Here is a 130,265-nt window from a genome sequence, read left to right as displayed (position 1 = left end):
TTTTCACGCATTCCTGACAATCGGTGGTAGAGACATCGCCGCGACAGAGGAACGTGCCGTAAACTATGTTGTTAGCTGAGGAATTGTAGAAACCGTTTGGTCGGGTGGCATTTGAGGTAAGAGAGGATAGTAGGACTTCAAGGCTGGCTCGATAAGTGATGTTTGATCCGTAAGTGGTAGTATTTGGGCAACTACGGGAGAGAGGTTGTGACATAACCCGAGTACTGATCATCATGAGGCTGATGATCAGAAATAAGCAAGAATGGAACTTCAATATGGTAAAAGAAAGACATAAAGGGATATTGCTAAAAGTAGGCATTATTTTATGATTATGTGATAAAAAATGGTTTTGGTTCTTGATTTTTCACTTGTAAAGCTAAATTTATAGAAGAATCTTGTGGCTAGGACACCCTTTTGTGAGGGGTCATTGACACTTTTGCACTATGTTGTGTTGGTCTATAACTTTTGTCCCTCGTAACAAGTAACTTTTTTAAATTTTTGCGGGTATAAGTTTTATATTTTTCGGATACGCCAAGATCACAAAGTTATGTGCGGCGTGGCTATTTTAAAGAACTTATATATACCCCCACTAGGCTTAAGTTCGATCACTAAAGGACAAACATTAATTAGACCTGTCCATTTGAAGGATAAAAATTAAAGACCAACCCATTCGAAGGTTAAAAATTAAAAGACCGGCCATTTGAAGGCCAATTCCTACGTGCAATTTCTGCCTTGTCAAACAATTATTGTTTGCACAACAAACAACCGATTTTTGGATCACCATTTTTTTTTTTTCTAGCAAAAATTTGCAAGTTCAATATTTGAACCAACTTCAAGACATAATTGGTAAAATTGCCTATGAGGTTTTGCTTGCCAAGGACAAACTTCCGTTATTTTTGCTTGAAGTTTGACTTGTCAACAAAACTAATTTACGTGCCTAAAAAATGTGTGTAGCGGCGAGAAAAATATTTTTTTAAAGACAAAAATATCCATGCCATAATTACACCTTTACCAAGTATATCCCTCATTAATCCACTAATTTCTAATCAATAATTCTTTGTGTTAAATTTTAATTTGTGGAATGATTTTAAATTTTGTTTGGTTGTAGTTTTTAGTATATTTAAATCATAGTGTTGATATTATATCACTATTAATATTTATTTTTTATTTATCTATGTATTATATTAATTAAAAATTTTAATATGTATTATTAAATTTTAATTAAACAAATATGTATTATCAAATTTATTTCTCTCTTTTATTCTTTCTTCTTGGTCTTAAAATCCTAATTTAACTGAGAGCATGTGGAAAAGTGGGAAATGGAGTGGAAGTGACTAACCCACAACCTTTACGATTTTTAGTTTCTCTCTTTATTTTAATTTGTGTAATGGAAGGTTGAAAAATCAGTAAAAGTAAAGATGATACTAGTAGGGAAGTTAAATTATATTGTTGGTGAACCAAAAATATTAGACACGAATTAGTGAGGACCTTCTGAGTGTTATAGTTATACGTAACTTTTCTATTACAAACAAAAATAATAATTTTACTTGGTAATTTCGGATAGTTGAGCGACCATTTGAGTAATGGACTCGACATTTTGCTCATCGAAAGTCAATTTAATTAATCTTCGAAGTTAAATTAGATTAAATCAACTTAATATTTTAAAATATAAATTTAAATATTCAAAAATCATATGTAAATATGATAAAAATACATTTTAAAAATTAGATTAAAATTCACATAATTTGAATCTCGAAAAAACACAAGTATCACATAAATAGATGGAGCGAGTATGTTTTTATGTATGTGTTTATGGTTACTTTTCGTTTCTGGGTTTCATGAAAATAGTGCCAAAATTACGTAACTAATATATGTCAAAATCAGGGGTGTTCTTTCCTTATCTTGTTTTATTTAAGGAGAATATTTGATGGATTGATTGCTTTAGAAAAAAATTGTGGCATTGTTTGGAGAAGAACAAGAGAATGAATTAATTTTACAGTGTTAGAATCCGAATGATAGAGATAGGAAATGTTAGACGAGATATATTGAGCAGCAAAATTTGGAAAAGCAGTTGAACCAAAATAAAATTTTAAAAAAAAAAAATTGAAAAAGGAGAGAGAAGATTGCTTGGGGGCTTTGACCCAATTTTCTGAATGTGGAATCCAAAAGTTAGTTAAAGTCAAACATGATGGGACCCTCGAACTTATCCCGATTTTTCATTTAATTCAATTTAAAAACGTCAATTATCCACTCGAACATAAGATAAAATGTGTCATTTGAACCCCTCGTGCCAGCTGGGCACACGCGTGCAGTCCACTTGCAGTGACATGGAAAAATAGACCAGTGACATGGAATATCTGACCAATAAAAATAAGCCATGTCAACAAAAAAAATTAATTTAAGAAAAATTAATTTTAAAATCTATTTAAATAATTTAAAAAAATCTGAAAAACCCAACCCATCCTCTCCGATAGCCCACCACGCGCCCGCCCCGCTGCTATGCCTCGCCGCTCCCACCACCGGCCGCTTCCAAAATCTATTTAAATAATTAAAAAAAAAATGGTGCCATTTTTTGTCGGAGATTTATTGAAATAGATTTTGAAGCGATATGGTAGGGGCGGCGGATGCAAAGAAAAACAGCGGGCGGCGGGCGAAAGTGAGCTATCGGAGAGGATGGTTGGGTTTTTCAATTTTTTTTAATTATTTAAATAGATTTTAAAATAGAGTTTTTGTTAAAATTAATTTTTAATGATTAAAAATTTCAAAAAAAAAAAAATTTGGTAACTCACTCACGTTTAAAGTGCTTACGATTGTACGCGTACTGTGCCGCACGCAGGGGTTCAAATAAGCACATTTTATCTTTTATGTTAGGTCTGGCCCGATGATCAACGTTTTGATTAAGGGATTTAAATGAAAAATTATGACAATTTTAGGGGTTCATCTATGACTTTGGCCAAAAAGTTACTTGACAAAGTTATGAGGGGAGCCTCATACAACTTTTTTCTGCCACATAATAAGAGTACGTCGCACATAGTAAATTTTTTCCAAAGACTTGGTGTTTGAAGTCAATGGTGGCTACATGAGTTATCATTATCCGAGTGATGTTGCAGTTTAGGTGTTATATTCTAATTTGTGGAAATTAACTTTAAAGTATTCTTTTTCTACACATGATTGAGATGCCTATAGACTTCGTTGACTTGAGACTTTTTATCCGCATTAATGGTCAATATTAGATTATTTCCATTAAAACTTTTAACTTTTTTCAGTAACGTTTATTAGTTCATATACACAAAAATGTACTACTTCTGTTTTAATTTATGTAGCGAAATTTTTAAAAGTATAATAAATAAGATTTTTGGAAGTTCTAAACTTAAATATGGAGTGAGCTTTTTGTGATGATGGCTAGAACTATGTGTCAATGTTTAGAATTAACTAACGTTTAGCTAGATAACTTAATTTATTCAATGTAATATAAGTCAATAAATAAGAAACAGATGAGAGCAATCTATATCTATATATAATATAAAGCTAAGCATAAATAAGGTGATGTGACACCTCTCTATGGCCTAGAATACCATTATCTTTTTTCTCCTATTTTTTGAATTTTCTCTCATTTTAAAATCAATGTGTTATATATTAAAAAGCCAAGAATTCACTATCTTAATTCTATTAATTATGCCTCTACTTAATACTAATTAAATGACAATATTCATTGTATAAGTTACAATATATTAACTGCAGCGTTTTGGTCACTCAAAGAGTTAATGGGATCACGGGCTAGCAGTTTGTGGTTTTCCATGATAGATAGTTGGATAGATAATGATTCATTTCCCTTGCACAATTCATGCTGGCCTGTTCTTTTTGTCAAAGAAATATTTGCTTGCAGAGGAAAAGGTCCCAGAAAAACAATATCTCTGGTGAGAAAAATGAAGGCCACTACGTGGAATCCGCGACTTTTGTAGCACAAAAAAAAAAAAGTTGAACCAAACTAACGCAAAAAAAAAAAAAAAAAAAAAAAAAACATTTATAGGTTTCACGCACGAAATTCAAGCATGAAGGAGGCAACAAAAAGTCGCCCCCTCCTTCCCCACCACAGACCCGAACCTTTCACTTCCACAAATCCCCGCCATTAACGCCCCATTTCAGTGGTCCCCAACCCCAGGGGCGGATTTAGCTTAGTACATGGGGGTTCCCAGGAACCCCCATATATTTGTTCGGATCCTGTATTTGTATTGAAAAATTCAGTAAATATATATCAAATACGACTTGGGAACCCACAAGCATAACCATTCTCTTTATATTTTTTAATTTGATATGGGTTGGAACCCACAAGCATCAAATCCTGAATCCGCCTCTGCCCAACCCCCCAAAACGTCTTTTTCATGTTGTTTTTCAATCCAAAGTCAATATTCTTGGTATATTGAAGTGTAGGAACAAATTTACAGGTTAGATTTTGGAATAGAGCGGCGCAGAGCTCATTTTGAAAACTCAAAAACACCTTCATTCTAGGTATTTTACTACGAATTTTTTATTACATTGCTAAATATATTATTACCTTAGGTATGGTGGGAGTGATCGGTGGTGGATTGCGCATTTTTTTTGTGCGTTTTTGGGCAGTCCGCACCAACCACTGCGATTGCCCCCCCCCCCCCCCCCCCCCCCCTTTTTTTTAAAAAAAAAAATTGTTTATCTATGGTTAATTAGTTAATTGTTTATTTAGTATTTGTTAATTGTTCGATCAGCGACTTAAGTATTTCTTAATTGTTAGACTAGCTATTTCAATTGTTAGACTAGCTAATTATTTATTTAGTTTTTGTTAAGCCAATGGTTTATTTGTTAATAATTTCTTAATTGTTTCATTAGTTAATTAATTATTTATTTGTTAAATATACGATAATAATTTATTAATTTTTTGATTAGTTACTTAATTGTTTATTTATTAAATATATGATAATAACTTGTTAATTATTTGATTAGTTAGTTAATTGTTTATTTATTAACTAGTGAACAGGTCCGCGCGAAGCGCGGTAATAAACACCTCATTAAATTTATGAAATATTTTTTTTTATAATAATGAAATATCTCAATTATCTAAAACTTCTAAAATTTGAAGCACTTAATTATTTGTCAAATTCAAATGGATTAGATTAGTTGCATGTGTTTCTCTAACTTTGATTTTTGTATAATTAATGAAATATAGGTAATAAAATTTATTTTTCGTTAAAAATTATGTATAGGAAGACATGAACTTGAAGAAGATTAAATCTAGTGTAATAGTTTTTATGTATATAGCTTCTTTTCTTCTTTGTAGTGTTAACTTTTTATACTTTTATCACTTTCTTCTTGTTTAAAATCTAACTGAAGCCAAAAAACAAAACTGAAAAATATAAAATGGAAGAGAAATAAAACATAAAATTGGATCCATCTACCCTAAATCTTCTAAATGAAATAACTTTTTATTTTACTTTCCCTTTTCTCTATTTTATATGAAATCCTACGTAGTAATAATTCAGACTTCATTTTCACAATAAGATATATAAGAAGAAATGAAAAAAGTATGTTCAAGGATAATTTAAAAATTGATTAATGGCAAAAAATCAATAAAAGTTACCGTCCATCTCATTGTTAGTTAACTAAAATTTAATAACCTACTTCTTGGGGTTAAAAAAATCCGCAAATTGCTTGGAGATCTGCAAAAAGAAAATGGAGAAAGAGAATGGAGAATTTAAAGTTAGTTATCTATAAGATTAAGTTGAATTTTCTGGAGACATGATAGTTCAAGAAGATTTTTCTTCGAGTCTTTATTTTATCATATATACCTCCTTCTTAACAGTTGATGACACCGACCCCCGATTCCATTTTTGTATAGCACCATCCACGGGCGCATCCATCGTTACGGTACCCGGTTCATCGGAATTTAGTGCCTATGTACAGAGCATTAATTTATACGTAGAAATTCATGAAAATTACAACAAATAGTAGATATAAACTATAATGGAATGAAAAATTAAATCCATAAATTTTAAATCCTCAATCCGCTTTCATCTCTCTCCATATCATATACCACTTGCTTTCACCAAAAAAAAAGTCCGTAACTCCGGAAGCATGACCTAATCAAAAAATATCAATAACTAAATGGATATCATTCCAAAACTCATCATGATCATAATCCCAAAAGTGTCACCTATTCAAATAGCTAGGTATCAATCAAAATTCTCCATCATCACAAATTTCCCCTCACCACCTCCCACCCAAAAAGAAAAAGAAGCTAAGAGAAAGAAAATCACTTATCTGATCAGTCCGCCTCTCTTTCTGCATTACTGATGTTTTTTGTAGCATCAAAATGGCATGCAGAGATATGGAAAAAGAATCAAGAGCATATATATGCAGATTAAATAGTGAAAAATCATTGCTCCTAAAATTTAATGCAAAAAGTAATTGCAAGAGTTATTATCATTTTTGCCCAAAAAAAAAAAAAATTAACGTTACCAAATAACCTCAAGTCCTATGATTTGGGAGTTATAGGGAGGGGAAAGATGAAGAAACATATACACATTCAATATGCATTAATTATCAGTTTAATTGGAGGATTAACACAGATTTCTTCACGTCAATATCCACCTTGAAAGGATAAAAGAACACAAAATTAGAAAAAAATTAGAGAAATGGCAAAAAAAGGAGAAAAAAGATAAATAGGAATGGAGGCCATAGAAAGGTGCCACATCACCTTGTCTATGCCTAGCTTTATATTATATATAGATTATTTATACTAATTGTTTGCTAACTAATTGTTAATTATTTGACTTATTAATTTTTAATCTTTATATTTTAGGATTGAAAACCCTTAGTTTAGGATTCATAACCCGGAGCTTAGGATTGAAAACCCTTAATATAATTTTTGATAAAAGATTACATAACTAATATTACTTGTTAATGATTGATTTAAAATTCGTAAAACAGATGGGTCACCACAATCCATAATAAAATTTTCGATAAAATATTACATAACTAATATTACTTGTTAATGATTGATTTAAAATACGTAAAACAGATGGGTCATCACAATCCTTAATAAAATTTTCGATAAAAGATTACATAACTAATACTACTTGTTAATGATTGATTTAAAATGCGTAAAACAGATGGATCACCACCCTCTTGATCCGGGGCCCTTCGACCGAGAGTTACTTGTATCTTCGGCCCGAGCATAGGTCGCAACATATATGAACATCGACTGCCGGCCGAGGCTCGGGTCCGTGCCCGATTAGGGGACTCCGTATGGGAGATCTTAGCTGCTCGCCCCCCACATCCTCGTGTCCTGGATATACTACGTCGGGGCGGTATCTACCGGTGCATCGAAGTTGGTCGGGTACAGCACGATAGGTCGCTAGTGACGGCATTGATTGAGAGGTGGCGACGGAGACGCACACATTTCATCTCCGCACCGAGTGAGGCTACCATTACCCTTCGGGATGTGGAGGTCATTTATGGGCTACGGGTTGATGGACGTCCATTGTATATTGAGGAGCCTCTTGTCGCCACCTTACCGAGATGAGTTGACTAGGCTCACCGGTTTCGCGGTTCTGGATGGTCATATTTTCGGCCAGAGTCGGCTTTTATTGTCGGCCTTTTATGCTCACTCGCGCCTCATACACATGTAGCATCCGATTGGAGAGGACAGGCCTCAGGCTGATGTTGACCGACGTGTGCGTCTATACCTACTCATCATATTCGGGGCCATCATTCCCGAACACTTCGGTTCGCATGTGAGCTTGAGGTATCTTCGGTATATCGACGATCTCGCCGACATAGGATGTTATAGTTGGGCGCCGTCTTGCCGGGCTACATGTATCGAGGATGCCGATGTTCTATGGGCACGAGGGTAGAGGTCCTTTTTGCATTTTGCTCGCTCCTTCGAGGTAATATATTTAAATGTGTGTAATTAAACACAAAATATATTTTTTTTAAAACGACGACTGATAAAATATTTTTTAAATGACTATATCAGATATGGGTGTGGACTAGTTTAAGACCTTTTCAGCCCATACTAGCTCATCCTCCCGCTGACTATCTTACTGTGCCGATGCCATATGCGCGGAGATGGTCACGGGCGTACGCCGACGTGCGGAGACGCACCACATCCTTCTCCCGTTTAGGGATCAGCTAGACCGCATGACGGCGCAGACGGTATGTTCATATTTTAGATCCACACTCTAGACCACATAGCTACTATTTTAGTCTTTTATTGTTAATTAGTTCAATTCTTTTTACGAGGCTTTTATATGGACGCGTATGATCATATTTTGGATGAGGCCGGGCGTTTTGTAGGGCTGGTCAGCACATGTGGATGTCGCGGTGTCCATTGATACATATGGATATCGTTGAGTATCACGCGCCTGACCGCGTGTTAGGGCAGTTTGTGTCACACCCCAAATTCGATAGGGTGTGATGGGCACCGACTCTTATTTAGGGCCGAGCGAACCCGGCCGACTCTCGTAGTACTCATAATCATGCTGGCCCTCAAATCATGACACAAATACAGAATGAAAGTTTTTCGAAGAACAATATACTTTTTACCTTTCTCAAATCAAATAAAATCTGTAACATATGAAACTTATAATACAATGCACAATAATACATCGGCTTACATAGCCGCTTACATAACCGACATCTTATACCCACGACACTGTCTGCAAAGTCTCTAACACGGAACATGAAACCATAACATAATAATCGACTCGGCAAAGGCACTCGGAGAAAATGGAGGTCGCCAATCCCGCTTGGAACATCTTCTACTAATATCTTCGACTCACACAGGGTGTACACACGCGGCATGAAATGCGACCCCGAAGAAAGGGGTCGGTACGGAATATGTGCGAGTATGTAAAGCATGAAATGTAGTAAGCGGGATCATCGAAGCAAAGAATACGAAAATCATGAAACTTGCTTTCGAAAAGATTTATCATGCATATCCAAATCATATAATCATCATGTATACATATAGCGTGTCCCGACCCTCTATTGAGGGACTCGGTGGGTAAGATCATAATATGCAACTATAAAGTATACATATAACGTGCCCCGGCCCTTTGACAAGGGACGCGGTAGGTAAAATCATATCATCATCATGCATGCATATACATATACATATACATATACATACCGTACCCGGCCCTCTAGTGAGGGACTCGGTGAATAGCGTGTCCCGGCCCCGCTAGCAAGGGACTCGGTATGCCATCCTGGCCACCATCTCCATATCATCATATCATCATCATATCATATATATATATATATAACGTGCCCCGGCCCTCTAGTGAGGGACGCGGTGAACAATGCAATGGAATTGCACGAATACGTACCCGGCCCGGGACTCGGTGAAAGACATATTTAGGCTGGCACGAGCAGAGTAGTGACAAACCATATGCATATAAATCATTTTCAGAGACTCAATGAAGTAGTCTGAATGAATCGTTATTTAAAAAATTGGACAATAGTCATTTCGAATATAGCTTGGGCGGTGCTCGGAAACATATCAAATATCATAAGTATATCAAAGTATCGTAGGGACCATAGTCGTATGTCAAACATTCCGAGCCCGCCTATGAAAATCAAAGTCGTTATACGTTACAAAACTTTCTACGAACGTTTCAAAGCTATCCAGTTCTTTTTACGAAAGTTACGGACGTTTTTAGACATAGAACCTTTTAGGAACGAAATCCTTGATGCAATATTTGAACTCCAAATATACATAAGACTCGAGGACCATATGAAGAATATTACATCATGAAGCAAATAAGGATCATATACGTATTCGGAACGTAAGAGTGGAGTTACCTCAAAACACAAATCATGTCATACCTTAGTTACGTCTAAGACATGCCAAAGAAGGAAAGGGTAAACCTTACATACCTTAGCCGTTTCCTAAGCTAATCCAAACTTGAGTCTCGACTTCTCAAGATCTACAATAATGTCATTAGGTTATCAGACATTAGCCATAACACTCGAGAATCCAATTTCAAATTAATACTTTGTCTACAAAAATTTCGGCAGCATTTCCCCTATAACTTCGACATCCCCGAGAATTCAACTCGGCCAAATCAACAACAACCAAACCAACAACCATACTAACAATATCCATAAGTGATTCAAAACGCATTCTAACATTAATAATTCCTTTCTACATTAGGAACCTCAATAACACATTTTCTTCCAAATTCATAAACTATATCAACAATTCCATACATTAGCAACATCATTTTCATTAATACAAGAAACCACATTAAAATCACAACAAGTCCCAAATCAGCCCACAACGATTACGATTTCCATTCGAGTCATCAAACCTTCATTTTCATCACATGATCCATAACAAACAACAACCAAAATACTACACAAAATTAACTCATCATGTTCCACAAAAAACAGCCCCTACACGGCCAAATTTCAACATACATAATTCCATGAAGTTCATTCATTTCTACACATTCTACCACACGCACAACTATCCATAATACACAATCCAAACATGCTAAATACATTAGTTCTTTACTCCTACACAAGCTCACACGCACATGGCCACACTCACACACACCACAACTTCATGAACTTCATCCATCTCCACATTCCACAACACACACAAACATCCATAACATATGAAAAAAGGATTGAACCTTACCTTTTTCCATTCAACCTCTTCATTCGGCTAGGCTTGTTTTCCGCAAGAACGATGATTTACTTGTTCCAACAATTACTCCACGTTGTAGAGGATCATCCACTTAGTAGAAAAGCTTGAAAGAAATAATTTTTCATGACCAAAAATTTTTGGACCATGTTCGGCCAAGACCATGGCCGAATGGCTCCTTGTTCTCTTTCTCAAATTTTCTTGAACTCTCTAAGGGATGAAAAATGACTAATTATGTCTTACTTGGTCATCCATACTATATATATATATATATATATATATATATATATATATATATATATAAGTAGAGGCACATGGCCGGTCATGTGCCTCTTATTTTTCCTCCAATTTTATCAATTTTTCTAGAATTTTCTTTAAATGGAAAGGATGACTAATTCCTTGACTTGGTCATCTTTTGCCCACATATTTATATATCTTGCACCATAAGATGAACACATATCCCTTTAATGGCTAGAATTAATTGGCCAACCATGGGTGGGACCCACGGCCACTTTGGCCATTTGGCCACTTCGTGAAATTCTTTTCCAACTTTTAGCCCCTAGTTTTTTTTCTTATTCCAAATTTACCCTTAATGCTCCATATCAACAAAAAAAAAAAAAAAAGATCATGCGAAACTTATGCATTCTAAAAAAAAATTATAACCTTGTCCCTAACTTTCCGCCATTAACTCGGAATATCTCAATGTACAAAATGCGAGGTATAACAGTTTGGGTATGTACAGAATATACCCGCGGCTACGGATTGGGAGCATGACCACTATATGAGCGACGAGCGTGCGGGCTGTCATACCCTATTTTAACCTAAGTCAAAATAGTTTACAACATCCGGGTAATTCCGGGGTTAATTAAAGTTAGGAGTCGCCACCTAATTATTTACGGTGAATTAGGGCACCTAAGGTAATTAAAGTTATTATCTAAAGTGGATTTGTTTTTAAAGTCTACGAAACCAAAATTCTGAGTAAGGGTTCTACTAATCTAGAGGGAAGGTATTAGGCATCCTCTAAATTCCATTAACAATGGTTAATCCGATCGGACTTAGAGTTAATTAGGCTAAGTGTAAAATGTAAGATCAACTCTGCATCACAATCCTACAGGCTCAATTCTTTTTATTGCTTTTTCTTTATAGCGCTACCAAGAACTTAAAATTCTTAAAATCTCCAGTTTAAGTCTCTCTATTTGTGTTAACTGGATTGCAGAAAATCTATGGTCAAAATGTCAATTAACTCTCTCCAATAAACAACATTGTTGTGCGTATTCCTCTTCATGGACTCTTGACCATTACTACTTGTCAATACTTTATTGGATACCTTATTCATCGGATAGTTAATTCCTTTCACTCAAGCAGTTGGGTTGTTGGTTTTAATCTCCAAACTTAAATCCCACTCTGTGTGATAACCAAAATACCTAGCGACTGCCCTTCAGGAAACATACTACCGCCTATGCTAAAATACTCCCTTAATTACTAGTTGTAGACGAAATTAGCATGACTAAGTAAAATTGATTATTAGTCTTTCAACAAATATCACATAAGCAAATAGAGACAAACAAACCAAATAAAGCACTAGATGCACAATACAAACTAAACACGTAAAAATAAAACAGAAGAATAAATTTGATTTAAATGGGCCCGTCCATTTCAGAATTGCTACTGTCCGCTACTGCTGGGCTTCGGCCCAACAGCGTTAATATGTTGTCGCGGGTTGGCTGACACAGGAGGAGAAATTGTGTTGGGATTTTAGCCCAACACCGAATGCGGGAGGTGCCGAATCCCTTTGGCTCGTATGCGAGATAATCATGCAAAAATAAATGGAAGAAAAGATTAGTACACAATCAATAAATACAACTAGTCAATGTATAATGTAATTCAATAAGTAAGGCTAATCAATGCTCACTGCCACTGTTTCTATTAGCATTGACCAAACAGAAAACTTAAGCTCATGGATGAAGGACGATGGACTCAATGAAATAACATGTTCTTGTATTTCAAGCCACCCAAAGTATAATTATTATGGTCATAATAGTTACATAATCATATTTAAGCAAAGTAACATATTTCGAGGATTTAATCATATTTTTTACAGAAAAAACACACACAACGAGCTAAACACATCAACATTCAAACTAGCATACGTTTTGCATTAATTCTACAATATGACAGTTTGGGGAAACTATAGAGTTAAACATTCTTGTTCCAATTAAACAGCGATACTCCACCTAGCCGTACTTAAACTTTTCAATTAACACCACACTATAAGGACCCGAGAGATTTTGCAGAGTGGAAGATGAACCCGACACCACTTGAACTAAATTAAGAATTACTACTCCATGAGCTTAGCTTATTAATGGACTAAAAATGGGTTGTCGACAAACAGGATAGAAACTATACATGATATTCAAGCTTTATCATTATAGCAAACAGGGGAATGTACATTCTATTAACGACGATTAAGTATACTGATTAACACCCATTCACATATCAAGTTCAAACAAAGACATTCTCTTTAAGATTGTAATGTTTATAAAACGAATGAGCCCTAGGGACATAGTTTCTACCTAGGCAGCGACTAACGGATATTTCTAACAAAACAGCGAACACAAAATGACGACTCACAGCACCAAAACAAAGTAAAGCTAAGACGATTACAACATCAACCAAGCCATGTTGAACTCCGAATAATACAGAAATGCAGACTTAAGAAATTAATTTGAAATACTAAACAGCAACAGAAACATATACAGTTTGAAGTCCAAACATGATTTCAACACAACATTATCAGCTAAAGAAACTACACAGCAGACGATATTACCTTTTTGTGGCACAGTGAAGTGGGGACGTCAAGCCTCGAATCTACACTCGAACGCGACGAACTCAAACTCGAAATAAAGTCTTTCGAATCGAAATGGACCAGAAAAGTTATGTATCCGAAGATGTTTAAAAATCAGATAAAGGTAAGCCACGGACCGAAAAAGAAATCCCCCCTTCGGCTGAGGATTTAGAGTGATATTTATAGGAGATGAAACTAGGGTTTGTTCGGTTCGAAAATGGGTTTTCAATTGGGCGGGATTTCTAGCATGGGATTCAAATTGAGTCAAATCCCTGCTAATCCAAACGTTGAAGCCATTCACGTGTTTTGATTCGGATTCTTGCCCGAAATGGACCGACTTTCTCTAGTCTTTGAGGACTTTTCGTGTCCGTATTCATCTAAGAGTGGGCAAAGTACTGAGCGGGGCAGATTTTCATGGAAATGGAAAGGCAGCCTCTGTCTATTGCTAAAGAGGAATGGAAGTTAGCTAAAATGGAGGGGAGAGAAAGAGTGAAGGAAGAGAGAGGAAAGAGGAGAAGATGACCATGTGCGGCTGCTGTTTTCTTTTCCTTAGGTTTTAGGTGAATAAGGTAGATGGGCCAGGTCGGGTGAAAAATGGGTAATGGGCTGGACGGGTAAATGGCGGGTAACAAATGGTAATGGGCTGGTCCGTTGGGTAAGGTGTTGGGTAGAAAAATATGGGCTGGTGGAATTAATGAATATTGTGTTTGTATTTTGGGCCATTAATTTTGGCTGAAATATTGGGCTGCTTGCTTGGCTGAAATTTGTGGCCTTCCTCCCTCAATTTAATTCCTTTTAGGCTTCTAATTTAACAACTAATACAATGACGACAATTAATAATTAGTATGTAGAAAGTAATGGCTTAACAAAGTATAATTAATTTACGAGTACAAAATCCGAAAATGAAACGATGACGAATCATTTAAAATTTGTGATAAAGTAACGAAAGCAATGTTGATTAGAAAATAGTGAAGATGAAAGTAATGATATTAATAGCAGTAAAAATAGTAGCGAAAATAAGATATTTAGATTTAATTAATTTAAAAGCCCAAGGAAATAAATTTGAATAAAGGAGGGACAAAATTGGGTGTCAACACGGGCGTCGATGATGCATGGCGACTCCATATGCAGCAGCAGGTCCAGAGTTGGGATGTGAGGATGACGAGCCTAGCGGTGGTCGGACATGACACTCCGATCCATGTGTACATGGAGTGGTACATGCGGATCACTCGCATCATTATTGGCAACCCCTCTAGGCGTCGTCCAGATAGTCTGGGATATGTAGCTCTCGCAGGAGCGTACGAGGTGCTGGTAAGTTTTATTAGTCTTAAACTTAAACCATCGTCTTATATACCACTTTACAAATTTATTCAATTGTTAATATTTGCAAACTTATGCAGGTACGGACCGTTCAGACGATGCGCTATGAGAGCACTGCCAGTACGGAGGCCCCTGAGACAGCAGAGTATGCATGACGGATGATTGAGCTTGCCAAGACTGGTATGAGACAGGCACATGACTTTGAGCGTCTCCATAAGCGTGTTCCCGGTGCCCCACCTGGGGCAGCAGGTGGTCGTGGTCACCGAGGAGCTGGTGGCCGTCGCAGAGGTGGTAGGGTTGGCAGAGGTGATGAGGCTCCGTCGGCTTCAGAGATCCCGCCGAGTTCTTACCGGCCGGTGACTACAGATATCCCATCGACTTCTCTTTCCCGGCTGTCGACTTCACAGACACCTTTGTATACGCCGGACTTTTTTTCAAATTATGTGCCCTGGCCTTCATCTTCACATCCACCTGTTCGTGATCCACAGGGTGAGCGGCCGGTTCGTGATCTATAGGGTGGCCTACATCTGGACTTCGACGACTCCATGTTCGAGGACTTCGTGTTTGATACGGCACCATCTGCATCTCCTGCTCCGGGGGCCGCTCAGGAGCCTTCTCACCAGGCATCTCAGGAGGCCGTCGACACACAGGTTTGACTTTTACAATAAAGTAAAATAATTTATTAATTAATTATTTATTTCAGGTTCATTTTAGAATAAATCTAAACTAAATTATTTATATATTATTTCAGGTTCATTCGTCTACGCCTGTGGACCCATCTCCTGCACCCGGGCTCACTCAAGAGACCGTTGAGGAGCCAGCTCAGGAGCCCTCTCACCAGGCATCTCAGGAGGCCGTTGACACACAGGTTTGATTTTTACAATAAAATAATTTTTTTTATTAATTAGTTGTTTATTTCATGTTTAGTTTAGAATAAATCTAAATTAAATTATTTATATGTTATTTCAGGTTCATTCCTCTGCGTCTGTGGACGGGTCTCCTGATGAGATTGACGAGGAACCATGTTATGAATCGGCCCCACCGCCCACCGTCATCTCCTATAGAAAGCATGTTATGAACCGGGGTCCGGGTCGAAAGAAGGGAAGGAAGGGAAGCAAGGATGATCATGCCATAGAGCATGTACAGATTAAGAGGAGGAAGGGGGATGGAGATGATGGTGGTGGTGGTGGGGTTAGCCTTAGGCCTAGCCAGAGAACTCTAAAGGCTCCCACTTGTGGGACACAGATTGTGAATGTTGTAAATAAAGTGTACATTTTATGTTATTATTTTCTTAATGATAATTAGTTATCTTAATAATAACTCGTGCGACATACGGAAAAAAACGTGATTTTAATAGGTTAAAAAAAAACAATATTAATTACAAATGAAATAAAAATGTAAGGGGGAAGGGGACAATTAAACAAAACAAATCAAACCAATATTAATTACAAATGAAATAAAAATGTAAGGGGAAAAAACAATTCCAGCAGATATATAAAATATCAGTTCCTCAAATCACTGAAAGAACAAAAGTACATGCTCTTTCATGCACAGAATCTGTGCGTGAAAGTGCAAAAACTTATACTACCTTTCACGCACAGAAACTGTGCGTGAAATGTGATTTCTTCTTTCACGCACTAATTTTGTGCGTGAAAAGGTCTCCTCCACCTGTCACAATTTCAGGAATCTACGACACATACAGGCTTGATTTGACAATACATTGCTGCATTATTTGACCGTTTTAATACGACTTGTATTGCGCACCATTTTAATGCGCAATGTAAGTGTTGATTTGACAATACACCACGCATGATAATTTCAGGAATCTATGACACATAAAGGCTTGATTTGACATTTGCTGCATTATTCGACCGTTTTAATACGACTTGTATTGCGCACCATTTTAATGCGCAATGTAAGTGTTGATTTGACAACACACCACGCATGACAATTTTAGGAATCTATGACACATAAAGGCTTGATTTGACAATACATTGCTGCATTATTTGATCGTTTTAATACGACTTGTATTGCGCACCATTTTAATGCGCAATGTAAGTGTTGATTTGACAACACACCACGCATGACAATTTCAGGAATCTATTTAACTTGAAGGCTTGACGAGTGAAAAACTCATCAATTTCATAAGTCTAAGTCTTACAAGTCATTCAAAAAAAAATCAAACTTCATAGAAAAAATGTCTCAAAATGCTTCAACTATTAGGGTTTCACTATTTTGGGATGGAGCTATCGTCGAGGACAATTAATCCGTTCGTTATAGTATCAAACCAAAAGCCCATGTTAAATTTCCAACAACTTTAAATTATGAAACACTAGTCAGTTACATGCACAAAAGAATGAAAACTACACCCACTGAGTTTGGAATCTCACTAACTGGCAGATATCCACAAATAATATCAAACGGTGTAGTGCGTTATGGCATGCACAATATCAACGATGATGAATCTTTGAGTGATTATTTGGGATCGCCGGAAGAATACCGTGATTTAGTATCCATTAATGTTCTTGAGATGTAAGTTGAAAAGATACCTCGAGAAGAAGTCCCTCAAGTCCAGCCTATTCATGGTAACACTTATGGGGACTTTAGTTCTTATGGAGACATTTTGAGTGGTCAAGTGCCGCTGGAAAATCTAAGCCAGCAATTTAATCAAGCTTACAATGAAAATTGGTAAATATGGATTTTTCATATTATTATTATGTGTAGTAGCACGTGTTTGTTGTATGAATTGGTAAATAACCAGTTTTTCAAATCTTTATAGGAACTATTCTCAAAACTACTTGAGTGGTACCAAATATGGATGTTGGTCAATCCTCTCAGTTCGGTGGAGTTGATCATTCTTCACACCATGACAATGCTTATGAACAACAGTAAGTTCATCACCTTAATATTAAATTATCTATACATATATATATATATATATATATATATATATATATATATATATATATATGATGTTGGTATTTAAAATATGTTATGATGTTTTCGTGTAGGAGGATGAATGCACTTGATAATGAAGATTTTCCTAATTATTATGAATCATCATCAAGTGATGACGATGAAATAACTAATAATGCGAGGTAACCGATGATGAAAATGATGATGATGTTCAAGTTGGTATGACCAACAATATTCCTCAAAGCCAAAACTAACAAGAACCAATGCACCACTACGTACCACCACCGATGGCTGAAAACCCAACTTCTGAAAGCCCAATTCAGTGGCATTCTAACAATCTCCCTTATCTTGACAGCCTGCAGGGTCGTGATGATGCATTTATCTTCACAAGAGAAGATGATGATAGTCGCGTAAGAACCTGGATTGAGCCAAAGGATCTCAACAGAGATCGATGCTACCTTGCAAAGGGAATGTTGTTCGCATCCAAAAAGGTGTTGCAACGGGCTGTCAAAATTTATTGTTTTAAGGACATGAGGGAGTTTAAGATTGATCAGTCAAACACAAAGATATGGAGGCTAGTTTGTAGACGACGGTATCAAGGCTGTGAGTGGTTGCTTCGGGAAATTGTTAAGCCGAATGGTATGTGGGCTATCACAAAATTCCGCGAAAGACACACTTGTGATATGGAAGAAAATCGAGCAGATCATTATAATTTAGATACAAACATGATTGCTCAAGTGTTACTTAAAGACGTTGCCGAATCGCCAAGGTAACCTATCTTACCTAGTACATTATATGTCTTATATCAATTGAAAGATCATTACTAAATGTTGTTTGTTTAAACTTGTGTAGGTTCCCCATCAAAGATTGTATTCGAAACGTTCAAACCGTATATAGTAAAACTATAAGCAACAGAAAGGGATTTCTCGGGCGTAGACGCGCTTTTGAGATGGTCTTTGGAAATTGGCATACTTCTTTTCAATCACTGCCAAGGTATATGGCGGCTCTATAACATTTTAATCATGGTACTGTTGTAGAGTGGCGGCTTATAGAGGGTAAAATCTTCAACTTCGTATTTTGGACATTCAAACCATGCATTGATGGTTTTGCTCACTGCCGACCAGTGATATCCATAAATGGTACGCATGTATATGGTGCCTACGACATCAAGCTCCTAATTGCAATAGGAATGGATGCCAATGGGTCAATATTCCCTTTTGCTTTCGCAATTACCGCTAACGATAGCTACGACACATGGGGGATCTTTTTGACCCATTTGAAAACTCATGTTATTAAGGATCGTACCGTATATGCGTCTTTGTACGATCGTCATAAAGGCATATTGCACAATATGGATAATTTACCGGGTGGCGGCCTCCCTTGTTTACCATCGCTATTGCTTAAGGCACTTGAAGGCAAATTTGCCATCAAAGTTTCACAATGGCACTCTAAACAAATTGATGTGGGGGGGCGATAGAGCATCAACAACGAAAATGGGCCGCAAAATGGATCGATCGGGCAGTGAGTGAACTCGCATATATTTGGTTGATGAAGCTCGAAGTTGAAAAATAGACGCTTCATGCTAATGGAGGCAAAAGATAGGCATGCTCACAACAAACGGATCGAGTCTTTCAATGGCTTGCCGAAATCGCTCGAGGACTACCACTGTCACCGCAATGGTGAGAATGACTTTCAAGCAGGTTGTGGAGCGATTTGTGGTTAGGACAAGGCAGGCCAGAGCGATATTAGCCGAAGGCGGGACATGGATGCCAAAGCCCTTCAAAAATATGGAGCATTATAGAAAAAAATGTGAGCATCACCAAATGACCGAGTATGACCCAATTCAACATGTGTATGAAGTTAGGACGGGTTATTACAACGGTAAGGGTGAAAACGTGCATACTGTTTATGAGGCAACAAGAACATGCACTTGTGGTAAGTGGCAAACGTACCACATGCCATTTTCTCATGCTTTGTCAAGTGCTTCAAGAGAATGAGAAAAATGGTAACAAGTTATGTGAGGGGGAGGGGAATACAAGGTCCACGATTACCTTAAAGCATATTCCGGCTAATTCAACCCACTTGGTAATGAAGCTTATTGGCCAAACGAGCCGTTTTCGATGGTTGCTAACAAGGATTACATCAGGAAATTGGGCATTAACTCACGGAGTCATAGACCCAATCAAATGGATGTTAGTGAAAGAACTTACTCTCGCAAGTGCTCTACATGTAAGCAATATGGCCATGACAAGCGTTCGTGTGGGCAACAAGGCCGTGGTGGTACAAGCACGTCTCGAGGTAATAGAGCCTCTAGAACTTGAAGATTGTATTGTTATTGTAATTTATTATTGTATTGCTTTGAATTAGTATTGTAATTAAATGGAATGAATTATTTTTTAATTAGTATAAATCTTTCGTATTGGATCAATTATTATTAAATCAAATATAATAAAACACTTAAATCAAAACCCTATAAATATGACAAGTTTCAAAACTTACTTTGGGGCACTTTAGAACCCCCAAAACGACGATCCAAACGTTTAGGTGGACTTGATGTAATGAACCGACATTATTGTACGCAAAAAAAAGATATTAAGTTCTATATAAAATATTGATATTTCAGGGTTTTGAAACATGACTAATCTTTGCCCAAAGTATGGAAAAAAACGTGATTTTGAAAGGTAACACCAAAAAAAAAAAAAAAAAAAAAAAAAAAAAACAAAACAAAAACAAAAAAGGCCTCCTTCAGGCCAAACTTGTATTTTTGCGATTTGGTCCTTTCACGCACTACATTCGTGTGTGAAACCTGTAAATGTTTTTTTTTTTTTTTTTTTTTGGTTCAATCTTTTTTTTTTTTTTTTTTTGTGCTACAAAAGTCGCGGATTCCACTACGTGTGAATTGCTCAAGTGTGTATCATCAATAGTTAGGTACATATATCTCATTTTATTTGTGCTAACATCCTGGCTTATATTTTCTTTTTTGCCTTTTTCTTTTTGGACAAATTTGAAGATTTGGATTTTCTAAAGAGGGTGAAGGGGAAGAAGTAATGTTCGTAGAAGAACTCATGCTTATACATGTACTAGATTTCCATGTGTTTGCTTAGTTCTTATAGATTCATCATGCGAAGCACCATATGATGTGATAAAATTCTTAAACTGACCTTTTGATTCTAATTTGACATGTTAAAAACATAAAATAATAATCCTCATTTGGGATTTTTTTATCCTTCTTGGCTGCTTCTATAAGCTATTGGCAGTCAGTAAATTGAAAAGCTGAAAAAATAATATTCCAGTGAGTGTTCCTGTGCAGGAGTAGATATATCTTCAGAAGGTATGAATTATTAAACACTACGTATCTAGACCAATAAGTTTATACTTCGCAATGGCAAGATGCAACCACGATTTGTAATTTCTTGTAGTCTTCAGTGGCAATGAATAGCATTATTGAAGTGACAGAAAATGAAATGGATAAGGGAAGGAGCAAGAAGTCTTAAAGTTACTTGATGCGAGTTCTTGTATGTTTCAAGAATAGATGGGTTGATTATCAAATCACTCATTAGGAGTATGTAAAATATATCTCTTTGGTTATGATATTATTATTATTATTAAGGTATTTAGACTGCTTAATTTTACTTAATATGCATCTTAATGTGTGCTTCTTTCCATTTTTTTGGTTTTAGTTTCATTTTTGTTTATTATTTTATATAAAAACAATCTTTTTCTTTGTTTGCTTTTCGTAGGTGATCACGAGGATGATAAAACGTCCATGTAGACATTGATTGATTATTGTTCCCATTGACATTATTTTTCAGAGCATTTAAAATAACCCAAATGGTCAAATATATGTATTAACGCATGAACTAACTCTACATGCATGTTATTTATATTTTTTTCTCTCTCGTATAAAAGAAAAATAGTAGTATTTGAATTCATTATTAAACCAAAGATGTCTAATATATAATGCTCAAGGAAATAGATAAAATGACAATAATCGGTAATAGGGAATATATATTTTGATTTATTGCTTATTTGTTCGGCGTAGAATGTGTTGGGCTGGATTTTCTTCTGATTTGATATTAATCTTCAGAATATTGTTAGAATTTAAAGTTAATGATAGCGTTATAATGCGGAGTGTAGAGAAAAGAAAAAGTTAATCAAAGAGTAAAGATTAATTATTTTTAATTACAAAAATTAAAACTATTACTCCTTATGTATCTTTATTTTGATTTGTTTGCATGGACAAATTCACTAATATCTCTATCATTGTCACATCTACATGAATTTTGAAAAGTCACCTTAATTATTGTTGCCATGGAAAAATATATCTGAAACCAAATTAGACTTCCACTCAAGTGTTAGCCGTCCAATTTCAATTACGGTGCCAACCAAGATGGAAAATACTAACCAATAAATCAAGAGTGAAGGAAGAAATTTTCCACTGACAACGAAAGGTCTGGGGTGAGAATTTCCATATATGCAACTAATTGATTTTGACGGGGTAGAATGGAAGAGAAAAGAAAAGTAAACAAAAGGATCCAAAAAGAAAATCCCCCAAGGAAATTATGATCCAAGACTGAAATATATAGTTAGTTGTCCCGCATCGATTATGTGGTTGAATAATTGTCATTTTACGAATTAGTTGTCGGGTTGAGATAGATTTATAGTTCATTGTCTTAACATTGTATCAAAACCGGACATATATTTTAAGTCTTGATTTATTCAATGATGGACTCTCATATTATGTGTTGATGTAATATATGCATTTTAATATTAAAATTAAAATAAGAAAGTGCATTACATCGTGACATGGTTAGTGGGAGAAAGTGATGTCATTATTTTTATAACTCCAGTAACCACAAACTCCTACTAATTACCCACTAAACCTCAATTTACTATCCACTAATTCTGGACATTTACTTGGGAAGAAATCCTACACCTATATAAAAGATGCTTTCTTCCTAGTGTTGAGTGAATGAAAATATTATGTTGTGTTTATATTTTGAGGTTGATGTGTAGAGAAAGAGAGAGAAAAATATTCTAACTATCCAACTTATACACTACAAAAGAGAGTAACTTTATGTTGAAGGAAGGTGTTATTTAGACTCTTCAACTAGTCCAGAGTCTGTTGAGTCACACGAAGTTAATAAAGTTCGTCAGTATCCCTAGAGACAAGTCAAGAGTTAGATCACTTTGGACCAATGAAGATTATGCAAAGAGACTTCGAATCTTCTTAAAGAGAGCGAGATATCCGCGCCTCAGCCTATATATTTATTTGTTCATTTTTTTTTTTAATTTTTAACTATAATAATTTGTGGTATATTCACCAACATTATTTGTCCAAGAATCATTTTGGCAGGCCTGGCGAGGAGGTTGTTAAATTATGCCAATAAGATGTGTTGGGAAAAACAACACACATAAATAATATTCACGGTTATATAATAGCAATTAAAGCGGAACACAATAATACGGTTAATCAACAAGAATAAAAAAGAGCGATAATGACACCAAGATTTGTACATGGGAACCCTTCTGAATAAGGAAAAAAAATCACAGGACAAGAGCAGGGGCGGAGCCACATGGGGCAGAGGGGGTTCCGAACCCCCTTTGGCGGAAAAAAAAAACACTGTTTATACATGGTTAAAATTATTTTTTATGTATATATAGTAGATGTTGAACCCCCTTTGGCTTTTTCGTATGTTTACTTTTTTATATTTAGAACCACTTTAGTGAAAATTCATTCCGCCACTGACTGAGAGGAGCAACTGATATCACTATCGCAAGGATTTTAAACTTTGTATGTCTGAATAAAATACCCCTAAGACCACTACAGACTCCAAAAAAAAAAAAAATAACCCTCTTTTGATTTTTCCATCTCACTACAATATCGCTCACACTTTCTATTTTTCCTCACAAACTATTTACACCCTGTCTGTGATGCCTCACTCTCCTTTCTCATAAATTTAATTGTCCTACTCGTTTGTGGGATATGAAAGTGGTTTCCTTATATAATTTTGAATAATACTCATCTTATGAACTAGCTTTAGGGTTAAGTTAGGAATGAGGTCCATCTTATTTAACACATACATTTTAATTTATCTGCAGATTTCTTTTGAATATTTTGATAATTTTTTTTTTTTTTTTTTTTTTTTTTTTTACATTGTCAAAGTATATAAGTTAAACTCAAAGCTTTTTATATATGATGCTTCTGTCCAAAGACATTCGTTTGAATGATCACATTTTGTAGTATTCCAAAATTGCTTTACTAATTACTTGCACTAAATTTAAAACACAAAACTTCTATATATCAAATATCATTTGTCATTGTCTTTGTAACAGATGCTTCATCTATATACATGCTTGAAGAATATTCATCAAATGTGAACTCTTTGGGCCGGATCTCCGTTTTACTACTAGCAAAAAAAGCTGGTCTTTGAGGAATGGGCAAAGTTACTGAATTACTACTAAGCATTAGAACAACTGAGCCCATTGTAGGCCTTCTGTGAGCATCTTTTTGTACACACAAAAGTCCAATTTGTATGCACCTAAGAAGTTCATTTCTTGAATAAGATTTTTCTAGAATTGAATCAATCAACTCTAAAGGTGTATTTTCCTTCCAATGCTTCCAAGCCTGCAACATTTATGGACCACGAGTTAAATTATGTTGATCATGTAAAAATTTCACTCTGATACTGTTAGTGGATATAAGCTAAAAATTAATTCAGAGTTAGATGCGCACTGATACATTTGCAATATGTTCAAAATGAGTTTTGCACTGTTAGTATAAGTTTTTACACTATCAGGTCAGCTAAAGGATATCTACAAGCTATAAGTGAACTTAAGTGATTTGTAATCTTGAAAATAATGCATGTTACATAACTACAATAAGTTAATGTCACTTGATAGTATAACTTTTCTTTTTACACTGATAGTGTGTATATAACTCATATTCAATTGTTAATAAGGCAAATCTAGGATGAAAAATAAGATAAGTAACGTATACAACATCATAAATTGTACTGATAGTGTAAGATTTCTTTATATTGATAGCATATAGTGTAACTTAAATTCAATTGTTAATAAGGCAAATCCGAGATGAAAAATAAGACAAGTAACATATATAACATCATAAATTGTGCTGATAGTGTAAGATTTCTTTAAATTGATAGTATATAGTATAACTTAAATTCAATTGTTAATAAGGCAAATAGGATGGAAAATAAGGCATAAAAGTATTGGAAGTATAAATTTCATTACTTCATCTGTGAATACAAGTTAAACGCAGAGTGTTGAGACTTACATAGCTGGGAAGGTCATTGGCTTCATTTGATTCATAGAAGGAACTATTTTTCTTTCCAGTTACAATCTCCAACGTTAGGACGCCAAAGCTGAAGACATCAGACTTGATAGAGTATTGGCCATACATTACATATTCCGGGGACATATAACCACTACCAAACAGTAAATTCATGCCCATAATTAGTATTTATCCACTTGTAAAGTAGTAGTAAAAATGTGAGTAGCAGTAATTACAAACATGAAAGTGCATATAACAAAAATAGAAATTAATGATGGACAATTTCTGTTGCTAAATAATAAAAAATTGCCGTTAATTCTATTTAACAGTGGACCAATGTCGGATTGACAAAAGATTTTATTAGTTATAGCCTATTTAGTAACAGATTAGGAGTAACAGATTCCATAGCTAATTTCTATTTGTTTAATAGTGGCAAAAATGTGAAGAAATCAAATATGTGGAACGAGTGCGTTCAGATCGAGTATAAATTTTTGTTACAGGAAAAATGTTCGAATTTTTGCCCTGTATTGGGTCCATTCATACTCTTGCCCTAGGCAAATTGTCTCGCATTTTTCGTTGCCACTAATGAAGCTGTATCATGAGATGAGTGGGCCCCACATGTCAAATTACTTTAAGAAAAATGTCCAAATTTACCTATTTACTTTTGACATTTAGTTAAACTTATCTTTTATACTTCATGTCATTATATTTTTTTTTCCAACGACGGCAAGAGTATAAGCTTAACCCCAAAATACAACAGATCGCAAAGTTTTGCTCAATTTCGAATAATATAGGGATAAATTTTAACCTCGTTTCCTTTATTATATGTATGTATTTGAATTATTTTTCGTGCAGTTAAATCTACATAACTTGTCCTAGATTCGTCTCACTGATAACAAATGATGAGAGTCAAAACTTACTATGTTCCAGCGACCCTCTTTGTGTTACCTTGAGTTTGATCAGCTCCAAAAATCCTGGCCATTCCAAAATCTGATATTCTTGGGTTCATTTCAGCATCTAACAGTATATTGTTTGGCTTGAGATCACGATGCACGATTTTTAGAGGACAATCTTCATGAAGGTAAAGTAGTCCACGTGCAATGCCCCTAATAATCATCAAACGAACTGCCCAATTCAATGTCCTTTGTCTCTCTGCATCTATATATATGTGAAGAATGTTAAAATATACATCACTGTTTGACTCAAAAACATATAAGAAACTCTCTTCATACAAGGGGGATTGTACCTTTCAGGATATTTTGTTGCATGTAAATTTGCATGTTATTGAACCGATCATCAAAAGAAGAATTCAGCCAAAAATCATGATACAATTTCATAATTATCAATCTTTATATTCTAATACTTAAAGCTTGTACCAAAATTGCTAATATTATTACTTTCAATCTTCCAATTAAATATTTTTCATTTCCAATCAAATACCGAAAAATATATAAGTTAGTTTTGAAAATATTTTTCCAAAATATTGACTTTCATCGTAACAAACACATATAACCATTATATTGGATCGACATTCAATACCAACCAAATAAATAGTAGTCGAGGCTTCTGTTGGGCACAAACTCATAGATGAGTATCCTTTCTACTCCTTGCAGACAAAATCCCAATAGTTTCACTAAGTTCCTATGTTGCAGCTTAGCAACCAGTAGAACCTCACTCTTAAACTCCTCTGCTCCTTGAATTGAGCTTTGTGAAAGCCTTTTCACAGCAATCTCTTGCCCATTTGGAAGTTTACCCTGATAATTATTAATATTAATTGTCACAAGTGAAAACTTTTAGATCAGCGGAAAATCACTAAATTAACAATTTTGAGTTATATACATAGTTAATATTAAAAAAAAAAATGATACCCATTAGATCATATTTACATAACGTAGGAGTTAAACTGCCTTATTTTCAAGATTAGAAGTCTCATATTTTAAGGTATCTCGTATTAATAGTGTATGTAACTTAAATTAACGAAATAGGGACATTTTCAATTGTCTTCTCCAATTTAAACTAAAGTTTACCTATTTAACCAACAAAAAAGAAAAAAACTAAAGTTTACCTTGTACACGTCACCAAATCCACCACGGCCAATTCTGTTTCCAAAGGAAAAGTTATTTGTGGCATCTTGAATAGCACCGAAGTTATAATGCAAGGGTTTGGCATTAGAACGTTCATTTATATCTACAAGATAATTGAGAAAAGTACCCAATCTAAGCAGTTAATCAATTAAATGCTTCAAAGCTTAATAACAAAAAGAAACAAAGCAGAGAACATTGCAAATTGTTCTTTTTCCCTAGACTAAGTGTGTTGGGGAAGTCATGCTATGCTTTATGGGGAGAAAAATTCCCTGAAAAAAGTCTTCGCGTGTTTGATCGGTGAGTAGAAAATATTTTTTGAAAAAAATATGAGTATATTATTACGGTTCAACAATAATATTAAAAATTTGAAAAGTGTTTTGTATAATGAAAGTCATTTTCCATGCATATGAAAAGCACTTTTGGCCAACAATATTTTCTAGAGAAGATGTTTTCCGGCAACAAATTTTTGAGTACTCGAAATTAATAATAATATCTACGTGTTAATTGAGACAAGTAATTCCATTTGACAGAGGTAAACATTTTCCGTCAACCAAACACAATACAATTGTAAAATATTTTTCTTAAAAAATAACTTCTGTCGTGCCAAACACATTCGACTGAGACTCCACGTCTTACCTTGAGGCCTACCCTGTTTATCATTTACTTTCCTTCTGAAGCAACTGAAGGACACGGTCACAGTGATAAACACTATGGAAATAACTGGAACTGCAATGACAACAATCCTATTTCTTGCTGAAAAAGGCCATTTTCCTCTACGATCATCTTCGGTGCTTGCAAAACTCCGAGGAGGGTACAGAGGCGGCGCAGAGGCTTTCGAATCGTAAAAGAGAAAGAACTCATACCAAACAAAGCAATTCAACAGGACCACCCTGCAACTTTTCGATTTCTTACAGGAAGTTGGGAAATAGGAGATAGCTTCTGATAAACATGCTTTACAAATATCACTTGAAATATCAGGCGTGCACTGTGCCAGCGCATATATCTATTCAAAACATAATTAAATAAGTAAAAGTGTGTTCTCTCAAACAGTTAAAAAATTTAGATAAATGATCACGCACTTCAATTTGATGTTAGAGCTGGCAGGTAAGCATAGGATCTGGATTTGAGTTTGATTGCTTTTCATTATCAAAAAGGATTTTCACGTGCTTGACCGATAAAAACAAAAAAGCCGCCATGATGGGGCCAAAAGAATCATACAAGGAGACTCAAAAAGTAACAAGAATGTCCTGTATAGGATTAATTAACAAGTGATCAAACAATGTTTGAATCTCTTTACCACTATAAAACCTTTCCACATGTCAAGTGAATTTAAGACAGTGAACGGATATAGAGTGCAATCTAGGGGTTCAGGGGAACCAATAGTGTTTGCTCATACCATGCATATATTATAAGAAGTTCACTAAATATCTGTAAATATTAGATGTGAACTCAGTTAAGTATTATTGTTAACTTGAGGTCGTTGATGAACGCACAAACTTTAAATGCTAAGTTTGTCCCTGATTCAACAGTTCATATATTAGCAAAGGAAATTCAGTTTCTTGCCCTACTTGCACAGTACAATTTTTCAGGAAAGAAATTCATTTGAACTTCCTTACCTCCCTTTGACTTCGCCGCCAACAAGACTTGTTTTGAAAACATAATTAAATTTTTAGATGAGATGATTACAGAATTCAACAATACCTTCTGACCGTGGGTGAAATTGGCTTCTTGGGTTGCAAATTTCTTGTCTTTCCGATCATCATTAGCAACACGAGTTTCCAATTCATTCATCAAATTCGCCAATACCTTGTGAAACCTTTGTGGTTCACTGACGTTATGTCTATCATCGGAGCTATCAATAACGGTATCCTGATCCCATACACCAAATATATTCTTATCCGAATAGCGTAACATACAATAATCATAACATACCACAGCCTCTTTTTCAAGGGGACACCACTTCACAATGTCTTTAGTAGCATTCGTGACGCATTTTTTACAAATATCAGCAGAAACATCGCCGCGACAGAGAAACAGCCCGTAGGCTGTGTCTGAAGTGTCGTGGCCAGATGTGGAATTGAAGAATCCATTTTGATTTTTGGCGTTTGAGGACAAAGTGGAAAGCAGAGAATTAAGGTTGTCTCTGAAAATAGTAGTACTATTATTTGGAGTGCTCCAAGTTGATGTTAATTCGCAATCGTATCTCCAAGGGTCTGCAGAGGTAATTGCAGCAAAGAGAATGCTGCAGAAAATATGAAATATAGGGCAGTTTTTGGCAGGCATCATGTGTGTAAATCAAAGCTGTGTAGTCCTTTCAGTTGGGGATCACATCTTAAATGGTTCTGATCAGTAGCGGAATTCAAGTAAGGGGATCGAAAAAAAAAAAATCTGCTATGAGAATTTAATAACTTATATATATATATATATATATATATATATATATATATATATATATATATATATATATATATATATATATATATATATATATATATATATATACACACACACTAGTGTCGTTTGGCCATTAATTTTAATTTGTAGATATCTTTTAAATTTTTCTGCCTTTGTTGCTTTGTTTTTGTAACATCAATCTGATACTTCAAAAGACTTCTAAAATATTAAAGTACAAAAACGTACCTGAAAATTAAAGGAAAGTATTTTTCTTAGTTTATATATTAGATTTTTTAAAAACAAAAATCAAACATTTAAAAGCTCTCATAATTTCCATTTTACTTAAATTTTTTTAGATTAAAGTCTCTGATGATCCAAATTTAGTTTTCATATGTTAAATTAATTTCATTTGCTTCTTTGAATTGAATCCATATTGCCGAACTTATTTTTTTACCAAAGATATTTTCAATTTATGTCAAAATATTCGATGGGCAAATATTGTAGCATGATGAAATCAATAAAGTTAACTTACAAATAAATATAAATAAATAAAAGCCTTGATGTTACAAGAATTTTTTGTAGATATTCTTTCAACTAAATCACAAAAAATTACTGAAAAGTCAATGGAATTAATTGTTCTGACTATAAGCTTTTTTTTACATTCCAAAAGATGCATGTTAAAAAATAACATTTTTTACTTTTTCTTACTTTAATAAACCATTCTATGAAATCTACAATATAATAAACTTTTCATGTTAAACGTAACTATTTTATCCTAAACTATATAAAATATTGATTATCCGATATTTTGTAAAATATTTTAATATTTAAAAAAAGGTAAAAAATATAATTTTTACAATTGTTTAGTATTATTATTGTTTGAAAATTAAATTGCATTTTCTTTAACTACATTATTTTTGCAAACACTTTTAGAATATATAAAAATAATTTTTAATGTTACTTTTTAATATAGTAATAAATTTTATGTTAATAGTGTGCGCATGTAAAATTATTAATTAACAACCGTACTTCGGAATTCATTTTTTTGATTGAGACGGAGGGACTGTAATTTACATTTTTGATACATTTTTTGAAGTACTTAACAATGATATAAGTTATTTATATTTATTTTCTTAATTCAAAACTTAATCCAAACTTAAGTGAAATCTTCATAAATTACTTATGTTCGCCAAAGATGTACGACATAAGATTGCAGGGGAAAATTAAAAAGAAATTACTAAATGGACAAATACAAAATTAAAATAACAAATGATAAATGGTAAATAACATCAATAAATAATAAATAGTATTATCAAAATAATATTGTAATTTAATCATTAAGCCTATATTAAGATAGAATTGAAGGACATGATAATTCTTAATATGTCTATAATAAATCCTTAAAGAAAACATAATTTGAAATAAGTTTAATAATATTTCTACATAAAAGATTCAAATATGCTTTGTTTCTCGTTTTACCCTGATTAGCGGAGGTAAAAATACTAGGTGATTTCTTCTCATCACTTCGCACATGTACTGATGGGAGATAGCAGTTTTCCTGTGAAATTAGTCAAGGTGTGCACAAGCTGACTCGAATAATATAATTATCGAGAAAAACTATTTCTTATACTTCATGCCTAAAAAATCGTTACATAAATTGGAATGAAGGAAATAACTGTTTATCTATAAAATAAAATTTAATATGTAAAAGTATTTCGCAACAGTTAATTAGATTCTAATCAAATAGGCCAAATGAACTCTAATCATTGTTAACAACACCAAGCTTCCATGCTCCAAAGACTTCAAGTTTATGGGTTGATGAAATGGACCGTGCTTGGAGCCGTGGAGGACACGTGCTGTTCGACTATTGTTGTCTTGTGGAGGAAAAATAAAAAGGAGATAGTAATCGTATAGTTGATGGGTAATTGTATAGTTGATGGGAAATGTGGAAAGAAAAACACAAATCTCCATCATTTGACGAATTAATCTTTGCGCAGTCCAATTGATTGGCTATTCCACGAGAGAAATTCATCCATCTTTGCCCTTTACGGACGATGATAAGAAATACTTCCGGCACATTTATTTTTTATTTGTCATCTCTAAATTGGAACGTAAGAGTTACTCTTATACTTCAAGATATATATGTCCTTTCCTAGCTACACTCTTGGAAGGTAGTAATACACTAGTCCCATCAAAGCCTAGTTGATTCCTTTAAAAATGTATATCTATGTTTTCTTATTGATTCTTAAGCATTAAAAATTATATAAATTCAGCCATTAAGTTTTAGTGATATATGTGGAAACAGTACAAGAACAAAAAGTTATTAATTTAAGGAAAAATTCCAATTCAAAAAGTGTAGTTAACAGGGAAACTGTAACATGTAGTAGACAAAGGCTAATTAAAGGTGCATCCAAAGAATGGAAATAAAGACCAAGAACAAATGCAGCTATTTTGTTTCTCCAATACTCCCACCCACCCTTCCCCCCTAAAACAGAGCCTATGTAAGGTTTATACCAAAACATAATTCTGTCGATAAAACAAGTAGTATCTGGTAAATACCCAACACAATCTCTACCAGGTTCTAGTGGAAACGTTTCAACATTTGATTCGCGTTAACGTTTATAAACAAATTTACAGGCAAATCACATTCATGTTGCAACTGCTATTCGTCCTTTCTCCAGAGACTGAATGAAAATATCTCGTCATCAGCATGTCATATTTGAACGCCGGCAAAGTTCATAACCTGAAAATGAGAAGAAATCCAGTAAATTAAGAGAATATGACATAAAACATGAGCAGAAGAAGAGTGAAAAGGGCCACATTCTAATGCAAGTTTTATATGAAGTGCTAGAGGACCAAGGAAACTTTAGCTTTTTACAAAATAATATACTGGTTCTTCTATGGGGTTGCCTTTACTCAACCAAAAGAGACCTTTGAGTCTTCGACTAACAACAAAAGCTAAAAAGGTACCAATGGCAGAGTTGTTCCACTTAATAAAGGGCATGGGACAAAGTAATAAAGTAGGCAATTTTAACGATCCATAGTTTCTGCTGCTTCAACTCAACGCAAGACGAGACAAACCAAAAGTGTAAGCAAGTTAGCAATCCCTTGTTTTCCAAAAAAGAATGCAGGACTAATCTATCCTCCTTATGATGAATGGTCCATGCTATATTACTCGACTCTTCAAAATGTTGCTGGATACGTGTCGGATCCTCCAAAAAGTTGAGATTTTTTGGGGATCCGACACAGTGTGGCAACATTTTTGGAGTTTGAGTAACATAGGGTCCAGAGGGTCAGAGAGGTGAGGCTATCTGGATATTGTTGTAAGATAATGTATTAATGAGGTGCGAGGAAATCTCAATATATAACTGGTTCACAAATCGATTAAATAAACTGATATTTACTTGGGTTGGATTTGGTTTGGTTTTAATTTTTTAAACATTTTTTTGTGCAGATTTCCCTTCAAACGCACTGGTCTATAATTTTTGCCCCTCAAATTGCTGGTCTTTAATTTTGTCCTTCGCTTAAAAGAGTGGCCAAAAATATCCCGAGGTTCTGGGTTTGAACACCACTCAGTCAAAAAAATTAAAAAAAATTGCAAGGCAAGGCTTTCGAGAAACCTCTGCCTTAAGGCCTAACATTTGCCTAAAATTAGGCCTATTCGGGCAAAAGTTAGGCCTTAAGGCAGATGTTTGCCTTAAGGCCATTTGGGCCTAATTTTGGGCAAACCTCTTGCAAGGCAAGGCTTTCGAGAAACCTCTGCCTTAAGGCCTAACATTTGCCTAAAATTAGGCCTATTTTGGGCAAACCTATGTTTGCCTTAAGGCCATATATATACTATATTTGGGCAAACCTCTAATTTGTAACATTAAGGCCCGACTTTGCTCGAATAGGCCTAATTTTGCTACGAAACTCGACTTACAATTTTTTTTTTGTCTGAGGGGGGTTCGAACCCAAAATCTCGGGATATTAGGTGAAGGCCAAAAATTAAAGACCCCCCCCCCCCCCCCCCCCCCGAATAAGGGTGATCGTGCAAATTGCCCTTTTTTAAAAACCGATAATATTTGGTTTCATTTTGGTTTTACTAAAAGCAAACCAAAGAAAAAACCGAAACGAACCGAAAAGTTTTATACATAATTTTTATAATTATATATATATATATACAATATATTTATCTCTAATAGGCTAATGAACTTTATACCTTAAGTCCATTTAAAAAAAGAAATCCATAAATTCAAACTCATTTATTCAAAGAAGCTACTATGAGATTTACCTAGATTTTTTTATTTTTTTTTGTATTTCTTAAAAACTTTATTCACTTAATTAAAACTTATAAATCCTAAGACATTTTCTCCATAATCCAAGAAAAATATAGCTACCACAATGAAAGGATAAGAACGAACTATACGTTGAAAAAGGATAAAATTTTCTCTCCTAATTGTAGTAAAAAACATGAAAGAGAGAAATTAAAACCGAAAAACTGACTCGGACCGGACCAACCGACTACAACCAAACCGATGGATATGTGTTATATTTGGTTTGGTTTTAATAATTTTAAAAACCGATTAGATTGGTTTGGTTTTGGTTTTAACCCAAAACCGACCCATGAACACCCCTAACTTAGGACACCATTCCTACTTGAGACTATCTGGATTCGAGACACCATTCCGAGTTAAGTTCCTAGACATAAGGTAAATTTAGACAAATACCGGAAAGAAAAAATAAGAAGAGTTTTAGAGCTGACTTTTTTTCTTACGGGATAAGGTAAAGGTAATACACCTGACGTATTGTTTCACATTTGAGTTTCTAACATTTAATGTAGGACTACTTTAGATCTGCCAAAGTAACAATGAGGCAGAAATTAATTAATTAGGCAACCACTAAAACTATTTAGGAAAATTGGAACATTTATATCTGGATTATCTTGGAATAAAGTAGTTGTTTCAGAAAACTAAAATATATGCTATTGGTTTCAGGACAACCTGTTTGGGTGTTTTTCAAAAAACAAGATGAATTTTCAAACCAAACAAAATTATGATCTGTTTTGAAAAAGTTAATATGCAAAAATTCTAAAATCAAATGGGGTCCAAAAGTAATAACAAAATAGCATCTTTAAAGGCTATAAACAAGGAGAACCGCAAAAAAAAAAAAAAAAACAAGTCGCTGAAGGGAAAGAGAACTTCCCTTTACAGGAGAAATGACTTACATTCAAAGATGAGATGCTGAGGACAGATGCCAGGTAAAGGCTTAAACAGAAGACTTAATTCTGAGCTGAACTTGCAGCAGAAGCTGTTGAGTTTCTGTTCAATCCATTTCCGATATGAGTACCCATATTACCATGGTCTCTCTGTAATGTATGTGAAGAATCCACTATATTAGTAACTGCTGAAACAGAACCAGCTCTACTATTTTCTTGAGTTTCAAGGCGTTCCATCAGGTGAGATAGACTAGCTATTCCAGGATTCCCCTTTCTCCTAGCAGAACCAGTATCTGGCATTGAAGAACTTCGAGAAAACAATCTCTCCTTCCACCCTCGTGTGTTCTTTGAGATTGATTCTTTATATCTGGAAAACAAGACCATATATAACATGCATCAGGCTTAAGATGAACCCCAAAAAAAACATAAAATAACTACAACTGCTTAGATTAAGAATAAAAATAATTGAGTAAAGTCATTCATACTTCATTGAGAGGGAACTAAATCGAGATTTCCAGGAGTCTGATAATGACTGGAACTCTGATGGTCCAGCTCTCCCTTGGCTTGGTGCCAAAGACGAATTAGAAGAGCTTCTAGAAAGAAGGAAAACCAAAAACAAATGAAAGCCGATTTAAGAAATCTGCATGTGTTAACCAATCCAACCCAGGTGTATGCACAAAATTGAAAGGATTTTTGAAAATCATGACTACCTATCACCAGTAGATATTCCTTGTGTTGTGGCTGGCGTTAGAACAGAACCAGATGAAAGGTGAGGCATCTGTCGTGGTGATTCACTGCTACCGGAGCTAATGGGAAGAGGGGAATCAACTATTGTGGTTGCAGCAGGATCAGAAGTTGATCCGGTAGGATAAGGTGAAACAGAAGCGCTAGGAGATGAATTATGATGAGTTGGAAAGACTAAAAATTGTGGACGGTCATTGGTGGATGAGCGATTTCTTGAGCTCTCTCTTCGACCCGCATGATGAGCCCTTCCCATTGAAGCAGCAACAGCCAAATGCTGAAAGATGCGCTCTTCAAGTTCAGGATCATCAATATCCACAGGGAACTGCAGTCCAATGAAAGAAGAAACAAAAACAGGTAAATACAACATGCTAGCTTGTGGAACTTCATAAATCAAATGAGAGGTTTAAAATGCTTATCCTTTAAAGACGGCCACATACATGCTGTAATTCAAAATTTCCCAGTTCAGGAAGGTGAATTAGTGAAGCATTTCTTTCTGCATTAACTCTAAAACTCCTTTCTTGCTCCACAGCCTCAAACAATTCTTGACTGAAAGAGGGAAGTCAACAAAAGTCAAGGCCATACCCGCGAATCAGATTCATGAAAATTATGAACTGAAAAAAACGAAGCCACGAACCTCATCTGATCTTTCAGACTTATCGACTGCCAACACATTGGACAATTAGAACTTCTCTGACACCTGTTTTAAAAAAAAAAAATTTAATTAGACAGTATGCTTTCAAAGAAGCCAGAGGGGATTCATTGATCATGACAAAGAATTTGACTATTTATATGCAACAATCCATCCACATCTGCACTATTTCCAAACAACATTTTTTTCAAGAGATACAACTTCTAATTCAAATGATTCTATGGCCTTTCTATATATTTGAATAGAATTCTCTGTTTTTAACTACCTCGTCTGAGTTCACTTCTGCTTTTTGTCAAAAGTGCTTTTAGAAAAAGTATTTTTGGAGAGTAACAGTTTGTGTCTGGTTAATCAATTTTAAAAGCACTTTGACAATGTTTCAAAAGTTCTTATGGGGAAAAGCTAACTTTTTTAGCTTCTGAAAAACTGCTTTTGCTACTACTCAAAAGCATATTTTTTCCTTAAAGGCTTGACCAGACACCTCAACTTTTAGGAAAAAAATAAGCACTTTTGACTTCACGGAAGCTTGACCAAACAGGCTATAAGCGGTACTTTTCCTGACCCCCTTTGTCTCCCCATGTAAATCTGCTCAATTACTTCTCCAGTCTCCAAGTAACTGAAGATGGAATAGGAAACATAGATATTAGTAGGGGTGTAATACAAAGAAACCGACAAATCGCACCAAATCGATAATCCTAGTCAAATCGGAAAAAACCCAACTTTGGTTCGGTTTGATTGGTTTGGTATTGGAAAAGTAACCTGGTCATAATTGGTTTGGTTTTAACTAAAAAAAAAATGTCAAACCGAAACCCAACCAACCCGAGATTACATGTATACAAGTTCTAAAATATTTTATACATAATTTTTTATTGTAATGTAATTCATAAATATTTCTTAAACTTTTCATAGTTTTTGTTTTTAGCGTATTATTTCAAGCTTAGACTTCGATTTATTGAGTGGTCTAATAAGATGGTTTTTTTTACAATAATAAGTTTTATAGTTTATAAATGTTAGCATTAGTATTTATTTGATTTTGGTTTGAGCTTTATTTGAGTTACTAACATTTAGGAACTTTTTAAGTTTCAGTTTTTAAATGTTAGTAACCAAACAAAGCTCAAACCAAAACCAAATCAATACTAATGCTAATAAAAAGATATTCAATCACATTAGCAATGACAATAGTGTTGAATATCTATTTTTTTAGTTTTCATTGGTTTAGATAGTGAAAATGTATAACGCAGTTTTATTTTTTTCTTTAGGGTTTAGTCATGGAATTAATACTCCCAATTAAAGTGTCTTACTTTCCTTTTCAGTCTGTCCCAAAAAGAAAGACTCTTTCTATATTTAGTAAGTTGACAATTCAAACATCCTACATGGCAGTTTATAACCACAAAATTCAAAGGACATTATTACATCTTTAATTTAGAACCACAAGATTCAAAAGTCTCTTTATTTCTTAAACTCCATGTCTAGTCAAACTAAGGCACTCAAATTGGGACGGAGGGAGTAGTACTTATTAGTCGTACTTATTTTAGCATGACTTAGTACTTTTAGATTATGTTCATTTTCATTACGGCTTATTGATTAGCAATATATGTTTCATGCGATTTCATATACTTATTGTTGAATACTTTAGTACAACGTCATGGACTCATCTCACATTATTTTGTGTTGTTTTCTTGGGAAATACCTTATATAGTTGTATCCTACTAGGACTTAGAACTATTCGGAGCACAAGTTATATGTTTTGTGCTATCAAGGCTTTACCGGGGGAAAATTCGAAAAAATCGAGAAAATCCGAGATTGAAAAACTCGCCTTTTGTTGGTTTAGTTTGATTTATAGATTTAAAAACCCAACGCAATTGGTTTGGTTTGGTAATTGAAAAACCCGACCTTGGTACAGTGTACAGCTCTAGATTAGTATGTTGGATGTTGCATAAGGTAGACTTTATGATTCCTATCCTACCTTATCCGGCATATACGGCAACTTCAAACTTCCAGCTTTCATCCGTATCCTTCTATACCGGTTGCCACTATTTTGTATCCTTAAATTTACCTCCAAAGGGAAAACCCGCGATGTTCAGAGGTAGCAAAGCCTGCTTTGACCCACAATCCTTGCAGGTTCATGCACATCTTGAGTTATGTCTACTAGAATCAATTCAAATATTATCCTACTAATGTAGAGTGCTGCTGTTGCAAGAAAATCAGCGCTAAACAGAAACAAAAGATGTGAAAGGGATACGCAGTCTCCTTTATGTCCACGGCCTAGAAGCAATTAACAAAACCTCTTGTCTTCGCTTACTTTAGGAGCTTACCCCCTGCTGCCATAACGATAAGAGAGCAATGACAGAGAGGGGATCTCCCAATTTTAATCCTCTACTACTTTCAGAGAAGCCACGGGATTAATTCATAATGATATAGAAATTTACTGTTTTTATGCAACATTCCCATCATCTGCATTTATTTCCAAACTCCATTTTTCCTAAGAGATACAACAAGAAATTCTAATACACATAATTATATGCCCTTTCTATGTAATTGAATAGAATTCTCTGTTTTCTACTACATTACCTCATTAGTAATAAGAACAGCATCTAGAATCCCTGTATTTATTTTATGACCGATGAATCCGTCTAAGGCCAACCCTTAGGACCAACCGTGGTCTTCCAAAGTTGGAGATAATGGGCCCTCCCCTCTATCCCACCTTCCAACAGAGACATTTTCTGATATATGATGTATGAATAAGCTTTTCTAAAACGTGTCTCAGTCACACGGATAATTTTTTGCGATGATTTTGCAGACATTATCCATCAGGCGGTCTGAAGTTTCTCATGTCCAGCACACCTCTTCTCTTAAGAATGATAATTACGAGGGGAAAAAGGTTAAATTTCTCTCCAAATCACCACTTTTGTTGAAGGCAATTCATACAGTCCATGATATCCTTACAGTCCACCTCCTAGCAACCGTGAGAGAACGCCAAAGTAGAGCCATATAACTAGATGCTTTGTCTTCAATTAAAGCTGTTGGAGTTTTTCTTCCGCAAATTACTTCTTGATTTCCTCTTTAAGACAATGTAATCATGCTTCTATATTTGATCATAATAACCATAGAAGTTCTAAGCTCACGACCAACTTAAGAAGCACAAACAATAACGCAAATAGAAAAATGCCATAATCAACCGAAGACAGAATGTTAATCTCAGTAACAACCTCTGCAACATATTTTAGGTGCATGGAGTAGGAAAAGTATGTAAACTGCATTCTCTATAGTAGAATAGATCTAATTTCTCATTTCATGTTTATGAATCCTCTATAGCAGAAGAGATCTAATTTCTCATTTTATGTTTATCCTTCCACACAACTTTCGCTGGTGGTTCCCTTAACATAAAGGGTTCATTTCCTGGATAGCAGGTTAGAAGTAAATCTAGCAAATCAAAATAATATATCAAGTGATCTTTGTACATTTAACACTTTTCTCAACAGAGCTGCATAAGACTCTAAAGCTCGCAATAGTATTTCTCCTTTCCACAAGTTAATTGTGCAAATAAAAAACACCTCATTTGTACTCCATTTGAATATTTCCAGCAAAGACATGCTTGCAATATCCATGTTTGTACGATTTAGCGACTCATAAAACCAATCTTCTCCGATATACAACAGCAGAGAGAAATCTATCTAGCATGTTCCCCACACACAAGTCCATAGGTTTGGTTTGGGATCACTGTTTGAGTGCATAATCTATGCCTTGCGTTTTCTGAGAGTAAGGCAAAATCCTAAACGAAACTGGCGCAGGAAACTATGTGCTAGAGAATATGCGGCATTGAGTAATTACTACGAAAAGATGGTTGGGAAATAAAAAAGCAAGCCAGTGACGCATGCGACATCAATAACAGCCACCAACAGACTCACTGGCGTCAAGTTCCACCGATCACCTTTCAAAGACCACTTCTATTCTTTTGCCAAATTATCTTCTTCTTCCGTGTTCATTGCGTACGTGTGTATATGTGTGTGTTTGCGTACACAATACACTTCTCCCTTGTTAGGTTAACATTGAGTTTCAAAGTTGTGACATATAATGTGCTCAAATGTGATACTAAGCCATCCACTTTCCCAGACTCATCTTAGAACTAGCCAAATAAACACCTTTTCACCTGTCTGTTTGCTATTCAATCTCAGATTTTGTTACCAACACCATCCCCGCCCCATCGAGGGAAAAAGAACAAATACACAATAGCAATCTAGTTAAATTGTTTCCCTCTCTGACTTAGTGGATCTTAAACACCCCAGTAACATTTTACTTGCCCTAACCAAAATCAAAATAGTAAATTGGTATTCTCAAAAACAACGTGAAGATAGTAAAAACAGAACTTTTGCAGCTACGCACCATTCCAGGACGCACTGGAGATGGAACTCATGCTTGCAGCTAGTTACCTATGGAAGAAACAAACGAGATACATTAAACAATAGCAAGTCAGTATGAAAATAGAGTGGCAAAACATTGCTATGTTAAACATTTAACTAGGGATGGCAATTGGGGCAGGGCGGGGCAGGGCAGGGCAGGGATTTCTCTTAATGGGGCAGGGCAGGGGAACATTTAAATGGGGCGGGGCGGGGCAGGACAGGGCAAAATTTATTTTTTGTAAAAAAGTTGATGGGGCAGGGCAGGGCAGGTCAATATCTGGGTCGGGTAAAAAAAAAGATGACCCGGCTAAAAAGACAGCCTTTCCTTCTCCGCTCTTGCTTTTCAAAGTCACGCTATGGCCTCACTATGGTTGTGGCTCTCTGCAATTTGTGCCGGATGTTTCACACAAACAAAAGTATAAATTCAGAAGAACTTTACATTATATATAATTAGAAAATGATGGTCAGTAAATTAATGACATGCATTTGCTTGTAGAAAAATATAATGATTTACTCTTGATCAAGAAGTGGTGTAAGAGATTTTTGAAAGAAATTTATTCCACTGTCAAGTATCCAGATTCAAAAGCTTTCTCCAAAAGTTCTCCAAATAGTGTTTTAAAAATGATAACAAATCATTTAAAACTTAAAAGTATTGTACTTGGGTAAAAGTGTAAATTAGATACAATTTCATCTACGTTGTTATATGTAGCTTGCACAAACTAACATGTCAGATTATTTTTCTCTTAGTAATATGCAAGTATACAATCAGTCAGAGAAAAGAATTAAGAATAGGGGTTTCATGGACCAATTACAAGATGTTAATATTGAAACTCTGCATCTACATGGGAATATAAAAATGGGAAAAAAAATTAATTCAGAAAAAATTATTTAGAATACTACAGAATAAAGAATAAAAAAATGATGTAAAAACATAAACGGGGCAGGGCGGGGAAGGGCTTAGCCAGTTAGCAGGGCGGGGCAGGGCGGGGAAGGGCTTAGCCAGTTAGCAGGGCGGGGCGGGGGGGGAAGGGCTTAGCCAGTTAGCAGGGCGGGGCAGGGCAGGGCAGATATTTTGAAAAATGCTAAACGGGGAGGGGCAGGGCAGGTCAAAATCTTAGCAGGTCAAGGCTTGCCCTGCCCTAACCCGCCCTAACCTGCCCTATTGCCATCCTACATTTAACTATAGACAAAGTGTCTTTAGCATTCACCGTGGGAGGATCGCTTTCGCAGAAAGCCTCGAGACAAATGCTGCAAGCATCATCACAGGCATCTTGAATTCCTCCTTCCACAAAAGCTGCAGGTGATGTCAAATGACTCTCTGGTTTCTTGACCTCATCCATTCCCAAAACCTTACACACCTAAAAATGCCCCAAAAAAAGGCGAATTTCAGATCTCATTACACAAAAATTCTAAAATAACCACATCCCCAACCAGAAAAAAAGAAAACCTTTATAAAAAACATGAAACTTAGCAATTCAAACAAAAGAAAAATTCCAAAAAGATGCAAACTTTAGACACAGACAACGTGAAATTTCGATTATTTGCATTCAGTACAATAAAATGCCCTAAAAACACGAAAATTTCCAATTTCGAACAAAATAAATAGAATTACACAGTGCATTTAGCTATTTAGGAGATCACCATATGGGTATTTTAATCTGTAATACACAAAAAAAAAAATGGAAATCTTAGTTTCCCCAAACAAACATAAATCCCAAAAAAAAAAAAAAAAAAAACAGAAGCAAACTTTAGACACAGAAAATGTGAAATTGCACGTATGTACATTCAATATACTAAAAATGCCTTAAAGAACAATATATTTTGCAATTCAAACAAATAAAAAGATTATCGAACACAGTTAAGAACAAATAAACTCGAATTAAAACAAAAATAGATAGAATTTCACACTGCATTGAGCAATTAGGAAAATTCAACGTTATTTTAAATCTATGAATAGACAAAAAAAAAATGGAAATCTTAATTATCTCAAATATATATATATAAGTCCCAAAAAAATGCAAACAATCTAAAATTTCACATATTTACATTCAGTATAATAAAAATGCCCTAAATACACGAAAATTTGCAATTCAAACCAAAAAAAAAAAAGGGATAATCGAACACAGTTAAGAACAAATAAAAAAAGATAGAATTTAAGGGTGCATTTGGCTATGTAGCAAAATTATACCTGGTGTTGATTTAGATAAAGGGTCAGGAAAGTGAGTCAAGAACAACAAAAGCAAGACAAAATGTTGTTGTTGTTATTCCCTAGAGATGAAAATGAGGTCCCTCTCGGGAACCTAAAATTTAGAGAAGAAAGAGGGGGCAATATTTATCTATAAAATACTACTCCCTCCAACCTAATTTATTTTATACCTTTCGCTTTTCCGAGAGCTAAATTTCTTAATTTAAATCGTACTTTTGGAATAGAATTTACGTTAAAAAAATAGTATAAGTCATCACAACTAATACTAATTTAAAATATTTAAAAGACGTGTGAAAATAATAAGGTTAAAGAATAATTTATTTGACTCTCGAAAAGTGAAAAAATGTCAAATAAATTGAGACGGAGGGAGTAGTTAAATGGAGGTCACGTTTATAGTTTTTACCTTTAATTGGCTTTTCCATACAACCATTGAAATACAACAAGGTTAACAAAAAATGCATTTTTTTCTTGATAATGGTGGTGCTAAGCTAGTTTGCTTAAATTAGGTATTTATATTAAAATAATTTATATAAATTTATCATAGTTAAGTGATTTAAGATAAGATGAAAATACACGTTAATTAACTGTGGCTAAAGTTCAAAAGTGTATATACTAACGCATGTCATGCATTTATTTGCTTGGTGTAACATCGATAGGGTAAATTTTAATCCGTTGACTAACTCACAAGGTACCAGATAAATATCTATCCATCATTATAGATATTGGATAACTCTATCAACTGACCAAAGAGTATATGTATCGAAAAACTCTGTCCATCAATATAACTCTATTCTCAAGGTTTGGATAGATGAAAAAAATCACTAAATGTTAAAGAATTTTTGTGACAAAAAAAATATTCATTTTGGTAAATGCATAATTTCTTTTAATGAAAATTGTTATTGCATGTGAAAGGGAAGGTGGATAGTGAGAATTGGTCAATACTAGAGAAAAAAAAAAAAAAAAAAGGGAGAAATCGACCATATACCTATTGCATGGAAAATAATCATCAGTATCGTATTTAACATTTATAAATCTTGCAAACAAATATTTCTAATGAATTTTTGTATTTAATTTTCAATATCATTAAAAGAAAGGACTGAAATATAGATTAGATTATTTTTCCAGGTTGAGACATTTTTTTCTCACCAATTGAAGCATGTAGTTGTTACCTAAAATTTTGGTTTCTCACCAATTGAAGCATGTAGTTGTTACCTAAAATTTTGGTTAACTAATGTGATGATAATACACTATAACAGTTAGTTACGTGCTAGGTTCGTGTTAGATAATCAGTTCTTTATCTACTCCATAAGGGAGTAAGTTTTAGCCAAAATTTGAAATTTCTTCTTTTAATGATTTTTTTTTTTGGTGCTCTTAATTCTTTTAATGATTATTCAGGCCATTTATACCCACCTCGACTAATTTTGACCCCTTTCAATTTCAATAAACAGTAAAAATTTATCCGCAGCGGGCGTTGTAGGCTAGCTCTATCTCTCAATTACCTATCCTGTGCTCGAGAAGGTCCATTAGTTCCTCGCCAGCACCTCGAGGTGCATTTAGTTGTCTTACATGAGACGAGGGCTATTCCCCACTCCATGGGCATGACACAACTTTCATGGAAAAGAAAAAAGCCCTTTATCGGATTGGAAGCGATTCTTTCTTCTTCTTATAGGGTGTTTAAAGAGCGTGACTCTCTAGTTTAATGTTGTTCCAATTTTGGAAATGATTACACTAAACCACACCAACTTATTATGGTCAAATGATTTAGTGAAGAAATAATTTGTATCACTTAATTATGATTAAGTGGAAAGAAATATATTCAAATGATATGTATCTATTATTGATTTGATGTAAATATCTGATGCAAGAAAGTATTTACAAAACTTACACCAACCAAATGACCAATCTCTTAGCATCAACTTAATATTAACCTTCAACAAACATCATTTGCATAAAGTTTTCTAGCAAATTCTCCCAATATATTTTTCTTCACCAAAAGAAAATCCGCTCTTCTTTTGGTTTCAACTTTAGTCCTAAGTTTTGAATAATGCTTTTCATTTATGATCTTCCCGTAATTGTAGAAGCCTCTAAGCGAAAGCGAACAAGTGTAAGCTTTGTTGCACGATAATATATGTACATGCCAAATCAAAAGATTAAGCTTTCTTAAAGTACTATTTTATGACTCATAAGCTAATTTCACAATATAGTAGGAGTAATAATTTGTTTTACTTTTCAAATGAAACCGGATGTGTTTGTATATCAGGAGTTGGCTCTTGGGATTTTAGACTTGGGCTTTTTGGTCGCTAAGATATCGAGTCAGAATGTCACTTATGATTATGTCAAGCCCAATTCTTCAAAATCAATTCTCTTGCCAAGTTGGGAGACTTCGAAATGAATTTATTATTTATGTGCCCTAATAGTCTATGCTTTTCGGAATACATGAAAAAATTAAAAAAAATTAGTATTAGAGGTTGAATTCAACATTGCCGAAAGTGACCAAGCAAAAAAAGTTGGAAGAAAGAAAGATATGAAACCTATTTCTAAATATAGTTTGATAATAGGAGGCTTCTTGTTCATCAGAATTCAAATTACCCCTCAAACCCTCTCCTCCTCCCCAAAGAGATGCGTATTCGAATTTTTAGCTAGATGAATTTAACTTTTAAGTTATCAGTACGAACTTATTATACTTTTAAAATTACATGTTCAAAATTAATATTTATTGATTTTTTCTTAATGAATTATCATATAAGAATCTATACTGTACGATAAAAAATATTGAACTCGAATGAGTTCAGTGTCGAAACACTAGATCTGCCCTGCCCCCAAGTTTTTCCTTTTTAAATTTCTTGATCAAATGGTGACAAGTGAAGGGTCTATTTGAGGAAACATTTTCATAATGTATCACTTTCATCCTTCTTTAATTACAAAATTATTTCTTTTCTCGATTTTCTCTCACTCGTGAACTCTTCATGTCAATACAATAAAGGCAACTCAATTATTAATGTGATTACCACCAAAAGTTTTGGTGAAGTGTAAGTACTCCATTTAGATCAAAATCGCATTCAAATCCTGAAGTCATCTTTAGTAAGAGCTAGCATTTAGCCCCTTATAGTGGATTTTTCATCACGATCTAAATTAGTCGGACCCCAACACGGATACATGATATTCAATGGGAACCAAAACAATTATTAGTCTCAGTATCCGATGATAGTTTGTCATTTGGTAACTATGCAAAGGAATGAAGGATGATGAACAAAAATGAAAAATCAGGAGAATGAATTTCCATGATATATATAAATACTACTGATTAAGAGTTTCATCGAGTTGATAATGAAGCTAACAATTGCTCACATTTCTTAAATTGCATAATTCTTAAGAGATAATCCTAATTCCTAACTTAGGATGCTTAAAAAAGGAAATGAATTGAGAATAATAATTATCAAACAGAATACTAGAAAAGAGGTTTTCTACAAACAAAGGTTTAGCTTCTAATTCTATTAAGCTTTATTACACTCTTAACAGTGTTTTCAGAGGCATTTTCGGGGCGGGGCGCACCAAAAACGCTCCGGGGCGCAAATGAAAGGCGTAGATCCATAGGGCATACGCCCTAGAATTTGGGGCGTAAGTCCCGGATGCAAAAGCGTAAGCCCCGGGCGTAAAGGCGTACGCCCCAGGCATTAATTTAATTTTTATTGCTTTAAAAGTATTTTTGCTATAGATTATGATTTTTATTATTGTTGTAATGATATTTATACTTTATGTTATCATGTTTTCATGTTGTAGTGATTTTTAAAAAAAATATAAATAAAGAAAGCAACTCTCATAGAAAATAACACTGCCATAAATAGTTTTTTTTTTAGATGATTATGTCTAAAATTGATTTGATAGAGATTTCATAGCACTATGTTCCTGAAGCAACTTCATCCATTTCTTTGTCACTGCTCGTAGGCTTTTTGCCCTTCTCCTTCTTTGAATATATAAATAAAAGTCAGTGCAAATATTAGTTGAGGGTGGGAAGGACTAATAGATTTGGAAATTGATGATGAAGTGAATGAAGATTTCATTTTAAAGATTATCTAGGCTATTATCATTTTTTGTGTCGTGACATTTGTCAAATAATAATTCTTTTTATATTATTGGTGATTTATTTGAATTTATTTGCTGAAGTTTAATGAAAACTTTACATTTGCTTATTTTTTAGTAATAAAATTAGAAAATTGAAGATACATGAGACATGCGCCCCATAGATCCATGGGACTTACGCCCGTGTCTCGGGGCTTAGGCCTCGCCCCGTGCTGCGTAAAACGCCTCGCCTCGCACCCCCTCCTTTTAAAACATTGATACTCTGTAAGTAAGAAACGAGGAGTCAGAAAACTGGCCTCCACATTTTTTTCCCTTGTCCATTGTATTGTCATTTCCAAGTCCTTTTGTTTGTATGCATGTGATTAATGAGTTGAATGGACACAGGTTGATTAAAGGCATTCGAAAATAGATTTCAGAATTTGAAACTTATAAGTTCCTAATAACTGAATTCACTATCAAGTTTTTACAAATATTTAGTACATTATAATATAGAAAAACTTATTGGGTTCACTTGAATCCATAAATGATACTTTAGATATGTCCCTCTATACAATGTAAGATTTTTGATGACGGAAATTCATTTGAAGCCTATTATGCCTCTCTAGCTCTGTCCTCCGTGTGGTAAGATGGTCGGAATCTCCCTTCTTAACCATAAGTATATATCTAGTTCGAAATTTTATGACTAAGAGTATTTTACTTTTTTTTATTAATGAATTTAAATTAGTCGGAATAGTGTGTTTCAGAAATCGGAAATCCTTTTTGTTGTGTAGTGTGGGAGTGGAGTTGGTGGTGTCCAATCTCAAGTGGTGGGTGGGGGGCCCGGGGTAAGGGAAAAAGGGCAAAAGAAAAGGGACCACCACATATTACACATTCAAAAATCTCAGTAAAAGAGAAGATTCTGACACTCACCTGGACTAACAACATGTGCAAGTATTGATAGGGACAAATGAATACCTAGTAGTAATTTACACCAGTGACAAAACAGCAGGTGTTTGGACCCTCAAAACAATTATTGTACTTGTTGGTCTTGTGGAAAAGAACAGTATCTTACCTTCATAGGTTTACTAGATTCAATTATCTTTTGGCATTTATCATTTTTCTAATGAAAATGATCGGTTTAAAGCACTAGATCTTCTTTTGGAGTATTCCTTAATTTCTTTTCTTTTTGTGGGGGGTGGTGGACCATTTAGATATGTAGAAGCATGATTCTTAACTCTATTTAGACATTCATAAAATGTATAATGAAATTTTGACTTCTAAATCATAAAAAATATGCCAGATTATCTTTTCTTTAGTCTTTTCTTGAGGGGTAAATAAAGGGAATGTAGGCCAAATTTGTTTATTTCCTTTTTACGGCTAGGATGTATAAATATATTTTTTTCGAAAAAGCTTAAGGGACAAGTTATGTATTTATATATCATAATTTTATAGTAAGAGACCACCTATAAAACTAACGTATGTAAATAATTTTTTTCGGATAAATTTAGGAGGCAAAGTTATCTATTTATTTTGTATCTTCTTGTGTTAGTAGCAAAGTGTTACATTTACTACCACACCAACTATTTCTGAGTATCTCATGGTGTCACATTTTTTTTAACTATAAAAGGAGTGATGGAATGATTAATTCTCCTCATTCTTAATTACAGTCTTAAATTTGAAGGAAAAAGAATACTTCAATAAAGAGCGTTTTACTTTTTTAGTTAGTTTACTTTGTATGAATGAGATTATTTGAGTAGTGAGTTATAAATACTCAATGACTTAAATACTTTTTTCCTTTAATCCAAAGTGTAATCGGAGATTCCTCCCCACTTCAAATTGTCTCAATTTATTAGATATTTTTCAAGAAAAGTTGAGTCCAAAAGGATCAAATCTTCAAACAGTTATGATTAGTGTTGGAATTAATGAAAAGAAAATCTTTGCTCATAGTTAACATCTGAATCGAACTTGATCAGCATCTAAACTCTTTGATGAAAACGTCGAATTAATTAAAAGAAAATTCGTGCTTATAGTTAACATCTTAATCGGACTTGATCAGCATCTAAACTCTTTGATGAAAACATCGAATTAATTAAAAGAAAATCCGTGCTTATAGTTAACATCTTAATCGGACTTGATCATCACCTAAACTCTTTGATGAAAACGTCCCTCTGCAATCTTTTTCATTTCTCCACCCAAATGCCATTATTTGTTTATCATGATGGAAATTAAAAAAAGAAGGTGGCTTATCCTTTCACTTGTATTTCAATAGTAAAGTAATAATCGAAGATGGATTAAGATTTAAATTTTATGAGTTAGAATTCGTTAACTTGGGTACTCTTTCTCCCGGCCTTTATAGCACCTGTCGCCCAGGACTTGGTGTCATCCTCATCTTCTCCGGCATATCACCAACGATCTGTTAGGGTTTCAAACTCAACGAAAGCAACTAAACACAAGGATTGTGCTCGTTGCTAAACTTAACCCAATACCTTACGGAATTAGCTGACGACAACCATGCACCACCTGTGTCTGCCTTCCCAAAGACACCCCTCTTTCAAAAGGATACGCAAATACTTGAAAGTAAATATGAAGAAGAAAATATCAAAAAGCAAATACAAAATTGGAATTGAACAACACTTGATTTGATTCTTGAATGAAAATATGACAAAGAAATTGAAGAATATATTACAAAGATTCCTTGGTGGATACAGGATTGAAATCAACTTTAATTACAAAGAGAGTGAAAGAAGAAAGATGGCAAGAGATAAAAAAGAAAGTAGAACAATTTCTCCCTTTTCTTCACTGGCTTAATGTTTTTCTCATTGTTTCACCTCAGCTTACTAATTCATCCAACGGCTGAAAATTGCAATAAACATGTATCAATCACTCATCAACACACAATTGAGAAATTAAAAGATCACCATTAATGACAACAACATAAAGAAAATAATCAGCAGTAAATAAGATTAAAAGGTACTTTTCGAAACGAATTTAAAAATGAATGAAAAAGGCAACAAAAAAATGAGGTCCGGCAAATAATGAGATAGATGAAACTCATACGAGATCGGAGTTCAGATTCTACAAATAGATAAAATATATCAATGGATTTAATCAATATTGTTTTATCGCAGATAAGCAACTCATTTGCTTTTAAAATACCAAACCTTATTGAATTTTTATTTGAAATCAAACCATACCACAAACATGATGAAATGAAATCTACGAAGAAGAATTCACATGAATTTATAAAGAACTTGCCTTATTTGTATAAAAGCTTAGTACAATTTTTTTGAAAACGAATATTTTTGTTTGTATTCATTGTTAAGTAATCTCTTTGATCGACTCAAACTTCAGCCGACAGAGCTAACATATTTTAGATATAATGGTCAAGAACACACTTGAATTATCATCTTATCACGAGTTTCACACCCCAATTATCAAATGTTCCGTTTTTCGCAAACTATCAACATCTATTAAAAAACACACCTCGAAGCTAACTACGCCAATAGTTCCAACTAGAAAAAGGGAACAACGTGGAATGTGAAACTATGAAAAAAAAATGATAATTCAAGTGTGCTTTTGATTATTATCTCCACATTTTATAAAATAGTCGAGGTACGCATAAACTAACTTCGACCATCATGTTAAAAAAAAAAAAAAAAAAAAAAAAAAAAGAGTTTGTTGTATTTACCGTTAGATTTCACTTCGTTGAGAGGGGCTTCTCCAAAAACCAGCACCATAAAACTTGTCCCACATTTCCTTCTCCAGCTCCACTGCATCCTTATCATCACTTTCTAGGTTTCCGCCACCACCAACCACCGCAATAGGGCTAGAAATAGGGTAAGTATGAATTAGCTCCACCTCATCACAGCTACAATGTCCTTTAGCCGCTGACGCTGGCAAAAGCCCCTTTTTCATCAACCTATTTCGGCGATTCTTCCTCAATGCCTTCCTGCATAGCCCTGCAGGAACCTGTTATGGAATCGAAGAAATTAGAGAGAATGAACAAAAACTCATTACATAAAATAAAAGGAAAATGTTATTTTTCTTATGCATACTAAACTAAAAGGAAATTAAGGACCCGTTTGACCATGAGAATTATTCACTTTTTTACAACAAAAAAATTCATTTTATTTAAAAATTAGCATTTGGCCACAAATTAAAAAAACACTATATCTTTTTGCAAAAACTATAACCAAACAATTACATCTTCAAAAATTTCAAATAAAGTAAAAACTATTTGTTATCTACGGCCAAATGCCTGCTAAATATTATGTAATTACTGTAGATTATAAACTTCGAAAGAAAATAAATATTCTAGAATATTTCTAGACTATAAAAATAAAGTCAAATAAAGTAAAAACTATTTGTTATCTACGGCCAAATGCCTACTAAATATTATGTAATTACTGTAGATTATAAACTTCGAAAGAAAATAAATATACTAGAATATTTCTAGACTATAAAAATAAAGTAAGGGATCGTATCATTATAAAATATCTTGATGGTATATATACCGTCAACAAAATATGGTATACATTTTATCCTAAGCTTAATTCCGGGATATCCACCTTATCCCTGTACCAAACGACCCCTGGAACATTTAGGATTGATGTAAATTATAAAGTAGAAGGAAAGTAAATTTTAACGAACCTTATAAACAGCGAGGACAAGCAAATTAACAATTCCACAAGGACAACAACAAGCCACCGCGGCACATTCCGCCGTGGTACCACCAGCAACCTCAGCAAATCTCGCTTTCCTCAAAACTCCACCACCGCCAACGCCGGCGCGTGATGATGACGTATCATGGCTCGATAAAAGGGGTTGCCTTTTGTCTAATGAAAGTACTGATGGAGGTGAACGTATAATAATTGGTCTCGTCATGCCCCAATCTTGAATTTTAATTTTAATTAATTTTGTAAAGTTTATGATTTCATAAGGTTGAGGAGAGGCTTTCGGATGGGGAAGATTTTTTATTTTTTTTGGATCCAATGGAAAATTTTACCCCTCTCCGAAATGGCTGGAAAAAGGGTATTTTATGTGAGGAGATTGATGAGGTTTTTTTTGGGTTTGAGGTATACTATTTTGGTTTATAGAAAAGATTAATGGTGCTTATCTGTTTGCTAATGTTTTGATCCAAGAAATGGTGTTTGAGGTGTGTGTAAATATAGTGGAAGAGAGAAAAATACGGTTTGTCTTATAAGGTACGGGGAAGTAGGGATAGAGGTATAGGAATTAGGAAGTACTTTTATTGCCAAAAAATAAAGGAAATAGAAAATGGGGCCCTTACTTTTTGTTACTCAGGTGATATTATTGTTAGTTTCCGCGCATTTTGATTAATTTTACGGAATATTTATTATTTCAGATACTCTTTTCATTTTAAAAAATAATTTTACTTTTCTTATTAATTTATTTCAAAATGATTAACACATTTCTATATTTAGAAATAATTTCACGTTATAAGATGATTTACAACAATATAAATATCTAAGGCTTGTTCTGGACCACATATTTCAAAAGTCTTTCTTTATTTCTTAAATTATGTGTCAAGTCAAACTAAAACAATCTTTTTGGAACGGAGGGAGTAACTTTATCCATTAAGACTTGGACAGATGAGAAAAAGATAACTCATTTTTTTTTATAGGACCGTTACTCTTAATATTCCCCTGGCATGAAATTAAGAAAGAAAAAAAATTAAAATCTATGTTCTAAACGTGTACCGTATATAATAATATTTGTGTAGCTGTAATAACTTCACATTAAAGTTAAAATACAATTTTTAAGTTAAATTATTCTTAAATATAAAATATAAGACAATGTACTCCTTATCCGTCTAGTTTAGTGTGATACACTTTTGATTAATCATAGAGTTAAAGAAAAAAAATATCTTTGAACTTGTGGTTTAAAACAACATGTAGATATTATGTAACCATAAATCATCTCTTTAAGGCCATAAAAAACTTAAAGTTATATTGCTTGTAAATTAAAAAAATCATTCTGTTTAAAGATACTAAAAAAGAAAAATATATTACTATATAATTGAGATAAGTTCCTTAAAACAAAGTACTAATAAAAATCATAATACCAGATAAACTAAGTCGAGGAAGTACAATAACTTTTCTGGTGAGGCTTTTTTTTGGGGGAAGAGTTATTTTGTTTTTAATGGAAAGGGGTGGGTTGAGGGACCCTTTGAGGTTAGGGGACAAGGGTACGTGTAGGGGACGAAGTACAAGACAAGGGTATGTTTGGAGATTACACAATAATAGCCCATATAGGGACCTTGAGCCCGTTTCGCTTAGCTTATAAGTTGTTGTTTTTAGTTTTTTTAAGTGTTTAACTGGTCAGTTTATAATTCATTTTATGCTTAAAATAAACCTAAAAAAATAAATTGGATGTTTGGCTTAACTTAAAAAAACCAGCTTATAATTCAAAAAAAATAAGTTGAGCTACCCCAACTTTTTTTTTTCCCCTAACTTATTTTTTTAGAACTATATAGTTTGCTTTTTTAAGTCCATTCAAACAGGCTCGTAATATCGTCAACTAACTAAAATTTGGATTTTGGATAAGTATATAGTGACCCCCCCCCCCCCTCGCCTCCACCACTACCTCGAATTTCAATATGATACTTGGTACATATTTGTCTAAAATTCGGTATGCGATTGTAGAAAAAATATTGAAATATTGATATCATACTTAAATACGTACTAACTTACCTACATAAATAGAGATACGCCATTGTTTGATGAATCCCGGGTGAAATATTGGTAATGAAGAAATTAATTTAGTCTTTGGATTATCTTTTTGCTCAATGTAAAAGATCAGGCCAATTCGGATGATTACATCTAATTTTAACTGTAACTTTGTTTTGCTTAATTTTCCAAAATTCTATATGTAGTTCAGAACTAATAATAGTCCAATTCACGAGTTCATACATGATGACGTCTTCCTTTTGTTTTACTCACTAAAAGTTGGAAATTCCGGGAGACATCTCATTTACAAAAGAAAGTTACAATTCTTTATCCAATAGTACAAAATGAAGTTTACTGAACTGGATAATGTCTTATTTCACGTTGAAATAATGTTATAGCGCACTTAACTGTGCAATAACATCATCTTAATTGTGAAATAAGACATTCACTAAGTTGATTCTTAATTAGAAAATGTCGAATCAAACCATTTGTCCTTAGTTCAACAAAAGAAGCACGGGCTTCCTCACAAGAAGAACTTTTTTTGTCTTGATTCCAATTCAATACTAAACAAGTCCGAACTAATTGAATACTTGTGTCAGAAATTCCTCAAATCATTTTGCCATTTCCATAAAGGATATAATTGACAATTCGAAGTTGCACATTATCCCTTTCCTGCAATGGATCTGGTGGGAAAAGGGTCGCTAAATTTATACCGTCCGTTATTTCATATGACAATTCATATACCTCTTTTTTAGTTTTATATAGGTGCGTGTATGCATGCCATGTTTTAACTTATCTTTTTAACCAGGTAATTATTGAAAGGGGTAAATAATACAAAAGAGATAAGTTCGGTGCGGGCGTGGGGGTGAGGGGTGGTTAAATAACACAATTAAATAAGTTCAGTGGGGTAATAAGACCCTCACATAATTTAGGTGTGTAATTGACAATTTCGTCATAATTAGATGTGTTTATGTGCCTTATCCCTAATTCTTATCTGGTCCTTTACAAAACAAAATTTTGGTGAATGTTCACAATACAAAACATTGTCAAAATATTCCACTGTGCTTCCATACTATCGATGGAGTAATCGATTATTAATTTCAATAATTGAAAGTTGACACGAGACCTCTCTTTCTTCTCCTTTAATTTATTTCCAATTTTTATTTTAAAAGCATCATTTTTCATGGGTTGTTTTTTCCATAGACCTTCAAAATTTTGAATATGTTTGGTCCTTCTTCTCCTACTTTTCTTTTTGCTGGTATTGAAATTTTATTTAAGAAGTCAATTTTTTCTAAAGTATCATTTTCATTTCTTGTGATTCTCGAATATGTATCTTGCAACTTACGAATGATCTAAATTTGCCCTTTAGTTGTTGTAGTCAGCATATAAGGGCAAAATTGAGCCACTTTCTAAATGTGGGATCGGAACAAAATACTTATTAACGAAGGCCAAACGTGTTCATTTCAATAGTATTCATACATTCTTGATATTTATTTTTGGTTATTGGATACCCAAAGATGAACAACATAAGAAGATGGGTATTTCAAGAAATTCATACAATGTCGAGACGAACCGGAAAACAAAGGAGAACTATTAATTTCAGTAAATCTACTAGTTCTTTAAGCATATCTTTAGAATCTAATTACAAAAAAGATCAGTATATGGATCTGATAATTGTAGATTTGTAGTCAATCTTTAATAAAGAACATTGTGGATCTACAGTGTCCGGTGGGGGTTCTCGGGAACCCACTAACGTTTGCCCCTACCTTATGTTTATACTGTGAAATCCGTTGAATGTATAAATATATTTCGCTGGGAATCCACATCAAAGATGCATTGTTGGTCCGATGGCGAAGAAGGGGTTGGCCAAAGCTTTGTTGTCCATTGATTAGGGTTTGAAATTTGCTGGGCGCTTTCAAGTCCTGTTTCAATTTTTAACAAAACACCGGTTTTATTTCTCTTTTCCTCATTAAAAATCACAAAAGTCTAATTAAAAGAGACCATCCAAATTTAAAACTTGTTGAAGCCCAAATCTCAGGTGCTAGTTCATTCTTCTTCCTCATTTTTTTTTTTGGTTGTTTTCCTCTTATATTGTAATAAAATTTCTCACAATTTTTTCTAACCATTTCATGACCCTTCGAAATGGTTATATTTTACTACTATATAGAAGCATGGGTTTAGACTCATGCTTCGTCGTCCGCAGTCAAACACAAAAAAAAAAAAAAAAAAAAAAAAAAAAGTGGAACCCACCATCTCCAAACTCACGGGAAAAAAAAAGTGGACCCCACATTAACAAAATCAAGCAATATAAAAAAAAGAAAGTGAATCTCATATTAAAAAAAACAAACAATGTCAAAAAAAGAAGTGCATCCCATTTAAACTATATAGAAGCATTATTAAAAAATCAAACACTAAACCCATGCTTCGTCGTCCGTCGTCCATTAAAAAAAAAAAGGTGTGGGCCCCATACTAAACACCAACCAATATTTAAAAAAAAAAAAAATTGGATCCCATATTAAAAAAAAACAAAACAATGTCAAAAAAAAAAAAGTGCACCCCATATTAAAATATCATACAATATTCATGTAATTTCGGGGCACTTTACAACCCCTAAAACGACAATACAAACGTTTAAAAAAATATGAAGTTCTATATAAAATATTTATATTCCGGTGTTTTGAAACGTGACTAATTAAACTATATAGAAGCATGGGTTTAGACCCATGCTTCGTCGTCCGTTGTCCACAAAAAAAAAAAAAAAAAAAAGTGTGGGCCCCATATTAAACACCAACCAATATTTAAAAAAAAAAAAAAAAAAAAAAAAGTGGAACCCACCATCTCCAAACTCACGGAAAAAAAAAAAAGTGAACCCCATATTAACAAAATCAAGCAATATAAAAAAAAAAGTGAATCCCATATTAAAAAAATAAACAATGTCAAAAAAAAAGTGCATCCCATTTAAACTATATAGAAGCATTATTAAAAAATAAAACACTAAACCCATGCTTAAAATTAAAAAAAAAAAAAGGTCTGGGCCTCATACTAAACACCAACCAATACTTAAAAAAAAAAAATTGTATCCCATATTAAAAAAAAAGCAATGTCAAAAAAAAAAAAAATGTGCACCCCATATTAAAATATCATACAATATTCATGTAATTCGAAAGTATCCCCATTAAGTCAATAATGGTGGATTCATTGTCACATGCGTATCAATCCATTAGTGGGAGCAATGAAATTATTGTACAGCAAAAAACATGGACCTCATATTATTGCTTTTCTTTAAAAGGTTAAGTAGCCAAACCATACAATTTCCTTTCTTTTCTTATATTAGCCTGAGATCTAATCTAGATATTTAAATGTTGTATTTGCTATTCCGCCATGTCATTAATTTGTTATGTTTACTAAAATAAATATACTTAAAATATATATATTTTAAAATAAGATATAATTTAATTACTTTTTCATTTTTATTCTTACTCTAATAAATGTGAAAAGAGATTAATGTCATAAAAGAAAAAATAATATTAAATGGAGATCAAATAATTAATAAGGTAAATTAGTGAAATTATAATTCTAATTGACGTTTCCTTAAAAAACCGTTCAAAAGACAACATGACAAGTAAAATGAGCTAAACCAAGAATATTTACCAAAAATTAAAAAATAGTAGTTCTTCATTTAAATAGAAAATCAAATTTCTACTTTGTTTCATTTTAAACATGCAAAATTAATATAATAATTTGAATTAGAATTATCCAAATCAAAATTTGATAAAAAATAATAAGTATTGTTTAGGCCCAATCTACACACATTAACAATAGAATATTTTACACTTTTAAATTAATCGAATTAAAATTCAAAGTATCAATTGATGCTTAAATATTGCTATTGTTTTATCTCAAAGAGAGAAAAATAGTTTCCTTTTAAATAAGTCTTCTTTTATAAAAAGTATTAATAAATTTTTGCCAACTTTGTATTCATAGCAAACACTACTATAATAAAGTTTTGGATACGGAGCACAAACTATAATGTTATATTAATCGTGTTTTGAACTATATATATATATATATATATATATATATATATATATATATATATATATATATATATAATAGCAAGATCGTCGTTCGTCCTTTGGTCCCACTTTTTTATTTAAGGGCAAAAAAAATCCTTTGTGGCCCCACCCACTTTTTTATTTGAGGGCAAAAAAATGACGTTTTATACTTTATATTACCAACTCTTCTAAAAAGTAGATAAAAATACTTTTTATTATATTTCTATTTTTCTACTATATAGAAGCATCGGTTTACCCACATGCTTCGTCATCTGACCTTTCTTAAAAAAAAAAAAAAAAAAAAAAAGACCCCATACTAAAAACACCAAGCAATATTAAAAAAAAAAAAAAAAAAAAGTGGACCCCACCCTCTCCAAACTCATAAAAAAAAAAAGTGAACCCCACCCTCTCCAAACTCATGAAAAAAAAAAGTGGACCCCATATTAAAAAAACAAGCAATGTCAAAAAAAAAAAAAACGTGCACCCCATATATTAAAAAATCAAACAATATTCATGTAATTCCCAAAGTATCCCCATCAAGTCAATAATAGTGGATTCATTGCCACATGCGTATCAACTCATTCGTGGGAGCAAATGAAATTATTGCATAACAAAAAACATAGACCCCATATTATTGCTTTTCTTCAAAAGGTTAAGTAGCCAAATACATACAATTTCTTTTCTTTTCTTATATTAGCCTGAGATCTAATCTATATATTTAATTGTTGTATTTGTTATTCCGCCATGTCATTTATTTGTTATGTTTACTAAAATAAATATACTTAAAATATTTTTTATTTTAAAATGAGATAAAATTTAATTACTTTTTCATTTTTATTCTTACTCTAATAAATGTGAAAAGAGATTAATATCAAATGGAGATCAAATAACGAATAAGGTAAATTAGTCAAATTATAATTCTAATTGACGTTTCCTTAAAAATTAATGCAAAAGACAACATGAAAAGTAAAATGATCTAAACCGAGACTATTTAAACATGTAGAATTAATTTAATAATTTGAATTAGAATTATCCAAATCAAAATTTAATAAAAAATAATAAGTATTTTATACCTTTAAATTAATCGAATTAAAATTGAAAGTACCGACTGATGCTTAAATATTGCTATTATTTTATCTCAAAGAGAGGAAAATAGTTTCCTTTTAAACAAGTCTCCTCTTTTAAAAAGCATTAATAAATTTTTGCTGACTTTGTATTCGTAGCAAACACAAATATAGTAAAGTTTTAGATACGGAGCACAAACTACAATGTTATATTAATCGTGTTTTGAACATAGTGTGTGTGTGTGTGTGTGTGTATATATATATATATATATATATATTTTATATTGTGTGTATCTCTCTCTCTCTCTCTCTCTCTCTCTCTCTCTCTCTCTCTCTCTCTCTATATATATATATATATATATATATATATATATATATATGTATATTATCACTATCCAAACACAACTACATACACATACATACACTATAATCTAAAGTGTTGGGCCCGTGCTAGACCATCTAGTTCTAGATATATAAGGAAACTTAGGGAAAATGGGATATACATATTCTCTTTCGTTCCCTCTCCTTTCTAAAATAAAAGGGACTTAGGTTGTATAATTTTATATGATGGGTAAATGGGTCACGGGTTAAAATAATTGGGTTGGAAGTCTACGTGGATCCTACGTGGCTAATTTTTTTTGTGTTGTGGAGTCCAAGTCACACTTCTATCCATAAAAGGGCAAGTATACCAAGTATCCTAACGAAGAGGGCAAATTTGATCCCAAACTTTGACGGAGGAGGACAAATTTAAACTATAAACCATACTTGGAGGATAAATTTGACCCCTTACCCATTTTTTTTTTTTTTATAGCTATCAATGCGAGACTTTTTCTGTACACCTTAATCTCCCTCTTGAATTAAGTTCTATCGAACCCATCACCTCCTGATCACTAACTAATTCCTTTTTTTTTTCGAAAGCCACGGATAAAAGTAGTAAACTGACTAACAGATGCGCAAAGGCGCCATCGCTTTGCTATCTTGATACTTGTCTTGTCAAACTATTAATTTTGGTTTTAGTTCCATATCTTGGAAATGAAAAATCAACGCTTCTATTTACAAAATAATGTTGGTTTGAAATCAAGCAAATGTGGACCATGTAAAGCCCAATTTTCAAGCCCATATGAGAATTCAAACATTAATGGGAAACACATCATTTTTTTGCTCGGATTGACCTTCTTTTGGGGGGGGGGGGGTCTTTAAATTTTGCCCCTCATATTTGTGGTCTTTAAATTATGCCCCTCATATTGCTGGTCTTTAATTTTTGCCCTTCGCATTGCAACTTTGAGCTTTCACGCAGAAATCATGAGGTTCTGAGTTCGAACCCCCGCTCATAAATTAAAAAAAAAAAAAAAAATGCAAGGCAAAGTTTGGGTCGCGTGTGTGCCCGGACCCGGCATACTTGTTAAGGAATTACAAAATTTATGCGGACCGGCATACTCATGCCTTATGGGCGGACTTGGCATAAGTATGCGGGTCCGTAGATAACTGATAATTCCTTCACAAGTTTAAGGCCAAAAGGGCATACTTTTAATAACAGAAAACTTTTATGTTTTAATTTTACAAACTGTGGAAGGAATTATTTGCTATGTCGGACCCTGCAGACACGAAAGTAAGTTCCGCTCATAAGGCATATATGCCGGGTCCCTATAACTTTGGTACCTCACAAATTTACGCTGGGGCATACTTTTACATCGGCAACTTTGAGGTTTTAATCTCGCATAAACTTGTATGAATTATCAGTGTTATGCCGACCCGACATACCACAAAACGCCTATGCATAAGAGTGATATGTCATCCCCATAACTTTTAATTCCTTCACAAGTACGCGATATAGCGAAATCTTCTAAACTCGTCTTGCGAATTTTTTAAAAATTTTGACTGTAAGGTGGTTCAACTGAACCTATAGGTTTTAGCGAAGGAAAAATTTAAAGATTTCAACTATGAGGGGCAAAATTTAAAGACCACCCCAAAAGAAAGGGACAATTGTGCGGCCAAACACATCATGCACGGCCTATATGGGCTCATAGGGAAACCATGGAAAGGCTGTGTGCCAGATTTTTAAAACGGCAAATTACATAAATAACTATCTTTTAAGGACTGTTAATAATTTGTAGCTATCTTTTATCAATTTACAATTCGTAGCTAGTTAACTATATAAAAGAGTGAGTTGCTCACTTTTCCGTCGTCTGTCATTAAAAAAATTTAAAAAATAAGGTGGCCCCAATCTTCTTTAATAATAGAAAAATTGTTAAAAAAAGGGACCGGGGGGGGGGGGGGTGGTAGGATCCAATCTTCTATAATAGTAGGAATGAAAAAAAAACAAATTTAAGGTGGAGCCCACTCTTCTATAATAATAGAGATTAAAAAAAATTAAGGTGAGGTCCACGTGGTGAATTAGGAGATAATTGCAAAAAAATAAAAATAAAGGTGGGATCCGCGTGAAAAAGTAGGAGACAATTGCTAGGAAAAAAATTAAGGTGGGTCCACGTAAATAAGTACGAGACAATTGCAATAGAAAAAAATAGGATATTTATAAGTTCAGAAAATGGTAAAGGTACGCTTAGAGAAAATATAAAGAAGAGAAGTTCGGAAAAAAGAAATAACGATTTAAATTGAACACAAAAACCACTAAAGAAGTCATAAAACCAAAAGATTTAAAGGTATAAGTTTAGACACATACGTCTCACACAAATAATGAGGAATAACATCAAGAAGACGAAATATAAATGGTCAAGAAACGTATACACATATTTTATTAAAATGATGAAGTTGGTCTATACTTAAAAAATTAAGATTACAGCAGATGCGGACACATAAAAGCGCCTTTCAGTATTGTTGAGTAGAAAGAGATGATGGCATGAAACTCGGTAAGAAAAGGTGAATTTCAAATCTTTCAATAGAGAACCAAACTAGGAAATTCATATATGGGAGAAGCGGACTAAGTAAAATAATTTATTGATATTCTCAATTAATTGAATTATAATATTTTCTGTAATAAAAATTTCATAATTATATTACTAAAAGGTACTCTCTCTGTCGTAATTTGTGGTCTAAAACAAGTCATAGATATTTGTGTGAATGTAAATAGTTTCATTAAAGGTAAAAGAAAAAATTTCAAGTTATATGATTTCTAAACATAAAAATATATCATTTTTTTAGACAGTCTAAAAAAAATGTAGCATTATTTTTACCTCCAACTCATGTTGAAAAAAAAAACATGGACCCCATATTTTAAAAAATCAAGAAATATAAAAAATAAAAATAAAAGGTGGACCCCATATTAAAAAATAAGCAATATCCAAAAAAAAAATGTGGACCCCATATTAAAAAATCAAGCAATATTCATATAATTGTCAAAGTATCCTCCATTAAGTCAATAATGATGGATTTATTTAGTTGGATTTCTATACCATGTGCTATTTGAAGGACAATTCGTGCAATTTCTTCCATTTTTTTAATTTTTAATTTGTAATAGACAAATTCCTTTTTTTAAACCTAAACTATATAAAAGCATGAGTTGAAGAAGTGTATCGTCGACCAAGGGCAACCAAGGGCAATTTGGTCAAAACACTTGCGCCATTGAATAATTCCATTAGTTAAAAGTAGAATCTTACTGTAGCTTAGTATTAAATATATTCATACTTTTCCTATTTTGCCCCTACTCATAAAAATTGCATCACAACAGATGATGTCATTTCAAGTGACATGTATTAATAATGTTTTTGGCCATGTCACTTTTACACTCTTTTTACTTTTCACTATTTTCACTATTAATCGTGTTTTAGATACGGAGCACAAATTACAATGTTATATTAATCGTGTTTGAATATATATATATATATATATATATATATATATATATATATATATATTATCACTATCCAAACACAACTACATATATATAGATATACTATAATTCAAAGTGTGCGCGCGCACGGCATACGTCATCTATATATATATATATATTTATATTTGAGATCGCTGGGAAACGGGAACCCATAAATTTTAAATTCTGGATCTGCTTCTGAAGAACAATGATTAATTTCTGTTAGTTGAGGTCAGAGGGAGGATTAGTGTGGACAGGTGAAGAAAGAAAAATGGAGAAGAAAATGAACTGCTCGTTTCCCTAAAATAAGACTAAAAAACAAACTGTTATTGTTAAAAGAAGAATTTGATTACCCTTTTGCTTTACTTTATTATCTTCTCGAATATATTATATGAAAGTCAGTCTTCACTGCCATAAATATAAATGGTTTGCCACTGGAAAGAAAAAGGTAAAGCTTATTATACCTAATGATATTGATGATAATGCTAGTTTAGTAGTGAAGTTTATCCATGTGAAAAATACAACTTATTAACGAAGTTTACCGTATTAAAATTAGGTGCTTAGTCTGTTATAAAAGGTTAAGATAAATGTATTAATAAAAATTTCTTTTATACTTGATGTTAAGTCATGAACTGGTATCTTCGGAGTAATTTAAGGCTTCTATTCCATGTGAAAAAACAATTGACCACAATCATATAGAAATTTTTGTATCAATTGCTACATTATTAGGGGCCAATTAAATTATACATGATGGTATATATCACGCACCCTTCTTTTTTTACACACTTTATGGATCAATGTGTGACACCCATGATGGAGTGTGAACCTACGAGGACGGAAGGCGAGAAGGACTAACGGTTTTTTAGGTATCGAAGATGGGGTGCATGTTACACCTTATGTGAATCCTAAACCGGTATGAAAGAGAAAGATGAGGATCTTTATAACACATAACACAAGTTCATGGCATATGTGCCACGGGTTCGAGTTGTGACAAAATATGGTATCAAAGCCTGACGCTCCTTAACCCGAGGGTCTTTTAGAAACAACTTCTCTACCTTCCAAGGTAGAGGTAATGTCTGTGTACACTTTACCCTCCTCAGATCCCCATATTGTGATATTTTACTGGGTATGTTGTTGTTGTAGAGCCTGATGCTCCTTCAATACGGTGGTTAATTTTGGCAAACCTTAACTAGGACGTTGAGTCTCTAAATGGTGCATATATATGTGACATTCATGATGGAGGGCGTTCGAAGAGAAGGGCTGCAGACTTTTAGCTAGCAAACTTCCAAAGATGAGGTGCATGTTACACCTTAAGCGAAACCACAAAGTGGAAGAAGAAATCAAAATGAAGAGATTTATAAGGCTTAGCACAAGTTTACATGGTATGCACACTAATAGATCTAGATTCAAAGGTTGGATAGCTCGAGGAACAAATCCGTGAGTTCTTATGGTCAAAGTATACCATGTGGACTTAGATCATGACACAATGCAAGGTCCTAATTACTGAAATTAAATGAGGTTGGTGTACATTATTATAATCTACTAAGTATATATTATGAGCAAGACAATTCGAAATAGTTTTAAATATTCTAAACGATTAGTACGACATTTAAGTACTCACTGCACATTTGCCATGCTAAATGTATCAACACGCAACCATTTTACTCGTAAAGAAGAATAAGGTAGACTATATAATTCAAATAATATTTTCAAAATATGAACATGTGAAATATATAATACTCTGTTACCTAGTAATATGGATTAATATTTAAATAATTAACGGATTTCATGCTCCAAACAAGTGTCATTAATACTCCCATAATTATACGCCTCACCAAACACATGTAAGTATTAGTAGACCCACACAGTTGACTCTCTCTCTCTTCTACATTTGAGTTTTACCTAATCCTTAATTTTTTTTTTTTTTTTTTTTTAGCTTAGATACTAATCAGATAATTTCTCCTTCTCAGAAAGATAGTTTTAATATTTATTACCAACTAAAAATTTATTGTTGTAAAAGTAATTTATACTCATCTCGAATGATATATACCTCTCCCTATTAAAATTTTTTCTATACTCAGGGCTCGAATCCGAAGTCTCTGGATGGAGGAGTAGCTCTACCCCCTACATCACTTTCTTTTGGAGTTCTAGTATATTTTTGATTTCATATCAGATTAAAAAAAAAAAAAATTCTCCAACATAAATAACACTATATGGCCAAGCTTTAATCTTAATTTACTTTCTGCAATATTATTTCGAAATTTAATTCTAGTAGCCATTATTTATTTTGGTATTTGTTAGTATATGCTCTTTTACTTTCTTTTTACATTTTGATAGTTCGCTTTCATTATTTTCATTTTCATATTGTTTTTGATGGATTGTCCCTATCTGACCTTTTTTGCCATGCTTTCTCTTGAGCCGAGGGTCTTTCGGAAATAACCTCCTTACCTTCCAAGGTAGGGGTAAGGTCTACGTACAATTTACCCTCCCCAGACCCCACATTGTGGGATTTCACTGGTATGTTGTTATTGTTGTTTATGCAAAATTATTTGTTACTATCGCTCTCCTGTTCGTAGTATCCGTTTTTTAATTTAAAGTTAGTTATATTATGGGATAACTAATGTTAAGCTTATGCGCTCCTTAAAAAAGACATATAATAATCAATTACGTTAAATAGTTGGAGCAGTAAGGGTGAATTTAAAAGAAAGTAATAATTGACTTTTTAATTTTGTTAAACGCATTAAATATTTTAACTTAAAAACATCTTTGGATGTACTATATTTTCGTTTAGAACACAAGATTTTTCTAGGATAAAACTAAGTTTTAGGGGATGCAAGTAGATTCAGAATCCATAATATGGCTATTTATTGTTTGGTTTTGCAAGAAGAATAGTCAAATGCCACAGATATATGTGCTGATGGCATTTGACAGAAACTGAAGAACAAAAATAATATATAATTTTTTTTAAAAAAACAGTTGACAATTCATTTTCCCATTGAAAGATCCATTGTCTTTCTTATTTCAAAAAATTTCCCTTTAAATGCATCAAGTTTACTCTGCCTTTATTCAATCTTATTCCATGAACTTCTCACATATCCTCATCAATAAAATGTTTTTGTTTGTAGTTTTTCAAGATAGTTTCCTTTGATCTTTTCCCTCAGAATATACAATTAAAAAAAAGAACAACCGTTGCATTTGTGGCTGTATTTGCAAGAGGAAGAAAAAAGGGTCAATGGAGAATTCTTTAGGATCTGCATTTGTGGCTGTTTTTGCAGTTTCAGGAAGTGTTGTCCTTCTTGCCATGAGAGTGCATAAACATCTTCTTTCTGATTTCATGAACAAACTCGAACTTGAAATTGGTATTTTACATCTCTCTTTTTCTCTATATTTTTGAAGTTTTTGATATTTTTATTTTCAAGTTTTTTAGAATGGGGAAAGGTCCAACTTCGCTCCCGAAGCTTGCTTAATTTTACCGTCCGTTATACTTTTGAGTCTATTCATAATCTTACTGTTAGCAAATTGGTTCATCTTTGTCCTTGCCATTAACAATTTTCTAGCGAGAAATAAATGGAATTCACGTCCCGGAATACTTCAAGAATGGGGAAGGTCCAATTTCGCTCTCGAAAATTGCTTAATTTTACAGTCGGCTAAACTTTGGGTCTATTAGTAATTTTACTGTTAGCAAATTGTTTCATCCTTGTCCTTGCCATTAACAATGTTCTAGCATGAAGTAAATGGAACTCGCTTTCCAAAATACTTCGAGAAAAAAGAGCCAAAATTGACCTATCTAAATTTAATTATGATTTAAAGTTACCCTCAAATTAAAGTTTCATAAGCAGATAAGGGTAAAGCCCATACTTTTTCCTTATAACGGGTTAGGATTAGACTCAAAAAATTGCTCAATTGTATTCTTTACAAAGACAAATTTGACTCTTTTCTCTTTACACAAAATCGCCAACTTTAGTTTTTTTTTGTTTTTCTTCTTCTTCTTCCCTATGGGTTTGTAATTCGAAAAGAAAAAAAGTCTCTATTTTCCCTCCTTTATATAACGGCCCAAACCGCTAGAACCTACTACTATCAGTATCGAATTTCTTGTATTTTGGACTATTGTGTACTTTATATAACTCTATATTAGTAGATGATTTTTATGAAATATATAAACATCAAAAATGATTTTCTTTTTCCCAAATGAGAGAACGGATCTAAATATGTCTAAAGAAGTTGACTTTTCGGTGGTGCAAAGACTCATGGTCTCTTTTTTCTTCTTCTTATTTCCACCGTCCAAGTGTTCAGATGAAAAATAGTTGGACTGCTCGGCTAAATATATTTACAACCTCTGGATAATATACACATGTATTTTGTAGTGTTGGCTATCTTTTGGGGGTCGACGACTATTTATGTTAATTTCTCTAATAATTTATATGGTGATATTACATTGTATGGCCAGATAAAGATCAAGCAAAGAAGAAGGTTATGTTCTCCAACAAAATTGTTGAATTGGGCTCTCAAAACAAAGATAAGTTTCATGATTATCATCATAGTTCAAGGAAGCACAGGAAGAACCACGGAGAATCATCTGATGATGAGAGCTTGGAATCCATGCCTTTGAATTGGCAAGTTCTTTATAAAGGAATCCTCAGTAATAAGACCCTTAGGGGTTATAATTAACTAGTTGTAATACCCCCTTTGTATTTGTACTCCTTTGTAAAAGTATTTGTATCTGTGGTTGTGATGGCGACTTTTGTAGTCACATTAGCAAAAGGAAATGACACGTTATTGTGACTTTAGTAAATTTTCATTTTTATTCGTGTAACATATTTGGTTGAATATAGATTGGGGGAATGAAAGGTGATTTTTTTGTCTATTACTTCCTTGTCGTTCTCAAATTTATTACTGTTGCACATTACGATACTGTCGATTTGTCATTGAGATGGAACTCCAAAGGACTATCCTAACAGCAACTTTACACATAGATACACACAACTTTTTTTGTGAGGAAATTAAAATAATTGAGATTATGGAACAATATAAGTACATATTGCTTAAGATATATGAGAATAAAACTGTTAAGAGGCATATTCATGATTTTTAGTTTATGGGTTTTGGAACAATTTTTTTTATTTACTGGATTTTGAACATATTAAATAATTTTTAACAAACACATAGTTTAGATAAAAGCTTCTAATTCTACGGAATCGTAACTATAATGATGACTCTGCCCCTCACAACTGTGAGTATTCATTGATTTTTATCGTCAATTTAACGACGAAAGTCATATTTCTCCAGAAAAGGATGACGTAAGTCTCACTATGATGTAAATGAGTCCAATATCTCAAGTCTCTATGATGTAAATAGTCCAATGAGTCTTATTGTGATGTTATCGATCATTGGCAAAAGTTTGACAATACATTAGACTTATTTTGCGGAAGCTCTCCTATAGATACTTTAATTCTTGTCTTCTTTGATTTAAGGGCTAAGCTAATATATTCATAAATTATGAAAAAAGGCGTCCAGTGAAAATTGATCTTCACGGAAAGAAGAGTATAATAAAGTTACAAAACTTAAGTTCGATAATAAGGAGAAAAAATTGGTTAGTAGTAATATGTTCTCTATTGCTAAAGCCCTTTTAGTATTATAATTTTAGAACCACCAAAAAACTATGGAGTTGTGGTGGAGTTATAAGTGCTCCTTCATCTTCAACCGGAAGTCTTGAGTTTTAAGTCCTGAATGTGGAATTGCCTTTGTTAAGAGGGCGCTTTACCCCCAATGTAAGACTTTTTTGGACACGAATTCAAATTTAATTCAAACCCCAACGCATATACTGAAAATCAGATGGAAAACCAAAGAAATAGTTGTAGCTAGGGGTGTACAAAAGTAAACCGACAAACTGCACCAAACCGATAAACCGAGTCAAACCGAGAAAAAAACCCGACTAGTGGTTTGGTTTGACTTGGTTTGGTGTTGGAAAAAAAAACCGAATAGTAATTGGTTTGGTTTGGTTTGGTTTTAACTAAAAAAGTCAAACCGAACCAAACCAATCCGACATTACATGTATTCAATTTTTAAAATATTTTATACATAAAAATATTTATTTGTAAAGTAATTTATAAATATTTCTTAAATTTTTTCGTAATTTTTTTATCTATTATCATATTATTCAAGCTTGAACTTAGAATTTTGAATGTCAATAAGTTTTATATCCTATGGATGTTAGTAACTCAAATAAAGTCCAAACCAAAACTGACTCAACACTAATCCTAACAAAAAAAATTCAATTTACCACTATAAATAACAATAATGTTGGATATCTATTCTTTAGTTTTGCATAATTGATTTAGAGAGTAAAAAAATACATAACTTAAGTTTTTTTTCTTTGTCATATAATTAATACTTATTTTAGCATGACTTAGTATTTTTAGATTATGGTCATTTTCTTTTATGGCTTGTTAATTAGCAATATTTATTTTAACCGATTATATTAGCTTTTGTTGAATATTTTAATACAATGTCATCACTCTTCTCACATTTTGTATTATTTTCTTAAGAAACACCTTAATTATATAATTGTCTCTTACTAGGACTAAAGAAATAATTAAAGTAAAAGTTATATGTTTTGTATCAAGACTATTCCAAAAAAACCGAAAAATTAGAAAACCGAACAACCTCTCTGAGGTTGAAAAACCCGAATTTTATTGGTTTGGTTAGTGTATAAATTTTAAAACCCGATGCAATTGGTTTGGTTTGGTGTTTAAAAAATCCGAACAAACCCGGTCCATGTACACCCCTAGTTGTAGCTTGTGATTTAGTGGTGTCGAAATTTCACATACAACAAGTGTGAGTTCAATTCTCGTTGTCCCATTCGTCTTTCCCCTCCTTGATCCCCCAATGTAATAGAAAAAATAAAATAAAAAGGAACAGTGAAGCAGACTATTTTTGAAGGTAAACTTACATGAATAATTTTAAGGCCATTTACCTGTTACCTTTTCAATATTACCAACCATAACTACTATTTAATGAACATATGTATTTTAACGGGTGTATTTGTTTGTTTTCAAATACATATTGATTAATAGCTACATTATGAGTTTTCGTTGTATTTGATGTCATTTCAACAAAATTTCAAATACATTGTGTACATTCAAAACTACATATGAAATAAATACATTCAAAAATCCGTGTATTTGAAAACAACGCCATATATTCAATGTATTTGAATGGATTTCTACAAAATGTCAAATACATTGTGTACATTCAAACTACATATGAAGCCACATACATTTAAATTTCCGTGTATTTGAAAACCTTGTTCATATATTCGGTAAATACATATGTTCATATATTCAACCAAATACACTATTAACAAAAATATTCGGAAAATACAAAAAAACACTTAAATTGAGATCGCCGAGATTCGAGCCATTTTCCGCCATTAGATATACATTGTTCATATATTCGACCAATACATCACAAATACACTCAAAAATACAAAAAAAGGCTCAATCCACGTATCTATCTAATAAAGAAAAGAAGATTAATGATGAGGTATAATATGTGGAAAGATGGGTTGGTCGGCGAGTGAATTAGTTGTATTTGGATGCGGCGGAAACCGATTAAGCGATCCGATTCTCGTCGTTTCACGTTGCCATCTACAAGCCGAGGTTCGTCTTCAAATGTTGCAACAGGGGGAGAGAGAGAGAGAGGCGGTTGTTTTGGTTGGGATCCGCTAGAGTCGTCGCCGAGCTCCGGACGTGCGGCGGCGGCGGTTGTAGTAAGGAAGTTTTTAGAGTTTTGAAAGGATGGAAAATAAATGGATAGTGAGTAGGAATAGAAAGATATATGTATTTGGGTATATATTTTGATATAGCTACCAATTGTAATTTAGAAAAGTGAATTAGCTACTAATTATAATTAAATAAAAGGGTAGTTATTATTAATAATTAGATCTTAAAAGAAGCTACAACTAGTAAAAATCCATTTTTGAAACACAACTAAATGACCTGATCCAAATAAAGTTAAGCTTTAAGTCCATGTTTTACATGAACCCAGTTTCGCTGACCCACAATTCTTTAGGACACGTTCTGAATATACTCGGCACAAATTTTGAATGGATTCAACCCAAAGAGAAACTTTAGTCTCATACACATACCCAAACGTCTCTCTGCCTCCCTCGTAAGGTAAGATCTACATACACTCTTTGAAAAAAGAAGTGCAAAAAATTGGGGGGGGCGGGGAATATGAGGGCCCCAAAATAATTACTATCTCTTTGTATAGTATACAATTTGTATTATTATATATTTCTCATCAGTGATGAATTTATTTCTTTATTTTCATATTACTGTTCAATGATTTAATTTTTCTCTCTCACTCAATAGTACTCCATACATCTTAATTTAAATGTTATAGTTCGATTGACCATAGAGTTTTTTTTTTTTTTTTTAAAAATGAATACTTTTGAATTTTGTGATTTTAAACTAAAGATGTGTATAGTCCTTTAAATTTTATAGTCTTGAACTTGCCATGTAGAATGTTAGAATTGAAAAACTTACCAGATATAGAAAGAGACACTCTCTTTGGGACCGACCAAAAAGATAGTAAGACACTTAAATTGAGACGGAGGGACTACTAATTAATTTAATTTAATTCTTTTTCGCTATTCACTAATACCTCACTTAACTCTATCTAATGATCCAACTTATCATTTACTTTCCCACATAAATTGAAAGTTTTCTCCTTTCAGTTGTGATGCAATCAAGCATGCAAGTGTTGTAACAAATAATTTATTCAATTATTTTGTAAAATATAAAACCAAGTTCTTATATTTTTTAGGGAAAAGGGTCAAAAATACCCCTGAACTATTCAAAATAGGTCATTAGTTTTTCGGGTCAAAAACACCCTTCCTGCTTACTGCATGAGGCCACCTGAAATAATTCTCTACGGTTAACTGGCAAGCCATTTAACAGTGACGTGGTAATTATCCACGTGGACGGCCACATCAACCTTTCGAATAGTTTAGGTGTATTTTTGAATCCCCCGCCACAAAAAAAATTTTAACAAAAGTTTTGAAATTTTCTTTTTTTACCAGCCACCCCCCCCCCCCCCCCCAAAAAAAGTTTTTGATATTTTTTTGTTTTTAAAACAAAATTAATTTTTTTCGGTGGGTGAAGAGAGTAAGAAACCAAAAAAAAATAAAAAAATAAAAAAAAATCAAAACTTCATTTGAAAAAAACAAAAAAAAATTTGGGGGGGAGGGGGGGTGGGGGTATGTGGAAAAAATCAAAAACTTTTCAAATGTTATAAAATAATAAAGCAAGCAAGAAGAATATTGTGGAGAAAGAGAGAAGAGGGGAGAGTTCTTATTTCTCTTGTTAGGGATTCTTTTACAATAGAGAAGAACCTCTATATTTATAGGGAAAAAGTGACTTGATCCCAAAGTCACTAACCTAATATTTCTCTTAGAGATAGACATCATAATAATAAATAATATTTATAACACTCCCCTTGGATGTCTATTTGATAGATAATATAGTTATTAAAACCTTACTAGAAAAAACCCGGTGGGAAAAATTCCGATTTAGGAAAAAGAGATATATTTCTAATAATATACATTTTGGTTGCCTCATTAAAAACCTTACCGGAAAAACCCAATTAGGGACAAAACCTTGTCAAGGAAAAAAAGAGTACAACGCGTATTAACTCCCCCCGATGGGTACATCACTCCAAAACTTTTCTTCGCATTCCAATCTTGTTTCTTCTTGAAAGTTGTAGTTTCTTTTCTGAATAAATCACCATATTATCGCTCGAACAAATCTCTTTGCACGTTGATATCACCATTCTTGGAGCTTGTATGTGAAGAACAACTTTTGTGAAATAAGCTTTATCCCTTTATGAATCCACTCTCTATTGGGAAATGCAGTATGTTGCTACATCTTCGTCTTTGGATAGAGTTGCATCGATATAATATTGTTGAAATCACTGTAAGTGCATTCTTGAATTGCTTTATAAATAAATGTTATCTTTATATGATTTAAGTGTATAGAACAACATCGTACGTTGTAATCCCTCAAAGTCATAGCAAAATATATAAATGCATCAATTGCATAAAGATATGGCACTTCGGGACCAAAAATCTTGCAAGTTTCTCATTTCAACTTCTTTTAGGGTTTTAATCTATTTCTTTTCAAAACTCTTCAAGAGTTTCAATAATTCTCAAGTCATCAAACTTGCACTAACAATATGACAGATTTTGATTCCCACAAAAACGTAGGGATAAATAGACCCTTAATCATTAAACATTCATTAAGGTGATTAAATCACATTCACCTTGCTTGATTTAATTCATAATAACGAACAAAACTTCTAGAACTTGTTTATAATTCAAAATTCTTCGGGAATTTTCATATAATTTTGTCAAGTAATTCATATAGGATATGACAACATCTATTTCTATTTAAATATGTGATATCTTCGGTGTCCCAACGACGGAGTCCAATAAACTTTACGCTTACCAAGGTGCGTCATTTCGCTTGATAATAATTCTACGTTAGCATGCTTTAATAGACGTAGAATTTAGATCCTCACAATCTTTTACAATATTGCGCTATATTGTACCAAAGATATTCAACTATATATATTATTTGTGGGTTCGCAATGTGTAACTTATTGAGATCTCATCACTTCCATTATTTTTAGGTACCTAACCTCTCAGCGGGTTTCATGAAGTGTTATGTCGCAGGAAGCTCTTCAAGAGCACATTGCCTCCTCGTAATAATCATTAATCATTTGCTCCTCTTTCTTTTCAATGATTATTGTGTTTGAAAATGATTGTCTACCACGCTTATGAATGCTGTGGGCACACTAGGACATGAATTTAATAGGAATTTTGAAGATATGTAGAAAATTAATTTTTGGGTCGACAAATGCTCGGTTTGAGTAGAATTATCTTTTGAATGAGGATCATACTAGTGATATATAATTTATCACATATTCCTTCTTATTCTCTCCCCATGTTAGAAAAACTAACATACACCCCATTTCTTTAGGGAATCCATCTTTATGCATCACAGTAGATTAATTAATCGTATACCACATAAAAAACTGTTAGATGGAAATATACGGGGAACCAATTGTGAGGGAAAATTTATCATAATTTAGTAAGCATTGGGGGAATAAATGGTTTAGAAAAAGCTTTTTATCGGAGCATTCAATGCCAAACCAACTTGGACATAAAACTAGCATTCACAAGATGAATTATCTTGGACACATAATACGACGCTTACGCTCTAACTCAATCATTTTTGAGCAAGGCACTCAAGCTGCGATTGACAATAAACGCATGCTATGATCATCTTGCGATGCATCTATTCAAGACATCACATAACAAGTGAAGAACCCCATATTCACCTTTTCTATATTTTTCGGAATTTGGGAAATTCAATCCCAACATTACCAAAGATAATATTTGAGAACAAGCAACAAAGATAAATTCTTAAAGAATCTTACGTTCTTCAATATATCGAATATTCAATGCTCATATTTGAATCGGGTAAATTGCTCATGCCAACCGATAAAATTATCTATATTAGTAAACTTCGTTTTCCATGCCATGTGTTATTTGTTTTAGTAAACTTACGTTTTACTATGACATTATTTTTATTTTTATTTTTTTTACGAGTAAAACTTAAGTTGTTTGATTTCATCATGGTCATAACATAGTATATGTTGGAAAATAAGGCGTGTAAACTTTCACATAGATATTTATTACCCACCATGATTTTGTAGATATTTGATCATCCCATCATTAATAGGCTGGGGGTGATAGTCATTTACTTTTTTAGTAAACTTCGGGTTTACTACTTGTATTTCGATCATAACACTTTGGAGATAGGATGAATGCCATAATAATAAATAAACTCTTCGGGGAGCTTTCAATTTATTTTCATAATCAAATATTTTGGACACCCTGTGTCATGATTCTAATATAAACAATTAGGTTCTTCTCAGGACCTTGATTATTACTTTTGTACTACAAAAATATTGTGGGTTTGGGGTGTCTGTAAAAAGAATTTGATTAGATATTTATGATGTCATGAAAGAAAACGGTAAGCAAGTGGACATTTAGAAATAATAAATTCATAATTGAATTTTAATAAACTACTTTTGATAGTTATCCATATCTTCAAATGAAATGACGTACGCAAAGTAAAATAAATACACATTAAATATTAGTTTTATTAGAAAGTACAAAGTAAAAACTAAGTAATATAACAAACCAATGGTTATATTCTCATTAGATTAACATGTGATATCAAATGGACTAATGAATATAGTACAGTTTTTACACGCACACATGCAAAACATTCTTTGTTCAGGATGTACACCATAAACACATAGTATATAGCCATAAAATAAAAATGCACAGAGACTATAAAACTTATAAAGAAATGGTTTAAGATATATCTGGACCTTTCCTCCCATAATTTCGTAATGGTCTAATTAACAAAGTGATGGACACTTCCATAATATATCTTAAGTTTCAGTCCTTGTTTTCATTAAATAGAATTACATCCATCTTGATAAATTTTCATCAATATGATAAAAAATAATGACTAATTAATAAATTCTACTAGGATACAATAATTCACTTTTCTAATTTTAAAAGATTTGCATACATGTAGTACTTTTTAAAGAGAATCCTTTTATGATGTATCGAAGACAATATAATACTATTAATTTCATGAAATTGGGTTACCCATATATCCTTATACCATAAAACATAGAAATTATTATGGTTCTTATTAATGTATCTAGTGCCTATGTGTTTAGGCTCAATCCAAACAACAATGTTACTATCGTGGTTTACAATTAATATTCAACAAACAAATATTAGTTTTACTTTGGTTTTGACATATTATTAAGAATATGCACTACATGACATATTGGTGTACTTCCCATGGAAAAATATATAAATTGTTATTTCCTTGATGAAAAATTAAAAACATAAAAAAAAATTGAATCAGAAAGCCAAAGGCCTTTAAATAAAATTGACCAAGATGTTTCTACGTGCAACAATCACTTTATACCACAAAATAACATTTATATTATTTTATCTCTTGAATGTTGTGGTATTTCTTCATTCACTTCGTGGAATGAACTGTCACTTAGGCTTCAAATTATCTCTCTGTATCTTGACTTCTTTGGAAAAATTTCAAAGTTTTACTTGAAAACATAATGCAAAGTTTAACCACTGAGAGTAAAGTTAGAAGTTCTACCATTTCGGGGTAAATTTAAGAAATAAACTGAAGGAAGCAAATTTCAAAGTCTTACTACTTCGGAGTAAACAAACTACTCCTAAGTGTAAATTTTAGAGTCTTACTATGGGTAAACTTCGTTTTGGAAAGGAAATTCGGGGCAATTATTCTATTACCGGGAGGTGAGTCGTGATAATTTCACAACCAAGTACATGTTCGTATTTATAGGCTTTACAATATTGTCACATTCGACTTCAAAGGTGAATGCGTATTTGTAAGTTGTTTCACTCACTTCGGGGAATGGAACCAAATCACATGGACTTGCCTCGACCGCATCAAAATTCAAGATATTCTTCTTGTGATGTTGCTACTTGAGAAATTATGACATATATTATAAGCCTGTAAAATTATTATCACTTCTAGTCTTCAAGTGATTAACTAAGACATGAAATATGTTACCACTTACCACTTGCGGTGGCGGTACATGAACTTTCTTAGAAGTTCAAGCCAATGAGTTAGTATCATAATATACATATTGCTGCGGAGCAATTTTATTTCACACATTAAAATTTAGCATAGGAAATATATTTTTTTCTACATATTTATTGCGGACTCAGACATTTAAAAGCACACGGATGCAATAGTCCGACAAATGCTTGTATAAAAATCAAATGGTAATAAATCTATACATACGATAAATTTATCTTGTGGAAAAACTAGATATGCATAAGTAATGCTTATTCATAGATCCCAATGATATGAAAACATAATAGTCCAATGGATCCAAATTGATTAAAAAAAACGTAACAAAGCGAGGTAATACTCAAAAATAACGTCCAATTTCTTAGACCGATGATAACTATAGGTTATCTTTCTCCAAATCTCAAGATTTCTTTAAAGTAAGTCTTTCGAGGTAGGCATAAATTTCGATAACGTGTTATAAAATAATAAAGTTAAAGAATATTGTGGAGAAATGAGAAAGAGAGATCGCACATTTATTTTTTACTGATAGAAAACCTCTATATTTATAGGGAAAAAGTGACAATCCCAAAGTTTTAGTAATATTCTGCTTAGAGATGAACGTCCATAATAATAAATAATATTTATAACATCAAAGCTTTTTTTTTTAAAACCATTTTTTTTTTTTTGGTTTCCTACTCCACCCACCCATCCAAAAAAATTATTTTTGATTTTTTGCACCACCCAAAAAAAAATCTTGAAAAGAAGTTATGTATTTTTTTTTGGGAGGGGCGGGGGGGGGGGGGGGGTTCGATTTGAAAAAAAAATATCAAAACTTCTTTTAATTTTTTTGGGGAAGGGGGAGTGGGGTGGCGGGGGAAAAAATAAAAAAATTCAAAATTTTTGTTAATTTTTTTTTTGGGAGGGTCAAAAATACCCCTAAACTATTTAAAAGGCTAACGTGGCCGTCCACGTAGATAATTTTTTCCACGTGGCAATGCCAAATCGGATTAAGTATGACCGAGAGGGTATTTGTGGCCCCATCTGGTAACGTCGAAGGTATTTTTGACCCAAAAAATTAACGGAGGGTATTTTATCATATTCACTTGCCTAATTTCAATCAACAATTATATATATAAAGTAATATAAAGATTTGACTTTAGCCGCCGTCTTTGTTGAGCCACCCTTGACTCTACCCTTTCTAGCTCTTGTATAACTACTGTTATGTTATTACTGTTATACATATACGTTTTTATAATGGCTTTGTTAAAGAAAATTGGGCATGACTTAGTGTTTCTTATGAGGTCCAATATGATATATAGTTAAGTTTGGAGGCCGTACTGGGAGATCGATTTGATGACTTGCTACAATGTTCGCAAATTATTGACGAATCATTTTCTTCTATTCAAATTATAAGTTGATCAGATCATAAAAAAACACTTTAACACGAGATAAACACGATGGATCTTGTGAGATAATTTTCTTTTACTCAAATTGTAGCGCGATGACCATATCCACAACTCATGCTAGAATATAATGATAGTAAGTGGCCGTTTGGGTCGTGAATATTTTTTACTTTTTTTTGAGAGTTGAATTTCGAAAATTATGTTTGGTCATAAAATTCCGGAATTCAACATGAATACTTTTTTACACCAAATCATTCATAAATATTCAAAAGCTGACTCCAATTTGTATTCATAGAAATAACGAACTCCAATTTTCAAATACCATTTTTCACTTCGAAAACGAAAACTACTTTTTCAAATTTCACAATTTCCATGACCAAAGGGGCGTTTTCGTAGATATTTATCGGGTTCAATTTGAATAGGTTTTAATGTTTTATGAAGGACTGCAGTGCTGTTTACATGGATCACCTTTACCATTCCAATATCACGTTCAAATTTGAAATTTTCAAATTTCAAAAGTTCTACTAATCATATCCAAACAAACAAACAAAAAAAAAATTAAAATATTTTGACACAAATTTGCAAGCATATAAAATGTTCTGTATTATAGTGGCTATTACAACGTGATTCATAATTTTATGAATTCAAATTTGATAATTATAAGTCTAGCTAGCTAGAGAGATTATAATTGCAACAAAAACTATGAGAAATCAGAATTGAAGCTACTTTCAAGCTGAAACAAACGACATAAATCCAGATCTATCAAACAAAACAAAAAAAATTAAAGACCCGTGTAAGATATAAAGTGTTTGTAATTAGAGATACTCTATCATTAATAACAAAATTAAAGCAATTTTTCAAGCCAGTCAACTGAATCAAACGAGATTACACAAAATCAAATCCAGATCCATCAAAAACAAAAACAAAAAACAAATATCCGTGTAATTTTTTTCCTTCAAAGATATAAAAAAAAAAAAAAAATACATTAATTCAACATACTTGGAAGCAGAATGTGGCGATGGAGGTAAAAAAGTTCCGGTTCATCGACTCATCTGCAACTGGTCCAGTCCAAACCGGGCGGTTCATAGTAACGAACCGCCTAAACCGGCGTATTAGGCGGTGAAATAGAAAATTGGTTGAAGAAGAAGGTATAGAAAGATAAAGCAAGAGCTAGATGCTGCTAAGAACACCAATCCATATATAGTTCGAACAGCCATGGAAGATTCTAGAAGAAAGTGGATTTGATCTGAGAGAGATATTTTGAGATTTGGATTAGATCTGGAAGGAAAGAGTACAAGAGTGGGGAAGTTAAGAGTTTCTTAAATAGTGGTTGTAAAAGTTTCCTCATTTGAAAATTTGAATATGGAAAAGCAATAAAATAAGGGGAAAATGGATAAGGATATAGCCAATAATAATTTGAAAAAAGGTTATTTTATAATGATGGGGTTGCTAAAAGCAAGTGGTGCGCTTTAATTAGAGAAAGTAATGGGAATGTCACGCTGCTAAAGATAAATTTTAATTTAGATACATGGGAAGTAAATTTTAATTTAGATACTCGAATTAATAATTGTTTTAATAAAGAATTTAGACACATGATAAAGTGTTTTTATTAGATACTTTTAGTTGAAATTTTGAAAAAACTTTTGTCTATGATCTCAAGTGTTTGTTACGTAAATAGTTAACTACTTTAAATATGTTACCTCCTTTAATTATACGAATTAGCCTCAATAAGGCGTAAAACTCCAGGTTTAGGTTCCAATTGAGGTTAATGCCTATAATTAGAGGAGATGACTATTTTATATGGTTAATTTAAGTATTTAACTACCTATAGACGCTTAAGAACAGGCCAAAAGATTTTCCAACAATTAAACTGAAAGCGTCTAATATAAATATTTTATCATGTGTTACGTAGTGAATTGAAACAAATTACAATTCGACTGTCTAAATAAAATTTTACTGACAAATTTTAAAAATTATTATATTTAGGTGTAAAACACTTAAATAAAATTTTACTGACAAATTTTAAAAATTATTGATGTATTTAAGCCTAGTTTTAAAAATATATTTAGGTGTAAAGACTCCTACTAATAGAGATATCAACGACCTTTATTAGCCTTTGTACTTTTGATATGATTCGATTCTTTAGTTCAAACATTCCCTTGAAGTTATTCCATGTCAAACAAATTGAGCATTTATCGTAGATTAACTAATTTGATGTTGTTATCAATCGATCACAATCATTTATTTTTTGTTTCCTATCAAACAGTTTGAGAATTATAATTAACCTTTATCGTTCGTTTGAATTCATGTTTTTGATAATCATATAAAGTAATATTCCAAATTTATTAATTCTCCTTTTTTTTTTTTTTTTTTTAAGGAATCCATGTATGTTAGCATGACTCAACCGTCACGTCTACCGAAAGTAAGGGAGAGACTAATTTGGAGTCACTTCACACGTGTCAACGTGAGGATAACGCACGGAGTTTAGTGGCCGCAAGAATTGGATATCACTCGCTCCTAATCTTTTTGGCTTTTCTTTCTTTTTAGCTTTTGTCTGTAAATGAAGGGGGGAAAAAAAATAATCCCGTGCTCAAAGCATTTCAAATTAGCAGGATTCGAGAAAAGACTATACTCCAAAATGTTTGATGTAGACAATATTCTAATGCAAACATTTGTTTACTCCAAAATATTTGATATAGTATGTGGACAATATATATAATTTGCAAACATTAATATTTATTGATATTGGTGATTAAGCTATATATATATATATATAGTTTATAAATCGAAAACTACGGTCAGGACTTAAGTCAAATAATTATTACATTACATTGCCAGATATTTTTTATAGGTTTTGGCTCTACACGAAGGAAGTGTTAGTTATACTCCGTCTGGTTGCTGCTTTTCTACGCTACGTTTATGGACCAACGTGATCTTGGTATTATTATAACATTTAAAGTGCTAATATCTTTATCCCAAAGTTTCGTGTCTATACGTGTGTTTCTTTTTATTGCTTTTTAGAATTTGAAATGCCTAACATCACATGAATGGACAAGGGTGGCGTGGACTGACAGAGGCAAAGAACATAGGCTTTAAACTTATATGAATTTACTAAACAATTTTACATTATACCTTGACACGAAGGAAGTGTTAGTTACGCTGGTCTCATATATTTTATGGACCAACGTGATCTTGGTATTATTATAACATTTAAAGTGCTAATATCTTTATCCCAAAGTTTCGTGTCTCTACGTTGTTTCTTTTTATTGGATAAAGTAAATCACATGAATGGACAAGGGTTGGACTGACAGAGAAAGAATATAGGCTTTTGGCTCCAGAAAAAAATTTCGAAACAGGTATAGAAAAAACAAGAGTGAAAAACTCTGTTGATTTTTTATTTTTTATTTTTTTAAAGAAGGATAAAGCATTGACATTAGAGATAACCAAAGTAAAAAAAGAACAACAACAGTAGTAAAATAGAGGTATACAATAATACTAACACAATAATAGTGAAATTGATAAGGAAAATAGAGGAATACAACAACACTAACACAATAGCAGTGAGACTGATAAGGGGATGGGGAAGCAAATAAAGTGTTCCAAACTAGAGCCAAGCTTACCCACGCAAAAAAGAGACAACTCTCAACTACCTACTAATCTTATTCTACCATAATCCTCGATCCACTCTCTCCTATCTAGTGTCCTGTCTTCGGTGAGCTGAAGAGTCATGTCCTGTCTAATCACCGATCCTCATATATTTCTCAGCCTACCTCTACCTCTCCTTAAATGTCTTATCATCGTCAATCTCTTCAATCTCTCACACCTCATCACCGGGCATCCGCGCTTCTCCTTCTTCAAATGTCCGAACCATTTCATATAAAGTGCCTGGTTAAGAAGGACGGTGTGCACAATCCCACCCCCTTCTCAAATTTTTTTGTGAAAAATATTTTTTAGTAGGTTGTTCCTTTATATGATTTAAAGTATTAAAACAATTTTTCTTGATTGTGATGTTACCAACTTAGTAATAATTTTTATCATTAAAAAGGTGATTTATAGTTCTAAGTATGTAACTTCTACCTTTAAGATTTTAATTGATTTCTGAACTATTGCATACTTTGGCCCAAAAATTAATTGTTTTCTTTTAGATAAAAAAGAGAGAAATTTAAACATCACTTTATTGTTGCGTGAGTATTATTTAAAGGTCCCTTATTTAAATAAAAATTTCCCACTTTTATGCACATCATCGATCTGTCAAAGGACACTCGATAGTCCCACTACTTTCATTTAAGAATTGAAATACTTTTTCTTGATGTTATATGTTCTTAGCTGAAAGAGAAGATTCTGATCGAATCGTTCGACTTGGAAACACTGAATTCTACCGAACGATGAACCAGTAATCGGATTCGCCACTAAAAGGAATGGACTAATGTATTGCCCTATAGTTGTGGTCGAAGGACTTCACAAATCTAGAGTTTGCACGCGCGAATTCATGATTTAAACTTGACTGCAGCTTCACTTTTAAGAGTTTATTCTTTGTACTTTTAAACATTTGTTCCAATTTTTTATTTTTTTTTATTTTTATTTTTTACATATTAACTCATGTTCTGCTTCTAAAAAATACTAGATCTGCCCTTAACTAGAAGGGTCAGTCTCCAGCTTCCAATGCGTGCGTGGATATTGTCATAGATGATGCATGGTGGACAAGAAAATTGGGCTGTTGATAATATTATTCCTGGAGGAGTGGGAAATTGGTGGGTCGGCAAATGAATTTAATGTCCCATAAGCACAAATTTTCATGAGGAATATTGCGTATGTAGAGAAGCAGTTGGAAGTTCAAGATATTACTCCTATATGATTTGAATAGGTGGACAGAAATAACTTCGTATATACTACTCCCTCCGTTCATTTTCACTTGTCCTATATTGACTTTTTTAATTTATCCTCGACACTCTCCTTAAAGAGTCATCAATAGAATAGTAATTTTACTATATGAAATTAATCAAACATATTTTAAAAGTTGTGCAAACACTAATAATTTCTTGAAGTTTCTAACCCAATAATTAATAATAAGAGTAAAATAGGAATCAGATGGTAAATTGTCTCTTAGTTTTCCGAATTAGACAAGTAAAATTGATAACTATTTTTAGTATAAAGAACTAAAAAAATGGATGGAGAGAAAGTGTTTCCACATCGTGATTTCACCGAAAGATGTCATTAAGCCGAATATGTTAACAAGTAAAAATGGAAGGAGTGAGTAATAGCTTATCTAATTTATCCTTTCGCCTTTGCTCTAACATCTGAAATTAGCAATACGGAGTAGTAGATGTCTTAGCTATTTTTTGTTTTTGTTTTTGGTGTGGACTTAGTCAATTTTCCCAAACATCAATAAGATTAGCTTATTTGAGGGTACACTTGAATTTAAGGCTAATAAATAATGCCTTTGAGTTGAATTTGAAGAGAAAATAGTTTCATTCATAAAACAATTACTCCTAGAAATTAGATAAACAAGAGGCTAGCAGTCTAACTGAATGAGTTTTCACTGCTCATTTGGCTCCTATCTGTGATACCAAATGCCAATACAGTATGCTTTTATGTAACCTTGCTAACATCAAAGGGTCCATAGCTCAGTGGTAGAGCATTTGACTGCAGATCAAGAGGTCACCGGTTCGAACCCGGTTGGGCCCTTTAATATTTACATCTTTTTCTTTCTTATTTTTCTGGGGAAACTCTGGTGGGTCTTTTGCGGGTATTCATTTTATACTTTTTGTTTAGAATTAATTCCCACCTTTTACTAACAAAATTTGCATGGCCTTGTAATTGCAGTAGAGTAACTCATGCAAAATTAAGTCTTAGGATTCTTTTTAAACATTCGAGGCTAATTATAATTTAGGTTGGACGATGAGGAACTAAATAATTATCAGATGTGCCCTCACAATGGCCAACTCTAACCCCCATTTCCAAACCAATTTTCGTGCTCACTGTTTTAATCTGGTTATGGATCAATGTTTCTTTTATGAGTGTGGTGTTTAGGTGTTGTGCATACGTATTTTGACTATTTTATTGAGTATCAATTGCTTCTTAATTTTCATAGTTCTCTTTCCACGTTATTGACCGCGCAGACATCTTTCGAAGGCTTGATTAACGATCATGTCACAAAGAAGATTTGCTTGTAACTCTTACAAGATCATTTAAGTGCTTTATATGTCGTCAATACATAAAATTTAAACTAATTAAGGTATCACATGATCTATATACACAAACGGTATAGTAAATTCTTTTCACACAATTGAATATAACTTCCGACTTTTATGCACAATTGAGTATTATTTAAAGGTCCCTTATTTAAATAAAAATTTCCCACTTTTATGCACATCATCGATCTGTCAAAGGACACTCGATAGTCCCACTACTTTCATTTAAGAATTGAAATATTTTTTCTTGATGGTATATGTTCTTAGCTGAAAGAGAAGATTCTGATCAAATCGTTCGACTTGGAAACACTGAATTCTACCGAACGATGAACCAGTAATCGGATTCGCCACTAAAAGGAATGGACTAATGTATTGCCCTATAGTTGTGGTCGAAGGTGACTTCACAAATCTAGAGTCTTTGCCATGGTGAATTCATGATTTAAACTTGATGAGTTCACTTTTAAGAGTTTATTCTTTGTACTTTTAAACATTTGTTCCAATTTTTTTTATTTATTTTTATTTTTAGTTTTTACATATTAACTCATGTTCTGCTTCTAAAAAATACTAGATCTGCCTTTAACTAGAAGGGTCAGTCTCCAGCTTCCAATGCGTGCGTGGATATTGTCATAGATGATGCATGGTGGACAAGAAAATTGGGCTGTTGATGATATTATTCCCGGAGGAGTGGGAAATTGGTGGGTCGGCAAATGAATTTAATGTCCCATAAGCACAAATTTTCATGAGGAATATTGCGTATGTAGAGAAGCAGTTGGAAGTTCAAGATATTACTCCTACATGATTTGAATAGGTGGACAGAAATAACTTCGTATATACTACTCCCTCCGTTCATTTTCACTTGTCCTATATAGACTTTTTTTCCTTGACACTCTCCTTAAAGAGTCATCAATAGAATAGTAATTTTACTATATGAAATCAATCAAACATATTTTAAAAGTTGTGCAAACATTAATAATTTCTTAAAGTTTCTAACCCAATAATTAATAATAAGAGTAAAATAGGAATCAGATGGTAAATTATCTCTAGTTTTCCGAATTAGACAAGTAAAATTGGATAACTATTTTTAGTATAAAGAACTCAAAAAAAATGGATGGAGTATAAAGAAGCCCCACATTGTGGGATTTCACTGAGTATGTTGTTATTGTAGTAATATAAAGAACAAGTAAAAATGGAAGGAGTGAGTAATAGCTTATCTAATTTATCCTTTCGCCTTTGCTCTAACATCTGAAATTAGCAATACGGATCTTATCTACGTATATCCAGTGTCTATCCGAACTCCCCCCTCCCACTATTTATATAAGGCCAAATTTTTATTTTATGTGTATATATTTAATATTGAACCCCTCAACACAAACGAAAGGCACACCAGCTCAAGAGGGGTCATGTTGCACGTTGCACACGGGTTCAAACCCCGCACCCGCTTTTTAAATATTTTTCTTCGAACATATTTCAATTTTTAAACTAAACGAGTGAGTCTCCACACCTTTCTTTTTTTTTTTTCTTTTTTTTTTTTGCTCAGTTCTGTCTGTTGATTTAGCCATTGCTGGCTGTCGACCTTGTCCTTTCCTTAACGTCAATCGTCTCTCTGGTCTCCATTCATGGCTTCTTCGGTAAGCTTTTAGTTCCCTCCTTTCTCCATTTTTTTAAATTTTTTTTTATCTTTTCTAAAATTCTATATATTTGCTTTATTGCTTACCTTCTTCATAGTTCATACCCCACTTATGAGAATAAAATACTGGGTATTTTGTTGTTGTTGTTGTAATTTTGTATATTTGCTATAAAGTTTAGCTCGATTGCTTCAAATTGCCTGGAGTGACTGAGAATTGATCAGTTGCAAAATTTTCTCTCTTCTTTTTTTAGATTATACCCATGAAGTATTTTTTGTATTTGGAGATATGATAGTTGAAAATGTCATTCTACTAATCAGTTAATCATTTTGGGAAATATTATAAATGACTCAGTTTAGTTTCATGTATAATTAATTAGTGTACTGTGTAGAGATTAGAATTCTTGCTGTGTTTAAATAAATTATTTTAGGAAGAATAGTTTTTTTAGGAAGAAGGAACTAAGTGAGTAAAATTGTCTACATAACTGTTTAATTCTTTTAAGTTCTAACAAAATTCTTACTTTTGCGATTCGGTCTCAACGTTCGGAAGAAGTATTTTACCAAAGTACCGAAATCAAGTGTAGCTTCTTCTAGCCAACCTAACCAGAAGCAAATGCCAACCATTCGTAAGTACCATTACCTTTCTTCTCAAGAATTTGATTTGAGTACTTTAAATTATGATCCTAGTGAAAGAACCCAATCTTGGACTATCATCCAAACCATCGTGATGTTATTAGAAGAGCATACCTTATTAATGGTCCTTGTCAACCTCGGTTGCTTCAGATAGTATCCCGAAAGAATATTTCCGATCAATGTGCCGCTTTTAATTTCGAATGGTTTGATGATGTATATCATGATTGGTTGGAGTATAGTGTTAGTAAAGATGCGGCCTATTGTTTGTATTGTTATCTATTTAAAGGCTACAACACCAATCAAGGTGGGGGTGAAATATTTTCAATCGTTGGGTTTAAAAGTTGCGTAAAAAGAAGAATCTGGAAAACATATTGGTCTACCGAATGACCCCATACGTCAAAAAAAAGAAATGTCAAGATTTATTGTCCACAACGCTATTCATTTTGCACTTGAGATGCAATTTAGTCAATTTAAGCATGCGTATTTGTCCGACTAAGTGCTTCCGTTGATGTAGTAAGACTTCTTATAACTCAAGGATTGGCATTTCGAGGTCATGAAATCTAAATCATCACTTAGTAGGGGTAATTTTTTTTCAAATTCTCTCATGGTATGCAAAAAGTGTGATAATATTCGTGATTATGTACCGGAACATGCTCCTCAAAATGATCAAATGACTTCTCCAATGATTCAAAAAGATATTGTGAGTGCTTGTAAGATAGAAACAATTAAAGCTATTCTTGAGGAATTAAATGGTGACTACTTTTCTTTACTAGTTGATGAGTCTTTTGATGTGTCACGCAAGGAGCAAATGGCTATTGTCTTACGATATATTGATAGAAATGGATTTGTGATGAGCGGCTTCTTGACATTGTTCATGTTCAAGATACTAGTGCTTTATCTCTAAAGAGGGCAATTGTTAATTTACTTGCTCAACATTCTTTAAGTCTATCATATGTGCGTGGACAATGTTACGATGGGGCAAGCAATATGCAAGGTGAGATCAATGGCCTTAAAATGTTGATTAGAAAGAAAGTAGATCACCCATTCCATTCATTGTTTTGCTCATCAACTTCAACTAACTCTTGTTGCGATCTCGAAAAAATGTATTGAAGTGGGAAAACTTGTAGTGTTGGTTTCAAATATTTTGAATGTATTGGGATCTTCTTTTAAGCGTATGGATGAATTTTGAGATTCTCAAAAAGAAAGAATTCAAGAGGGCATTAGATTCAAAGTAGCTTACAACCCGTAGGGGTCAATCAAGAACTTGGTCTTCAAGAGTTTGTGATCCGCGTTGGGGATCTCATTTTAAATCTTTCAACAATTTTATTCTTATGTTTGGCTCTATTCTTAATGTTCTTGAATCACTTGTTCTTGATGCACGATTATCAGATGAAAGAGCCAAGGCAATGGGATATCTCAAGCTTGTCGAATCGAGGCATTCATGTTGCATTTGATGAGTGATGTTTTAGCAATCACAAATGAGCTTAATAAATGCTTACAAAAAAAGAGCAAGATTTGACAAATGCCATGTTACTTGTTGAAGTAGCAAAAATAAGGTTGCAAGCGTATAGGGATGAAGAATGGGATTCTCTTATTGCTAGGGTGTCTTTGTTTTGTATCAAGCACGAAATTTTGGTACCTAACTTTGAGGAGCCATATGTTAGCTCTTTAAGATCACGAAGGAGACTTGGTGACAATAAAGTCTCTCATCATTATCGTGTTGAGGTATTTTGCAATATTATTGATTGGCAACTTCAAGAACTTAAAGATCGTTTTGGCGAAGCAACGACTGATTTGCTTCATGGAATTTCTTGTTTGAATCCAATTGACTCGTTTTCAAGTTTTGACATCAGGAAAATAATGAAAATGGCTAAATTATATCCTGATGACTTTAATGAATTCAATATGGGTTCTCTTGAGAATCAACTTCCAAGTTACATTATTGATGTTCGTGATGTTGATGAAAGGTTTTCCAATCTAAATGGGCTTTGTGATCTTTCGAAAATTATCCTCTTGTATTCCGCTTAGTGAAACTTGCTTGTTTCACGCCAGTTAACGTATTTGAAAGAGCTTTTTCAACAATGAAGTTTATCAAGAATGACTTGCGGAGTCAAATGAGTGATGATTTTTTTAGCGGTTGTTTGGTGCCTTAGCTAGAAAAAGATGTATTTGATAATGTTTCTAATGATGCTATTATTAAGACATTTTAAGATATGAAACCTCGTAGAGTACAATTGTAAAACTCCATGGTTCTTGCTTGTGTAGTCTAACTTAGTTTCTTTGTTTTTGCTTCAAAAGCTCCCAAGCTTTTACTTTTGTAATATGGCATCTTCAAGTTGCCTTTGTTAATGGAAACTTCTTACTTTATTAGCTTTTGCTTAGTTTATTATCTTTATTGTGGCATTTTATTATGATATTTTTCTTCATCATGAGCGGAGGTGGCTTCACCCAGCTTCGAGGTTTATGTACGCCTCAAGCAGGCCTTTGACAACACTATTCTAGCTTCGAGCATGATTTTTAGTATTGTTTCAGGCAAGAGATGCTTGATTTATTATATAGGAATTAGTTCCTATGTGTAGTTCTGCTTTGATTTCTAACAATTTGCTACATTGATGACATTGTCTCGGATATAGAAGCTCTTCCGAACCATTTACGGAGAAGTATGCCTTACGTACATTTAGATAAAAGTCTCATAAGTATTACTTATATTCCAAATTTTATATATTATTGACTATTAAGGTTCTCTCTATGCAAGTCGCCGCTTTCCCGACTTTCCATTGCTATGTGCTTCGTTAAGTATACTTTATGTATTTAAGTTATTCCTGATCCGACCCGCTCATTTGCCAACACAAGCGTGCTTATTTTATTTTTTGAACCCCCTGAATGGAAATCCTGCCTCCGCCACTGAATAGGGAGTAATAGATGCCTTAGATATTTTTTGTTTTTGTTTTTGGTGTAGACGAAAGTTAGTCAATTTTCCCAAACATCAATAAGATTAGCTTATTTGAGGGTACACTTGAATTTAAGGCTAATACATAATGCTTTTGACTTGAATTTGAAGAGAAAATAGTTTCATTCATAAAACAATTACTCCTAGTAATTAGTGGAGTACTAGATAAACAAGCGGCTAGCAGTCTAACTGAATGAGTTTTCACTGCTCATTTGGCTCCTATCTTCAATGTCTAGGAAAGTGAAACTGTGAAACCAAATGCAAATACAATAAGAGTTTTATGTAAACTTGCCCACGTCAAAGGGTCCATAGCTCAGTGGTAGAGCATTTGACTGCAGATCAAGAGGTCACCGGTTCGAACCCGGTTGGGCCCTTAATATTTACATCTTTTTTTTTTTTTTTTTTTTTTTTTTTTTTCTGGGAAACTTTCTTATTTTCCTGGGGAAACTCTGGTGGTCTTTTACGGTTATTCATTTTATACTTTTTTTTTTAGAATTAATTCCCACCTTTTACTAACAAAATTTGCATGGCCTTGTAATTACAGTAGAGTAACTCATGCAAAATTAAGTCTTAGAATTCTTTTTAAACATTCGAGGCTAATTATAAGTGAGTTAGGGGGCACGATGTGGAACTAAATAATTATGAGATGTGGCCTCACAATGGCCAACTCTAATCCCCATTTCCAAACCAATTTTCGTGCTCACCTTTTTAATCTGGTTATGGATCAATGTTTTTTTTCATGAGTGTGGTGTTTAGGTGTTGTGCGTACGTATTTTGACTATTTTATTGAGTATCAATTGCTTCTTAATTCTCATAGTTCTCTTTCCACGTTATTGACCGCGCTAGGCACATCTTTGGGTGTTGATTAATGATTGTCACAAAGAAAGATTTGCTTGTAACTCTTACTACAAGATCATGTAAGTGCTTTATATGTCGTCAATACATAAAATTTAAACTAATTAAGGTATTACATGATCTATATACACAAACGGTATTGTAAATTCTTTTCACACAATTGAATATAACTTCATCGATCATAGTAAATTATTTACCATTTCTCATGTAACCATTTAATGCTTAATATAGGATGTTACTTGCAATACTTTTTAAAGTATATAACTTGATTTTAAATACATGTAGCTTAAGAAACCAGTGGCGGGACCATGCCCTGAAGGGGATTAATTGAATCCCCTTCTTCAATTTTGCATCCCTCTAATATAAGAGAAACATAAGTTCTAACGTTCATTTGTGGTATTTTTGAATATTTAAAATTCTCTTATCAGAATTTCTGATTTCGTCCCAATAAGGAACTTATATTTCTAGATGGATATAAGAGTTTCGACCTATTTCTAGACAATTAAGAAAATGAATAGGTAAAGTTTTGACACATGTAATAAATTTGTTGAACCTATAGCTTAAATGAAGAAAGCTTTATTACTAGCCATGTATATGTAGTAACAACAGGTTGAAAACTCTTAACAAACACCTCGACCTATAACATACACTTGCCTTGCAAAAAGGCCATTCACCTTTAGACAATCTATTTTCTAGGATCACCAAGTAAACTTCTCATTTCTCCTACATATAAATTCAACCCTTGTTAAAGCATTTCAGCTCTCCCTCATAATAATAACACCATTATCATTTTTCCCTTTTCTTGATCCTTTGTGATCAATTAAAAAAAAAAAAAAAAAAAAAAAAAGGGAAAAAAGAAAGAAAAAGAAAACCAAAAAAATGGCTTTCCACAACCAAATCTTGCTCTTCATTTCCCTTTCATTTCTTGTTTTTCAATTCAACATTGCTACCTCCACCCCTGTTTCCTACATATCTTCATCACCAAATGGCTCACCATCATCATCACCATCACCTTCACCATCATCCTCACAAAATCTTGAAATTCCAAATGGTGAAAAAGTTTCATTAGGAAACAAAGATTCTGTCAACCATTATGTTGACAAACTTATGGAAACCACTGTTTCTAAAACTGAACAATTTATCGACAACGTTGTTGAGAAGCGCTTGTCTGATCCAGCATCTGATGCATTCGGTAAAGATTGTCTATTGGTGTGCAAAGAGGTGTATGAAAATGCTGTCTATGCAATGAAAAAGACAATTGACGATGTTGACAGAGGATTTTATTACAGTGCCAATGTGGACCTTAGTGCCTTGTCTACTGACTTAGATACTTGCATGGATTGTGTTAAGGAAATTTATGGTGAAGATCCAGAGTTCATCAAGTTTGATAAGTGGGCTGAACAAGTTACTAATGATGCCATGGAAAAGATTGTGGGCTTTAGCAGTTAAAAAAATACAGATTTAACTTATGTGCATCGACAAAATTAACAAAATTACGTATACACTATTAGTATGTTTTGATTCGTTGTAACATTCACTTTTTTTGAATGATTATTTGTAATTACATTTTGGTGATCTAATAGTGTAAAAGTTATGTCGTCGGTGCATAAAGGTTAAACTCAACCGTAAGACTAATAATGAAGGTGGTTTGGACGCAATTTATAATATGATAACCTGGCTAATGTAATTTTAATTAGTGTTCTCTTTTTGGTAACCTGTTGGATTTTGTAATTAAGGGGAAAGATTTGGTCATGACTCTTGGGCTAATAACAGATTGGCAACGATTTTGCTGTATTTCTTCTATCTCAATATGCTCCTTTTTCAGTTTTGTTTTAGAATTTTTCTTCTTTGATAAAATTCTTAGATATATGTTTTTAGCATTTTGAATTTAAAAACTGCTGGTAGCTAGAGCACAATTTACACGTCAAACATTCAAACAGTGGATCTTATTACGCCAATGTATAATGTAAAGAACGATTCAACGTATATGCGCCTATATTGTTTTCAAGTTACTAATCGTATTTTATATATATAGTAATCTATTTACATTGTTTAAGCAACCCGATATGGACAACCAATTTATAGAAGATAAAGTCATTTTGTTTTATTACATATACATTTATGTTAATTTATTGTTATATTTTAAATTTGATTTATCACATAGCTATGGTGAATTTATGTGACTTTTGTAACCACCGGTTGCGAATATATTAATTTAAGGTGCTGAAACTAAATAAATCTTACCACAAGTGAAATTTTTCTAATATATCGTTCAAGTCTACTTATAGTACCTTCTTTTTTCGCCTTTGCTCAAGTAGAACCAAGTTCTGACACCGATTAATTTAATCTTATGTGAATTTTCCATCTGGATGAAAAGTTTAGTCAATATTCTCTTTTTTTCGTTGTAAAGGACCTATTGCGTTGAGCCGTTGACATTTAATTCTTGTTTTCTATATCTTTGAATATGGAGATGATAAATAGAATTCCAATAAGACGATCTAATTAATGTCTTTGAAGATTAAAGTACTAATTAGTTTATAAGTTTAAACCTAAGCTGTCCTTTTAAAATGTCTAAAATTTCACCAATAATAGCAAAAACAGCACAACTTGCACCTTCAAATGTGACTTTCCGCTAAATCTTTTTTCATATTTTCCCCCAAATCTAACGGACAGAATTTATCAAATATTAGACGGAGCCGAAAAGTGCTCACTTTTGACAAACTTAAAGGACCAAAACTGCTCAAATACATATTTTAGGAACTACTTTAAACCTATCCCCAAAGTTGAGAGACTATTTTCATTTTTTTTTTTTGGTCGAAGTAATTAACACTTCATGAGGTGTTTGTTTTAACGTTTATTAGACACATCGAAACTTACATCACATAGAATGAAACATAATTAATTAATTTGCTTCAACGTTGTGCGGGTGGCTGGGTGTTTATGGGGCCAAGAAACTCTATTATCCCATAATAAACGACCGTTGTTAAATGAATGTTAATACGCACCTGGAATTCTATATTTACGCACAGCCAATATACCTCTAATTAAATGAATGTTAATATACACCTGAAAATCTATATTTACGCATAGCCAATAAACCTCTAATTGCTCATTTTACGTATAAATACACCCCCTATGAATCTTCATTACTTCACATCTTTCTTTTCCCCATTGTCTTTTCTTTAATCTTCTTTTATTACTAAATAAAAAAGAAAGACAATGGCCATTTATAACCAAATTTTACTTGTCTTTATCATTTCTTTATTCCTCACAACCCTTCCCTCTAATGCATACAATAATTACCCTAAACCATCAAAATCCCATGGACCTGCCCCTTCTCCACCACATCAGCCATCCCCTCCCTCGCCCTCGTCCTCGTCATCGTCCTCATCCTCATTCTCCTCGTCAGCCTCAGCCTCATTATCGTCTTCCCTATCTGGCTCTGTAGGCTCTAAGAAAACCTTTGAGAGTACGAAAAACATTCCTAGTGTCTCAACTGGGGATGTTTCTGTATATGTCAAAGCCATCATGGACGCAACGATGTCCAAGACGGACTCATTCATCGCCAATGTCATTGAAAAGCGTTTGAAAGATCCAAAAACGGATGTTTACGCGAAAGATTGTCTCGAGACATGCAAATCTGTGTACCAAGATGCAGTTGATGCCATGAAGAGGACTGAAGAAGATGTCAAAGCAAAAAATTATTACAAAGCCAATGTGGATGTTAGTGCAATGTCAACAGATATTGATACTTGCAATGAATGTGCTGCTACTATATATGGAGAAGACAGTGAGTTCAAGAAATTTGACAATTGGGCACAAGGGGTTTATAGTGATTGCCTTGATAAGATCACTAGCCAAAGCAATTAAATTGGTAATTGACATAAATATTTCAAGAGCTTGTTATCAATTAACTTTATTAATGGGTAACAAGTTCTATACATTGTTGTATGGGTTGTGATCATGGAAAGATTTGGTGATGAAATCTTGTAACCTACACATTTGGAATGAAGGAACACTACTTAATAGTGTTTGATCTTTTAATGTGCTATTTTCAATCCGTGTTTTTTTTCCTTCCTTTTTTGCGCTTGTCTCGAGCAAATCGAATTTCCACATGCTTTGATATCAATCGTGTTTGCGAAAAATTCATTTTCCCGGTGAAAAATAACCAGAATTTCTCCCAAAAAATAATTGAAATTGCACGTGTTAATGTTTGTCAACATGAGATGAACACTCGACATACTTTAGTTATTTATTGCGTTAAAAGATAGGAGTAACAGAGTTAATATCTCAGAACCCCTTAATTATCGAGTCCGGAGCCTTAATTAAACCAAAAGGGGACTACCTTTTCATTACATGTGGGTATAACGTGGATCAGTTATACCCCAAATTTTTTTTTTCAACGAGAAAATCACAAAAAAAAAAAAAAAAAAAAAAAATTAAAAGGTATAACGTGGACTGATCCACGTTATACAAATAATTTTGTATAACGTGGATCAGTTGACGTTTTACAAATATATGTTGTAAAACGTGGACTGATCCACGTTATACAAAATTATTTGTATAACGTATCCACGTTATACCATTAATATATATATATATTTCTCCCCAACGTTTACAAAATATTTTGTAAGACGTTGTCTCTATTTAAATCATACTGGGCACAGTGTTTTTAATAAAAAAATTTATTGATTTTTTTAAAGCATATAGTTAATTTCAGTGATTAACTGAAATAAATATTTTAACACATGCAATAATTAAATATGTGTTATATATGCGAACATAAATAAAAAAAATTTGGCAAATTTTTTTTGTGCAACACTTAGTGTGTGTTTTCATACTTTGACCAACGATTAGTCGTGTGTCAAGACTCCGAAACGTCAATATTTTATATAGAACACGATATTTTTTTTGCGTACAATAATGTAGGCTCAATCAAGGATACGTATACGTTCGGATCGTCATTTTAAAATGCACTAGTTGTAAAGTGTATCAGGAGATAAACTATATGGTGCTTTGCGCTTGGATTTTTATGCGGGTTTTTTTTTGAACTTGCGTATTTTTCGAGATCTATGCGGACAAACGGCCGCATTAAGCCGATTTTTAAAAAAACACCTTTTATCCCATTCGATTTCAATTTTCCCCCAAATTGGCTGAAATTTTCTTTTATTTACTTATAAGATGATGATACGCAATAGATTTCAACGTAAAAATCCGGGGTAATGTAGTTGAATGTCAATTTCACTTCTTTTCAATTTTTGAAAATAAAGCGACTAATTTTCTCGACATATAAAGTTGACTAAAATAACCTTACGGTAAACACACAAGTTTTTTCAAACAAAACTTACTTCGGCACCTTTTCAACCCCTAAAATGACGATAGTATCCTTGATGTATTGAGCCTACATTATTGTAAAAAAAATATCGTGTTCTATATAAAATATTGACGTTTCGTGAGTTTGACACACGACTAATCGTTGGTCAAAGTATGAAAACACACACTAATCGTTGCACAAAAAAATTTGCCAAATTTTTTTTTATTTATGTTCGCATATATATACACATATTTAATTATTGCGTGTGTTAACATATTTATTTCGATTAATCACCGAAATTAACTATATGCTTTAAAAAAATCAATAAATTTTTTTATTAAAAACACACAGTATGATTTAAATAGAGACAACGTCTTACAAAATATTTTGTAAAACGTTGGGGAGAAATATATATATATATATATATTAATGGTATAACGTGGATTGCTCCAAGTTATACAAATAATTTTGTATAACGTGGATCAGTCCACGTTATACCTTTTAATTTTATTTAATTTTTAATTTTTGCTGTGATTTTTCGACAATTTGAAAAAAAAAATTTGGGGTATAACGTGGACTGATCCACGTTATACCCGTTTTGGTATGTAATGAAAAGGCAGTCCCCTTTTAGTTTATACCGTGTATTTTTATGCCCTTTAAGCTCCGAACTCCTTAATTATCTATGTGTTGTCAGTTCAATATTAAAATTATGGAGTGTTATTGTCACTTCCTAAACTACAATATTTCCTATCTAGATAATCCTGCAGTGCTAAGTGGCACGAATAGTGATTTCACCTTTTTTATAGTGTGTGAGAGCTAAAAAATAGGTCAAAAATGCATCTATATATGTGTGCATTTTACATTTATTTTTCTAAAATTAACTTTTTATTTTTTCTTTCTTCTGGTAAATTCTATTAAAAAGACATAACTGGTAACGCGCACAACATTTATTTTAAGTATATTTTAATATTCAGACTTGTCAATTGAATTTATTACTATTGAGTAAATTTTGTTTCAATTTTCAATTCACTTTATTATTATTGATTACTTTTTTTACTTTAACAATATGAACTTTCAACAGAATTTGCTGTTATAAAAGAAATGTTGGATTGGAAGAAGAAAAAAAGAAATCAATAAATTTAGATAAGCCAAGAAGAAAGAATAAAAAAGAAAAAATTGTTTTACGCTTTAATGTATGACTTTTAATTTTTTGGGTTAAGTTTTAAGTATAACTATTATTTAGAGTTTTATCTTTTCATTGATTTTACGGTGAAATTCAACCTTAATTTTTTTTTTAATCTTATATTACTACTATTATTTTAAGTTTATGAGTTTCAATTAACTTACTGTTATTAACAACAACTAATAAAGATTTGAAGAAGAAAAAGATGAACAAGAATAGAAGAAATAACAAATAAAAAAAATGTAAAATGCCACGTGATTGTTTTTTTAGTCTATTTTCGAGCTCCCACACACTATAAAGTCAGTGCGACCATTTTCCATGTCACATGGCACGAGTATTTTTTAGATAGAAAATGTAATTGTTCATGGGATAACAGCAGTACCTTATAGTTTACGTATTATATTAATTAAACGTGATAATTTAGGAGAAAATGAGATCTCTTGGCCTCTTACAATTTGAATAGAAGAAAATATCTTTTTCAGATCTCTTTATGTGTTTTTTTTCAAATCTCTTTATGTGTTTTTTTTCAAATCTCTTATGTATAAAAAATAAAAATTTCTTGTAAAAAGGTCATAAAACTAAAAAAGAAGTTGTTAATTTAGGGAGATTTGAGGTATCAAGATAATACTGTGACTTTACTTCTACTCAACGTTTGCTCACACTTCTTCGGTCAGTGGCTGAAGCGCATGCGACGTGGCTTTTTGGTGGTTTTTTTTTTTTTTTTTTTTTTTTTTTACAAAAATGGTAGATAAAAGTCTACCAAAATGGGATTTCCATGCAAGTTTGGAGGTAAAGTTAAGTTATAAACTACTACTATAACTTACGTAGTAAACATACATGTAATCCGGAAGAATTGTCCAAACGTAAAATCAGAATTATTGATACGATCCTTTTTCACAGAAAAGAGAAATATGGTATTCCAATAGAAGCAGAAATGATGTGGATTATTCAAGAATCAACTTAAAGATGATACCGCAAACTACAAAGACTACCATGCAGTAATTTGTCACAATCTCATTGTGAATTCGGAAACATACAAGAAATGACAGCAACAACTGTCAAAGAGTACAACTATTGTAACTAATGTAAATCTTTATACTACAAATGATAAAGCCATCTTCACGGGTTTAGATGGTTATACATCGATTATCAATGAAGAAGAAAGAGACAAAGAACGGGCAAGGGAGACGCAGAAGCCACCCGCGAGGATTGATTCATATTTGCTATAGTTTGTATTTTGTGTTTATTCTGGATGAACTGGTCAAAGGAGTACTGGTTTTTCAGAGTTCAACTGAGACGACAATCTAAAAGAACCAGGTTGCAGAGTCACCTGCTGCAGCACCGTGCAGCCATGTCTGATGTACGTGAGTCCAAGTGAGCCCATCTGCAACAGTCTTATTCTGCGAACAAAGGGGAGATTATAACAGGTTTGAACTGTGATTTTTACATGGAAAAATCTTTTCCGTCTGCAGTGTTGAACTATTACCTTTGAACTTAATAGGACTGTAGTTATGCAACATCGCCTGTCTTCACCTGCAGGAATTAGCAACTTGTCAGATGAAAAGTGAAAACGATAACAGAGTTATGAGAACGAAAATGTAGGTGTGCATGACTTGTCCTACTTGCAGCAAATTGGTTACTTATGATAGGCCCAAATTTCCATCAGAGACTTAACATTTAAGTGCATTGATTGTAGGTATAGGCAAGCAGATAACAAATGGGGCTGTTAAGCTACTATGCTTATCCAATACTGACCATTAACAGCCTTATGAAAGGAGTATATCTGGATCAACATCACACTACAAGAACTCCTCTCATTTCCCCTATGAAGCAGGAAGTCACATGATATTTCACCTAAACTTGACTACCTACCAAGCAGACAGGAAAATTGGGGAGCCTTTTCAGTGGTAATACTATTCTGTTCAGACTTTTAAAAAAAAATAACCATGGTATCCGGGCCAGTTTGTGCACCTCGACTAATTCTACGGGTACCTGCTAGGTTGCCGCCTCCCACCAGCACAGGTACCCGGTACAAATAACCCAGTCTTTTTGTCTCTATTAGGATTGAACCTACCTGTTTAAACTTTCTTAGCAGACCAAAGCTGTATAGGCACTGTAATCCAATGATTAGGGGCCCAAATATCACGACTTGAGCATCTAAACCTCAGACAGGCTCATGAAAAGAGCTATTGACTCATTACTATACTCCACTCTCTTAGTCCAACTACCAATGTTCAGAGCTGAAGCTTGAAGTGGTCTTGTAGGGACAGAATTTAGTAATGAGGTTGGAATTATTATGTGAAAGGCCCCGTCTGGGAAAAGCATGTGATAGACTATTAAAAGGGAAGAGAAATACAGTTGAGAGCAAAATGAAAAACCAGCTCTTGAGTAAAAGATACTCACCAGAGAGCTCCCATTTCTTGAAACTCACTAACCATGAGTCTGAACCAACCTGTGCAGGTAAAACTTGATCGACCCAAATACGATATTGTTTCCCCTGTTTGTCGCCATGACATGTTCTGAATGAAGTTACACATTCCTGAAGGGATTTCTCAACACCAGATGGGTGGACAAAAGTACCAGATGGTCTCTGCAGCAACAGAAGAGTAAGCAAATAAGGATTTCCAGCCACAACCAGAAACAGGAGGATCAAGGAAGCGGGAGAGAGAGAGTGCATGGAGCGTATAGGATATCAATTCTTTTTAATTGAGCATATGATACTACTACTTTAGTTTGTTACTTCAAAATTCATACATGTAGATACCACAAATAAAATTATACAGGCTTCTCTTTATGGTGGTGGAGAGAGTTCCGCGACACAAGGAGGTTAGCTCAATTAGAAGCTATACTTAAGAGGCACAAAAAAGTGCCTATGTTCTGTCCAGACTTGGCGGAAAGAACTTTAGAATCCACAGTCAAATTCATAAACAAAATACACATCATTACTGACAAGACAATGAAATTAGAGTAGGTATAGTAATAAACATACACAGACTGCTTTCAGGTTGGACAGATAATGCTCAGAATGCTCAATTTCTCCACGCCTCCATTTCTCGAAAAACAGGTAAAATTTGACAACTTCATAGGCGGGAACAAAGTTGTCCATCTTGCAATCTGACAAATCCATAACATCTCTTGGGGAAGTACTTGGACCGAGGTTGAAATGACCAATGGCTTGAATGATACCAGCAGCACACCTCTCTGATGCATGAATTACTTTGGGATTATTTTTTGCATTTGCAGCATGCCACTGCAATAATTCCTCCTGTGCATTAGCTACCTGCAAAGTGACTGTAAATTTTCAGAGTGCTGAGAACATATTACCAGATTATGAAAAAGATATGTTGGAGAATAGCTGAACCACCAACCATTACACCATACACATCTGGGATACTGAATAGCTCAGCGTCATTCCCAGAGTCACCGCAGGCAAGGGTGTTGTTTGGTAATTTGCCCTCACTCTTCAATTTCTTAAGCAGATATGCAAGTGCTTGTCCTTTGCCCGCACCTTGTGGTAATATATCTAGATCCATCCCTCCACTGTAAATTATTTTGACATCCAGCTGATAATCACAACAGACAGAAAAAATGAGATAAAAAAGAAATGCCTTCATCTTGCTATATAAACAAAAACATATTGATGCCAAAATCTGAATTACAAAATTTATATCATACCCCATGTTCTTCGAAGCGCTTGGAAAGAGTTTTCATTATATCTTGTGCTTTCTCTTTCTGAACATAGAAACTGACCTTGTGTGGTCGCTGCTCTGTTTCTGACTACATGGATCAAAAGAAGTTGCTTTTATAGACATCAATTGCTCAAGTTATGTTTCAGCTTACAAACTATGTTTAAAACCATACCTGAATTTCAAGTTCTAGAATTCAATTTAAGCTTGGTAAATGAAACTGAAGTAACAAATGATCTGATGCCAACTCATAAATGTACCTGTAGACTGAGTTCAGGAAACTTGCTTGTCTCCTCTGTTACTATCTTTCTATCCCACTTGTTATTTAGAAAAGTTTCCCAACCATCATCAGGCACCATAGAGTTACCGTATGTTATTTCAGTTCCCACAGACATAATAGTAATATCTGGGGTTAGCATGGGCTTTTCTTTCCTCAACTCCTTGTAAAGTGTAGGTGATCTCCCAGTTGAGAACACTAACAAAGAATTATCACGATAATTGGCCTCCCATAAAGCATTGAACCTAAGCAGAGAAAGGTTCTCGGAATCATGATGATCTACCTGTAAAGCAAGGTCTTATGTAAGGTACAGCAGCATATGCAGGAGAAATGAAAACTATGACAAACCCACCATTGTATGGTCAAGATCTGAGACTATCATGAGACGTGCAGGACTGGTTAGCCGATCCATTGTTGATGTAAATTGGCTTCAACCTGAAAAAAGATGAAAAAATAAAGGACAGAAAGATGAAGATTAAATATGGCAGCAATACTGGCCTATCTTGGAACATGCAATGATATGCAAAACATAGAACAATAAAAGGCAGCAATATAAGATTAAATAATATCCTCCAGGATAATAGAGACACATTTTCTTAATGGATTCTAGTTTTATCATATTTCAGATAGCATTGACGAAAGCAAGATCAAGAGCTTGCCAATGAATTATCCATAAAACAAAAGAACTTAGAGAGTGAAAAGTTTCCTGGAGCCAGTAGTAGTCCCTAGTATATCTAGCAAATGCATGAACTCTATCCATCAAGTTTTAACTAAACATATTCCACACACAAAGATGGCCACCAATTAGAAGACGAGAGTTAGAGAGAAACAACTATCTCTGCTGAATTTGATATATTAAAGGTTTTAGACCAGTTTCACGAAAACTCATATAGCTAAAAAAAACACTTCATTTATCTGTCTCTTTCACACTTGTCTTGTTCACTTATCATTAGTTTGAACAAAAATAACTCAGTAATTCCAGCCTTCGCTTCTATTTTTCATCTGGCATCTTCAGTGTCCAACTTTAAAACTTTTTTAACCCCACAAAGTAGGCAATGAGCAAAAAAGATTCAAACTTTCCACACCTAACTCGAAACTACACTATGATGCAGGCGTATAGGCGATCAGCTATCCATTTCTAACCATAAAAACCTAAAAAATTGGGGGCGAATGGATGATTGCATTTCGACATCCATAACTCAAATCAATTCAAGATAAATATTACTTGAACAAGCTTGAATTGGCAAATATTCAGCAGGTTCACGAAAAGTCAAGTTTGGATCTTTTACCCAAAACTTGAAAATATGAGCACTTACAAAAAATTTAAGGCTAAAGTTTGGTATACCCCTAAATTTTGAAACCCAAATACATGATCAAGAAATAAATGGAAACCCCAAAACTACAATTTCTCATTGCGAAGCCATTTCTTGGATTACTACCCCTAAGCAAAATATGAGTAAATTCAATAGCAACTCATCAAGTCTTTATGAATCATAGAAGTCCCACGAAAAGGGATGTGAGATCAATCAAATTATGAATTTTTACCCAAAGGAACCAAAGAAAATCCAAATCAACTCGACCCAACACCAAAATTCAAGTTCTTGATAAAATGTTCCAAATCAATCAAGTTCATTCTCACATCTTCCTCTGTATACACAAAATTTATACAGACAGAATCAGATTCTATTCAGAATCGAATTCTTACTAGAAATCCCACAAAACCCAATCAAGATTGAACAGATAAAGCTGGATTCTCAATGCTCAAGAAAATCTAGTACAAAACACATATGGTGTATCACACCTGAGATTTGAACATATAACCTAAAATAATTTTGAACACCCTTTTGCCACTCCACTCTAACAGAGGAATTCAACAGTTTATATATATAAAATATATTTAAAAAAATAAACTAACTTTTTTTTCTCTATTTGCACGGTTTAATTTTTAAAGAATACAGAATAGTCGACATACACACAAACTAATACTAAAAAGATGTTACCTGAAATGGGATTTGGCTGATAGAATTTGGAGAGTGAGAGCAAAAAATGCCAAATATTTTTAGCGTAAGAGATGGCAAATAGGCAAAGAGACAGTCATTTGCGTAGAGCCATGTGGATCCAATTTGTTTGGCGCTTCTTTTGTAAGCACAAATGGGATCATATTATTTTTATTCCTAGCCGAACAATCTTTTTTTCTAAAAAATAATAAAATGACCTCAGATAAAACAAAAAGGAAAAAAGAAAGGGGAATATGCTACCTAATAATGTATAATGCCTTTTTGTTTCTCACCAACTTGTATTGAATAGGGGTGGGCGTTCGGTTCTTCAGTTCGGTTTTATCAAACTTCGATTTAGTTATTTCGGTTTCAATTTTTTGAAGGTGAACACCGAACACCGAACCAAACTAGTTCGGTTCGGTTCTTTCGGTTTTGATTTTTTCAATTCGGTTTTTTTGATATGATATTAGAAGCGATTCCATTTACACTAATTCATATTCTCAAAAGCAACAAAACATAAAACTAACAAATTAAAATCAAACAAACAAAACGGATACTCAAGAAATCGTAAAACCATAACTATAATATAGGATTACTAGGTGTTATATACATAGAGGAGAATAATTAAGAAAACACATAAAGGACATACATTAATCCTAAAGACACATCCTAGTCACCTTTCTTTGTTAAGGATATTTAATTTTCTCAACTGAAGTGGAAAATTAGGGATACAAAAGCAAAAGAAAGCTTATTACAATTGGGTTTTTTTTTTTACTTAAACTTAGTGGGTCTGGACTATTTTAATTTTTTTGAGTAATGTATAAATTTCGGTTCTTCGGTTCGGTTTCATCAAAGTTCGGTTCGGCTATTTCGGTTTCATTTTTTTGAAGGTGAACACCAAACACCAAACAAAACTAGTTCGGTTCGGTTCTTTCGGTTTCGGTTTCTTGAAGTTTTGTTCGGTCCGGTTTTTTGATTTTCGGTATTTATGCCCAGCCCTAGTATTGAGGCTCCAAGTCTCCAACTAATCTGAATTTACGTCACGTAAAGCTTATTTAAGAAGGAAACATTTTTTCACTAGGGCTCAAACTTAAATCCTCTGATTAAGGGTGAAAGGATCATGTCTATGGCGATTAATCTATAATGCTTATGGTCTTATGATATTGATAGAAAATCATTATACAAAATATATATATGTTTTATTTTCAAGCATTTTTTTCTTCCCGATTTCTTGTAATGTATCTTTTTAATGTTATTTAAACAATTACAAGAAAAATGTGTTTATTTATTTTTATTAATAAATGGAAGTTTTATCTTCCTTTATATCGTTAAGAGAGGAACATGTGATATTGCAATATGAATTCTGACCTCTTACTCACGGAATAAGAGACAAAGAGGTTATTGAGAAAATACAATTCTAGTTCAGCTACTAGTGACAATAATCTAATCCAGACATTATTACGTTAATGATCATATCTGAACCGTCCATTACTTGATTCACTTGAATGAAAGACATGTGTGATGATTAGGTAATCAAATCACGAAGGATTTTGGATTTTTGGGTTATAATCTTTTTGCTAGCTTGAAGAGAAAAGAAGCATATTCCAGTGGGATATAGCCTTTGTGCCATTGGATGAATATGTAGCAAGGAAAAAAAGGGTAAATGATAGATGAGTTTAAGGAGGTCAATTTAATCACTTTTATTTGATTTCAAAATCAACTAATTTCTATAGGTTATAAAAGAAATTTAAAAAAACCCACATCAAAACCACTACTGATCAAATAAACTATGATGTCAAAAGATATTAAAAGGTGTTTGGAAATCTTATTTTAAGAGAAACAGAAAAGAAACTAATGTTGCTATTAAATAGCAACATTAGCGAAGAGAAATGAGAAGGGTGACAATATATGTCTTAATTTTGTTATTAAATTATAAGTACTAGTTAACAAAAAAGTAAGAAACACCTAGGTTGAACGTATCAATAAAAAGATTAAGAAAATTTCAACTCTGTGATAGTATGGTTTAATTGTAGCTTCTTAATTATCGAGTTCACCATGGGACTAAAGTAATTGGAGTCCACAACTATTTTAACCCAAAAAATGTGAAAAGGCACCAAAATATCCCACTAAAAAAAAAAAAAGTAATCAAACTGCTAGTTTGCGACTAAATTAGTACATTGACAGACCAAAGTGAAATTTACACTTTGGCATTTAGTGCGCAATAGGGGTTTAGTAAAAGCCCCACTCGTCTTCCCCACCCGACAGCCCCACCATTTAAAAAAAACAACGTTCAAGGTCATTTTCAGTGGTCCCCACATTAAAAAAAAACATCGTTTTCGTTATTTTTTAACCCAAAAGTCAATATCCTTGATATTCAGCGTATTGAATGCTTTCAAAGCCTTTGATCTTAATAAAGCGCGTAAACTCGATTTCAAAAACTAAAAATCACCTTCATTCTAGGTATTTCACTACTAATTTTGTATTACATTGTTAAATATATTACTATCCTAAGCATGATTGTTGTGTAATAGTTGTGGATTACGAAAAAAAAATATTGCGCACTTTTTTTGTGCGCAAATGGTTGCCCCTTTTTTCGTTTTTTTTTTAAATTTTTTTATTAATTAATTGTTAATTGTTTGTTACGTAATTATTTATTTGTTGATTATTTATTTCGTATTTCTTAGTTGTCGGATTAACTAATTGTTTATTTGTTAATTATTTATTAATTAGTTATTAAATTTGTTAATAGTTTCATTAATTAATTGTTTATTTGTTAATTATTTGCTAGCTAATTGTTAATTGTATGATAATGAATTGTTAATCTTTATATTTTTATTTATGAAATATTTTTTAATTTAGGATTGAACATCCTTAGTTTAGGTTTGAACATCCTTAGTTAAACCTTAATATCCTTAAGATAATATTTGTTAGTTAATTGTATTTAATCCTTAGGTTAGGTTTGAACATCCCTAGTTTAAGATTTAAAATAGTGTTAATATAATATTAGTTAGTTAATTGTAGTTAGTATAATAATTAATTAACAATTATTAATTATAAATTTAGATAGTTAATATAATTTCTATATTAAAGTCTTAGTTAGTTAGTATAATTGAACATCTTTAGTTAAACCTTAATATCCTTAAGATTATATTTGTTAGTTAATTATATTTAATCCTTAAGTTAGGTTTGAACATCCCTAGTTTAAGATTTAAAATAGCATTAATATAATATTAGTTAGTTAATTGTAGTTAGTATAATAATTAATTAACAATTATTAATTCGCAAATTTAGATAGTTAATATAATTTCCCGTTAAAGTCTTAGTTAGTTAGTATAATTGAACATCCTTAGTTAAACCTTAATATCCTTAAGATTATATTTATTAGTTAATTATATTTAATCCTTACGTTAGGTTTGAACATCCCTAGTTTAATATTTAAAATAGCATTAATATAATATTAGTTAGTTAATCGTAGTTAGTATAATAATTAATTAACAATTATTAATTCGCAAAGTTAGATAGTTAATATAATTTCCCGTTAAAGTCTTAGTTAGTTAGTATAATTGAACATCCTTAGTTTAGGTCTGAACATCTTTAGTTTAGGATTGAACATCCTTAGTATAATTTTTCGATAAAAGATTACATAATTAATATTACATGTTAATGATTAATTAAAAATGCGTAAAACAGATACGACACCTCCATGAATCCCGCCCTCTTCATCCCGGGCCCTTCGAGCCGGGTTCTTTATCTACGTTAACAAAAAAATAGTCCCAACATAAATATGGGATTCGGATGTAGATCTCACCCGCTTGGTCCGTCCTAGGCTTATGGAACAAGCATCGGATATTTTAGCAGCTCGGCCCCCATATCCCCGTGTCTTAGAGATACTATATCAGGGCGGTATATACCGTTGCGTCACTACTGGTCGCGTACAGCATGACAGGGCTCTTATAACTGCCATGATTGAGCGATGGCGACCGGAGACCCATACATTTCATCTCTGCACTGATGAGGCCACTGTCACCCTTCAGGACGTGGAGGTCCTTTACGGTCTCCAGGTCGATGGACGCGCTTTGGTAATTTAGGAGCCCCAGCAGATGCCGTCGTATCGGCAGGAGTTGATTAGGCTCACTGGTTTCGCGCTTCAAGAGGGTCATATATGGGGACAGAGTCGGCTGTTTATGCATCCCCTCTTCGATCACTTGCGCCTCGTACACGCGATCTCGATTACGAGAGGACACACCTCGGGTTGATGTTGACCGACGTGCTCGTCCGTACCTTCGTCATATTCGGGGGCATTCGTTCCCGAACACATCGGCTTCACGTGAGCTTGAGGTATTTGCCCTTTTTGGGAGCATCCGGGGTTGGGATGTTACGCGGCTCGCCGCCGTTCGGCTTTCATGTATCTCGGATTCTGTCGAGCGTCTATGGGCGCGAGAACAGCTATCGCTACATTTTGCCCGCTCCTCCAGGTACTATATTTAAATGTATGTAATTTTATTCTAAATATAACTTTTTGAAACGACGACTAATAAAATATTTTTTTAATGACTCTTTTAGATATAAGTGTGGACTAGGATGAGACCTTTTCAGCCCATAGTTGTTGACCCTCCGCTCGACTATGAGGCAATGCCATACGTGCGGAGATGGACGAGAGGAGGCGTTATCTGAGATGTGGATACGCACCACAGTATTCTTCCGTTCAGGGATCAGCTGGATCGTATGACGTCGGACACGGTAAGTTTTTTTTTGTTTAACATTAGTATGTTATTTTATTTTATTTTTTATATTTTTAGTCTTTTATTGTTAACTTATTCAATTATTTTTATAGAGCTTTTATACGGACGCCGTATGATCGATTTTGGATCGGTACTAGTTTTGTAAAAATGGGAGCCCTCGTGGAGGTTGCGGTGTCTGTTAATACATATGGACATCGTTGAGGGTCACACGACCGATCGCGTCTTATGGAAAATTCGGCCGTATAGGATTTACACACAGAGCGGCTGGGAGCACGACCATTATACGCAGGACGAGCGTACGACCTTCACTGATGCATGGCAAGCCTTTATGCAGCTCCAGGTCCACCGTTGGGATCTGAGGGTGGAGACGCTAGCAGTGGTCGGACATGCGACTCCGGTCCAGACGTCGCACTCGTCCGCGTGTGGTGCACGCGGATCACTCGCGAACGATTCGCGACCCCGCGAGGCCTCGTGTAGATGGCCGAGGATATGCGATAACGCGAGGACAGTATGAGGCGTTGGTAAGTTTTATTAGTCTTAAACTTAATTAATCGTTTTATGTATTAAGTTACAAATTTATTCAATCATTAATATTTGCAAACAAATGCAGCTACGGACGTACACAGACGGCGGGATGCTTGCCATACGGATGCCCCCGAGACGACGGACATGCGGCATGGTTCAGGGCCGAGGTGGTATACGGCGGGCGAGCGTGGTCGTGACGTGTCGTGCCAGAGCTTGTTCTGGCAGGTTCCGCATCGGGGGCTGGGTGGTCGTGGTCGTGCCGCAGGGGCGGTGGCGGAGAGGGTAGGGGCGGAAGAGGGTCGAGGTGATAGGGGCTAGTAGGGCAGGGCCAAGCCTCCGTCGACTTCATGTAGGGCCGAGAGGCGTCGTGGTCTAGTATAATGAGCACAGTCGCGACCATATACCGTCATCCACGGGGTAGGCCCGGATGCAATATCCGTCGACTTCGATTTCTTATCCCGTCGACTCTCAAAGCGTCGACACCCGTATATACGTCGATTCATTTTCGTCATCACATAGTTTGATTTTTTACAATTAAATAATGTATTAAATTAATTGTTTATATGTTATTTTATGTTTAGTCGTCCAGAGCGGCTAAACTATTGTTTATATGTTATTCGGTCATGGACTTTGATTTCTTATTCGAGGACTTCGACATGTCCATCTCTCGGGGCTCCGGCCCTCGGGGATACGCCCGTGGAGCCAAGGGCCTACGAGAACCATCTCGAGCCCATCGACACGTTGTTTGATTTTTTACAATAAAATAATGTATTAAATTAATTGTTTATATGTTATTTTATGTTTAGTTTAGCATAAATCTAAACTATATTGTTTATATGTTATTTCAAGTTCATTCACTTGGCTCACCGAAATGCTCCCCGAGGCTCACATTTCGGCCACCGTCTGGAAGCATGTTTTGAACAAGCCCCCTAGAGGACATGATCCCACGTCAAGGTCTCCCGGGGATGGAATAATGATGGAGAATGGTGGGGGTGGTGGGGTTAGACCGGTTATTAAGCCGAGGACCTAGGGGATGGAGATTGTGTATTTGTAAATAAAAGGGAAAAGTGTTGAAAACACACTTTAAGTAGAAACGTGATATTGCTATAAAGCCCCTATCTTTTAAAAATATTGACACCTGATGTGGCATAGCAAGTGTGCTTTCTATGGTTAAATCTCGGGTAAATAAGCCCTAATTTGACACGCATTTCTTATTTTTTACAATAAAATAATGTATTTATTAATTGTTTATATGTTAGTTTTTTTTTTTTTTTTTAATTTTCCATGTTTAGTTTAGCATAAATCTAAACTAAATTGTTTATATGATCACAATCCACAAATTCAAGTTCATTCTTTAAAAAAAATTAAAAATTTTAGGTCCAAACACCCCAAATCTTTTCTCCAAGATAACTCGAGATTGAGTCATCTCTTAAAAAAACTTCATCATTAACATTTCGGCCACTGTCGTCTCCCATAGGAAAAGATAACATGATGATTTCTTGAACAAAGAAGAAGACGGAACAACACTACCAACAATTAGATGACTTAACCTTTTTGTTGTTTAACGCTTAACTTTGATTTTACTCTTTTCTTTTGCTTTGTTGCAAACCATCTTCATAAGCATCAAGTATCTCATGTATAAGTATTGAAAAGGCAAGAAATTTAGAGTAGTGTGAGGTTTTATTAGATCTCATACACATGAGCGAGAAGGAGATTTGAAAAAATGAAAGGGGAGCTTCTTGGTAGAAAATGGGGGGTAGCTGGTTTCTTCATAGTTTTTTTTTTTTTTTTTTTTATGAAAATTACCTGTTTTTTGGGCCTAAGGTTATTCTATTTTAAAAATAGTTCTCCCACGTGTGTGTTATAGTGGGACCTAGGGGATGGAGATTGTGTATTTGTAAATAAAATGTACATTTTATGTTAATATTATATTTTTGTTTTGGTATTATTTTCTTAATGATAATTAGTTATCTTAGTTTTTATTGTCGTTTAATAATAACTCGTGCAACGTCCTAAATTAATCAAAACCCTATAAAATAAAACACTTAAACCTAAAGATAACAAGTTTCCAAACAAACAAAATTTAGTTCGGGACACTTTACAACCCCTAAAACGACTATCCAAACGTACAGTATACTTGATGCATTGAGCCTACATTATTGTTCGCAGAAAAAGATATCAGGTTCTATATATAATATTGATATTCCGGAGTTTTTAAACATGACTAATCTTTTGTCAAAGTACGGAAAAAACGTGAATTTCAAAACTATTTTTTTGAATAAAGGGCTGGGGGTTTTACTAAACCCCTATTGCGCACTAATTTAATGCGCAAAAGGCAGTTTGATTACTTTTTTTTTAGTGGGGTATTTTGGTGCCTTTTCACACTTTTTGGGTTAAAAAAGCTGAGACTCAAAGTAATTGTATTGGAGGGCTGAAGTAATTTTTGAAATAAATTTTCTATTTCTTCTACTTCAGCTCTTGATGTTGACACGACTCACGTGTATGTCACATGATACTGATTAATTAACCAGAATTTGCAGCTATAGTAGTAGGAATTTTGGGGTCATTATAAAGGCTTATAGCCTGTTTGACCAAGCTCTAAAATTAATTTATTTTTAAAAGTACTTTTAGCGAAAAACAGTTTATTTTTTACCTATTAATTTAAAAAGTACCTTTGAGCAATAATTAATATTTTACCAAGCTTTTAAAAAATGCTTCTAAGTGTATTTTTCAAAAGTATTTTTCAAAAAAGTATTTTTAGCTAAAAGCTATATTTTTTTAGCTTCTGAAAAACCGCTTCTGCTACTCCTTAGAGGCACTTGTTTTCTCCTAGAAACTCTGTCAAACATCTCACTTTTTTTAAAATAAGCATTTATTGAAAAAATAATTACTTCTGGAAGGAAAAATAAGCTTGACCGAACAGGCTATTTTAGGACCATTTAGGATTTTAACAAACTCCAAACTCTTTTACATATTTACAATCCAATCCCTACCTATAGCATAAACCTAACAGATAACTAACAATTAACCAAAGCCAGCAAGCACCAAAACATTTAAATAAAAATTTGGCCAGCAAAAATATATACCATATTGTCTCATCTCCACTTGGAATCACAAAAGTGGAAAAATGCCAATCGACTTCTCTTTCATTTTCAAACACTACAAACAAAGGAAGAACCCTTCACTTTGCTCATAGCTACCTAAATACTTCTCTCACTTTGCTCATATACTTTATTCAGCCAAACAATCAGTTAGGCTGGGTCCTAACAATTATCAAGATTCCATTTTTTTAGTTGTTGGTGCCTGTAATCTTGGATTGTGAACAATTTAAAGGAAAAAAGATTCAAGCTTTTTTTAAAATTCTGAGTGTTTTTGCAGTTGGAGAAGTAAAGAATTGGATAGCTTGAAACCCCACAAGGCAAAAGTTCAAGTCTTGTTTGGTTTACTTTCTAGGAAGGTCAAATTTTTGTGAAATACAAAAATGGGTACCTTGAATTTTATGTTTCCCAATTCACTTCTTGATGGTACTTGCAAGATTGTAGCTTTGGGTGATAACAAACTCAGATACAATAAAAAGAGAAGTTCTTGTTTTGACCCTTTGAGAATTGGGAATTGTACTGATCACCAGGCTAAGGGAAGAAAAGGGGGTAGTGTTTTAAAGTTGAAAGCAGTTGTAGATGTAGACAAAAGGGTGGAGAGTTATGGAAGTAGTGATGTAGAAGGAAATGAGAGTGGTAGCTATGATGCTATTGTTATAGGTTCAGGAATAGGTGGATTAGTGGCGGCGACGCAGCTGGCAGTTAAGGGAGCTAAGGTTTTAGTGTTGGAGAAGTATGTTATTCCTGGTGGAAGCTCTGGTTTTTATCAGAAGGATGGTTATACGTTCGATGTTGGTTCATCTGTGATGTTTGGATTCAGTGATAAGGTTAGTTGTCTGAATACTTGATTGCTGTTATTTCGATATCCAAAAAGTAGAAGTTTTGAAGAATTTGAAAGAAATAGTAACACTTGATATGAGGTCAGTGCACTGAAATAGAAAGATTAGAAAGAGCAGTTGATAGGAATGTACAATGATTTAGTTTGTCTGAAAAGAGTGTATTTTTTGCTTCTTTAGTGTGCAGATTTTCTGTCATTATTATAATCCTTTATACTGACTAGTACCTCTGTATTGCCCTCACATGTTGTTTGCTGCTGTTTGATTCCTTGATTTGCTTCAGTGCTGAGCTATCTAGGTCGTGTACTATCCATATTTGATCCTGGTTAGTTTTAAACTAATGTGTCGCGTCTTTTGACAGGGAAACCTCAATTTGATTACTCAAGCATTGGCAGCGGTAGGATGTAAACTAGAAGTTATACCTGACCCAACAACTGTACATTTCCACCTGCCAAATGACCTTTCTGTCCGTATACACAGAGAATATGATGACTTCATTGAAGAGCTTGTGAGTAAATTTCCACATGAAAAAGAAGGGATTAACAAATTCTACAGTGAATGCTGGAAGGTTTGTCTTCATTAAGGTGACTGCAGCTTTGCTTTATTTTGGACTTCTTGATTTAGACTCAAGTCATTTGTTTTAATATGGACACAGATCTTTAATTCTCTGAATTCATTGGAACTGAAGTCTTTGGAGGAACCCATCTACCTTTTTGGCCAGTTTTTCAAGAAGCCCCTTGAATGCTTGACTCTCGGTAACTTTATTTATCTGTGCCTTCAGTCCTAATGCCGGAAATGGGTAAAAAGGGCAGCCTAGTGCTCTATTCTCCCACAACACTAACTTTGTTTCATGTCCTTTTCATTATATTGGTTAGAAAAATTTACACTAACAGGAAAATGCAGAGCTTTATCAAATTCAAAAAAACTAATAGGAAAGTCCAGAAAAAGGCTGTAACTCACATGCTATCTATAGTTATGTTACTCAGATTCGTTTATGCATACATATCAGGTACGAATATGGGTGTGTGTAAGTATCCGGTACGGGTACATCAAGTTGCTAATTTTTAGGTCATCTGAAGGATCCACGCAAAGACCCAATAATGCAAATACTCTCTGACTTTTTTCTCAATCAAGAAATTCATAACCAAAACTTGTAAAGTTTACCGTCTTAAGGTGCCTTTTGTCTTTTGTGCTGCTCAAACACAGACGTCCTTCACTGTGTAACTTCTATTAACTTGGTATACTACTGCTCCTTTTGCATAGCAATAATGAAATCTTTTGATATCAATTCACCCTTAAATCTGCTTAAGATTCTGCTTTACATGCTTTCAATTTGTTATATTTGCAATTAGTTAATACTTAATATTGTAGTCTAGCCGATGGCTCAAAATTCTTGGAAAATTTGCATAAATGTGCTAACACAAAAGTATTCGACGTATGATATGTTCTTCCTCTAATTCTTGGCATTTGCGCATATCCATTGGTTGGACTCATTTAAGAATAACTCCCCAATTATGGAGTCATTTTTAGCCCCCAGGGCTTAGTTCAACTGGCAAAGGTTGTGGGACATGTGACTTTGGTCACCGGTTCGAGTCCTGCGCCATGCGAACAAAGCCTATTATTTAAGTGGAGAAAGGTAGAGAGGCGGGCCCATTATCCCCGAGTTTTGAACACTGCTTTTGGTCCTAAGTGTTGTCCCCAGATGAATTTCTCGGTCATCAAAAAGAATTACGGAGTCATTTTTCATGCTGATTAGTGCAGCGCGCAACGTGGTTGAATATCCTGCTGTTGAATCTTAATTTATGCCATCGTTATTCATTACAGCCTACTATTTGCCCCAGAATGCTGGTGACATTGCTCGGAAGTATATAAGAGATCCCGGGTTGCTGTCCTTCATAGATGCAGAGGTGAACCAAATAATCTGTTTAACTTACTATCACTTTTGATGATTTCTTTACCTTTCAAAGAATTCAACTTTATTTTCTCTTTTGCAGTGTTTTATTGTGAGTACAGTTAATGCATTACAAACACCAATGATCAATGCAAGCATGGTAATTCTGTGTATCAACCTTAGGCTGTTGTGTTTCTTGATATCTAGTTCCTAATGAGTTTGCTTTCTGCAGGTTTTATGTGACAGACATTTTGGAGGAATCAACTACCCTGTTGGTGGAGTTGGCGAGATTGCCAAATCCTTAGCAAAAGGCTTGGTTGATCAGGGAAGTCAGATACTTTATAGAGCAAATGTCACAAGTATCATTTTGGACAATGGCAAAGCTGTGAGTGTTCTGTCATAGGACCATTTTCACTTTTTTTAAGAGTAATTATTTCCAGTATGGGATAAAATGCTATTGTTTATATCACTACCTAAAAAACTGGAATAGCTACGAATTTCGTCGTTAATCCCTCGCTAAATTGCTCGTAGCTAACAGATTTTTTTTGATAATCCATCGCTAAATAGGATTAGCAGCGGATTTTGTTGTTCAGCTACAGAATTTGTCTGATGCTAATTCCTGTTCTTTTAGTAGTCTGGTGTTTACATTGGAATGTCTTAGCTGATGCTCTTTAGACATACAAGAACTCGTGTTTCAAACATTTCTAACAGTAGTCAAATCTTCTTTTCATTGTTTGGCCATCAGTCACACTTGTCCTATATATGTGATATGTCTTTGGTGTCCCTAACTGCATCTGACGAGGCGTTTTAAGATTTAAGGTATTATTAGCGTGTTAGGGTGTTCAAATTTTTTAAAAATTTGGATATTAGTATACAGAAGAAGAAAAGAACGAGACAAGGAAGGAAGAGGGAAGACCAAACATCTGCTGTTAAAATGTTATACATTTACTATATATAGTTGATTGTAGTTGCCACCAAAACTTAAAGGCAGTTTCTACAAAGTGGTTGTGAGACCGACTTTGTTGTACGGGAAGTGAGAATGCTGGGCAGTCAAGAGCTCTCACGTCCAAAAGATGAAAGTTGCGGAAATGAGAATGTTGCGATGGATGTGTGGGCACACCAGGCGAGATAGGATTAGGAATGAAGATATCCGGGATAAGGTTGGAGTAGCATCAGTGGAGGACAAGATGAGGGAAGCGAGGCTGAGATGGTTTGGGCATGTGAGGAGGAGAGGCACAGATGCCCCAGTGCGGAGGTGTGAGAGGTTAGCTATGGATGGTTTTCGAAAAGAGGTAGGGGTAGGCCGAAAAAATATTGGGGAAGGTCTTTGAGGACAGGACATGGCGCAGTTTCAGCTTACCGAGGACATGACCTTAGATAGGAGGTTATGGAGGACTCAGATTAGGGTAGAAGGCTAGTAGGTAGTCGCTGTTTCGATCTATAGTCTATTGTCCTTTGATTCTTGCTACTATATGTTGTTTCTTGTACTTCGATTATCTTATTTATCTGTGGTAGCTACTGCTTCCTTTTTTCAGACTGCTCTTGCATTTTGCTTTGAACTACTTGTGCTTATCTAACCTTTCTCATTGTGTTTTCTCTTGAGCCGAGGGTCTTTCGAAAACAGCCTCCCTATCTTCCGAGATAGGGGTAAGGTCTGCGTACACTTTACCCTCTCCAGACCCCACATTGTGGGATTTCACTGGGTATGTTGTTGTTGTAGTTGATTGTAGTTGATACAGTATGGTATTTTACTTATCACAATATTGTGTAGGTTCTACATCCCCTTTAAATTGATTTTAGTTACTCCCCTGAAGTTATTTTACTGATATGTCTGTATTTTGCATACATGACTCAATTGTACCTAACAATATTATGACGGTGTATTTTGCCGTGCATGTCCGAATCGTGCCTCGTGTTGTATTTTTCAATTTTATCTTTGCCAGTGTCCGTGTTAGGCCATTTTCTCTAACTCTTCTTTTCTTTTAGGTTGGAGTGAAGCTTTCTGACGGAAGGAAGTTTTATGCTAAAACCATAGTATCAAATGCCACCAGATGGGATACTTTTGGTTAGTTTTCCAGGAAGCCAGCATAATTTAAATGTTCTCTTAAGATTCTTTTGTCTTAGAACCAGTACTGAGCTTTTCTTGCACATATTCGGTTCTCTTCAAATCTCGTCTTCTCATGTCAAAATGTCTTATATTGTAGGAAAGCTGTTAAAAGCTGAGAATCTGCCAAAAGAAGAAGAAAATTTCCAGAAAGCTTATGTAAAAGCACCTTCCTTTCTTTCTATTCATATGGGGGTTAAAGCAGATGTTCTCCCACCAGACACTGATTGCCACCATTTTATCCTTGAGGATAATTGGACAAATTTGGAGAAACCATATGGAAGTATATTCTTGAGCATTCCAACTGTTCTTGATTCATCATTGGCCCCAGAAGGACAACATATTCTTCACATATTTACAACATCGAGCATAGAAGATTGGGAGGTAAGATTAGTATATCCCCTCAGTATTGGTAGTAACCTCTTCCACATCTATGTCCCTTTTTCTTTTTTATGGAAATTAAAATAGGGCCCATTTTCCATACTAGGGACTCTCTCGAAAAGACTATGACGCAAAAAAAGAGCTCGTCACCGAAAGAATTATAAGCAGACTTGAAAAGACACTCTTCCCAGGGCTTAAGTCATCTATTGTCTTTAAGGAGGTAAAGTCATGATTTTTTGAACTTGATACTTGGTCATCATGAGCAATAATTAGCTTTCGTCAGCACCACATCCACACACTTATTATGCTAGCTGAAACAGTTCTACCCATGGGTCTTCATCCATTTATTTTTACAATTGGATTCTTGTAGGTGGGAACACCGAAGACCCACAGGCGATACCTTGCTCGTGATAGTGGTACCTATGGACCAATGCCACGTGGAACACCAAAGGGGTTACTAGGAATGCCTTTCAATACCACTGTAAGTTAATCTTTTCAGTATGTAGTTGCTTTATTGTTCTACTGGTAAATAAAAGTGCAGAGAATAAACTTTTGTGTATTGTTTCTGAGCTTACAGGCTATAGATGGTTTATATTGTGTTGGCGATAGTTGCTTTCCAGGACAAGGTGTTATAGCTGTAGCCTTTTCAGGAGTAATGTGCGCTCATCGTGTTGCTGCTGACTTAGGTAAAAATGGTAGTCCAGTTATTTCATTTTCATAGCTTGAAAGTCCTAATAGCATTTGTGGCAATATCTTTTGACACATATCATTAGTTCTACCAAAAAGCTATGATGTGACCTTCAAAAGTTAATATAAGTGAGTTATCAATTTGACTGTATGCCAATTGGTGATAAGTGGATCTTATTACTTCGAATTATCATGAAATTTTTTGTTTGATCAACGCTATAATCTAATATCTCAACAATATGGGATTTATATGTTGTAACCTTGGACCAACGTTAGTTTGAGAATCAGCCACTGATGCTTGTGTGAAGGTAGGCTGCCTACATCACACCCCTTTAGGGTGTGGCCCTTCCCCGCATCCTGCTGGAAAGTAGGATGCTTCGTGGATAGCTGCCCTTTTTAATGATTATTTTATATCCATATAAGTAACTTTGCTTCTGATTTGAGATACTCTCTTTTTTCTGAAACAGGTTTCGAGAAAAAATCAGATGTGCTTGACAGTGGTCTTCTTAGGCTACTTGGTTGGTTAAGGACACTAGCATGAGACATTTTACCCGAAAAAAGGAACAAAAGAAAGAACATATGATTGGCAGGCAAGTGAGTGGCTTCTGCTAAAAACATCTCAAAGTATAGCACAATTTTATTTGTTGGCTAGTGCTTGATATCTTACTGCAGAGAGCTTATTTGCCTCTTTTCACTTTGCATCAACAAACTGGAAATGAGATCCAATTGAGGTCCTCTGTTATAGAAAGCTCTGGTTTAATTTTGCAAATCTATTCAGTGTCTATTCTGGAGCATTTTCTGCCAAAGGAAATTACCATAAATTTGATCTCAATCTTTACATGTAGAGATGTGTTTTACATATAATCCACCCCTTCATGCCCATCAAACAAACATAATACATCCGTACTTTAAAGTAGATAATATGTACAATTTTAAGTTAAAAAACAATAGATAATGCACCCATTATATTCTTAGTGTAAATATCATACATATGTGGCACCAGCTTCAGTCAAAAGCTAAATATTGAAGACACTCAGAGCTGTCTGGCAAAACTTGAACTCGATTTAATGTAATGGGCTAGCTCTATAGTCTAAACTCAAATTCAAACGCAATATCGACTCAATAAACATATAAAATTTGAGAAACTTCATATATACAATTTAAGTGTTCTATATTCGAAAGGAAGATATTAAAATCTAACTACCATAACTAATCGCTTTACATATGTAAGTGACAAATAAGATTGTATAACACCAAAAAACCCAGACGAATGGATTAAATGGACGTAGGAAGTCACTTTCTACTAAATGAACTACCATCTGGTAACAATCAGATCAACATATGTTGTCTATCACACTGATGCAAACGTTATTCTTCTATGAAAATCACTTATGAAACATAATAGATACACTAGTCCCCTACTGAGGTGTAAGCAATAACAATACACCCTTCAGCAACTTGCAATTATTCTGGTCCATTATCAAAAAGTTATCTTCCCAAAGGAGCATTGAATCACCATGCCAGCAAATTACCTTAGCAAATAAGTCTAAAAATCTCAAGAAGATCCCTAAAATGAGGTACTCACAAGAAATGGTGAGACATTAAACCACTAATAAACCCTGGATTGTCCTGCAGGAGCAACTTCCATCCAAACCGTTCAGGCTACAGGTTCAATGAAACACACTGTATACAGTTTTAATCTGGTTCCGCTGAATCCACACTAAGAAGGTGATCAACTAGTGAGCAAGCATAAAGGGTGGAATAACGAACATCGGTTTCCTCAACAGAAAGAAATAGACAAATATATAAAAGATATAAAATGGAATGCTAAGAAGGATAACAAAATTTGTCTTTCCTCTCCGATGCCTGACTAATCTTTACATCATAATGCAATCTAACTTTTTGATCAAATCTTGTTTAAATGTAATAACAATGCCTGACTAATCTTTACACTATACTAAGGAAATTCCTAAACGAGAAAGCGGTATGTATGGTTGGCTTATGCCTAGAAACTAATCCAGAATGATATCAACTGCACAATAGACCATGAGTAAGCACTTCCGATAACAAGAGAAGAGTCCTTCTCCTCACAAGACGGCGACTCCTTTAGGTGCAAGGTGCGATATTACCTAGGTTCCTAAACTTGGACTGGATGGCGTAGCTTAGGTGGCAAGCAGTTATATGGATACGGTGCTTTACCCGTAGACGCTTGTCCAGCTCTCACAAGAATTGTATCGATGTCGCCCTCGGAGGGACTTCCTGAATGGCCATACCGAGGAATTCTATCGTACTCTGTGCAGCTATGGTTGTTAATCCTGCAGAGTCGATGCAATCCAAAGTTTTTGTTTCATGCACTTACGTGGATGATAATAGACAAGTAGTTTATGGTTTATCACTAACATCAAGTTTACCAAGCTTTAAGGCCTATGGGATGCCTATGTTAACACTCTTTTGCTTCCCTTCTCACCAAAGCCGGTGTCTTGCATCATTGCTACAAATTCACTGTAATCGATGCGTCCATCCTGAAAAAGAAAAATAGGTAGAGAACTAATTGGTATGAGCTTTCTCCTTAAAGATTACTTAATCCATGAACATTATGATCTTATCTATGTTCCTATAGTTAACGATGCGCATTACGCATTTGCAAGATATAAGAAATAGAACTCTGAAGATGAGAAAATTATGGTTTACATTATCTTGATCAACTTCACGCATAAGCTCGTCGATGGGGATATTGCTCAAACCAAACTTATCACAAGCATTTTGGAGCTCATCCTTTGTGATATATCCACTACCATCTTCATCAAAATATGAAAACGCAGCATACATGTGATCTTCCTTCTGAATTTTGTTTAGATGGAGCATAGCAGCTATAAACTCGCCATAGTCAATTGTACCGCTATTATCAATATCTGCCTGTATTTTCCACACAGAAAGGTTTTTCTTGTAAGGATCATTTTGGACAATATATTGTTAAGAAGATATGAATGCCAACAAAATCAAGCAGAAGCAGAAGTATTCAACAGTTGGTAAGTATTAATCACATTGAGGAACATTTTCACATGCAGAGGAAAATGATTTTGTGATCTCCAGTAGATTGTCAATGCAAACCTCAGTTATGCAACATTACTGTTTTTCCGGTTCAGATAACTTATGGTCCTATAATTATGTTCTTGCTAGTGATATTTTTGCAGGTTGAAGAAAGCAAAGGATGGACAGGAGTAACTTGTTTCTCATAAGGTGAAGAATAAATATTAAGTTTACAGTATTAGTGCATTACATTGATTTTACGTAGGGACAGGAGGAACTTGGTGCATCATACAGAGTTTTTTGGAGAGAAATGAGTGTTATCACGTAAAAAGCACATGCACATCAAGCTAAGGGGAAAAGGCACAAGATTTTTAAACACACGAAGACTTTAACTATTTCCATAGAATAGGGAGAGTGCACAAGTTTCGAAAACTTCAGAAAGGAAGCATGAGAAGTAAGAGCATATTATATGAATATCCTAAAAGGCTCAAATATTCCAAAAGGACTCAACAAAACAAAGTTTTATATACTCTTTTTCTTTTAAGATAGTAAACGAATGTCTCTGGCATTATTCTCTGTCTTTCTCCTTACAATTCATGGTAGAGTCATTTGTTTGTCACAAATGTGTCTTCTCTAAACAGTCTCAGACAAAATTCTACTCAATGAACCCTTCTTCTTTTGGCCTTTGCACTCCATGGATCATTTTCGGAGGCAGTATAATGCAGTTTCCCTCCAGTGAAAATTTAGTGCTATAGACTCAGTGTTGATACGTAGGATTTTGTTAATTCACAAAGGATTACAAGTCGATGTTTGAGGCTATAAGGAATACAAGTCGATGTTTGAGGCTATAGACTCAATTCCCTCTTTGAAATCTCCATTTAACTGATCTAATTCTCATCCAACATATATCAACTTTGAATCAAAGAAGAAGCAGTCCTGCTCCTTCGTTGACCCCTTTGGTCAAACCATCTCCATCATCCAAGTGTATACAACCCAACTAATCCAGTCTTTTTGGTGTTGAGATGAATATAGAAGTAAATAATTTCGATTTCACCTAAATCCTTTAGTCAAGAATAGTTCTACATGTGATACAATTTAATAATCTATGCATCCAATAAGAAAGACTCGTGTGATACATAAAGCCGACTTAGTTCTAAATGCTATTTAATGCTGTCTATGATGTACATAAAAATGCTCTTGAACATAACAAACAGTATCACTTACCGCTTGCATCAAACTAACTATTTCTGAATCCTTCAGATTGGCACCCACTTTTTCCAAACCTGTTTTCAGTTCTTCGAGCGTAATATGTCCACTATTATCTGCGTCTATCATTTTGAACATTTCCTTCAGTCCTGCAATTTCCTCTCCAGACAGACTTTCAGCAATTACCTAAAAAGCAAACAGGGATTGCTCAGTAATACCAATTAAAAATCAGAATTACTTGATACAGTAATATGTTTTAGTATCCTTCTCCTGTTCCTGATTTAAAAATTAGCGAGAAACGTATATAAGCATGGCACAGCTGTGTATATATAGGAAATAACCAAATACAGGCCACTTATGAAATAAAATGGACAAATTATAATAAGATAGCCATGTAATTTCTTTCTTGAAATGATCCTTGCAGTTGTTTTTACACAGACATACAACGAATGACAGCATTCAGGTAAACTCAGTGATCAATAAGATAACTTACTCTGACTGCTATCTTCTTTAATTTATTCATCGCAGAAAACTGATTGAGACGACTGAGAACAGCACAATCAAGAGGCTTATCTGGAGCAACCCCACCAACACGGACCCATGGATGACCTGAAATTAGATAGAATAATATAATAAGCATACTCGTCATTCAAGTTACAAAGCATTTTAATGTATTTCTTAAGCAAATATACAGATGACATCACATTGTCCTTCCTACCATATAGAAAATTAAGAATGTCAGGTTTATACCAATTTACAACTGCTTCTTCCATCACCTCTCCCTTACACATTATCTCTGTTAATCCATCACTAAAAGAAGCTCATATATACTACAACAAGAACAAACCTAGTGTAATCCCACAAGTGGGGTCTGGAAAGAGTAGAGTGTATGCAGACCTTACCCCTACGTTGGGGAAGCTCATATATAAGATCTGAAATCATTCACATGTGGTACCCTTATTTAACATATAATACGAGGCCAATAAAGCAAAGCAAGAAATTCTAGCTAGACGCTATTACTCTTAGGAATACAGATCCTCTGATTACATGTGTCTCAAATTCAACAATTTGGCCAAACTCCAAATCTATTAACATTAAGCTGCACAAAACCTGAGTTTAAGATACCACTGGCTTAATTCAGTATTTCCATTAAAATTATCTGATTTCAAGAGGTAGATTTTTTTTATTTTTTATTTTTGATGTTTACATATCCTCAAGTATAGCATGGACGTGGACTGATGTTTTGCAAGAACTTAAATACATCTGGTTCCTTAATATACGCAGATGCTGTTATCAACAAAAGCTAGTGTTGCAGCTGACTGCAACCAATTCTAAGATCTTTAACTTTTGAGCATCTCCAGCTACATTAAAACTAAGTTTTGTTCCATCTTTCTTCAACTAACATGGGCAATAACAGTAAAACAAGACCTTTACAACAAAAGGAATTAAGGATATTTTTTCAACGAATATACAAAATAATTTAAGTTCGTTCTTTAATAAAAACGACTTCAGATGCATATCAAGACAGTTGATAATGTATCTCAGCAAACAAATGATCCAGAGGGCTAGGCCCTATGATGCAGAGAAGGAAGGATGAGCAGTATCATCAAATATTGAAAACATACACAACATGAGAAGAGCAAAAAGGATCAGACTGGTGAATACTGCATCTTACAAAGAACTTCATGGGCTGTCAACCGCTTTTTGGGATCTCTCACCAGCATTTTTCTGACTAAATCTTTTGCACTTTCTGATATAGTAGGCCAGGGTTCTGATGCAAAGTCAAGTTCCCCTTTTAAAACCTGTTCAAATATTCCTTGCTCCGACTCTGATTCAAAACAACAAAATTCATAGGCAGAATAGTATTCATTTTTGCTTCAATGTCTATAGGATAAAATCTCAAAGGCAGTGGTGGAGCCACATCCAAGCCAAGGGGGTTCATATGATACCCCTTGCTCAAAATCTTTACTTATTATGCTTGTATTAGCCAAAAATAATAAAATGCATGATAAATACAATGGTTGAATCCCCTTGAGTTGAAACAGAAGCTTGATATAACCTATTTTTATAAAAATTGAATTCCCTTAATGAAATTTCTGTCTCCGCTCACTGCTCAAAGGAAGAAAATAAAAAAACCTTACCATCCCAAAATGGGGGAACACCGCTAAGCAGTATATAAATAATGACTCCTGCACTCCAAATATCACATTCTAGACCATAATGCTTCCGCAACACTTCTGGGGCCACATAGTAAGGGCTTCCAACAACATCAGTGAAGGTTTCACCTGGGTGCACCAGATTTGTATTCTTGATAAGGTGAAAGAAACAGAACACATAAAACAGCTAGAGGAAACAGTAAGAACAGCAGCTGATGCTTAAAAATTACTTTATCTGAAACAAAAACTAAAGTAGCCATAGAAAAAGGAAAGATGAAATGAAAATAATTAATATAGTCTGTCGATATGAACATTAAACACTCTTCCTTGATAAGCTTAATGTAAACATAGGTATGAAAATAGCAACATCAGGCAGAGACCCTAAGCAATTAAGTTATAGAACAACATAGTACTGCCCATACTAACAAATCAAAGATCAAGCACGTAGATGCCTCATAGAGCAATATCATTTTCTCTGTCTTGGACGGTATGACTACTTCAAAGATGTCCTTGTACATACATACATGCTCTTTGTTACTATTATATCAGGATTAGATTACTTGAAAGTTAAAAGAATCAACATGTATATTGTATAGGATACTTTAATGATTATGTTATGCTTGAAAGTCAAGCAAAGTATTAACAATTTTTAAAAAAATTAACTATTATTTCCAGAACATTTATTAATGATTATTTTATAATAGTAAATAATCCCAAGATGGAATAACTAATACTCCTACATGAATTAGTAAACTATGCATGACTGCATAACTAATCTCTGATTGACTCTAATCAGCAACCAAATGACCCTTAAGGATATTGTTTTTTCAAGAGAATACCTGGCTTGAAGAACACTGATAATCCAAAGTCGATTGTCTTCAGAGGTGATTCCTCTTGCTCATTGACGAAAAGAAAGTTCTCAGGTTTCAGGTCCCTATGCATAACCCCCAAAGAATGACATGCTTCTACAACACCTACTATTACTCTAGCAAGTTCAGCTGCCTTCTTCTCTGAATAATGCCCTCTTTGTAATATCCTATCGAAAAGCTCCCCACCTGCACAAAGTTCCATTACAACATGAACTGCAACAGCATCCTCGTACGCTCCAACAATTTGTACCACACTTGGTTGTCCTGCCAAGTGATGCATTATCTGAATCTCTCTCCTTACATCCTCAACATCTTCCTCAGTTGTCAACCTCCTTTTCGCAATAGACTTACACGCGTATTCCTTATTACTTGACTTCGATATACATAAAAACGTCGTCCCAAACTGCCCTTGTCCTAACTTCCTCCCTAAACTATAAATTTCTTTTATATTACCTGTTTTTCTTCCTAAAACAGATTCAATCTGAACCCCTAAACTCGACGTTCTCCTAACATGAGTAGGCTTGGTTTTAGCGCCCTCCACAGGCTTATCAGGAACAGTCTCATTAGCAACTACATTCTTGTTATTATTATTACTATCCATTTGTGTATTATCTCCATTTATCATAAGGTGTGGAGGTGGATTACCTTGTATATTACCAGATCCATCTGTTTTCGATGAATCAACATCTTTGCTTTTCTCTGAATTCGTGTCCACCCCTTCATTAGGGAGTGGTAAATTTTCTGAGTGATTAGGTTTCCATACAGCTGCAGTAACAGATTGTAAGAACCCATTGTTAGCCAATTTGGGTCCTACACAATTATTCCCCATTTAGCTCAAATGATCAAAATCTCAACCTTTCTCAATTTCCAATATCATCATATGCTATAATAACCAGAATAATAAATGCTCAAACTATTGTTTGATCATCAACATTCAACAGAACACTTAATGAAGACCTAAATTTTTATCCCAAAATTCCAATACTCACTAAATCACACGATTGCACCAAAAAAAAAAAAAAAAAAATCAAAATCTGAAATTTCCGCGAAAATTCAAGAATCGAACAACAGATGATGTCCCAAAATGAAATATGTTACAGATTTAGAGGAAATTTTGGAGAAAATGAGGGGAAATTGTTGGAGAGATGAGGAAATAGAAAAGATGAATGGATCGGTTGGTTAGTTTAGGAAATATTTTTATTATTCCGCTAATGCTGTTGATGATTGGAGAAAGTGTTCTTTCATGCATGCATGTGTTATGTGTAGCAAGCAATGACATTTTTCGCAACCTATTGCTACGTACTATTTCTGACTTTATATTATGAATTATAAATATAGATAATTCTTAGTATGTGAACAAGGGGCAGAGCTACACTATTAGGTATGAGTTCGGACGAATCTAATAGCTTTTACTTCGACCTTCTATTCGTATTGGAAAATTCATTAAATACGCGTAAATATTAGTAAAAGTTATAGTCAAGTATTATTCGGCAATCTAATTTACAAAATATGTACACAGTGTATAGGTAATGTATAATTTATACTAAATATACATATAATACATCTACCTATACATATAATATACATATAATATAATATACATTCCTATACACAACATATACAACCAAAGTGTATAGGTAGTGCATACTTTGGTCATGTTTGGTAAACTAGTCGGTTGAAGGGTATATTTACCCAAAGTTTACCTAAATATTATATTGCGAACCTACTAACAAAAACGAGCTATGAGTTTAGTTGCAAGCAGAGACGAAACTAAAATCTTTAGACGTTTAGGATTCTAAACCATAATTCTTTTTGCATACTGAGTCCTATACTCATATATATTAAATAATTTAAACACAACTACATGGTTTGAGCAAAAACTATTAACTCCTTGCTGAACTCATACCTATAACGATGGCTTAGCCTATGTGAATGCTAGTTTTTACCTATGTGAATGCTAATATTATACTCATACTAGCTTTATCAAAAAGAGTGTCCACTTAGTCATTTACACACCCCTTAAGAAATACTAACTCTTTGAAAAAAATAGGCAATTTGACTAAACTGTCCCTAATTAAATAGGTATTGGAATTTGATTACATGCACTTAATAGGGGCAAATCTAAAAAAATAAGATTAATTCTTTCGTGATTTGATCAGTGAACACTCTTTTTTAGTCAAGAAAAAAAAAGTTAAGTGAATACTCTTTTTTGATCAAACCATAGGGAGTACTATTTAAAATGTAAGTTTATATTGGCCAAGTAAAATGAAATGTAGTTACATCGTACCACAGTATAATACAATACCTCAAAGTATTAGATAATAAGTAGATTCAAATGTTTAATTGTGATAGAAATAATTATCTAGAAATTACAGCCGAAAGAAAGGTCAATAGAGAAAGATAAGGACAGAAAATCTCTTCCTAGTTTGCATTTGCATCTCCTGCGTACTTTGCATATTATTCACAAAATTTTAGTTAAACTTTACTTCAACCTACTGTTAATGATGAATTTTCTTTTTCTACATGTCACAATATTTCTATTGAATATTTTTACTATATAGTGATCTTATTCTGTCTCATGCTGCGTTACTTAATTTTAAGTATGAAATTACTAATAGACTTTAATGGAGTTTGTACTTTCCGGACAAAAATGCCTATGTTCTTCTTCTTCTTTTTTTCCAACTGTATTATGTACATTTCCTATTCAAGTAAAAATGTAAGTCTAATTGATAAATCAGTAAATAATGTACTAGAGGTCTCGAAAAACCATTAGCTTCTTCCGAGTATTAAGTAGGGAGCAAACCATAAATAATGGGCCTGGCCCAAATAACGGATTGCTAAAATATTAGAACTGATTTGGTGGGGTGCGCCAGGCCCAAAGCAGTAGTGCAACGCGGGCGACATGCGAAGGCCCAGGTAGCAAGCTACTTTGATGAACCTTCCCCCTTAAAAATTGAGTTAATATCGTGTGGACCGATGGCCCACATATCAGATATTAAACTGATAAGAACAGATACTACACTTGATCTTAGCCAAAAGGCCGAGAAAGGTATGCCTTTCCAAGGTTTGCAGGCCTTGGGTTTTATTACAACTCTCTATTGTCTGCTTCTTACTTTCTTTCGATGTGGGACAAATGAAATTTCTGCTTGCTTTATTAAAGCGTAAAACTAAAAACATACTAACAAAAGGAGCAAAGGCAATATATAGTCCTCCCATATAATTCAACAGATATTTTGTAGTAAAGCAATTCATTCTGAGCAAATGGATAGAAATATCTTGAGGCAAAGCCAGAAATTCAAACAAGAGGATTCAAGAAAATACTATAATGTCAAAGTCAAGATTTGAACTTGTGACTTAAAGCAACTTTTGAACCCCTTTATGACTTCACTAGAATATTCTTTATATCAAACTAGGGATTCGGTTGTTTATATATAACTAGTAGTGTAGTATATTTATATAATAATAAAAATAAACCAACAAAAGATATTTCATAATCGGTAGATTTGTGGAATAATGTTTTTTGTTTAGGTGTTATAGACATTCAATAGTTGCTTTAGTATTTACAGTTGCCATTTGAATTTACCAAGGAAATAATTGAAGAATAACATAAGATCTCAAATGTTAGCTGTCAGATATTGTTTGAAATTAATAATGAAGGAGATGTGTCAACTGATATTCTGTTAATATAGGAGTATTTGAGAATTGAGATTTACCAACTAAAAGGCAATAAGAGATAAATTTTTCAATTTTTTTTATTTTGGCATTCTATTTTTACTTTTCCTCTATAGGTGGCCTATTTCAAGCACGGGCTATGGAGGATTAGGGAAAGATGGTTGATGTGATTGATACCACTTATCAGAGCCTTGCAATTACAGCTGAACCATCTTTCACCACTTGAGAACACCACACAACTTACAAGCAGATAGACCAAGATACACATTTCTACAAGTAGTGAAAACAAACTGAAGAAGTTTCTATTAGCACACCATGTGAGGTTACTTCCACACATGAGACCTTTAGCTAAAGTGCACATTCTAAAGTAGGCTGCTAGCTAGCATCCAGAGGTGTCTAGCCATCAATGAAATAGGTGAAAATTATGTGAGACCGAGACCAAGGTTCAAAACCCGGCATAGACAAAAAAAAGTTGGGTGTTTTTTTTTAATTTGCCAAAGTATTGGTGGACGCTGTTATCCGATACTTGAGAAATGTTTACAAGCTACTTAGATTCCAAGCCACTTCCCCTATATATTCTATTGGAGATTAGCACATTTATGGGAGAGAAATGTTTACTAGATAGCTTGATTCCAAGCCACTTTCCCTATATAGAGAGATGGCTCATTTATGGACCAAATGTTGTTGATACATCAAATGGAACAGAGATTACAACAGTGAAAGATGAATAACCGATGCCATAAATTGTCTAGACTGTTGATTCCTCTTTTTTTTTTTTGTCTGAACAGTATCTGGACTTTTTTATTCCTCTTGGAAAAATACAAAGATCAATTAATAAAATGTCAACAACTGCCTCAATAATCCCTCTTGTCAAGAAAATCACCTGTGCTAGTTTTCACTTGCGTTCACAATTTCTTAGTTAAAAAGCTGTACTTCAACCTATGGTTAATGAATTTTCCTTTCTACTCTATGTTAAAACATTTCTATGACTATTACTAGCCAGTCATGCTGGATTATTTTTACAGTTCGAAATTCCAGTATTTTTACTTTTAGAACCAAAAGATTTTCTCATTCTCTGTTCTATAAAAAATAATGTGAAGGACAAACAAATTTATTGCCTTCAAAACCATAAATATTGGGCCAAAATAACACCGTTAATAATGGGCCAAAACATTGAACTAGACTTGGTGGGGTGCGCCAGGCCCAAGCTGTAGTGCAACGCTCAGGCGACACGCGAAAGCCCAAGTAGCAAGCTACTTTGATGGACCTTCCCCCTTAAAAAATTAAGTTAATATCGTGTGGACCGATGGCCCACATATCAGATATTAAACTGATAAGAACAGATACTACACTTGATCTTAGCCAAAAGGCCGAGAAAGGTATGCCTTTACAAAGAAACAGGCCTTGGGTTTTATAGCAACTCTCTATTGTCTGCTTCCTACTTTTCCGATGTGGGACTAGTGAATGTTACAAAGCGAACTGCCTCTGTTTTCTTCTAGCATAAAAACATAACAAAAGGAGCAAAGTTAATATCAGTAGATTTGCGGAATAGTGCTTTTTGGCTTTAGTATTTAACGTTTCCATTTGAATTAGACATTTTAAGTATTAATGAAGTAAAAAGGGAAAAAACACACTCAAATTTTAGTAGTATTAGATTTTGTGTTAGACATAACATTTTAGGAGATGTGTCATTGATATTCTTTTTTCCTTTTTTTTTTTTTTTTTTTGGTGTGTGGGGGGGGGGGGGGGGGGGGGGGGGGGGGGGTCGTCGGTGTTCGATAATCCCGCATTTGGGTCCGATTAATCTGAATTAGCGGCGAGGAGTCTGACATTGGGGGGCAAAGCACTCCCTAACAAAGGCTACTCCGTACCCAAGAAGACTCAAACCCGAGACCTCTGATTAAGAATGAAGGAGTATTTGTCACTCCACCAAAACGCTTGTTGGTATGATATTTTGTTAATATGGGATCATTTGTTACTTAAATTATAAATATTTGAGATTCAGCAACTAAAAGTCAATAAGCGAAATTCTTTAGTTTTTCTAGTTTCATTTTGCTTTTCGATACTCTAGAATGGGTAAAAGTCCATTGGTTTTGCTTTCCTCTTGTGCCTGCAAATCTGAACAGCTTGATTTGCATCAGAAACTATATAACTTTCTTAGCACTTGTACATATATGAAACATCCGCTCTTTTTTTTATTTTTTATTCTTCTTCTGTATTAGTGAATAGATATTTGTCACTCAATCGATTTGATTCTCATTCTCATCATTGACGAACTCCACGTATCCAAACTCCATTCTCTTATTTTATACGTTGAGGATTCCGCTTCTGATGTAATTAGCGAGAAGCTAAGTTCCGTTTTTAGCTTTAGCAAGCCTGTAACTACCTGAACAGACTAGTCTAAACTTGTCTCAGTACTGACAATTCAGTGGATAAAATAGGAGAGAAAGGAAAAATAGTACTGTAGTAATAAGTAGTAAATAACCCTTCTTCCCGTCCTTTCTCTATAGAGGACTATTGCAAGCACACGCTACGAAGGATTCGACAAAGATTGTTGATGTGATTGAATCAGAGCCTTGCCTACAGCTGAACTATCTTTATCAGAGCCTTGCCTACAGCTGAACTATCTTTCACCCCTTGAGAACATCACACAAGCAGATTGAGCAAAATACGCATTTCTACAAGTAGTGAAAACAAACTGAAGAAATTTCTATTACCAAACCATCTGAGGTTACTTCCACGTATGAGACCTTTATTAAGCAATCATACTTTTCTGAGCTAAGGTGGTGTCATTCTAAAGTAGTCTGCTGGCCAACATCCTCAGGT

At 33.8% G+C, this 130,265-nt stretch overlaps 11 protein-coding genes and 4 non-coding genes across 20 annotated transcripts; 8 read left to right on the top strand and 7 right to left on the bottom strand.

The window, feature by feature from the left end:
* The first annotated feature begins 14,928 nt into the window (after positions 1-14,928).
* Positions 14,929-18,976, top strand: LOC132050779 (uncharacterized). The gene is made up of 6 exons (XM_059442140.1): positions 14,929-15,496; positions 15,598-15,714; positions 15,816-16,114; positions 17,247-17,378; positions 18,118-18,531; positions 18,615-18,976. Exons 1-6 carry the CDS (start codon positions 15,392-15,394, stop codon positions 18,772-18,774), a joined length of 1,227 nt encoding a protein of 408 aa, XP_059298123.1. The 5' UTR covers positions 14,929-15,391; the 3' UTR covers positions 18,775-18,976.
* A 4,754-nt stretch (positions 18,977-23,730) lies between these two features.
* Positions 23,731-29,523, bottom strand: LOC132049395 (cysteine-rich receptor-like protein kinase 25). Its single transcript, XM_059440168.1, has 7 exons — positions 28,842-29,523; positions 27,777-28,143; positions 27,122-27,243; positions 26,600-26,810; positions 25,977-26,214; positions 25,060-25,210; positions 23,731-24,390 (listed from the first exon to the last, which is right to left on the bottom strand). Exons 1-7 carry the CDS (start codon positions 29,424-29,426, stop codon positions 24,067-24,069), a joined length of 1,998 nt encoding a protein of 665 aa, XP_059296151.1. The 5' UTR covers positions 29,427-29,523; the 3' UTR covers positions 23,731-24,066.
* Positions 29,524-32,041: 2,518 nt separating this feature from the next.
* Positions 32,042-42,855, bottom strand: LOC132049393 (E3 ubiquitin-protein ligase RHF2A-like). 3 transcript variants are annotated; one of them, XM_059440166.1, is made up of 9 exons: positions 42,710-42,855; positions 41,730-41,879; positions 40,505-40,551; positions 36,110-36,172; positions 35,913-36,021; positions 35,442-35,797; positions 35,217-35,324; positions 34,741-35,098; positions 32,042-32,277 (listed from the first exon to the last, which is right to left on the bottom strand). In XM_059440166.1, the coding sequence occupies exons 2-8, from the start codon at positions 41,859-41,861 to the stop codon at positions 34,795-34,797; spliced, it is 1,119 nt and encodes a 372-aa protein (XP_059296149.1). In that variant the 5' UTR covers positions 41,862-41,879; positions 42,710-42,855; the 3' UTR covers positions 32,042-32,277; positions 34,741-34,794. The 3 variants fall into 3 exon arrangements, with proteins under 3 accessions (XP_059296149.1, XP_059296148.1, XP_059296150.1); XM_059440165.1 differs by having other exon boundaries at positions 41,730-41,870; XM_059440167.1 differs by having other exon boundaries at positions 35,217-35,321; positions 41,730-41,870.
* A 6,541-nt stretch (positions 42,856-49,396) lies between these two features.
* LOC132049392 (uncharacterized) lies at positions 49,397-51,978 on the bottom strand. Its single transcript, XM_059440164.1, has 3 exons — positions 51,437-51,978; positions 50,475-50,755; positions 49,397-49,639 (listed from the first exon to the last, which is right to left on the bottom strand). The coding sequence occupies exons 1-2, from the start codon at positions 51,668-51,670 to the stop codon at positions 50,477-50,479; spliced, it is 513 nt and encodes a 170-aa protein (XP_059296147.1). The 5' UTR covers positions 51,671-51,978; the 3' UTR covers positions 49,397-49,639; positions 50,475-50,476.
* Positions 51,979-65,322: 13,344 nt separating this feature from the next.
* LOC132050849 (uncharacterized) lies at positions 65,323-67,287 on the top strand. Its single transcript, XM_059442195.1, has 2 exons — positions 65,323-65,779; positions 66,868-67,287. Exons 1-2 carry the CDS (start codon positions 65,653-65,655, stop codon positions 67,086-67,088), a joined length of 348 nt encoding a protein of 115 aa, XP_059298178.1. The 5' UTR covers positions 65,323-65,652; the 3' UTR covers positions 67,089-67,287.
* Positions 67,288-83,145: 15,858 nt separating this feature from the next.
* On the top strand, positions 83,146-83,217 carry TRNAC-GCA (transfer RNA cysteine (anticodon GCA)). Its single transcript has one exon. It is a non-coding gene; the product is annotated as a tRNA-Cys (tRNA).
* Positions 83,218-87,471: 4,254 nt separating this feature from the next.
* Positions 87,472-88,008, top strand: LOC132050778 (uncharacterized). The gene has a single exon (XM_059442139.1). The coding sequence runs from the start codon at positions 87,472-87,474 to the stop codon at positions 88,006-88,008; it is 537 nt and encodes a 178-aa protein (XP_059298122.1).
* Positions 88,009-89,232: 1,224 nt separating this feature from the next.
* TRNAC-GCA (transfer RNA cysteine (anticodon GCA)) lies at positions 89,233-89,304 on the top strand. The gene has a single exon. It is a non-coding gene; the product is annotated as a tRNA-Cys (tRNA).
* A 1,360-nt stretch (positions 89,305-90,664) lies between these two features.
* LOC132050777 (uncharacterized) lies at positions 90,665-91,234 on the top strand. Its single transcript, XM_059442138.1, has one exon. The coding sequence runs from the start codon at positions 90,665-90,667 to the stop codon at positions 91,232-91,234; it is 570 nt and encodes a 189-aa protein (XP_059298121.1).
* A 1,698-nt stretch (positions 91,235-92,932) lies between these two features.
* LOC132050848 (uncharacterized) lies at positions 92,933-93,836 on the top strand. Its single transcript, XM_059442194.1, has one exon. The coding sequence runs from the start codon at positions 93,005-93,007 to the stop codon at positions 93,653-93,655; it is 651 nt and encodes a 216-aa protein (XP_059298177.1). The 5' UTR covers positions 92,933-93,004; the 3' UTR covers positions 93,656-93,836.
* A 3,371-nt stretch (positions 93,837-97,207) lies between these two features.
* LOC132049391 (sucrose-phosphatase 2) lies at positions 97,208-102,401 on the bottom strand. Of its 3 annotated transcripts, none has more exons than XM_059440161.1 (9): positions 102,246-102,401; positions 100,598-100,680; positions 100,229-100,528; positions 99,958-100,059; positions 99,651-99,845; positions 99,272-99,562; positions 98,686-98,872; positions 97,769-97,815; positions 97,208-97,682 (listed from the first exon to the last, which is right to left on the bottom strand). In XM_059440161.1, the coding sequence occupies exons 2-9, from the start codon at positions 100,655-100,657 to the stop codon at positions 97,587-97,589; spliced, it is 1,278 nt and encodes a 425-aa protein (XP_059296144.1). In that variant the 5' UTR covers positions 100,658-100,680; positions 102,246-102,401; the 3' UTR covers positions 97,208-97,586. The 3 variants fall into 3 exon arrangements, with proteins under 3 accessions (XP_059296144.1, XP_059296146.1, XP_059296145.1); XM_059440163.1 differs by lacking the exon at positions 102,246-102,401 and adding an exon at positions 102,047-102,071; XM_059440162.1 differs by lacking the exon at positions 102,246-102,401 and adding an exon at positions 101,951-102,021.
* Positions 102,402-110,600: 8,199 nt separating this feature from the next.
* LOC132049390 (prolycopene isomerase, chloroplastic) lies at positions 110,601-117,277 on the top strand. 2 transcript variants are annotated; one of them, XM_059440160.1, is made up of 12 exons: positions 110,601-111,434; positions 111,805-112,011; positions 112,099-112,198; positions 113,268-113,350; positions 113,438-113,494; positions 113,567-113,719; positions 115,321-115,399; positions 115,539-115,822; positions 115,926-116,039; positions 116,190-116,300; positions 116,397-116,514; positions 116,982-117,277. In XM_059440160.1, the coding sequence occupies exons 1-12, from the start codon at positions 110,991-110,993 to the stop codon at positions 116,999-117,001; spliced, it is 1,770 nt and encodes a 589-aa protein (XP_059296143.1). In that variant the 5' UTR covers positions 110,601-110,990; the 3' UTR covers positions 117,002-117,277. The 2 variants fall into 2 exon arrangements, with proteins under 2 accessions (XP_059296143.1, XP_059296142.1); XM_059440159.1 differs by having other exon boundaries at positions 110,603-111,434; positions 116,397-116,505; positions 116,974-117,277.
* Positions 117,278-118,643: 1,366 nt separating this feature from the next.
* LOC132050776 (calcium-dependent protein kinase 20-like) lies at positions 118,644-125,703 on the bottom strand. Its single transcript, XM_059442136.1, has 8 exons — positions 123,738-125,703; positions 122,884-123,027; positions 122,418-122,570; positions 121,236-121,351; positions 120,761-120,928; positions 119,198-119,422; positions 118,952-119,028; positions 118,644-118,821 (listed from the first exon to the last, which is right to left on the bottom strand). The coding sequence occupies exons 1-8, from the start codon at positions 124,594-124,596 to the stop codon at positions 118,644-118,646; spliced, it is 1,920 nt and encodes a 639-aa protein (XP_059298119.1). The 5' UTR covers positions 124,597-125,703.
* Positions 125,704-126,626: 923 nt separating this feature from the next.
* Positions 126,627-126,820, bottom strand: LOC132051269 (U2 spliceosomal RNA). The gene has a single exon (XR_009413652.1). It is a non-coding gene; the product is annotated as a U2 spliceosomal RNA (small nuclear RNA).
* A 1,806-nt stretch (positions 126,821-128,626) lies between these two features.
* LOC132051268 (U2 spliceosomal RNA) lies at positions 128,627-128,822 on the bottom strand. Its single transcript, XR_009413651.1, has one exon. It is a non-coding gene; the product is annotated as a U2 spliceosomal RNA (small nuclear RNA).
* Between the last annotated feature and the right edge of the window lie 1,443 nt (positions 128,823-130,265).

Source organism: Lycium ferocissimum, chromosome 3 (assembly GCF_029784015.1).
Source record: "Lycium ferocissimum isolate CSIRO_LF1 chromosome 3, AGI_CSIRO_Lferr_CH_V1, whole genome shotgun sequence".
Taxonomy (NCBI): domain Eukaryota; kingdom Viridiplantae; phylum Streptophyta; class Magnoliopsida; order Solanales; family Solanaceae; genus Lycium; species Lycium ferocissimum.
The sequence above is the reverse complement of the archived record's forward strand: the minus strand, read 5'-3'. Positions and strand labels throughout refer to the sequence as shown.

What these genes read in the sequence shown, in the direction of transcription:
- LOC132050779 (XM_059442140.1), top strand. Translation starts at nt 15,392, where the DNA reads ATGTTCGAGGACTTCGTGTTTGATACGGCACCATCTGCATCTCCTGCT. An exon ending in AGGAGGCCGTCGACACACAG is followed by an intron (nt 15,497 to 15,597) that starts GTTTGACTTTTA and finishes ATATTATTTCAG; the next exon opens with GTTCATTCGTCTACGCCTGT. An exon ending in TCCATTAATGTTCTTGAGAT is followed by an intron (nt 17,379 to 18,117) that starts GTAAGTTGAAAA and finishes TTATCTTGACAG; the next exon opens with CCTGCAGGGTCGTGATGATG.
- LOC132049395 (XM_059440168.1), bottom strand. Translation starts at nt 29,426, where the DNA reads ATGATGCCTGCCAAAAACTGCCCTATATTTCATATTTTCTGCAGCATT. An exon ending in CCTCGACTACTATTTATTTG is followed by an intron (nt 26,215 to 26,599) that starts GTTGGTATTGAA and finishes ACATATATATAG; the next exon opens with ATGCAGAGAGACAAAGGACA. An exon ending in CCAATGACCTTCCCAGCTAT is followed by an intron (nt 24,391 to 25,059) that starts GTAAGTCTCAAC and finishes TAAATGTTGCAG; the next exon opens with GCTTGGAAGCATTGGAAGGA.
- LOC132049393 (XM_059440166.1), bottom strand. Translation starts at nt 41,861, where the DNA reads ATGGATGAGGTCAAGAAACCAGAGAGTCATTTGACATCACCTGCAGCT. An exon ending in GAAATTTTGAATTACAGCAT is followed by an intron (nt 35,798 to 35,912) that starts GTATGTGGCCGT and finishes ATTGGACTGCAG; the next exon opens with TTCCCTGTGGATATTGATGA. An exon ending in GGAATATCTACTGGTGATAG is followed by an intron (nt 35,325 to 35,441) that starts GTAGTCATGATT and finishes CCTTCTTTCTAG; the next exon opens with AAGCTCTTCTAATTCGTCTT.
- LOC132049392 (XM_059440164.1), bottom strand. Translation starts at nt 51,670, where the DNA reads ATGACGAGACCAATTATTATACGTTCACCTCCATCAGTACTTTCATTA. An exon ending in TTGTCCTCGCTGTTTATAAG is followed by an intron (nt 50,756 to 51,436) that starts GTTCGTTAAAAT and finishes ATTCCATAACAG; the next exon opens with GTTCCTGCAGGGCTATGCAG.
- LOC132050849 (XM_059442195.1), top strand. Translation starts at nt 65,653, where the DNA reads ATGGAGAATTCTTTAGGATCTGCATTTGTGGCTGTTTTTGCAGTTTCA. An exon ending in CAAACTCGAACTTGAAATTG is followed by an intron (nt 65,780 to 66,867) that starts GTATTTTACATC and finishes TTGTATGGCCAG; the next exon opens with ATAAAGATCAAGCAAAGAAG.
- LOC132050778 (XM_059442139.1), top strand. Translation starts at nt 87,472, where the DNA reads ATGCTTACAAAAAAAGAGCAAGATTTGACAAATGCCATGTTACTTGTT.
- LOC132050777 (XM_059442138.1), top strand. Translation starts at nt 90,665, where the DNA reads ATGGCTTTCCACAACCAAATCTTGCTCTTCATTTCCCTTTCATTTCTT.
- LOC132050848 (XM_059442194.1), top strand. Translation starts at nt 93,005, where the DNA reads ATGGCCATTTATAACCAAATTTTACTTGTCTTTATCATTTCTTTATTC.
- LOC132049391 (XM_059440161.1), bottom strand. Translation starts at nt 100,657, where the DNA reads ATGGATCGGCTAACCAGTCCTGCACGTCTCATGATAGTCTCAGATCTT. An exon ending in AGCGCTTCGAAGAACATGGG is followed by an intron (nt 99,846 to 99,957) that starts GTATGATATAAA and finishes TGTGATTATCAG; the next exon opens with CTGGATGTCAAAATAATTTA. An exon ending in CCAACCTGAAAGCAGTCTGT is followed by an intron (nt 98,873 to 99,271) that starts GTATGTTTATTA and finishes CTGTTGCTGCAG; the next exon opens with AGACCATCTGGTACTTTTGT.
- LOC132049390 (XM_059440159.1), top strand. Translation starts at nt 110,991, where the DNA reads ATGGGTACCTTGAATTTTATGTTTCCCAATTCACTTCTTGATGGTACT. An exon ending in CACCAGATGGGATACTTTTG is followed by an intron (nt 115,400 to 115,538) that starts GTTAGTTTTCCA and finishes CTTATATTGTAG; the next exon opens with GAAAGCTGTTAAAAGCTGAG. An exon ending in TCGTGTTGCTGCTGACTTAG is followed by an intron (nt 116,506 to 116,973) that starts GTAAAAATGGTA and finishes TTTCTGAAACAG; the next exon opens with GTTTCGAGAAAAAATCAGAT.
- LOC132050776 (XM_059442136.1), bottom strand. Translation starts at nt 124,596, where the DNA reads ATGGGGAATAATTGTGTAGGACCCAAATTGGCTAACAATGGGTTCTTA. An exon ending in TGTTCCCCCATTTTGGGATG is followed by an intron (nt 122,571 to 122,883) that starts GTAAGGTTTTTT and finishes GTTTTGAATCAG; the next exon opens with AGTCGGAGCAAGGAATATTT. An exon ending in GTGAAGTTGATCAAGATAAT is followed by an intron (nt 119,029 to 119,197) that starts GTAAACCATAAT and finishes TTTCTTTTTCAG; the next exon opens with GATGGACGCATCGATTACAG.